The 124734-nt window shown below is 44.1% G+C and overlaps 5 protein-coding genes across 9 annotated transcripts; 1 reads left to right on the top strand and 4 right to left on the bottom strand.

The window, feature by feature from the left end:
- Positions 1-25225: 25225 nt before the first annotated feature.
- Positions 25226-35344, bottom strand: auh (AU RNA binding protein/enoyl-CoA hydratase). Its single transcript, XM_041970295.1, has 10 exons — positions 35095-35344; positions 32197-32264; positions 31844-31931; positions 31607-31693; positions 30509-30601; positions 29883-29939; positions 29569-29756; positions 29412-29462; positions 26021-26068; positions 25226-25945 (listed from the first exon to the last, which is right to left on the bottom strand). Exons 1-10 carry the CDS (start codon positions 35303-35305, stop codon positions 25868-25870), a joined length of 969 nt encoding a protein of 322 aa, XP_041826229.1. The 5' UTR covers positions 35306-35344; the 3' UTR covers positions 25226-25867.
- Positions 35345-37355: 2011 nt separating this feature from the next.
- On the bottom strand, positions 37356-41856 carry nfil3 (nuclear factor, interleukin 3 regulated). Of its 5 annotated transcripts, XM_041970291.1 has the most exons (3): positions 41538-41856; positions 40491-40542; positions 37356-39446 (listed from the first exon to the last, which is right to left on the bottom strand). In XM_041970291.1, exon 3 carries the CDS (start codon positions 39341-39343, stop codon positions 38096-38098), a length of 1248 nt encoding a protein of 415 aa, XP_041826225.1. In that variant the 5' UTR covers positions 39344-39446; positions 40491-40542; positions 41538-41856; the 3' UTR covers positions 37356-38095. The 5 variants fall into 5 exon arrangements, with proteins under 5 accessions (XP_041826225.1, XP_041826226.1, XP_041826224.1 ...); XM_041970292.1 differs by lacking the exon at positions 40491-40542 and having other exon boundaries at positions 41641-41856; XM_041970290.1 differs by lacking the exon at positions 40491-40542 and having other exon boundaries at positions 41538-41855.
- Positions 41857-49206: 7350 nt separating this feature from the next.
- Positions 49207-99054, bottom strand: ror2 (receptor tyrosine kinase-like orphan receptor 2). The gene is made up of 9 exons (XM_041970287.1): positions 98582-99054; positions 68552-68623; positions 68028-68315; positions 67872-67902; positions 63230-63351; positions 62831-63145; positions 54791-55045; positions 52592-52797; positions 49207-52353 (listed from the first exon to the last, which is right to left on the bottom strand). The coding sequence occupies exons 1-9, from the start codon at positions 98643-98645 to the stop codon at positions 50896-50898; spliced, it is 2811 nt and encodes a 936-aa protein (XP_041826221.1). The 5' UTR covers positions 98646-99054; the 3' UTR covers positions 49207-50895.
- Positions 99055-100036: 982 nt separating this feature from the next.
- sptlc1 (serine palmitoyltransferase, long chain base subunit 1) lies at positions 100037-120844 on the bottom strand. Its single transcript, XM_041970289.1, has 15 exons — positions 120764-120844; positions 118186-118293; positions 118017-118111; positions 116851-116944; positions 116703-116775; positions 109696-109828; positions 109477-109606; positions 109304-109393; positions 105427-105534; positions 105168-105263; positions 102077-102173; positions 101937-101991; positions 101596-101713; positions 101361-101434; positions 100037-100634 (listed from the first exon to the last, which is right to left on the bottom strand). The coding sequence occupies exons 1-15, from the start codon at positions 120815-120817 to the stop codon at positions 100541-100543; spliced, it is 1419 nt and encodes a 472-aa protein (XP_041826223.1). The 5' UTR covers positions 120818-120844; the 3' UTR covers positions 100037-100540.
- A 1486-nt stretch (positions 120845-122330) lies between these two features.
- Positions 122331-122963, top strand: LOC121630174 (serine palmitoyltransferase 1-like). Its single transcript, XM_041970297.1, has 3 exons — positions 122331-122496; positions 122586-122715; positions 122799-122963. The coding sequence occupies exons 1-3, from the start codon at positions 122402-122404 to the stop codon at positions 122946-122948; spliced, it is 375 nt and encodes a 124-aa protein (XP_041826231.1). The 5' UTR covers positions 122331-122401; the 3' UTR covers positions 122949-122963.
- The last annotated feature ends 1771 nt before the right edge of the window (positions 122964-124734 follow it).

Raw genomic sequence — 124734 nt, forward strand, 5'->3', positions numbered from 1 at the left:
AATCCAAGATGGCGGGCACGCCGTTGCCATGGCAACAGCTGTTTGATTGAGTTCTTTGCTGCACTTGGGGTGTCACCAGTATGAATACTGTCAAGTTTGGTGCAGATCTCACGTATTTCTATGGAGATATGATCAAACCGTGTTTCATGGCGAGGTCATTTTCCGTCGGTTGCCACGGTAACACGCTTTCTGCTATTAGAAAGATTTGAATAGCGTTTGGTCCCCAACTTGTCAGGAAGCTTCCCACCAAGTTTGGAGTCGGTCGCACGAATACCCTCAGACTAGTTCGTTGAAATGGGAGTGAAATCCAAGATGGCGGGCACCCCGTTACCATGGCAACAGGTGTTTGATTGACTTCTTTGCTGGACTTGGGGTGTCACACGTATGAATTCTGTCAAGTTTGGTGCAGATCCCACGTATTTCTATGGAGATATGAGCAAACCGTGCTTCATTGCGAGAAGGCGTTTTTCCGTCGGTTGCCACGGTAACACGTTTCCTGCTATTAGAAAGATTAGAACAATTTTTGGTCCCCAACTTGTCAGGAAGCTTCCCTCCAAGTTTGGAGTCAGTCGCACGAATCCCCTCAGACTAGTTCGTTCAAATACGATGTGTGTAAAGTGGAAAAAATGGCCAAAAAATGGCCGTTCACGCCAAGATGGCGGGCACCCCGTTTCCATGACAACAGGTGTTTCATTGACTTTTTTGCTCGACTCGGGGTGTTACACGTGTGTGCCAAGTTTCGTCGTCCTACGTCAAAGTAGACGTTCCCGGACCCCGTTCTATGGGGTATTTTGTTGACTTCTAGGTGGCGCTGTTGAGCCATTTTTGCATTCAAGTGTGTGCAGACCTTAGAATATGAAAATTTGCTCGGGTCTTGATGTGTGTGCAAAATTTCACAACTTTTCATGGGTGTTAAGGGGGTCAAATTTGGCTAAACGTCGCTTAGAAGAATAATAATAAGAAACATAGCAGAAACAATAGGGCCCCGCCATACTTTGTATGGCTCGGACCCTAATTAAAGCCGCAAGCGGCATCCATCGGGTCCGAGCGTCCTGGACCCCGCCACCCGATGTGGCCATGAGAACAGGTGGTGTAATGCGTTAAGGACCCAACGTGTATGAATCCTGTCAAGTTTGGTGCAGTTCCCATTTATTCCTGTGGAGATATGAGCAAACCGTGTTTCATGGCGAGAAGGCTTTTTCCGTCGGTTGCCACGGTTACACGCTTTCTCCTATTAGAAAGATTTGAATAGCGTTTGGTCCCCAACTTGTCAGGAAGGTTCCCAGCAAGTTTGGAGTCGGTTGCACGAATCTCCTCAGACTAGTTCGTTCAAAAGGCAGTTAAATCCAAGATGGCGGGCACGCCGTTGTCATGGCAACAGGTGTTCAATTGACTTCTTTGCTGCACTTGGGGTGTGACATGTAAGAATACTGTGAACTTTGGTGAAGATCCCATGTATTTCTATGGAGATATGAGCAAACCGTGTTTCATGGCGAGAAGGTCATTTTCCGTGGGTTGTCACGGTAACACGCTTTCTGCTATTACAAAGATTTGAATAGCGTTTGGTCCCCAACTTGTAAGGAGGCTTCCTATTAAGTTTGGAGTCAATCGCACGAATCCCCTCAGACTAGTTTGTTAAAATACGATGTGTGTAAAGTGCAAAAAATGGCCAAAACATGGCCGCACACGCCAAGATGGCGGGCACCCCGTTTCCATGGCAACAGGTGTTTCATTGACTTTTTTGCTGGACTCGGGGTGGTATACGTGTGTGCCGAGTTTCGTCTTCCTACATCGAAGTAGACTTTTGGGACCCCATTCATTTGGGGATTTTTTTGGTCTGTAGGTGGCGCTGTTGAGCCATTTTTGCATTGAAGTGTATGCGGACCATAGAATATCGAAATTTGCTCGGGGCTTGATGTGTGTGCCGAATTTCACAACTTTTCATGGGTGTTTAGGGGGTCAAATATGGCTTTTAGGCGCTTAGAAGGAGGAGAATAAACATTTGGAAAACAATAGGGCCCCGCCATACTTTGTATGGCTCGGACCCTAATAATAATAAACATAGCAGGAACAATAGGGCCTTGCCATACTTCGTATGGCTCGGACCCTAATTAAAGCTGCAAGCAGCGTTGGAGGCCCTCGCACCTCTGGCGCCGCTTCGGCCTATTGCACCGCCCCATCACCCCGCAACCTCCCTCCAGCAGCACAGCCGCTATCGCCCACAGCCATATGCCCATTCTTCCAGAGTTTATCTCCATCAAGAGGTGATTTTCCTCATGAGAGGATCAGCTTGCACCTCAGCCTTTCCAGTGATGACATCTGAAGCATTCATGACCTTGTTTCTTACAAACTGTGTTGAATTCCCACAAACTGGAGCATGATTTTATCAAGAGGAAAATTCCACGTGGCCACTAGGTGGTGGTAAAGTTGTTTTAATGTAGGACCATGTTCAGGTTGGAACTCTATTGAGAACAGGAAAATATTAGCTCAATTGGTCAACTGACAGCAGGGTTAGTGCCACTTCCTGTATAATGGCGAATGATTTAAACCATCACAGAAAGCCATTTTAATCATGATGCTGTAAGACGTCAGTCATATTTTCAACCATAAGTTCATGAAGGATGATATTAATGAGTTAGAATTAGTTATACAGATGATAAAGGTTAAAATGGTGGGACTTCCTTTTCCCAGGGGGCGGGGCTATGGTGTTGAGAACATAAGGACATGAAGAGGCATTTTTGTTTGTCCTGTCATGTTACATAAATATGCCACATTTTATCATGTCGTTCAAAGCAGTGGTTGGAGCTGATAGATTAAATATTTATAGGGGGCGCTATAGAGCCATATTACCAGCATATATCTATTTGAATCAGTTCCAGGCCTGACCAGTGTCCTCCCTGCCAAGTTTGGTGGAGATCAGGAGTACATTGGGTCAGTTAGAAGTACTTCCTGTTTAATGGCGGTGGATGCCATTCGCCATGGTTTTGCTTGGCGAGGGAACTTGAGGTTTTTTTCTGTAGTATCATGAAAGGGTTTGACCTGATCTGAAGCACTTTTGAGTGTGTGAGATTCATTCCTAAAAAGAGGGACCCCGGTGTCTGAAAAAGGCACTTCCTGTTTCAAATGGGCGGGGCTTAGGCCAAGACCAAAAGTAGTAGCATGTATCTGTTCAGTAGCTGACCCTGATGAATCACTGTAAGTGTCATATTGATTGGATGAAAATTGAGGGATTTATACTGATTAATGATGTCATGGCGTCTTATCCAAGCTTGTAATGGCGCCACGGTGTCGCCGTGCAGCGTTGAGCAATGTCCAGATGACAACATCTGGACATGTAGATGTGGTCGGCATGGAACTGAAGTGAAACATGGGCAGTTTGGTGGAGACTGAGTGTTGTATGTCAGAAATAATCGATTCTGTGCATGATGGCAAAACATCAAAACTTGATGAGGCGCCGCCGCTGAACGCCACCTCCTATTAGAAAATTTTCAATAACTTTTGAACACACATGCCTCTGGAGTGTTCAGACTGAGTTTGAGGTAAATACGATAAAATCTGTAGGAGGAGTTCGTTCAAATGCAAGGCAAAGAAACAGGCAAAAATGACCCCAGAAATGACACTTTTTTCAAAATGGCCGACTTCCTGTTGAAGATATCATTTAGGTCCAAGAGGCTTTTTTGTACATCCTTCCAAGTTCTATCAATATACCGGATTTCAGCCATATCGCTCAATGTAGTGGGCAGATATGATCAATTAAATATTTGTAGGGGGCGCTATTGAGCCATATTGCAATTTTTGCAGCATATGTCAATGCCACTGAGTTCCCGACCTGACTGCACTTCTTCCTGACAAGTTTGGTGGAGATCAACGTTACAATGGGTCAGTTTCAAGTACTTCCTGTTTGATGGCGTCGGACCACTATTCGCCATGGTTACGTTTGGCAAAGGAACTTGAGATTTTTATTGTGATATCATGAAAGGGTTTGACCTGTTGTGAAGCACTTTCAAGTGTGTAGGTTTTATTCCTGAGGAGATGGACCCCGGCGTCTGACAAAAAGCACTTCCTGTTGAAAATGGGCGGGGCTTAGGGCTTGTCTGGAATTGGTCATATGGATCTGTTCAGGGCCGGACCCTGATTAATCGCTGCAAGTCTGATGGGGATTGGATCAGAATTGAGGGATTTATAGTGATTTATGATGTCATGGCGTCTTATCAAAGTTCGCCATTGCGCCACGGTCTCGCCCTGCAGTGTAGAGCAATAGTTCTCACTGGATGTCATCACCAACTTGTTTTCTGCTGTCTCACCCAGTTTGGACCTGGTTGTGTCCAAAACCTCAAATAAGTGGCTCTCTGAGTAAAAACCATGATTTACTGTCGCCAGGGGGCGTGGCCAATTCATAACCCAAATATTGACATGTAGATGTGTTCAGGGTGGGACTGGCATCATACATGGCCATTTTGGTTCAGATATATTGTTTTATGTGGAAGTTATATCACTTTCGTTCTTCACGGCGAGACGTCAAACATTGAGGCCCCACCCCCTCCATGCCCTTTCTCCTATTAGAAAACTTTCAATAACTTTTAAAGACACATGCCTTCTGAACATCCTGAGCTATTTTGGTAGCATTATGATGAAATCTCTAGGAGGAGATAGATTTTGAAAATTTCAGTAAAACGCCAAAATGGCGAATTTGACCCAAAATGGCCGACTTCCTGTTGGTTTTAGGCTGTTACTCCAAGAGGATTTTTTGTTCGCCCAAACATTTGGAATACATATAGCGATTTTTATAAAGACTGATGACATGCAGTGGCGGGGCATCATAAATAGGTGGCGCACTCATTCAATTTTGCCCGAACAGTCCCAAGCACCCCAAAATACGTAAATTTACGCATTCCTTTGGGGGGGTACGCAAAACTAGGCGCGTTTTCACGCATGTTCAGGTCCCCTACCATGCGATTTACTTTTGAGAAGAAGAATAATAAGAAGAAGAAGAATTAAAGCTGCAAGCAGCGTTGGAGGCCCTCGCACCTCTGGCGCCGCTTCGGCCTATTGCACCGCCCCATCGGCCAAGAGCCTCCCTCCAGCAACACAGCCTCTCTTGCCCACAGCCATATACCCATTCTTCCAGAGTTTATCTCCATCAAGAGGTGATTTTCCTCATCAGAAGATCAACTTGCACGTCAGCCTGTCCAGTGATGACATCTGAAGCATTCATGACCTTGTTTCTTACAAACTGTGTTGAATTCCCACAATCTGGAGCATGATTTCATCAAGAGGAAAATTCCACGTGGCCACTAGGTGGTGGTAAAGTTGTTTTAATGTAGGACCATGTTCAGGTTGGAACTCTAATGAGAACAGGAAAATATTAGCTCAATTGGTCAACTGACAGCAGGGTTTGTGCCACTTTCTGTATAATGGCGAATGATTTAAACCATCACAGAAAGCCATTTTAATCATGATGCTGTAAGACGTCAGTCATATTTTCCACCATAAGTTCATGAAGGATGATAAATTGAGTTAGAATTAGTTATACAGATGAGAAAGGTTAACATGGTGGGACTTCCTTTTTCCAGGGGGTGGGGCTATGGTGTTGAGTACATAAGGACATGAAGAGGCAATATTTGTTTGTCTTGTCAAGTTACATAAATATGCCACATTTTATCATGTCGTTCAAAGCAGTGGTTGGAGCTGATAGATTAAATATTTACAGGGGGCGCTATAGAGCCACATAACCAGCATATGTGTATTTGAATCAGTTCCAGGTCTGACCACTGTCCTCCCTGCCGAGTTTGGTGGAGATCAGGTGTACATTGGGTCAGTTACAAGTACTTCCTGTTTCATGGCGGTGGACGCCATTCGCCATGTTTTGCTTGAGGAACGAACTTGAGTTTTGTTTTCTGTAATATCATGAAAGGGTTTGAACTGATCTCTAGCACTTCTGAGTGTGTGAGGTTAATCCCTGACGAGAGGGAACCCGCTGCAGGAAAATGGCACTTCCTGTTTCAGGTGGGCGGGGCTTAGGTCAAGACCAGAAGTAGTTGTATGTATCTGTTCAGGAGCAGACCCTGATTAATCACTGTATGTGTGATGGTGATTGGATGAAAATTGAGGGATTTATACAGATTAATGATGTCATGGCGTCTTATCCAAGGTTGTCATGGCGCCACGGTCTCGCCATGCAGCGTTGAGCAATGTCCAGATGACATCATCTGGACATGTAGATGTGGTTGGCATGGAACTGAAGTGAAACATGTGCAGTTTGGTACAAAATGAGTGTTGTATTTCAGAAATAATGGATTCCGTGCTTCATGGCGAAACATCAAAACTTGATGAGGCGCCGCCGCCGAACGCCACCTCCTATTAGAAAATTTTCAATAACTTTTGACTACGCATGCCTCTGGAGTGTTCAGACTGAGTTTGAGGTAAATACAATAAAATCTGTAGGAGGAGTTCGTTCAAATGCAAGGCAAAGAAACATGAAAAAATGACCCCAAAAATGACAATTTTTTCAAAATGGCCGACTTCCTGTTGAAGTTATCATATAGGTCCAAGAGGCTTTTTTGTACATCCTTCCATGTTCTATCAATATACTGGATTTCAGCCATATTGGGCAATGTAGTGGGCAGACATGATCAATTAAATATTTTTAGGGGGCGCTATAGAGCCGTATTACAATTTTTCCAGCATATGTCAATAAGGCAGAGTTCCCGACCTGACCGCGGTCCTCTCTGCCGAGTTTGGTGGAGATCAACGTTACAATGGGTCAGTTACAAGTACTTCCTGTTTGATGGCGTCGGACCACTATTCGCCAAGGTTACGTTTGGCAAAGGAACTTGAGATTTTTATTGGGGTATCATGAAAGGGTTTGACCTGTTCTGAAGTACTTTCAAGTGTGTAAGTGTCATTCCTGAGGAGATGGACCCCAGCGTCTGAAAAAAACCACTTCCTGTTGGAAGTGGGCGGGGCTTAGGGCTAGTCTGGAATTGGTCATATGGATCTGTTTAGGGCCGGATCCTGATTAATCCCTGCAAGTCTGATGGGGATTGGATCAGAATTGAGGGATTTATAGTGATTTATGATGTCATGGCGTCTTATCAAAGATCGCCATGACACCACGGTCTCGCCCTGCAGCGTAGAGCAACAGTTTTCACTGGATATCATCACCAACTTGTTTTCTGCTGTCTGACCCAGTTTGGACCTGGTTGTCTCGAAAACGTCAGATAAGTGGGTCTCCAAGTAAAAACAATGACTTCCTGTCGCCAGGGGGCGTGGCCAATTCATAACCCAAATATTGACATGTAGAGGTGTTCAGGATGGGAATGGCATCATACATGGCAATTTTGGTTCAAATATATTGTTTTACGTGGAAGTTATATCACTTTCGTTCTTGACTTCCTGTTGGTTTTAGGCTGTTACTCCAAGAGGATTTTTTGTTCGCCCAAACATTTGGAATACATATAGCGATTTTTATAAAGACTGATGACATGCAGTGGCGGGGCATAATAAATAGGTGGCGCTCTCATTCAATTTGGCCCGAACAGTCCCGAGCACCCCAAAATATCAAATTTTTCACATTCCTTTGGGGGGGTACACAAAAATAGGCGCGTTTTCATGCATGTTCAGGTCCCCAAAAATGCCTCCAATGTTTAAGAAGAAGAATAATAATAAGAAGAAGAAGAAGAAGAAGAATAAGGAAAAAACGGAGCAATTACAACAGGCCTTCGCACCGCCTTCGGTGCTCGGGCCTAATAAGGAAAAAACGGAGCAATTACAACAGGCCTTCGCACCGCCTTCGGTGCTCGGGCCTAATAAACATAGCAGAAACAATAGGGCCTTGCCATACTTTGTATGGCTCGGACCCTAATAAACATTTGGAAAACAATAGGGCCCCGCCATACTTTGTATGGCTCGGACCCTAATAATAAACATTTGGAAAACAATAGGGTCTCGCCATACCCTAATAATAAACATAGCAGAAACAATAGGGCCTTGCCATACTTTGTATGGCTCGGACCCTAATTAAAGCCGCAAGCGGCATCCATCGGGTCCGAGCTGCCTGGACCCCGCCACCCGATGTCGCCATGACAACAGGTGGTGTAACGCGTTAAGGACCCAACCTGTATAAATCATGTCAAGTTTGGTGCAGTTCCCATGTATTCCTATGGAGATAAGAGCAAACCATGTTTCATGGAGAGAAGGCTTCTTCCGTCGGTTGCCACGGTTACAGGCTTTTTCGTATTAGAAAGATTTGAATAGCATTTGGTCCCCAACTTGTCAGGAAGGTTCCCAACAAGTTTGGAGTCTGTCGCACGAATCCCCTCAGAGTAGTTCGTTCAAATGGCAGTGAAATCGAAGATGGCGGGCACCCCGTTGCCATGGCAACAGGTGTTCAATTGACTTGTTTGCTGGACTTGGGGTGTGACACGTATGAATACTGTGAAGTTTGGTGTAGATCCCATGTATTTCTATGGAGATATGATCAAACCGTGTTTCATGGCGAGGTCTTTTTCCATCGGTTGCCACGGTAACACGCTTTCTGCTATTAGAAAGATTTGAGGAGCGTTTGGTCCCCAACTTGTCAGGAAGGTCCCCACCGAGTTTGGAGTCGGTCGGACCATTCTCCGCAGACTAGTTCGTTCAAATGGCAATGAGATCCAAGATGGCGGCCACCCCGTTGCCATGGCAACAGGTGTTTGATTGACTTCTTTGCTGGACTTGGGGTGTCACACGTATGAATACTGTCAAGTTTGTTGGAGATCCCATGTATTTCTGTGGAGATATGAGCAAACCGTGTTTCATGGCGAGAAGGCGTTTTTCCGTCTGTTGTCACGGTAACATGCTTTCTGCTATTAGAAAGATTTGAATAGCGTTTGGTCCCCAACTTGTCAGGAAGCTTCCCACCAAGTTTGGAGTCAATCGCACGAATCCCCTCAGACTAGTTCGTTCAAATACGATGTGTGTAAAGTGCAAAAAATGGCAAAAAAATGGCCGCACACGCCAAGATGGCGGGCACCCCGTTGCCATGGCGACAGGTGTTACATTGAGTTTTTTGGTCAACACGGGGTGGTACACGTGTGTGCCGAGTTTCGTCTTCCTACGTTGAAGTAGACTTCCTGGGCCCCATTCATGTGGTGATTTTTGGTGACTGTAGGTGGCGCTGTTGAGCCAATTTTGCATTGAATAGTATGCGGACCTTATAATATCCGATTTTCGCCGGGCTTGACGTGTGTGCCAAGTTTCACAACTTTTCATGGGTGTTTAGGGGGTCAAATTTGGCGTCGAAATGCTTAGGAGGAGAAACATTTCAGGAACAATAGGGCCTTGCCATACTTTGTATGGCTCGGACCCTAATAATAATGAAAGCCGCAAGCGGCATCCATCGGGTCCGAGCGTCCTGGACCCCGCCACCCGATGTTGCCATGACAACAGGTGGTGTAATGCTTTAAGGACCCAACCTGTGTGAATCCTGTCAAGTTTGGTGCAGTTCCCATTTATTCCTGTGAAGATATAAGCAAACCGTGTTTCATGGCGAGAAGGCGTTTTCCGTCGGTTGCCACGGCAACACGCTTTTTCCTATTAGAAAGTTTTGAGGAGCGTTTGGTCCCCAACTTGTCAGGAAGCTTCCCACCAAGTTTGGAGTCAGTCGCACGAATCCCCTCAGACTAGTTCGTTCAAATGGCAGTGAAATCCAAGATGGCGGGCACCCCGTTGCCATGGCAACAGGTGTTCGATTGACTTGTTTGTTGGACTTGGGGTGTCACACGTATGAATACTGGCAAGTTTGGTGCAGATCCCATGTATTTCTATGGAGATATGAGCAAACCGTGTTTCATGGCTAGAAGGTCATTTTCCCTCGGTTGCCACGGTAACACGCTTTCTGTTATTAGAAAGATTTGAGGAGCGTTTGGTCCCCAACTTGTCAGTAAGCTTCCCACCAGGTTTTGAGTCAGTCGCACGAATCCCCTCAGACTAGTTCGCTCAAATGGCAGAGAAAACCAAGATGGCGGTCACCCAGTTGCCATGGCAACAGGTGTTCCATTGAGTTTTTTGGTCGACTCGGGGTGGTACACGTTTGTGCCGAGTTTCGTGTTCCTACGTCGAAGTAGACTTTTGGGACCCCATTCATTTGGGGATTTTTTTGGTGTCTAGGTGGCGCTGTTGAGCCATTTTTGCATTGAAGTGTATGCAGACCTTAGAATATCGAAATTTGCTCGGGGCTTGATGTGTGTGCCAAGTTTCACAACTTTTCATGGGTGTTTAGGGGGTCAAATTCTGCTTTAAGGCGCTTAGAAGGAGAATAAACATTTGGAAAACAATAGGGTCCTTCCATACTTCGTATGGCTCGGACCCTAATAATAATTTTCTGTCATAAACATGCCAAACAAAGAGGTCTTTAAGGTCTTTTTAAAGATTGCGTGGTCTGTGGAACCCTGAGGTGGTATTTTGTTTTTTAATGCCAATAAAGCTGAATCTGAGAAAAACAGAAAAAATTAAAGCTGCAAGCAGCGTTGGAGGCCCTCGCACCTCTGGCGCCGCTTCGGCCTATTGCACCGCCCCATCGACCAACAGCCCCACTCCAGCAACACAGCCGCTCTTTCCCAGAGCCATAAACCCTTTCTTCCAGAGTTTATCTCCATCAAGAGGTGATTTTCGTCATGAGAGGATCAGCTTGCACCTCAGCCTTTCCAGTCATGGGATCTGAAGCATTCATGACCTTGTTTCATACAAACTGTGTTGAACTCACACAAACCGGAGCATGATGTCATCAAAAGGAAAATTCCACGTGGCCACTAGGTGGCGCTATAGTCGTTTTCATGTAGAACCATGTTCAGGTTGGAACTGTAATGAGAACAGGAAAATATCAGTTCAACTGGTCAACTGACAGCAGAGCTAGAGCCACTTCCTGTTTCATGGCGAATGATATAACCATAGGGGGCGCTATAGAGCCAAATAACCAGCATATGTCTATTTGAATCAGTTCCAGGCCTGACCACTGTCCTCCCTGCCAAGTTTGGTGGAGAACAGGAGTACATTGGGTCAGTTACAAGTACTTCCTGTTTCATGGCGGTGGACGCCATTTGCCATGTTTTGCTTGAGGAAGGAACTTGAGGTTTTTTTTCTCTAATATCATGAAAGGGTTTGAACTGATCTCAAGCACTTTTGAGTGTGTGAGGTTAATCCCTGCCGAGAGGGACCCTGCTGCAGGAAAAAGGCACTTCCTGTTTCATGTGGGCGGGGCTTAGGCCAAGACCAGAAGTAGTTACATGTATCTGTTAAGGAGCAGACTCTGATTAATCAGTGCAAGTGTGATGCTGATTGGATGAAAATTGAGGGATTTATACTCAATAATGATGTCATGGCATCTTATCCAACCTTGTGATGGCGCCACGGTCTCGCCATGCAGCGTTGAGCAATGTCCAGATGACAACATCTGGACATGTAGATGTGGTCGGCATGGAACTGAAGTGAAACATGTGCAGTTTGGTGCAAAATGAGTGTTGTATTCCAGAAATAATGGATTCCATGCTTGATGGCGAAACATCAAAACTTGATGAGGCGCCGCCGCTGAACGTCACCTCCTATTAGAAAATTTTCAATAACTTTTGACCACGCATGCCTCTGGAGTGTTCAGACTGAGTTTGAGGTGAATATGATAAAATCTGTAGGAGGAGTTCGTTCAAATGCAAGGCAAAGAAACATGCAAAAATGACCCCGGAAATGACAATTTTTTCAAAATGGCCAACTTCCTGTTGAAGTTATCATATAGGTCCAGGAGGCTTTTTTGTACATCCTTCCAAGTTCTATCAATATACTGGACTTCAGCCATATTGGTCAATGTAGTGGGCAGATATGATCAATTAAATATTTGTAGGGGGCGCTATAGGGCTATATTGCAATTTTTGCAGCATATGTCAATGCGGCTGAGTTCCCAACCTGACCGCGTTCCTTCCTGCCAGGTTTGGTCGAGATCAGCAGTACAATGGGTCACTTAGAAGTACTTCCTGTTTGATGGCGTCGGAGCACTATTCGCCATGGTTACGTTTGGCGAAGCATCTTGAGATTTTTATTGTGGTATCATGAAAGGGTTTGACCTGTTGTGAAGCACTTTCAAGTCTGTAAGTTTCATTCCTGAGAAGATGGATCCCTGCGTCTGAAAAAAAGCACTTCCTGTTGGAAGTGGGCGGGGCTTAGGGCTAGTCTGGTATTGGTCATATGGATCTGTTCAGGGCGGGATGCTGATTAATCTCTGCAAGCCTGATGGGGATTGGATCAGAATTGAGGGATTTATAGCGATTTATGATGTCATGGCGTCTTATCGAAGTTCGCCATGGCGCCACGGTCTCGCTCTGCAGCGTAGAGCAATGGTTTTCACCAGATATCATCACCAACTTGTTTTCTGCTGTCTGACCCAGTTTGGACCTGGTTGTGTCCAAAACGTCAGATAAGTGGGTCTCCAAGTAAAAACCATGACTTCCTGTCACCAGGGGGCGTGGCCAATTCATAACCCAAATATTGACATGTAAATGTGTTCAGGATGGGACTGGCATCATACATGGCCATTTTGGTTCAGATACATTGTTTTATGTGGAAGTTATATCACTTTCGTTCTTCACGGCGAGACACCAAACTTTGAGGCCCCACCCCCTCCATGCCCTTTCTCCTATTAGAAAACTTTCAATAACTTTTAAAGACACATGCCTTCTGGACATCCTGAGCTATTTTGGTAGCGGTACGATGAAATCTCTAGGAGGAGATAGATTTTGAAAATGTCAGTAAAACGCCAAAATGGCGACTTTGATCCAAAATGGCCGACTTCCTGTTGGTTGTAGGCTGTTGCTCCAAGAGGATTTTTTGTTCGCCCGAACATTTAGAATATATGTAGCGATTTTCATAAAGATTGATGATGTGCAGTGGCGGGGCATATTAAATAGGTGGCGCTCTCATTCAATTTTGCCCGAACAGTCCCAAGCACCCCAAAATATCAAATTTTTCGCATTCCTTTGGGGGGGTACACAAAAATAGGCGCGTTTTCGTGCATGTTCAGGTCCCCAAAAATGCCTCCAATGTTTAAGAAGAAGAAGAAGAAGAAGAAGAAGAAGAAGAAGAAGAAGAAGAAGAAGAAGAATAAGGAAGAAACGGAGCAATTACAACAGGCCTTCGCACCGCCTTCGGTGCTCGGGCCTAATTAAAGCTGCAAGCAGCGTTGGAGGCCCTCGCACCTCTGGCGCCGCTTCGGCCTTTTGCACCCCCCCATCACCTAGCAGCCTCCCTCCAGCAGCGCGGCCGCTCTCGCCGACAGCCATATACCCATTCTTGCAGAGTTTATCTCCATCAAGAGGTGATTTTCGGCATGAGAGGATCAACTTGCAACTCAGCCTGTCCAGTCATGACATCTGAAGCATTCATCACTTTGTTTCTTACAAACTGTGTTGAATTCCCACAAACTGGAGCATGATTTCATCAAGAGGAAAATTCCACGTGGCCAGTAGTTGGTGGTAAAGTTGTTTTAATGTAGAACCATGTTCAGGTTGGAACTCTGTTGAGAACAGGAAAATATTAGCTCAATTGGTCAACTGACAGCAGGGTTAGTGCCACCTCCTGTATAATGGCGAATGATTTAAACCATCACAGGAAGCCATTTTAATCAAGCTGCTGTAAGAAGTCAGTGATATTTTCAACCATGAGTTCATGAAGGATGATATTAATGAGTTAGAATTAGTTATACAGAGGATAAAGGGTTAAAATGGTGGGTCTCCCTGTTTCCAGGGGTCGGGGCTATGGTGTTGAGAACATCAGGACATGAAGAAACTTTTTTGTTTGTCCTGGCATGTTACAAAAATATGCCACATTTTATCATGTCGTTCAAAGCAGTGGTTGGAGCTGATAGATTAAATATTTATAGGGGGCGCTATAGAGCCACATAACCAGCATATGTGTACTTGAATCAGTTCCAGGGTCTGACCACTGTCCTCCCTGTCAAGTTTGGTGGAGATCAGGAGTACATTGGGTCAGTTACAAGTACTTCCTGTTTAATGGCGGTGGACGCCATTCGCCATGGTTTTGCTTGACAACGGAACTTGAGGTTTTTTTCTATAGTTCCATTAAAGGGTTTGACCTGATCTCAAGCACTGTAGAGTGTGTGAGGTTAATCCCTGAAGAGAGGGACCCCGCTGTCTGAAAATTGCACTTCCTGTTTCAAGTGGGCGGGGCTTAGGCCAAGACCAGAAGTAGTAACATGTATCTGTTCAGGAGCAGCCCCTGATTAATCAGTGTAAGTGTCATATTAATGGTATGAAAATTGAGGGATTTATACTGATTAATGATGTCATGGCGTCTTATCCAAGCTTGTAATGGCGCCACGGTCTCGCCATGCAGCGTTGAGCAATGTCCAGATGACAACATCTGGACATGTAGATGTGGTTGGCATGGAACTGACGTGAAACCTGTGCAGTTTGGTACAGAATGAGTGTTGTATTTCAGAAATAATGGATTCCGTGCTTGATGGCTCAACATGAAAACTTGATGACGAGCCGCCGCTGAACGCCACCTCCTATTAGAAAATTTTCAATAACTTTTGACCACACATGCCTCTGGAGTGTTCAGGCTGAGTTTGAGGTAAATACGATGAAATCTGTAGGAGGAGTTCGTTCAAATGCAAGGCAAAGAAACATGCAAAAATGACCCCCAAAATGACACTTTTTTCAAAATGGCCGACTTCCTGTTGACGTTATCATATAGGTCCAAGAGGCTTTTTTGTACATCCTTCCAAGTTCTATCAATATACTGGATTTCAGCTATACTGTTCAATGTAGTGGGCAGATATGATCATTTAAATATTTGTAGGGGGCGCTATAGAGCCAAATTGCACTTTTTCCAGCATATGTCAATGTGGCTGAGTTCCCAGCCTGACTGTGGTCCATCCTGCCAAGTTGGGTGGAGATCAGCAGTACAATGGGTCAGTCACAAGTACTTCCTGTTTGATGGCGTCGGACCACTATTCGCCATGGTTACGTTTGGCGAAGGAACTTGAGATATTTATTGTGGTATCATGAAAGGGTTTCACGTGTTATCAAGCACTTTCAAGTGTGTAAGTGTCATTCCTGAGAAGAAGGACCCCGGCGTCTGAAAAAAAGCACTTCCTGTTGAAAGTGGGGGGGGCTTAGAGCTAGACCGGAATTGTTGAAATGGATCTGTTCAGGGCCAGACACTGATTAATCCCTGAAAGTCTGATGAGGATCGGGTGAAAATTGAGGTATTTATACTGATTTATGGTGTCATGGCGTCTTATCAAAGTTCACCATGGCGCCACGGTCTCGCCCTGCAGCCTAGATCAACAGTTTTCACCGGATATCATCACCAACCTGTTTTCTGCTGTCTGACCTAGTTTGGACCTGGTTGTGTCCAAAACATCAGATAAGTGGGTCTCCGAGTAAAAACTATGATTTCCTGTCGCCAGGGGGCGTGGCCAATTCATAACCTAAAAATTGACATGTAGATGTGTTCAGGATGGGACTGGCATCATACATGGCCATTTTGGTTCAGATATATTGTTTTATGTGGATGTTATATCACTTTCGTTCTTCACGGCGAGACGTCAAACTTTGAGGCCCCGCCCCCTCCATGCCCTTTCTCCTATTAGAAAACTTTCAATAACTTTTAAAGACACATGCCTTCTGAACATCCTGAGGTATTTTGGTAGCAGTACGATGAAATCTCTAGTAGGAGATAGATTTTGAAAATGTCAGTAAAACGCCAAAATGGCGACTTTGACCCAAAATGGCCGACTTCCTGTTGGTTTTAGGCTGTTACTCCAAGAGGATTTTTTGTTTGCCCAAACATTTGGAATACATGTAGCGATTTTCATAAAGATTGATGACGTGCAGTGGCGGGGCATCATAAATAGGTGGCGCTCTCATTCAATTTTGCCCGAACAGTCCCGAGCACCACAAAATACGTAAATTTACACATTCCCTTGGGGGGTACGCAAAATTAGGCGCGTTTTCGCGCATGTTCAGGTCCCCTAAAATGCAATTTACTTTTGACAAGAAGAAGAAGAATAAGGAAGAAACGGAGCAATTACAATAGGCCTTCGCACCGCCTTCGGTGCTCGGGCCTAATTAAAGCTGCAAGCAGCGTTGGAGGCCCTCGCACCTCTGGCGCCGCTTCGGCCTATTGCACCGCCCCATCACCCCGCAACCTCCCTCCAGCAGCACAGCCGCTATCGCCCACAGCCATATACCCATTCTTCCAGAGTTTATCTCCATCAAGAGGTGATTTTCCTCATGAGAGGATCAGCTTGCACCTCAGCCTTTCCAGTGATGACATCTGAAGCATTCATGACCTTGTTTCTTACAAACTGTGTTGAATTCCCACAAACTGGAGCATGATTTTATCAAGAGGAAAATTCCACGTGGCCACTAGGTGGTGGTAAAGTTGTTGTAATGTAGGACCATGTTCAGGTTGGAACTCTATTGAGAACAGGAAAATATTAGCTCAATTGGTCAACTGACAGCAGGGTTAGTGCCACTTCCTGTATAATGGCGAATGATTTAAACCATCACAGAAAGCCATTTTAATGATGCTGTAAGACGTCAGTCATATTTTCAACCATAAGTTCATGAAGGATGATATTAATGAGTTAGAATTAGTTATACAGATGATAAAGGTTAAAATGGTGGGACTTCCTTTTCCCAGGGGGCGGGGCTATGGTGTTGAGAACATAAGGACATGAAGAGGCATTTTTGTTTGTCCTGTCATGTTACATAAATATGCCACATTTTATCATGTCGTTCAAAGCAGTGGTTGGAGCTGATAGATTAAATATTTATAGGGGGCGCTATAGAGCCATATTACCAGCATATATCTATTTGAATCAGTTCCAGGCCTGACCAGTGTCCTCCCTGCCAAGTTTGGTGGAGATCAGGAGTACATTGGGTCAGTTAGAAGTACTTCCTGTTTAATGGCGGTGGATGCCATTCGCCATGGTTTTGCTTGGCGAGGGAACTTGAGGTTTTTTTCTGTAGTATCATGAAAGGGTTTGACCTGATCTGAAGCACTTTTGAGTGTGTGAGATTCATTCCTAAAAAGAGGGACCCCGGTGTCTGAAAAAGGCACTTCCTGTTTCAAATGGGCGGGGCTTAGGCCAAGACCAAAAGTAGTAGCATGTATCTGTTCAGTAGCTGACCCTGATGAATCACTGTAAGTGTCATATTGATTGGATGAAAATTGAGGGATTTATACTGATTAATGATGTCATGGCGTCTTATCCAAGCTTGTAATGGCGCCACGGTGTCACCGTGCAGCGTTGAGCAATGTCCAGATGACAACATCTGGACATGTAGATGTGGTCGGCATGGAACTGAAGTGAAACATGGGCAGTTTGGTGGAGGCTGAGTGTTGTATGTCAGACATAATCGATTCTGTGCATGATGGCGAAACATCAAAACTTGATGAGGCGCCGCCGCTGAACACCACCTCCTATTAGAAAATTTTCAATAACTTTTAACCACACATGCCTCTGGAGTGTTCAGACTGAGTTTGAGGTAAATACGCTAAAATCTGTAGGAGGAGTTCGTTCAAATGCAAGGCAAAGAAACATGCAAAAATGACCCCAAAAATGACACTTTTTTCAAAATGGCCGACTTCCTGTTGAAGTTATCATATAGGTCCAAGAGGCTTTTTTGTACATCTTCCCAAGTTCTATCAATATTCTGGATTTCAGCCATATCGGTCAATGTAGTGGGCAGTTATGATCAATTAAATATTTGTAGGGGGCGCTATAGAGCCATATTGCAATTTTTCCAGCATATGTCAATGTGGCTGAGTTCAAGGCCTGACCGCGTTCCTTCCTGCCAAGTTTGGTGGAGATCAACGTTACAATGGTTCAGTCACAAGTACTTCCTGTTTGATGGCGTCGGACCACTATTCGCCATGGTTACGTTTGGCGAAGGAACTTGAGATTTTTATTGTGGTATCATGAAAGGGTTTGACCTGTTGTGAAGCAGTTTCAAGGGTGTAAGTTTCATTCCTGAGGGGATGGACCCCGGCGTCTGAAAAAAAGCACTTCCTGTTGAAAGTGGGCGGGGCTTAGGGCTAGACCAGAATTGGTGATATGAATCTGTTCAGGGCCGGACCCTGATTAATCCCTGCAAGTCTGATGGGGATTGGATCAGAATTGAGGGATTTATAGTGATTTATGATGTCATGGCGTCTTATCGAAGTTCGCCATGGCGCAACGGTCTCGCCCTGCAGCGTAGAGCAACAGTTTTCACTGGATATCATCACCAACTTGTTTTCTGCTGTCTGACCCAGTTTGGACCTGGTTGTGTCCAAAACTTCAGATAAATCGGTCTCCAAGTAAAAACCATGACTTTCTGTCACCAGGGGGCGTGGCCAATTCATAACCCAAATATTGACGTGTAGATGTGTTCAGGATCGGACTGGCATCATACATGGCCATTTTGGTTCAGATACATTGTTTTATGTGGAAGTTATATCACTTTCGTTCTTCACGGCGAGAAGTCAAACTTTGAGGCCCCACCCCCTCCATGCCCTTTCTCCTATTAGAAAACTTTCAATAACTTTTAAAGAGACATGTCTTCTGGACATCCTGAGCTATTTTGGTAGCGGTACGAAGAAATCTCTGGGAGGAGATAGATTTTGAAAATGTCAGTAAAACGCCAAAATGGCGACTTTGACCCAAAATGGCCGACTTCCTGTTGGTTTTAGGCTGTTACTCCAAGAGGATTTTTTGTTCGCCCGAACATTTGGAATACATGTAGCGATTTTCATAAAGATTGATGAGGTGCAGTGGCAGGGCATCATAAATAGGTGGCGCTCTCATTCAATTTTGCCCGAACAGTCCCGAGCACCACAAAATACGTAAATTTACACATTCCCTTGGGGGGGTACGCAAAATTAGGCGCGTTTTCGCGCATGTTCAGGTCCCCTAAAATGCAATTTACTTTTGACAAGAAGAAGAAGAATAAGGAAGAAACGGAGCAATTACAATAGGCCTTCGCACCGCCTTCGGTGCTCGGGCCTAATAAGGAAGAAACGGAGCAATTACAATAGGCCTTCGCACCGCCTTCGGTGCTCGGGCCTAATAAAAGATTCTTTTAGTTGATGAGTAAAAAAAAGTGAGAAATCTTAAGAAAATTCCTTCTTCCTACTATACGTTAGAATAATCTGTGTAGACGACAGATGGAAAGTAATAATAAGTAATCATATTTCCTCTAATTAGGTTTTTTTTAGCACATTTAAGCTATGTGATTCTGTGTTTTTACTAATTTCTTTCAGAAATTCTCACTTTTAAAAGAAAGTACAAGACAGGGTTGGAATCACAGGGAAGCTAAGGGGAGCTCAGCTCCCCTGAAAAGCAGACAAGCTCCCCCAAAGACATTCAGCTGACTCTCTGAGGAGGAGCCTTAAAAGTATTCCCCTTTCAGGTTATATTTAATTTTTCAATAAGGTTCCTGATGTTTCGTAAAAGTAGGGATGCACCAATAGCACATGTTTTCAAACCAGTACTTCACAAGTACTCACATCTGAGTACTTGTGAAGTACTGGTGTGGGTTCTAATAAATCCCATTACAGTTTCCTGGTAGGGAATGTGGACCAGAGTGTCTGATGGGACTGGGGTTAATGGGAAATGAAAAATCAGATGGGTCATCCTGCAGTCGTCCTCCAAATGCCAGATTATTGTAAAAATAAATCCTACATTTCTGAAACAAATCTGGGATTTTTTCAGGGCTGTCAAAATGAAACCATTAATGAAGATTTTAAATTAGCTCCTTCAGTTTTTAACACAACGAAGTTAGAACACATGCCATTTTAAAAACCTCATTGGGACATTATCACCACGACAGAGGCTGATTTTGGGCATGTAGGTTTCTTATCACGGCGGCGAACCACCAGAAACCACTTTACCCTCCTTATTTCTGAAGCTTATGACAGTTTTCCAGCCTTACATGTACAGGACGCTGCAGGATGACCCATGGATACATCACACCACTGATCGGCGCAAACACCAACTTGTGTTATCTGGGGTGGTGGCTCAGAACGTTAGAGAACCACTGCTCTAAATGTGAGGCTGGAAAACTGTCAGAATCTTCATAAATCAGGAGGGTGACGTGTTTTTGGTGGATTCTGTGAAGAAGCAGCTAGTTTTCTCTCAGACAACAGCTCAAACTCACATATTTCAAATAACTCCAGTAGTAGCTAAAACTTAGTTTCTGGATGGATACTCTAAATATACAGTTTTTCTCTATTGCCAAAACACAAAACCCAGTACTCTAAACCAAATGACCAGTTGCCTAAACACATTTAGTAAAACTCCCCCCCTTTTGCCACAACCACAAACACAATTCACCTGTAGACACTGTTCACAAAACCCATCCCCTTTTTCTCAAAACTCAAAACAAAAATTGCCGTGCTAAAACACATTTTGCATATAACTCTGCTCCAATATGCATTGTGAAGCTCATGTGATGCAAAATGCTACCCACAATCAGCAAAACTTGAACACAATGAACATACCTGGTGCCAATCAGTAAACACAACGACTCATAATTGAAAACACCTATTGCAAATGATGTGACCACACCTATATAAGTCAGTGCAGTTTGCTGAAAGTTCAAAAACAAAAATGGATGATGAAGACAGAAGAAGAGGAGTTTGTGTCAGAGGAGGGAGAGGAGTTTGTGTCAGAGGAGGCAGAGGAGTTCGTGTCAGAGGAGGCAGAGGAGCGGGCCGAGGAGGGAGAGGAGCAGGTCAAGGAGGCAGAGGAGCGGGCCGAGGAGGGAGAGGAGCGGGCCGAGGAGGGAGAGGAGCAGGTCAAGGAGGGAGAGGAGCGGGCCGAGGAGTGGGCCAAGGAGGGCGAGAAGCAGTCCAAAGAGGAGCAGGCCAAGGAGCGAGAGGAGAAGGAGGGCAAGCAAGACAATGCATTTTCATTACAGATGAAATGAGAGCAACAGTCATTGACCACGTCATTGTCCACGGCATGACAATGACCGAAGCGGGACAACGAGTCCAACCAAACCTCAGCAGATTCTCAGTGGGCACCATTATTCGGGCCTTCAGAGAACACAACAGGTACTGTATGTAGTAGTTTTTTAGTCACTACACTAGATATTCACAGTATACAGTAGTATAGTGGAGTGCACCTACATACAGACAAGTGCAATCATGGTTACAGTAAAAGTGTGTACTGCAAGGACCATTTCTGACCAAATGACTATGTTTGTTTCTCTAGAGTTGAAAGATTGCCATTTGCAGGTGGGAGGGCTTCCAGATTCACACCAGCCCAAGAGGTCCTCATTGTGGATATGGTTCGGGAGAACAATGTGATCAGACTACGGGAGATACGGGAGAGGATCATTGGTGACAATTTGAACTTTCCGACCATTGACAATGTCAGCCTGACAACCATAGACAGAGTCTATATACTATACAATACTATACTGTCGTACTGTAATGTGCTCTATTGACTGTCTTTCTGAACACCTGAAAACGCTATTTGTTTCCACAGAGGATGTTCCAGTTGGAGTCCATGGCCAGACCCCATGAATTTATATTTGTGGATGAGGCTGGCTTCAACCTCACAAAAAGGAGGAGGAGAGGCCGTAACATCATAGGACAGAGAGCTATCGTTGATGTGCCCGGCCAACGTGGAGGAAACATCACTCTCTGCGCTGCCATGAGTTCTAGAGGGCTTCTCCACCGGCATGCTGAACTTGGTGCCTACAACACTGAGCGTCTCCTCACCTTCCTAGGAGAGCTCAGAGATGTTTTGCATGACAATGACCACCTGAATGCTCAGCCAGCAGATCACCACGACCAGCAGATTCCTGGGCCAGCTGATCTTCCCAAATACGTCATCCTCTGGGACAATGTTAGCTTCCATCGCAGCATCCAGGTCAGAGAGTGGTTTAACATCAATCAGCAATTCATTAATGTGTGTCTGCCACCCTACTCTCCGTTCCTAAACCCAATAGAGGAGTTCTTCTCAGCATGGCGGTGGAAGGTCTATGACCGCCAACCTTACACTAGAGAGAACCTTCTCAGGGCTATGGACCTGGCCTGTGATGATGTGGCTGTGGAGGCGTTCCAAGGCTGGGTGCGGCATGCCAGGGCATTCTTCCCAGTTGTTTGGCTATGGACAATATTGCCTGTGACGTTGATGAGGTCCTGTGGCCCGACCCAGCCCGACGACGTGATGCCTCTCCATGATTTCGGTGTCAACATACAACATACTGTGTCAATTTTCAACGTACTGTAATAAAAGAAATCGCACCCTGAACATTGTGTTCTCAATTGTTACTGTACAGTATCTATTGTGTGTAATGGATCCTCCATGGAGTTTAGTACTCATTTTTGCATTGAGTTGTGATATTACTGCATTTTCTGCATTATGTAACTATTCCCATGAAATGCACAAATCTATAGAAAATGCCCAAAACATATTTGAGAATAAATAAGGGTTGCTCAAATGCATCCTGGCAGTTGTGAAACTGTAAAAAGAACAGTCTCACACTGTGAAAATTGTGCTTTCAATTTTTTTGGTAATGTGGTTAATGATGCTCAGTAGTGTTTACATTTTTGCAGGCCTTGAGTGGTATTTTGGTGTCAGAGTTTGCTTTTGAGCATATGAGCAACTGTTTTGGTGTGATGGGTTTGCTTTTGAGCATATGAGCAACTGTTTTGGTGTGATGGGTTGGTTTTGAAAAGAAACTGTGAGGTTTAGTGTACGTAGCTTTAGAAAAGTGTTTTGTGTTTAGAGTTTTGTGAAAAGTGAGGGCAGTATCGTGAAATGTGTTTAAGCAATAGAGAAAAACTGTAAGACCTGAGAACTTTCAGAATCTCTGTAAATAAGAAGGTTAAAGAGTTTGTAGTGGATTTGGTGCACCTGCATGCATGAAATCAGCTTCTCTCACCGCCACAAGGCCAAATTCAGATTTTCTTTCTTTGCTGTTTATGTGTTATTGTTCTGATTTCATCAGCTGCATATGGTAGGATATTACCATTTATATATTTATAACCACGCTAATGTGCACTAATGCACATGCATGTGATGCACGCCTAATATAAACCCTGCTTCAAAATACGTCCAAAGAAATGCAAAAGCGGTGATTACTAATTACAGAAACGACGTGAAACACGGATGGCGTGTCTGGAGAAGGCGTTTGCAGGGAATTTGGGTTCAGCAGAAAGAAAACGCACAGATTAGAACACGCTCCACTTTCATCAATACGTTTAAATGCTTTAATGCATCACTGACACCTTTACATGATTGTAAATTAATAATGATGGCAATGATGAAGCTACTTCGTTTCACCAGTTTTATGAAAGGGAAAATAATCTCAGAGTCTACTCATTTGGATAAATGTATTTTTATTCATCTAGAGTTTTTCTTACTACATAAATAGTCCTGTTGGTTCAACTGCAGGCGTGTAAAATTAGTTAGCTTTGGCTGTTGAGGCTTAAAACCATCTGGTGAGAAACTGTCAAAACAAGTGGCCCCTGTGCATGACAAGAGAGGAAGAGCCACATTTCCCAGACTGTCCTGCGGTGACAAAACCTGCTCCTACAACAGCTTCATGTCAAAGATTCTGTTAAGGACACCATCTCTTTTACACCTTGAACATTTCCCGTGAGAAACGGCTGGGTCCAGATTGTTTAACTGGTCTTTCTTTACGCAACTCTGACTTGTGGTGGGATTCCCCCCGGCTTAGGGTTGGGACATCTGCCGGAAGGAGGCCAGCCACAGTGGGGATGTATATGCTGACTTCAAGCTATGTGCAGCAGCAGCACGAAGCCACAGCGCAGGCCTGCATGCAACCGCTGGCCAGGGCCTCAACTGTCTGCTTTCAGGCTCGTTTGCTCTAAAACCTCCATGTACTTTTCAGCATTGATGGAGCTTCACAGATGTGGAAGCTGCCCACGCCATAGGCACTAATGCAGCTCCATCCCATCAGAGATGCAGCTTTTCACCTGTCCACTGATAACAAGCTGGATGCTCCCTCTCCTCTTTAGTCTGCAGGACACGCCGTCCATGCTTTCCACAAACTAGTTCACATCTTCATCCAGGTTTCCACTTTGCCTCAGACCATTTTAAATGAGCTTTGGTCCAGAGAAGACGGAAGAAGCTGGTTCTGGATCCTGTTCACATCTGGATTCTTCTCTGCATGATGGAGCTTTAACCTGCATTTGTGGGTTTCAGGGTGAACTGTGTTCACAGACAGTGGTTTCTGGAAGTCTTCCTGAGTCCATGCAGTGGTTTCCAGTAGAGAATCATGTCTGCTTTTAATGCAGAAGATCACCAGCATCCAGCCTTGTCCCAGCACACAGAGATTCCTCCTGAAACTCTGAATCTTCTGATGATACCACAACTTTTAGAGCCAGTTTGAGCTTCTGGAAAACAACCCCAAACCACAATTCTCCCTCCACCAAACTCTACACTTGGCACAATGCAGTCAGACCAGTACCGTTGTCCTGGCAACCGCCATACCCAGACTCCTCCATCAGATCGCCAGAGGGTGAAGTGCGATTCGTCCTTCCAGAGAATGATCCAGAGTCCAGTGGCAGCGTTCTCTACACTACTCCATCCGAAGCTTTTCCTTGCTTCTGATGATGTACAGCCTGCAAGCAGCTGCTGCCGTGGAAACCCGATCCATGAGGCTCTCTTCGTTCTGTTCTAAAGCTGATCTGAAGGCCACATGAAGTCTGGAGGTCTGGAGTAACCGACTCTGCAGAAAGCTGCCGACCTTTGCACCCTATGCGCCGCAGCATCCACCGACCCTGCTCTGTCATTTTATGGGGCAGTTGTTGTCGTTCCCAGTCGCTTCCACTTCGTTATGATCCCACTGACAGCTGACTGTGGAATATTTAGGAAATGTGAGGAAATGTCACAACTGGACTTGTTGCACAGGTGGCATCCTATCACAGAGCCAGGCTGGAACTCACTGAGCTCCTGAGAGCGACCGTTCCTTCAGTCTGCATGCCTCGGTGCTGGATTATTATACACCTGTGGCCACGAAGTGACAGGAACACCTGATTTCACTTATTTGGATGAGTGAATCAATACTTTAAGCAAAATAGTGTATCTCTCTCTCTCTGTATACATATATATGTATACATACACATCGAGTTGTATATTTTATCTTTTCGTCCTCACTGTTTATGGAGAAACAGACATCATACAGCTGAGTTCATGTACAAGCAGGAATCTTCTCAGATCTGTGTCTTTATTCAGGTCGCTGTCGTGGCCTCATCTCAGAGTCAAAGTTTCTGAGATGTGACAATGATTTACAAAAGCATTAACACAGAAAACACCCTGTACAGAAAAAAGGCCGGTCAGGGAGGATGATGGTTGCAGTTTGAGCTGGGTCAGAACCGTCAGGATCAGCATCAGGCTTTGGGAAGGCTCTGGTACCACACTGTGAAGAAGCTTTTGATGTTATGGTGCGCTGGCAGGAGCTCCGGCTTTTGGAAAAATGACATAATCATGATGATATTGCTTACACACTGTGTGTTGTTAGTAAGAAAGCTGCAACTTCCCACTTTATTCAAACAAATCATAAAAACACACATTTCTATTTAGAAAAGGTAAAGAATAAATCATCTGATGGATGGTTGTGATGGTGGAGGCTGCTGTTAGTGACCACAGTAAGTTTTGTTACAGGAAGCTGGTTTAGTTTCTGGTTTCAGGTAACTGACACACCCCCTTTTATTCCTTAAATGTGGCTGGAAGGCCAGCCACTGAGTCCAGGTACTGCTCAGGTGGATGCACTGATGTGAACAGTTTCATCCAGAAACGGATGGAAGCAGTGGAATCAGGTCTCTGGTGGTTTCTGGAACAAATGAGGCCTCACTCCCCCTTGTAATAAGGACGCCTCTTCTCCTTGAAGGCAGCCAAGCCTTCCAGTCGGTCTTTAGTTGGGATCACCTTGGAAACAACACAGAGAGGTAAACATCTTCAACTGGAGATTAAAAACAATCCTTTAGCTGATTAAATACACACCTGGGCGTAACAAGCCTCTTCAATGGCCAGACCTGTAGATAAATCCACCTGTAAGAGAGAACTACATCATAAAGTGGAAACCAGCGTCTGATCCAGTTTAGGCCTGCTAGCAATTGAGCTTATCCCATGCCAACACCAGCACCAGCAGTGTCTGATCTAGCACGCCATCCGTTTAAGCATGCTAGTTATTCAGCATCTCCAAGTCCAAGTCATTTTATCGTCCCTGATGGGGACAGACAGGTCCTCACGATAAAATCCACTCACACATCAAACATGATGGACAACTGGAATCACCAACAACCACTGAGGAAATAAAACCACCAAAATAAAATTAAAAAGGAAACAATACACCAAATGACCTTAAATAATTAAAAATATGCAAAATAAAAGAATTAAAACAACTAAAAGGATGATTCATTAAAAAAGAATAAAATCATTGCAGCTGTTTGAAATGCTGTTCCACGCAGGGCTCGAGTTACACCCGAGCTTCTGGGGGAGCCTTCGCCGGGCGTGCATATACATTAGCGCAGGTAGCGCAGTCAAAATATGGTTACTACATAAAGTAAAATAAAACCTTCTGCTGCTACTGTATGCAGCTTGTTTAATGAGAAACAGGGACAGAAAGTTCTTCCAACAACCACAAAAGAAAGCATGTAAAGTATTTTTGTATGGACGCTCACAGCATGCTACAGACAGCAACGCTGCCGGAAACCCAACCGATCACATTTAGTGGATTTAATTAATTTAATTAAATAAATAAATAAAACAAAAAGCTGACAAATTATTAACGTTCTTTTCAAGACACATCAGGAACCTTTTTGAAAAATTAAATGTAGCCTGAAAGTGAAGTATTTTTAGGGCTCCCCCTCACAGTATCAGCTGAATGTCTTTAGGGGAGCTCCCATGCCTTTCAGGGGAGCCGAGCTCCTCTTAGCTCCCCCATAATTCGAACCCTGGTTCCACTTGGAACAAAGGTTTTTTTAGTCGTGGTTCTGGATCTCAGACCTGAAGGAAGCAGTTCAAAGTCCTTGTGTAGTTCCGGTTTCCCACAATGCCTCTGGCTTTCCTCACCGCCTGCTGCTCATATACAGCAGGCAGCGCAAACTGAGGACTTCACCACCTGTTCAACCTGGTAGCATAGGTGCCGATTCCGTAGGTGCTTCGGGGCCCGAGCACCCATGTGGCATTGCTGGTAAAGTCTGTCTGACCAAGCACAGACAGAGCGTCAAATTTACCGCTCAGGTGATGTCCACTGGCAGATGCTAACTGACAAGCGAACATTTAATTTAAAAAAATGGACAAATTTCTGATCAGGAATCCCAAACATCAAGTGAGCCCAATGTTTGTACAAGTGCAACGTCCAGTTATACCAGCGCTGTCAAAAGACTCTGTCATGAACACTGAACCTGGATGCAGACGCCAATGAGTTCATCAAACGCACAGCTGCAAGGAGCAGTACATTCCTCTTGAAGAAGTAGCAGGACTGGTGAGTAAAAACAAACAAACAAACAACCTCCGGTTGTCTTAGGCGGTTACTACGTGAGCTATAAGTGTTGATAGTTAGTGGGTTACATTGTGTTGGCTTGTATGAATTTTTCTCTGTTAGGAGGCAGTTCTGTTTCACTCGTCAAAGCAGGCGCATTTAAGTGTTGTCTGTCGCAGCTGCGAAGGTTTCGGCTGGTGGTTATTTAATTGATGACACTTTTTAAAATGGCTTTTCATGGAATAAAAAGAATAAAAATAGGTAGTTGATAATTTTGTTGAGAGTTTGACTCATTATAGAAAATAATAAACCACAAATCATATGGAATATTAATTTTGCTGCATGTCTATCTTGTTTGTAAATCAGCGCCTCTGCCTGGTAGCATCTATTGTTGTCACACTTCCAAATGCAGAAATAAAGGACAATGGTAAACCCATTCAATGAAAGACGAGTCATCTTCTTTCTCTCCACATTAAAAGCCTGTAACTTTCTGAGGAATCTCCGGCGTTGGTGGCTCTTCTCTGTCACTGCTTCCACATTCACCTCAAACTTCATCTTGTCTACAACCAGACCGGGATCTTCCTACTGTTCCACCTGCTCCGTGTCTCTGGCATTTATTATGGTTTGTAATGAGAGGACTTCCATGCTCTCGGATTTGGAGGTGCTGATTCTCATCGCAGCCGCTTCACACTCGGCTGCAAATCGCTCCAGTGAGAGCTGAAGATCAAGGCCCGATGAAGCCAACAGAACCACATCATCCACAAAGAGTAGAGACCCAATCCTGAGTTTTCTCCGCAGGGTGGCCGGGCTCTCCCTTAGAGATAGGGTGAGAAGCTCGGTGATCCGGGAGGGGCTCAGAGTCGCTACTCCTCCACATCGAGAGGAGCCAGATGAGGTGGCTCGGGCATCTGGTCAGAATCCCTCCTGGACGCCTCCCAAGCAACTGACCTGCCTAAACAAGCAGCCGACCCGCCTAAACAAGCAGCCGACCTGCCTAAACAAGCAGCCAACCCGCCTAACCAAGCAGCCGACCCGCCTAACCAAGCAGCCGATCTGTCTAAACAAGCAGCCGACTCGCCTAAACAAGCAGCCGACCCGCCTAAACAAGCAGCCGACCCGCCTAAACAAGCAGCCGACCCGCCTAACCAAGCAGCCGACCCGCCTAAACAAGCAGCCGACCCGCCTAACCAAGCAGCCGACCCGCCTAACCAAGCAGCCGACCCACCTAAACATGCAGCCGCCCCGCAGCCAGTAACGGTGACAGAAATGAGCTAGTTGCAGGTTCATTGTAGGAGACATGCTCCCCCTGTCGACTATTGAATGGCCCAGGTTTAGGAAAAATACTAGATAAAATGATGATAAGACAAGTGTGTCCATTTCTTCCACAGACAGGGATGTTGTTCTTATGGTTTTAAAGCCATTTTGTTTATAATATACAGTAAACACTATGCAGACAGACAGCGATGATTCGGCTATGATGTTTGTCCATGTCTACACGGTGAATTAAGAAATAGTAAAGTAATAAGTAGTGAAGTTACTTTTCAAATGCAGTAACAAGTAATTTCATTACAATTTACAGAAGTAATCAGTAACTAGTAACTAATTACTTTTTTAGAGTAACTACCCCAACACTGTCTGTAACCACTAGGCCACCACTCCCCTTAGGTGCAGGTGGGCTTCAGGCCTCCACCGCTGTCCTGTGGTGAAGCCCACGTTGCCTCCAGTGGGTTCATCAGTGTGTAAGTGTGTTATAGGTAGAAACAGTACAGCATAGGTAAAAGTAAGAGGTGCTTCTTCAGGGGTTGTGTAAAAACAGTCTGTTCAGCATGTATCACTTACAGGCCAAGAATAGAAAACAACTATAAAAACTGCATCCATGCAGCAGATCAGACCCTGGCTGGAACTCACCTCTATTCCTTGGTTGATTGCTAGTTTTGCCATCCTTATTGCAATTGGACCCTGTGGAGCCAAGAAGCAGAAACTGACGGATCTTTACTGGTTTAACATGAGAAGCTTTGACTCTGTCCTGGTTGCCTTCGGCTGGTGCGTCATGTGACCGCGTTACCTGAGGGTTGATCTCCCGAGCGAGCTCCAGCGCCCGCAGGTACGCAGCATCTCCGCTGTCGTTCTGCTCCACAGAATGACTGACCAGTCCAAGACGACACGCCTCTGCTCCGTCCACCACCCGGGCAGCGAAGATCAGCTCCTTGGCAAGAGACACGCCGATCGCCCTCGGGAGACGCTGCGTCCCACCTACAGGACAGACATCCACAGACACTGGTGAGCTGCAGAGCCCAACCGGCCTCCCGTCAGGAGCTGTACAAACTTTTAGTAGGAAATATAAAAATCTGTCAAATCAATGGACTGATCCAGCCTCACCTGCTCCGGGAATGATTGCAAGTTTCGTCTCCACTAGTCCCATTTTAGCAGAGTTGGCTGAAAAAGACAAAAAATAGGATTATTACTTCTGTACATGCAAACTGCTACGAACACGTCCTCAGGTAACAATCGACTTTAATATTTAAACAATTACTTAATGACTATATATACAAAAACTCTTCTAAAAAGACATAAGTCAATTAAATTAATACAAAAATTCATAAAAAAACAACAATGAAAAAAAAAAGTAAAAATTAATATAAAATAAAAATACAAAAAGTAAAAAATCTGAGAAAGGAAAGAATTAGATAAATAAATAAAAAACAAATAAAAATAAAAATACTAAAATTAAAAACGGAGGAGAAAATGGAACACAAAAATATATTAAAAACTCTGCAGCAGGACAAAAGTGAGTCAATAAATAAATAAATGATGGAAAAATTAACACAAAAATAAAAAAAAGAAATGAAAAATTTTATCCTAAAATCTATAATAAATACAAAAATAATATAAAAATCATATGCAAAAACAAAACTAAAATAAAGAAGAGAAAAGTGGCTGATTAACAGTGTTCTGGGCTCAAATCGAGCAGAAATAACCTCAAAGTAAAATCCTCCGTATCTTACAGCTGATTCTGATGTCGCACGCCAGAGCCATCTCCAAGCCTCCTCCTAAGGCCGCGCCATCAACGGCAGCAATCGTTGGTACAGGAAGGTTTCCTGGAACAGACACCAGCACACTGTTGCACCGACATCTACATCTGTATATATATATATATATATATATATGTTTATATAGATAGATAGATAGAAAGTTAGATAGATAGATATACATCAACATATTATATACAGACACATGCGTGTATATATATATATATATATATATATATATATATATATATATATATATATATATATATAAGCGGCTGGGAAGCTCAGTGGTAGGCAGTGGAAAACAGATCATGTGGTGATGGAGGAACCATCATGGGAGGAAAAGCCCCTCCATGGGATGTACCAACCAATGGCTAGAAAGGGCTGGACTGAAAGACAGCACAGAGATACTGATCATAGCTACACAGGAACAGGCCTTGAGCACCAGAGCAATAGAGGCCCAGATCTACTAAACAAGACAAGACCCCAGGTGTAGACTGTGCAAAGAGGCCCCTGAGACAATCCAGCACATAACTGCAGGGTGTAAGATGCTGGCAGGGAAAGCTTACAAGGAGCATCATAACCAAGTGGCTGGTATAGTGTACAGGAACGTCTGTGTGGAGTACAGACTGGAAGCCCCGAGGTCAAGGTGGGAAACACCTCCGAAGGTGGTAGAGAATAACCGAGCTAAGATCCTGTGGGACTTCCAGATCCAGACTGACAAAATGGTAATGGCAAACCGGCCACACATTGTGGTGATGGACAAACAGCAGAGGAAAGCCGTTGTGGTTGACATCGCAATACCAAGCGATGCAACATCAGGAAAAAAGGAACATGAGAAACTGGAGAAACACCAAGGCCTGAAAGAAGAACTTGAGAAGGCCTGGAAAGGGAAGGCAACAGTGGTGCCCATGGTCATCGGAGCACTCGGGGCTGTGTAATGTGTGTGCTCCATAAACACCCATTTCAGAACACCTTGTCTGAGTTGTGCCCCCCCCCCCCCGTGAATGCAGCCTTACTGTACCGGTCATGATTTCCAACAGGGATTTAAAAAAACTGGTTTCCAGTCCTCACCCAGCTCCGTGATCAGGGCTCTGGCCTTGGATACGAATGGTCCCACTTCGCTCTGGTGCATCTTGGCCCTCTCTTTCAGGTCTGCACCTGCACACAGGGACAAGCTGGACTCTGAACTCCTGAATGTTAGCAGACCAGTGCAGAGCAGAGCCCTCACTGTCCACTACGTCCAACACCGACAGTGCCTGCAGAGCTGAGGCCTACATCACATTCCAGACAAGTTTTACCACAGCGTACCTGCACAGAAGATGCCAGGAACCAAGCTGCATAAAATCACACTGCGAACCTTGTTATTCTTCTTAATGTCCTCCACAGCGTCAAACATCTGGAAGAAAAACATCAGGCAGGAGAAATAATTCCCCCAAAGACTGCTCCATGGACACAGAACGTATTTAATCCTCCAAACTTCTGCTTCAATTAAACTTCATCTGGTGACCTGTCAGTCATTCTGGGCTTTTACTGGTAACCCACAGAAGAGACGAACTTGAAACTGGGCTGGATCTGCCAGCGGCCCAATTCCAGCTTAAACTGGTTCAAACCAAAAATCAGACAAAGACACAGACTGGGAGGAAAAAGAAAAACATACCTACCATTTTCACAAGATTTTTGCTGATGGCATTTTTGGCTTTTGGTCGATTTATCCCAACAACAACAATACCTGGAAGACAGGTGAGGCATCACTGTGACTGGCCGGAGCACACGGGACGCTTCATCACATATTAACACCACATTTCTCCCGTAAAACAGACCGGTTAACAGGATGAGAGCAGAATGTTACCATGACAACGCTCCTGCTAGATCACAGATAACTTACCTGAATGTTGGACCACCAGGCCACCGTCCAATTATTCCACAGATCACTGAGTCACCGCTGCTACCGATCAGGTTAATTAATCCTTCTGATAAATAAAATATTTTTCAACTAAAAGAAACGGCTCAAATTTCACCTTTAAAACAACCTCATTTCCAAAAAGTTTGGACTCTGCAAATGTAAACGAAAGCAGAAAATAACAGTTTCTAAATCTGATCACGACCTTTTTTATTCCCAGTAGAACATGAACAACAGCACAGAGGATAACACTGACTCCATGCACCGGTTTCCAGCTCATAATGTAAGACTGCCCCAAAATCAGATGGTCAAAATCAGCAGCTGATGGTCAAAATCAGCAGCTGGTGATTAAAATCAGCAGCTGATGATTAAAATCAGCAGCTGGTGATTAAAATCAGCAGCTGATGGTCAAAATCAGCAGCTGATGGTCAAAATCAGCAGCTGATGATCAAAATCAGCAGCTGATGATCAAAATCAGCAGCTGATGGTCAAAATCAGCAGCTGATGATCAAAATCAGCAGCTGATGATTAAAATCAGCAGCTGATGGTCAAAATCAGCAGCTGATGATCAAAATCAGCAGCTGATGATCAAAATCAGCAGCTGATGGTCAAAATCAGCAGCTGATGGTCAAAATCAGCAGCTGATGATCAAAATCAGCAGCTGATGATTAAAATCAGCAGCTGATGGTCAAAATCAGCAGCTGATGATCAAAATCAGCAGCTGATGATTAAAATCAGCTGCTGATGATTAATCATTATCACGGCTTTTATGAAGTTAATCTGGTGAAACACGATCCAGAGGTTTATTAACAATAAGATAAGATACGGGACGCTGTGGCCGTTACCATGGCAGCCTCCTTATCTTTCAGATCTGAATGATCTGATGATGAATGAGGTTTGTGATTTCTGAGCTTCTGATGTGTTCAAGGACACTCCGTAAATGTCAGAATACTTCTGGTTTATTGTGGTGGTGGTAAATATTGATAGTTTATTTATGTTTGGTATTGTTGTTAATCCAGAAGCATCTGTGTTATTTTCCAGCGATTTGGTGAAACTGTTGCTGGTATGGATCTGGATCCCTGAGAACAGAGAACATTGACTCTCGTCCATCACTGGACATTTCTGCCTCATTCCGGCTGTTTTAGTACATGTGGGAGAACCCTTCATCAGAAAGTCTCTTCACGTTAGAACTCAACTTTTTATTTTTCTAACAGTATTTAATGCTCAGGCCTGTAACGGAGCAGATTCTAGTGGTGACCAGTAAAAGTCACAAATTTGACCATTTAGCTTGTAACAGCTATTAGATTAAAATGTGGGTTTAATGTGGGTCCAAAAGGAGGTCTGCAACAGTGACATCAAGCAATCAAACTGCCATTTAAAGTGTTAAAACTCTTAAAATTCTTTACATGTTTGTAGTTTTGAGCACAGCTGAAACTTTTCAAGAGATTTATGCAGAAAAAATATGAATCTACAGAGTTTTGTACCAGTCACTTGGAGTGGTAAGTTAAACTGATGTCGAGGGTTAATACTGAGAATTTACTGTGGAAAGAAAGAGCACTACATTTTTTCATTTTAAGAAATGTAATTAAGCTTCTATTAATTTATCGTCGTTTTTGTCATTTTAAAAGATTTGTTTTCATCTTATTTGAATTGAGTTACTCAGTGATGTATTTTATTAGAATTTTAGAAGCATTTATTTCACAAATATGTTTATAAGGTTTATTCATATTTCATATTGCAGTAAAAATATTAATGCACAACGACTAACTTGGTGATTTTCCTTTATGGGGCAGAAATTACTGATAAGAAAGTACCATTAAATAATGGTATATTAAAAGGAAAATGCTGGTGTTAGCCATCACCCGTTTCCATGTTCTTCATGTGTGGGACTTCTCCAGGTTCTCCAGCTTTATGCTGGTGGTCCAGAACCGGTGTTGTGGAGGCCAGTTCCCCTGTGGAGACCCATTCCTCCTCCGGCTCCGCTGAAGTCCTGTCCCATTCCAGGTGGGAGATAAATGTGTTTTCAAAAAAATATTTTTTTTCATGTTTATATTCTTAAACTGATGGAATGATTTAAGTTTTTAATGCAGATTTTATGTGAAAATGCTCGATAATCAGATGGCAAATAAAATAATAGCACGGGTTTTTCACCCTTTAATTTACAAATAATTTGCTCACTTGTTACCGTTTAATAACTAAATCCTGTCATTTTCTAACTTATGGGTCATGGTCGGCGGGAACAGGCGGAGCTGGAGGGGGGACTATCTCCATGGGGAAACTGACCTCGACACCACACCAGCCTTTTGTTTATTTTCCGTATTAAGATGTTTACAAGTAAATTATAAAAGTTTGAAGTGATTGTGGCTTTAGAACCTGAACACGTCCACAGTGTCTTCCACAAGGAGGACTCAGAAACTGTTTACATCGGTTTGCTGTATGATGACGTCAAGCTTGAATCTGATTGGTCCTTCAGTGAGAGCTGCCCCTCGGTGTGCCTGATCAGACTAGAGGGTGAGTGTTTAGAATCCGTCTGTTCTGACCCCAGGTGTGTTCTCAGACATAAAAGTGTGTTTTCTGACACCGATCCCCACGAACACGTCCAGTCTAACGTCATTTCCGGTGCTGTCCCCACACTAACATGCAGCGGACCCGGACTCACCGGTGTCCTCCCCGTCCAGATACCGGACTCTCAGGTCGTCCTTTGGATCAGAACTGTAGCGTCGCGCCGCTGCCGCGGTGCCGCCGAGCCGCGGACCGGACACGGCGCGCGGTGTGGAGCGAAGGAGTACCGCTGTCATTCTGCACGCTCCGTCCCGGTCCGCCGCGCGCACACCAAAGCCTTTCCACAAGCGTCCGATCACAAGCGCCATGATGGAGAGCTGCAGTGCTGTAGTCTACGCTGAGACCAGTCACGTGATGCAGCCACATGATGCATTTAGAGAAACTCAGAAATCAGAGTTGTCCCGTGTTCTCCTTCCCAAGCTTCTGTTTGATTTAATTTATTGAGATTAATCAGAATTGTAAAAGAATATGTAAAATTCTTCAGAAAAATCGCCCAAACTATGGCGCGGCACCTTAAGATTTTTAGTAAATGTGGATTATTGGTTTCATAGAGCTAACTTTGACTTAAAAAGTTTCAAAGTATATGAATGAACCTGATGATATCAGACATTTTGATTGGTCACATCCCAATAAGTATTGGTGATGAAAGGCATAAACAATGTCTACAATTTGACCTCAATCTTTCCTGCCATCACACGTGGAAAAAGAGGTGAAGGACTTCAGCTTGTGATTTTCCTTAGAAATACTTCCAGGGTTTGGATGATCACCGTGAATCTGGACAGGCTTGATCATGTTGGTTGATGTTAAACCTAAATGACGCTGATATTCAGAGCTTTCTGGTTTAATCTAATTTCTCACTCCCCACCTCTCCGTCCCAATGGCAGCATTGTTGTCTTACGGACCATCAAAATGCTCGTTTCTAGGTTTAAATTAGTTTTTATACAAAAAAAGTTGTGTGTAAAATGTAAATAACACCAGAATCTCATCCAGCTCGGATTTATTACCAGTAGAACAACATATCAGAACTCAGTGGTGTAATAATTTCATCCTGTTGGACTGTGTAGTGTAAGTACATCTAAGGAGGAGGAGCATTGGACAACTAACCAGGTTACCTGGATTTGCTCTTTGATAAAGAGAAAGAACAACTATGATGTATTTTATCAATTATATCTTGATAGAAAAGGTCCATCAGTCATACAGAAACCAACCTGGAGGTTCTGCAGAGAAACAGACTAAAGATTTATATACACAGACTGGAGACTGAAGAGGAATGTGGAACTGATGGGTAATAATGGGAACGGCTGGAAAAGTACCTGGTACAAACCAGAAACACCTGGAGGAGCATTGGACAACTAACCAGGTTACCTGGTAACAGGTCAGTAACATGACTGGTATAAAAGGAGCATTTCAGAGAGGCAGAGTCTCTCAGATGGAAAGATGGACAGAGCTTCACCAATCTGAGACAAACTGGATCTAAAACAGTGGAACAATTTCACAAAAATGTTCCTCAGACTTTAAAGATCCTCCATCTACAGTGTAGAATATCATCAGAAGATTCAGAGAATCAGGAGGAATCTCTGTGTGCTGGGACAAGGCTGGATGCTGGTGATCTTCTGCATTAAAAACAGACATGATTCTCTACTGGAAACCACTGCATGGACTCAGGAAGACTTCCAGAAACCACTGTCTGTGAACACAGTTCACCCTGAAACCCACAAATGCAGGTTAAAGCTCCATCATGCAGAGAAGAAGCCAGATGTGAACAGGATCCAGAACCAGCTTCTTCCATCTTCTCTGGACCAAAGCTCATTTAAAATGGTCTGAGGCAAAGTGGAAACCTGGATGAAGATGTGAACTAGTTTGTGGAAAGCATGGACGGCGTGTCCTGCAGACTAAAGAGGAGAGGGAGCATCCAGCTTGTTATCAGTGGACAGGTGAAAAGCTGCATCTCTGATGGGATGGGGCTGCATTAGTGCCTATGGCGTGGGCAGCTTCCACATCTGTGAAGCTCCATCAATGCTGAAAAGTACATGGAGGTTTTAGAGCAACATCTGCTCCATCCAGACAACGTCTCTTTCAGGGAAGACCTTGCAGATTTCAGCAAGACGATGCTGAACCACATCCTGTATCCATCACAGCAGCATGGCTTCACAGGAGAAGAGTCCGGCTGCTGAACTGGCCTGCCTGCAGTCCAGACCTTTCACCTTCATCAGCTCAGACTCTCCACCTCATGGTGAAACGTCTCAGTTTCATCATCTGATGTGTTGTTTATCTTCTACTGGGGATAAAATCCCAACTTATTTTTAAAGTGGGTTGGATGTGAACTGTGTATTAAAGGAGGAAATTAAACAGCATCCATTCAGTGACAAGACATTTATTGTAAACAAAAACTCACCATTACATGAAATGTTGAACTTGTTGGGCAAACGGCTGCAAAAAACACACCCTGCTTATATGAGATGCTTTATTTGACTTAATACACTCATTAATATAGTAAGTCAAATAAGGCTAATTGAACTATTACTAAAAGTAATACTTTGAATCACTTAATAAGGAACAATAACTGTAGATTAACTTTGGACACTGAGATCATAGAAATTGATTTTTTAATGCTATTTATAGCAAAGTCAGGAATGGTCTTGTAAGAAAAGGTGAAAGTCTAACTGTTCATTTTCTTAAATCTGTTAATGCACAGATGGATGAAAAATTCATCTTTACAAACGTGAGGAATTTCTGCTTTAAGGCAAATCCAGGCGAGACGCCCGTTCCGAGTGGAAAATGACCACGTTGGGAACAGAAGCTACTAACTGGGCTTTTTCCAGCAGGTTTTTTTTAAGGTAGGTGGAGCCAAGTGAATGATGAAAAAACACTTTATACACAACAGTGTGTCACACATCAAAGCCTTCCCTGTTATACAACACGTTACAGTAAATTCCCGGACTTCCAGCCTCCAGATTAAACACCGCGGCAGGTTTCAGTTCATCCGCAGCGACTCCACGAGCCGGAGAAAAGGTCTGCAGTGAACGAGAAGCAGGTTTGTGTTACAGGCCGAAGCACGAACAGTCCGGGTGCCGTCATCCACGTCACACGGCGGGAAGTCAAACGTCAGCGTCACGGTGGGAGGGCGCCATCGCAGAGACTGGCTCTGCTGGGGGGAGGTTGTTCGAAGAGGCCACATCGGCGGGCGCAGCGCTGGAGCCCTCCACATCTGAGGCTCCACACCAAGTTTCTTGTACATCCAGAAAGGTCTGGGTGGGGGCGGAGCCGGGGTTTTGCTTGCTTCCAGAACGCTGGGTCCAGTGCTGCATGCGGGTGACCTGCAGGGACAGAGGGCAGTGGGGGGCCTGCGTGTACTCTGATTGGTCCACACTGTTCTGGTAGCAGTCGCCCTCTGAAGCGCTGACCGGAGAGGAGGACTTTCCAGAGGACTCGTACTCTGGGTCCACGGCCTCCACTTTGATTTGAGTGGTTCTGGATTTGATCCGGAGCTTGTGGGGCAAAGCGGCAGAACCGGTGTCAGGCACGTTGTGTGTGGAGACGATGACGCTCCGGGGGTCGGCTACAGATGGGGTTAACCCTTTGGGGACCTGCTGCTCGTCCTCGCCGTCTGACGATTTGCATACGGCTCCATCTTCGGAGGTTCTGGGCGAGTTACTGGACGAGCGAGTGGCCTGCATGAAGGAGGCGGGCTGGGAGTAGACGTCCGACAGACGGCTGGCCATGCAGTTTCTGTACAGTTCATACGGACTGCTTCTCTCCTGGGCATAGCTGCCGTTTTCTGCTGGTTCCTGCTTGATGTCGGCCGTCCTGCAGACGGCGAAGCGCCCCTGAGTCGTCTCAGGAAGGAGAGGCGAGTGTTTGATGACGGATATGCAGCTGCTGCGAAGCGGCAGAGGCTCCTGGCCGCCATGAGGGGAAAGAAACGGCCGCTGGCAGCTGGCGGAGGAGGAGCTGGAGAGCTTCTGGACTTCCTGGGCGTACGCCGCTGAGCTCACCAGGCCAAACTTCAGCTTCAGTGACAGCAGCTCCGCCTTCAGAGACGCGTTCTCCTCCCCGAGAGCCATCAGCTTGTTCTCCAGCACCATGTCGTTGATCCTGCGCTTCTCCCTGGAGCGCTTGGCGGCCTCGTTGTTTTTACGCCGTCTCTCCCAGTAAACGGTGTCCTTCTTCTCCTCCGGGATGAACTCCCTCTTCCTGCGACACATCATTTTGGCCTTGAAGGGAACTGCGGAGATGTTGTGGCCCATCAGGTCTGGGTTGGGCCCTTGTAAGGCCACGGCCAGGAGCAGAGCATCCTCTCCGCTGTAGGACTCACCAGAGTCCGTTTCCTGCTTGATGGATTGCATATTATGGGTGTTTGCTACAGTCACCGTGTCCACGGGTCTAACTGTTCACCATCCTGCTGGTCGGCAGCTCCCACGCTGGATGAATCCAGCCCGATGAAGGAATCTGTGCAGTAAAGAACGAGAGGATTTTTACAGCAGATTTTCCTGATTTTCTGTGCTCACATCAGACATGTGACAAAGTGGAGAAGTGTGAGACGTCTCATAACTAAATGCTTTACAGAATCAAGATGTGATGCTTATTTACTGAGGAGCTGACCTGAAGTATTTGACCTGAAACAGTGACTTGGTTAGTTCTGCTGCAGGAGATAAACCGGATTATGTCACAGAAATCCTCTATGTACCCACCAGTCAGACCTGGACTGCAGGAGGAAAGAAAGAACACCTCTCCCTGTCTGGCTTCAGGTATCAGACCTCCTCTCCACCTTCAGGTCATCTTCTAACTTTCCTCCCTGATAAATCTTCTAGCAGGTCTGGCTTGGTGACCCTGATCCATCTAGTCCTGCTGCTATAGGCCGAGGCTGCTGGGGGACGTCCCATGATGCACTGGGCTCCTCTCTGCTCTCTTTACCCACCATGTAGAAATATCTGACACTGTTGTTCATTAATTTGTGTTTCTCTTCTACGTCCTCAGCAGGAATCCCTGGATTAGAGTTCTGCTGCTGGTTCACCCTCTTCCCTGTTTCCTTTCTGGTGGTGTGTGGCTCTGTGGGGTAAATGTGATGGATATTTAACCCTTTGGATGATCTACGGAGGTTTTCCAGCATTTCTATCCCGTCCAGGAGGTTTACAATCCAGCCACTAAATGTAGTTTTATTCAGAGACTCTATCTGGTAAATCCACAATGATCCATGATAACAGCATTATTTACCACATTTCATCATAAAAACATCACCATCACTACTATGTTGCTAAGAGACCTCTATTTAGACCCATGCTCTACAACCATAAACACATATTACACTGACTGTAATTTGCCTTGTCTATTTATTAGCAAGTTTTATTTATCTAGTGATAATACCTGTTTTGTTTATTGGTTTGAGGTTTGAGAGAACCGTCATTTTAATTCTCTGTCCTGTAAATGCTGCAGAATTGACAGTAAAGCTGACTTTGACTTTCAGAGTTAAAATCAACTCAAAGGACAGCCCACCTGCTCCGTGGCTTACATTCTTTTTTCCTCCACCATAGTAATGATGACTTTCCTTTAAAGAAATCAAGATTCAGCGATAAATCTTATAAAAACCATCTGCATGGGGTGCTTCTTTGTTTCATCCTCTCAGTGGGAATCAGGACAGATTCAGAGAAGAAGAAAGAAAGCAGTACTGGGAGGTAAACCAGGACACGTGGCCAGTACAGACTGGAAGGCAGGACTTCATCACATCTGTCCCCATCACGGTGTCTCCTGAAGCGGGTTAACATGGAGGACGGGAACCGGTCCGGTCCAACCCGTTTCACGCCCTTCTCTTTGTCTAACCCGGCAGCTTTTTTCTGAGGGGCAGCTGAAGACATCCAGACTGAATCTGAACCCCAGCGGGTTAAAAATAGGCGCTAATGTCGCAGGGGGGCTCTGAATGACAGGCCGGCTCGGCGTGCGGAAGAATCGGCCGTCATCACGTCCTCCTGCCCCACATTCCTTCACTGTGGCCGTATTACACCGTACCGCTCCTCCACCCCCCGGCCTCCCAGTCATTTCTCCGGCTGCAGTCATTATGCAACATTTGCCGATGTGGCAACAACAATGCGGGCCGTGTTTGCTCCGCGGTGGAGGGTCAGTGTGAAATAAAGACCACGCGCGTCGGGAGGAGGGTGCCGCGGACAATGTGGCCGCTCGCCGGGTTACGTGACATCATCCGTGACGGAGCGGCTCCGTCTAAACCCTGAAGAGACGCAGGAAGCCATGCTTTATTCATCCCAACTTCCATATCACCACAAGCAGCCGCTGACCCTGCTGCCAAAGCACCACCATGACACGGACCCAGAACCAGAAGCATCACACCTCCACCCGGATTCTCCGCACACCACACCACCAAAACACGGACCCAGAACCAGAAGCATCACACCTCTACCCGGATTCTCCGCACACCCAGCAGAGACGGAGATCAGCCACATGACAGTGAAATATGAGACTGTGGGGCGTTCACATAAACACCAGCTGCAGAAAATCTTTGTCAAGCACTTCAAACTGAGCCTTTCCTACCGGCTGCTCGGTGGTTCGGTCCGGGGTTCCGCCGCGCGTCAAACCCAGAGAGCCCGCGCGCGTTTTCCGTCCACTTCCAAAGAAATAAAACTTCCAAACTAACCCTTCTCTTCCTGGGCTTTTTTCCTCTCAAGGTGGCCAGTGACTCATGGATCTATGTTAGTAGGTCAGTGATTAAGTGTATTGGCAGCGTGGGGTGAGTGACAGCTGCTGTAGCCAATAGGAGCGCAGCACTTTCTGACTTCAGCCAATCACTGTTGGACCCAACAGGAAACTCAAATTTTATTGAGCATGATGTCACGCACAGTACGTACGGAGTCTTTTTCTCTCAGTCCCTCACAAAGCGCTCCGTTTTCTATCATTTAAAGAAAGAGATGGTCAAATAAATAAACTCTCAGAAGATCCACTTCTTTCGCCTCCGACGTGACTGGGATCATGGCCTCTGCAGGCTGCAGCAGGTAAACATACCTGATTGATGCACGCTGGTCCTCATTACATCATCGTGGAGCCCTGACATCATCATAAAAAAACAGAACAAAAGAAATGAAGTTTGTTGGGTGTAAGGCTCCCTCTAAACTTAATTATTAGTTTTTATTCTTTCATCTGCCTCTTGGTGGACCTGACAGGATCCAATCCAGTTTATTTATAGAGCACTTTAAACACTGTTGACCTAAGTGTTGAACAATAAAACAACAGCAAATAATTTACAAAACATGTTTATCTATAAATACCCGAAACATAATCAGTCAAGAAATTATCAAATGACCAAAAACAATAAAACCTTCATAAACATAAAAGCATCACCTCAAGTGGTGTTAAAAGTCAAATAAAATAAATGGATTTTAAGAAGAGTTTTGAAAACAGACAGCGAGGAGACCTACTTCATGTTTGAAGGCAGCTGATTCCACAGCAAAAGCCCGATCCCCTCTAAGTTTCAGCTTCACCTTAGGAACCACAAGGAGCTGCTGGTCAGAAGACCTTGAAAGTCCTGACAGAGATAATTGTGGTGGTGCTGGACTATTCAAGGGTTACGTTAAAAATAGAACTTTAAAATTGACTCTACAACCAACAGGAAGCCAGTGAAGTGAAGCCAGAACAGATGGGATGTGGTCTGACTTACAGGTGTCCCTTAACAAGCAAGCAGCTGCATTTTGGACCATCTGCAAATGAGAGAAAGCAACCTGGCTAGCCCCTACATACAGAGCGCTACAATAGTCCAGCCTTAAAGTAAAAGCATGAATGAGTCTCTCAAAATCCTTTCCTAACAAAACCAGCTTAATTTTTGCTAGCAGCCTCAACTGGACTTATCCACATTATTATTCTGTTTGTCCAGTTTCAACTCAGACCCAACCTTTACACCAGCAACAATGGGCTTAACAAAGGGTGACAAAGAGTCCAGACATGCAGGGAGAGCCGTCCAGAACCACTGGGTTTGGACAAAATGACCTCAGTCAACTCAGGAAGCTAGAGTCCAGCTGCTCCTTATGTCCCTAAAACACAGCAGTCATCTACATAAAAATGAAATGAAATATTATATTTACGCAATATGGTGCCTAATGGAAGCAAATACAAAGTAAAAAGAAGACAGGAGGAACAAAAGAAAGGGAGAATGGAGAGAGGAAAAAGGAGAGAAATATAAAAAGATGAACAACAACTACATAGTCAAAGCAAAAGAACAAAGAAACCAGACAAGCAGCTGCTACACCTGTAAAGAAACTAAACCGAAAACACCCCTCAGCCTCTACAAGAAAACAAAGCAGAGCACCATCAGGAGCACCCACAGGAAGACAAACTGAGAAAAGCTCAAACAACAACACCAGCGACAACCATATCAAGCCGAAGCTGCAACACAGTGATGGTATGAACATGTGTGTTAGTGTGTCTGTGATTAAACAGGTAGCGAATGAGTCGTGTTTAATGATGGCTGTGATCACTATACACAGAGCTATCATCAACGTTAAATTATTAAAGGTCAGATTCTTTATTTGTTTTGGAAATAGATGTACGTGTTATGTCTGGAAAGTGCCTTAAAATCCATCCATCCATCCATCCATCCATCCATCCATCCATCCATCCATCCATCCATCCATCCATCCATCCATCCATCCACTTCTGTAATGTCCATAGAATGTACCAGAACCACACAGGATCATATAGGTGTAGACCAGGGAGCTAAATGTGATGATTTATGTGGCGTAGCCCTTGATGCTACCTTCAGATGTAAGTCACTTTGGAGAAAAACTTCTGCTAAATGACTGTACAATAGAATAGTATAGTATAGAATAGAATAGAATAGAATGCTGTTATGAAAAAATTATAGTATAATTTCAAAGTTGTTTTTATCTTCAATTTTATCTGAAACCACACTAATCTGAGGCATATCATCCCACACTTTTCCCATTTAATTTCCATCACTCTCTATCGTCCATGTGTATTATATGTGTATACATTACATAAATGTAAACAAAAACAGAATGTAATGATTTATAAATCTCACCAAGTCATCTTTTATTCACAGCAGAAGATAGCCAACACCTCAGAGGATGAAACTGAGCCATTTCATGATGTGATGGAAAATCTGAGCTGATAGAGAATCTGATGCAGCAACACGTCTGTAAAAAGTAGTTCCAGGGTGATGTTCAGCATGGTGTAAAAAGTAGTTCCAGGGTGGTGTTCAGCATGGTGTAAAAAGTAGTTCCAGGGTGATGTTCAGCATGGTGTAAAAAGTAGTTCCAGGGTGATTTTCGGCATGGTGTAAAAAGTAGTTCCAGGGTGATGTTCGGCATGGTGTAAAAAGTAGTTCCAGGGTGGTGTTCAGCATGGTGTAAAAAGTAATTCCAGGGTGGTGTTCAGCATGGTGTAAAAAGTAGTTCCAGGGTGATGTTCAGCATGGTGTAAAAAGTAGTTCCAGGGTGATTTTCGGCATGGTGTAAAAAGTAGTTCCAGGGTGATGTTCGGCATGGTGTAAAAAGTAGTTCCAGGGTGATGTTCATCATGGTGTAAAAAGTAATTCCAGGGTGGTGTTCAGCATGGTGTAAAAAGTAATTCCAGGGTGATGTTCAGCATGGTGTGAAAAGTAGTTCCAGGGTGATGTTCAGCATGGTGTAAAAAGTAGTTCCAGGGTGATTTTCGGCATGGTGTAAAAAGTAGTTCCAGGGTGATGTTCGGCATGGTGTAAAAAGTAGTTCAAGGGTGATGTTCGGCACGGTGTAAAAAAGTAGTTCCAGGGTGATGTTCAGCATGGTGTAAAAAGTAGTTCCAGGGTGATGTTCGGCATGGTGTAAAAAGTAGTTCCAGGGTGATGTTCAGCATGGTGTAAAAAGTAGTTCCAGGGTGGTGTTCGGCATGGTGTGAAAAGTAGTTCCAGGGTGATGTTCGGCATGGTGTGAAAAGTAGTTCCAGGGTGATGTTCAGCATGGTGTAAAAAGTAGTTCAAGGGTGATGTTCGGCATGGTGTAAAAAGTAGTTCCAGGGTGATGTTCAGCATGGTGTAAAAAGTAGTTCCAGGGTGATGTTCGGCATGGTGTAAAAAGTAGTTCCAGGGTGATGTTCAGCATGGTGTAAAAAGTAGTTCCAGGGTGATGTTCAGCATGGTGTGAAAAGTAGTTCCAGGGTGATGTTCGGCATGGTGTGAAAAGTAGTTCCAGGGTGATGTTCGGCATGGTGTAACATTCTTTTACTAAGTCTTCATATAAGGAAGAAGCCATAAATGAGCATGGTAAAAAAAAAAACACCATCTTTTCTGGGCAAAATTTAATTGTAAATGGTCTGACACAAAGTGGAAAAATTGCATGTATTGCTGCCTTTTTTCTGAACTTTTGGATTCTGTTAACATCTGTCTTCTTCTCTGCATGATGGAGCTTTAACCTGCATTTGTGGGTTTCAGGGTGAACTGTGTTCACAGACAGTGGTTTCTGGAAGTCTTCCTGAGTCCATGCAGTGGTTTCCAGTAGAGAATCATGTCTGCTTTTAATGCAGAAGATCACCAGCATCCAGCCTTGTCCCGTGCATACAGAGATTCCTCTTGATTCTCCGAATCTTCTGATGATATTCTACACTGTAGATGGAGGATCTTCAAAGTCTGAAGAACATTTTTCTGAAATTGTTCCACAGTTTTAGATCCAGTTTGTCTCAGATTGGTGAAGCTCTGTCCATCTTTCCATCTGAGAGACTCTGCCTCTCTGAAATGCTCCTTTTATACCAGTCATGTTACTGACCTGTTGCCAGGTTACCTGGTTAGTTGTCCAATGCTCCTCCAGGTGTTTCTGGTTTGTACCAGGTACTTTTCCAGCCGTTCCCATTATTACCCATCAGTTCCACATTCCTCTTCAGTCTCCAGTCTGTGTATATAAATCTTTAGTCTGTTTCTCTGCAGAACCTCCAGGTTGGTTTCTGTATGACTGATGGACCTTTTCTATCAAGATATAATTGATAAAATACATCATAGTTGTTCTTTTTCTTTATCAAAGAGCAAATCCATCCTGAGGAATTCTGGAATAATGGGAATGTTTTTGTTTATATTTCGTCATTAGGACCATGTCAGGTTGGATCACTGACCTTGTTGGGACCAGCCACCCCTATGGTTGTCAGAAGTTGGCCCTAATGAGGCAGAATTTGGGTTCCTGGCTAGGTTAAGGTCTAAGCTGTGAAGTAGGGTTAGGTAGCTGCACAAGCACGTATGATATGAGGCCTTTCTGTCACATCCAGCACATGCTCCGTTCTGCAGACATATGTAAAACTTGGAGGGCTAGTAAAGTGTGTGTGTGTGGGTGTGTGTGGGTGGGTGGGTGGCGGTGTTAGGGTTGTAGTGTTGTCATTTCAGACTTATACCAATCACAAGCACAATCACAATACTCGATACTTGATTTCATTTTTCAACACAGAGAAAACAGACAAATGGTTTAATGAACCTTTTCCACCAGCAGCTCTGATGCTCCTCGATGAGAACATGAACACCAGAGTTGAAAGAAGTGTTAATCAGCTTTAATGCAATGACTGTGTTGATGGTTAAAATGGTTATAAACTAACTAAAGTTTTAAATTCAGAAAATCTCTTCTTTTCAAACCAAACATTGATCAGGGATGATGTTCAGACGGAATAAATATAAATGTTGAGTTTTAGTGTCATTTCCAATAAGCTGCACACAAAAGGAACCACATTCAGTTCAACTCCATTCATTAAACAATTATGAGCGTCATCCCTTTTTTAATGTTTTGGGGTGACCGGGACCTGGTCTACACCACCATCATCTTTAACAATGACCGTGAGGAGATCCAGATTCCAGGGAGGCTACTAGCAACATCTTCAACCTCTTTCCAACAACATGTACCGTCCCTAAATGTTTTAGTTAGTCCAGAACGCTGCTGCTCCAGTCCCCACTAAGACCAGGAAAGTAGATCCTAAACCTCCAGTCCTCACTAAGACCAGGAAAGTAGATCCTAAACCTCCAGTCCTCACTAAGACCAGGAAAGTAGATCCTAGAACTCCAGTCCTCACTAAGACCACGGAAGAAGATCCTAGACCTCCAGTCCTCACTAAGACCAGGAAAGTAGATCCTAGAACTCCAGTCCTCACTAAGACCACGAAAGAAGATCCTAGACCTCCAGTCCTCACTAAGACCAGGAAAGTAGATCCTAGAACTCCAGTCCTCACTAAGACCAGGAAAGTAGACCCTAGAACTCCAGTCCTCACTAAGACCAGGGAAGTAGGTCCTAGAACTCCAGTCCTCACTAAGAGCAGGAAAGTAGATCCTAGAACTCCAGTCCTCACTAAGACCAGGGAAGTAGGTCCTAGAACTCCAGTCCTCACTAAGAGCAGGAAAGTAGATCCTAGAACTCCAGTCCTCACTAAGACCAGGAAAGTAGACCCTAGAACTCCAGTCCTCACTAAGACCAGGGAAGTAGGTCCTAGAACTCCAGTCCTCACTAAGAGCAGGAAAGTAGATCCTAGAACTCCAGTCCTCACTAAGAGCAGGAAAGTAGATCCTAGAACTCCAGTCCTCAGATCTTTACTGGCTTCCTGTCTGGCAAAGAACTGGCTTCAAAATCCTGATGTTAGTTTACAAAGACCTGAATGGTTTAGGACCAGAATCCATTCAGGACCTTCTGGTTGGTTATGAACTTTCTGTTCCCAGAGTCAGAACTAAACGTGGAGAGGCAGCGTTCACCTTTTATGCTCCTCACATGTGGAGCAAACACCCAGAAAACTGCAGGTCTGCTGACTCAGCAGTTTTACATCAGGATTAAAAATTTTCTGTTTGCTGCCTTTTATCAAAACAACTTAAATTCCAGACACTGGAATTTTATTTTGTGCTTTTTTATTATCTATTTTTTCCCTGTTTTTATTTAATTCTTCTAAAGTTAAATGCACTTGCTTCTTGCATAAGTACAGCTCTCCACTGACCCACCTGGCACGTCCTGGTCCATATGTGAAAATGTTGCTTGTGTACTTCAGAATGATGAACAAGCTTCAGCATTCAGCCGGCCACGATTACAGGATCAACTCATCCAGGCTGACCTTGTTCCCGCTTGTTCCCTTGTTCCCCCCTCTGGGGGGCGCTAAAGGTCTATGCAGACATGCCTACAACTACTTCCACAGTTTCTATCCATCTGCCATTAAAGAACTCAGTAGTGTGATAATTTCATCCTGTTGGATTGTGCAATGTAAGTTCATGTATTCTACTACCAATTTACTAATTCATTTTAAATTCTTTCAGTCAATTATCTTTTATTTACAACTTAAATTACAAAAACTATTAGGACACTGTGTAAAATGGAAATAACTAGGTTAACTGGCAACAGGTCAGTAACATGACTGGGTACAAAAGGAGCATTTCAGAAAAATGTTCCTCAGGACTTTGAAGATCCTCCATCTACAGTGTAGAATATCATCAGAAGATTGAGAGAATCAGGAGGAATCTCTGTGTGCATGGGACAAGGCTGGTGATCTTCTGCATTAAAAGCAGACATGATTCTCTACTGGAAACCACTGCATGGACTCAGGAAGACTTCCAGAAACCACTGTCTGTGAACACAGTTCACCCTGAAACCCACAAATGCAGGTTAAAGCTCCATCATGCAAAGAAGAAGCCAGATGTGAACAGGATCCAGAACCAGCTTCTTCCGTCTTCTCTGGACCAAAGCTCATTTAAAATGGTCTGAGGCAAAGTGGAAACCTGGATGAAGGTGCTGTTTTTCAGGAACTGTTCTACAATTATTAGACCCAGGTTGTTCCAAACTGGTGAATTTCTGTCCATCTTGGTCATGTCTCAGTTGCTAAATATGATTGTCTTGTGTGTGTGTGTGTGTGTGTGTGTGTGGTGGTGGTGGTGGAGTATTGAGAGTTCCAAATCAGTGCATTTTATTTACATTTTACTCAGTGTCCCATAATTTTTCTGAATTGGGGTTTAATTAAGGTGTTTTTCTCATCCTAGCCCTCAGTGTATTATGTAACCACATAGTTCTGTGGTCCATCATCAGTTCCACATTCCTCTTCGTTCTGTGTATAAATGAGTCTTTACATCTACGTCCAGGTTGCTTTCTGTATGACTGATGGTCCTTTTCTTTCAAGAAATAATTGATAAAATACATCGTAGTTGTTTTTCTCTTTGGAGGCTTACCTCCAAAATTACCACAATGAACAAAAATCAGATCCATCCAAATCCATCTCTATTGGGGGAAAAATGAGGATGTATGAGGTTTGTAAATCACTGAATTATCGTATTTGTCCCAATTTTTTTGGAAGTGGGGTTGAAGTCATTTATATTTTTTCAGTTTTGACTTGCAGATAATCTTTTTATTCCCACTTATTCCTGTTGTACTTTATTCTTTTGAACCAGTGAGAAGTAGCACAAAATTTTACAGCAAATAATTCATTCATCCATAGGTGGATATTTTATTGTTCTTTCTGTCTCTTCTGCAGATACTGCATTAATGTTGTGTTTTTCTCTACATATTATAGTTTGCAATGTTTCATATTTCATGTCGTGATGCTGCTGCTAACGTTTTATTTAACATTTCATTTTTGATAAAAGATTATAAAAAATGGAAAACAACAAAAATGTGCTTAGTAAAAACAAACAGTAAAAAAATAAAAAGACACTATCAACTCCAAGCTTAGCACTCTATAGGCAAATCATAACAAATGAAAGGGATTAAAGTATATACACATAAAAAAATCTGTACAACGTCATGACAGTGAATGTTCAAAGTTTCATCAGCAAGGGGGAAATGTTAGCGTAGTGCATGGGTAGCATATTACAGGAGCGAAAATACTGCATCTGCTTGGTTAGCATCTACTCTGTTAGCATTTACTCTGCTAGCATCTGCTTGGTTAGCATCTACTCTGTTAGCATTTACTCTGCTAGCATCTGCTTGGTTAGCATCTACTCTGTTAGCATTTACTCTGCTAGCATCTGCTTGGTTAGCATCTACTCTGTTAGCATTTACTCTGCTAGCATCTGCTTGGTTAGCATCTACTCTGTTAGCATTTACTCTGCTAGCATCTGCTTGGTTAGCATCTACTCTGTTAGCATTTACTCTGCTAGCATCTGCTTGGTTAGCATCTACTCTGTTAGCATTTACTCTGCTAGCATCTGCTTGGTTAGCATCTACTCTGTTAGCATCTACACTGTTAGCATTTACTGAACATGGAAAACTCAGCAGCTGGAACTCCTGAGTTTTCCAACTGCTGAGTTTTGCAAACTTAATTTCCCCGGATCAAAACTATTGTCATTTGCATGAAATTAAGGCTCTTGTCCTGACTGATAGAGTTAAGTTCCAAAACGCGTCTTAGTAAAATTACTAAGTTAGAAATTCACTGCTTATTTCAGAAATTCTAAAAGATTTATTTCCATTATACATCTGTTGTACAATCATCATTCTCTCGTTGCATTTTCTTTATAAATCAAAAAATAATAATCACCAAAACAACAATAAAATTACGATGAAAGGGTGAAACAAAGTAGTTTTTGTCCAACACTGCAGAACTCTGCTACTTAGGTAGCAGCTCCTCAGGCTTTGGTTCTGCATTCCAGCACGGTCCACATCAGCTGGTGTTTGGGGGTCCAGCTTTACAGCCGTCCTGACAATCATGGTAATGTAATGAGCACTTTCTTCTGTGAAGGCAACAACTGCAACTTTTTAAAGGAAAATAAAAAAAATTGTTTTGCACAGAAACAGTAAAAACAGCTGATATTTCATGGCCTATAAAAATAAGAGTGTTGAAAAAACATAGAGCTGCTTAACACACGAAGTGTTATTAAAAACATCAAAACATTCAAATAGTCTCATGTAAAGTTTGTCCCTTCATTTGATGCTGATTACTGATTTTTTCAGCTGTCCTTCACACAACACCTCCCTCACGAGTCTGATAAGTGGATCATCAGTTCATCAATTTGAGGAGCCTCAGTGTCACCAAGCAGTTCTGTTTCAGGAACTGGCAAAACCTGGTCTTGGTTGGGCTCGTCCTGAGGCGCCCCATCAGCCAAGCCTTCATCGTTGGTCCTGGAGTCCACATTCAGCAAAGCTGCTCGCTCAGTGGCCGAAGTGTTGGAGGGGGCAGTGGTGACGTAGCCTGTAGATGTGGATCCACTGCCACTGTGGTGAGAACCAGCTTTAGGAGCAATTTGTGGTGGTTGGTGCATCTGCTGGTGGGGCATTGCCATGGGTATTTGCATGGGGTAAAAGTTCTGCAGGTATGGGTATGCCGGCATGGGGTGGTACCCGTTGACAGGGATGTATAGCTGTGGTGAAACTATTGGTCGATGCAGTGGACCCTTCATTGACACGAACTGGGGTTGATGGAATGGTGAACTCTTTTTAGGGCTGGTGTAGCGTGATGCATTTGCTGTGTTCATGCTAATGTTGCTAACAGGGCTGGTGCTGAGAGAGCTGGTCTGGGTAGTATTGCTGGTACCACAGGTCTGGGCAGGGCTGGTATAGTTGGAGAGGCTGTCCCAGGAGCGCAGACGTGCATGGATATCCTTGAAGCGAGGCCTTCTTGCTGGGAATTCACTCCAGCACTCCAACATGAGGGTGTAGATCCAAGCTGGGCAGTCGTCTGGGCAAAGCAGTAACTGGTGGCTGCGTACCATCTCTATCACATCCTGGTTGGAGTAGCCACAATATGGCTGAAGACCATAGCTGAATGTCTCCCATAGCAACACCCCGTAAGACCAGATGTCCGAATCCGTGGAAAACTTGCCGTACATGATCGCTTCTGGGGACATCCAACGAATGGGGAAAGGACTTGTTCCCATAAGATTGTAGTAATCGGCAGAGTAGACATCTCTGAACAGGCCCAGATCCAGGATCTTAATACTGAGTTTGTCAAAGACCAGAATGTTCCGGGCAGCCAGGTCTTTATGGACAACTTGGTTGCTGGACAGGTACTCCATTCCAGCAGCAATCTGAGTGATAACATGGAGGAAATCTGCCTGCTCCAGGGTGGATTTGGTTGTTTTGTCATCATCAGAACTTCCAACATCTGAGTTAGGCGAACGCATCACTAGATACTCATGCAGGTCGCCGAGACTGGAGTAGGTGAATATCATCCTCATTGGCTGCTCTTTAGTGACCACACCGATCAAACTAACAATATTTTGGTGCTGCAGGTGAAAGCGGGTCATGGCTTCATGGCGAAACTCCTCACAAAGACTGCCGTCAGCTTTGTCCTTTAAAGTCTTGATGGCCACAACCTGAGTCTGCTCAGCTGGAGCGGTGCCGTACAGATGGCCCTTGTACACCATACCAAACCGGTCCTCGCCAAGCTCCTCCATGAATCGTACCGCCGTCATGTTGATCTCGCGGAGCTTGGCCTACAGACATAAAGAAATAAATACATGTCATCAAAGCGTATGAGCAGAAATAACTGGGCCCAGCCATAAGTTTTACATGTTCTGACTCACAAGATCTGTGTGGATGATACACATATTTGAAGCTGAGTGACACATTTGCTGGATTGAATTAAAATGAGGCGCTTCACTGGCGGATGTTGTGCTAACATCAGTCTTTTAACTGGCCACGCAGGGTGGTGTGTGTGTATATGTGTGTTACCTGGGGTTTTTGCTGACTGAGGAGGCCCAGCTCCATGTCCTGGCTGGGTGAGATGCTGAGCTGGCAGCGAGGTGGTGTGATACTTGAAGCCTTTTGTTTATTTCGACACATGCAAACCAGGAAAAAAAGGCAAGCAATGAGCAGTGGGATGGACACTGCAGGGATGAGGATGAAAAGGATCTCCTTCCTCGGGTTCTCTGGAGGTTCTGTTGACCACAAGATGTAGAGAAAATAGAAAGGTAAGTTCTGTGCACAGTGAGACAGATCTGTTCTACTACACTGCTAATCCTCTGATAAAGTTCTAGAATAGAATAGAATAGAATAGAATAGAAATACTTTATTAATCCCTTTGGAGAGTCCTCAGGGAAATTTGGGTAATAGAAGTAATAGTTCTGTATTACTGGAACATAAACTTCTTCGTCTTCTCTTCAGCAGGTTGGGGGTTTGATCCCCTGTCTGTCCATGTCCTGAAATGGCCTTGGGAAGACACTGTCCCTGATATGAGTCTGTGGTTCTGTGGACCATTTACCATTTTTAATCACACATCTAACATATCTTCAAGTCAAATTTCAAAGAGGGTTGACCTCTGTCTAGAACACTAATAAAAACAAAATCCCATCAAGCCACATCCTATTCTCAGTAGAAGATCACCAACATGTCAGAGGATGAAACAGAGACGTTTCACCATGTGATGAAAATATGAGCTAATAGTGAATCTGATGCAGCAACACATCTGGAAAAGTACCTGGTACAAACCAGAAACACCTGGAGGAGCATTGGACAACTAACCAGGTTACCTGGCAACAGGTCGGTAACATGACTGGTATAAAAGGAGCATTTCAGAGAGGCAGAGTCTCTCAGATGGAAAGATGGACAGAGCTTCACCAATCTGAGACAAACTGTGGAACAATTTCAGAAAAATGTTCCTCAGACTTTGAAGATCCACCATCTACAGTGTAGAATATCATCAGAAGATTGAGAGAATCAGGAGGAATCTCTGTGTGCATGGGACAAGGCTGGATGCTGGTGATTAAAAGCAGACATGATTCTCTACTGGAAACCACTGCATGGACTCAGGAAGACTTCCAGAAACCACTGTCTGTGAACACAGTTCACCCTGAAATCCACAAATGCAGGTTAAAGCTCCATCATGCAGAGAAGAAACCAGATGTGAAGAGGATCCAGAATTTCAGCAAGACGATGCTGAACCACATCCTGCATCCATCACAGCAGCATGGCTTCACAGGAGAAGAGTCCAGCTGCTGAACTGGCCTGCCTGCAGTCCAGACCTTTCACCAGTGCACAACATCTGGAGCATCATGGAAGCAGAAATCCAGCAACCAAGGTCCAGGACTGTAGAGCAGCTAGAATCCTGCATCAGACCAGAATGGGACAACATTCCTCTCCTAAAACTCCAGCAACTGGTCTCCACACTTCCCAGATGTTTCCAGACATGTTAGAAGAAGAGATGCTACACCATGCTGAACACCACCCTGGAACTACTTTTTACACCGTGCCGAACGTCACCCCGGAACTACTTTTTACACCGTGCTGAACGTCACCCTGGAACTACTTTTTACATCGTGCCAAACGTCACCCTGGAACTACTTTTTACACCGTGCTGAACGTCACCCTGGAACTACTTTTTACACCGTGCTGAACGTCACCCCGGAACTACTTTTTACACCGTGCCGAACGTCACCCTGGAACTACTTCTTACAGACATGTTGCTGCATCAGATTCACTATCAGCTCATATTTTCCATCACATGGTGAAATGTCTCAGTTTCGTCCTCTGACATGTTGCTGATCTTCTAATGGGAATAAAACGGGTTGTACTGGAAACACAAATTTCCCTGAGGAATTCCAAAGGGATTAATAAAGTATTTCTGATTCTGAAATATGAGTTGATGAGATTCTGATTTTATTTACGTTTTACAAAGCTTTCTAACCTAACTTGGAGTCGTATAAAGAACAAGACTAACGTGGTTCATAATGAATGGGAGTGTATTATTAAGGAGCCTTGAAATGAATCGGGTACAAACTGGACTAAATCAAACTGATCTCACTGTATTTTTTGTGTTGATGTATTTTCTTCATGTGTAACATTTAGCATTTTGTGTTAGGGTTAGGCTAGTCAGTGTTTCAGCCACTGTTTTAAGGAGCAGTTAGCAGTTATGACATGTTCAGGTATACTTACTGCAGGGAGAGATGTCACACAGGTCCATCCTGACCTGCGGGTCCAGAGTGAAGCACCAGGGCGCCTGCATCTGGCCTCCTGGGTTCCGGCAGAAGTTGTGACTTCCCCAGAGCTCGGGGTATTCCTGGGAGAGGTGGTGACTGTGAGGAAACTGAGCGCTCCATGGCTGGCAGAGGTGTCCGGATTTCGTAACGCTGACGGTTCCTCTGTAGTCCGCCCCACTTCCATTGTAGCAGCTGTGATCGGAGGGAGAATCTGAGGAGCAGGAAAGCAGAATCCTGATGGAACAAAGCTGAAATATGCATGCTGCTGACTCCAGACCTACACTACACACAGGGATGTCATGACTACATGTCATGACTCAAAACTCGGATTACCTCTATAAGAAGGGTCAAACGAGGCTCTACTTCCTGAGAAGGCTGGCATCTTTCAACATCTGTAGCACACTGATGAACATGTTCTACCAGTCAATGGTTGCCAGCGTGCTCTTTTATGCTGTGGTTTGTTGGGGGGGCTGTATCAGGAGAAAAAGCCTAAATCGGCTAAATAAGCTGATTAAAAAGGCCATGAGACCACAACATAGCATCATCTCATCAAGCTGGCATTCGGCATGTAGATGCTTTGTCACAGAGGTGAACAGAATCCACCAAAAACCGCTTTATCCGTCTTATTTATAAAGTTTCTGACAGTTTTTCAGCCTTTCATGTAGATGCAGCATGACCCATCTGACACATCACGTAACTTTGATGTTGCGCTGATTGGCCGCCATGGTGCTGACATGATCTTTATGGAAAGTGACACTGATAAAAATTTACGATTAATTAATTGTGGTGTTTAATATCAAGATTAATTGTGAAATTAGGTAATTGTGACATCCTCTGGTAATAATGACTGTATGCACCAGGGGCGCTGCTAGACGTGGGCTCTACTAGTGCACAGCCCCCCCATCCTGATCAGTTTTTTTTTTTATCATAAAGACCTGCGTTGTGTTCCATCTACTTCCTTTTGCTGCGCTGAGTGGTGCTGCTACCTGCTGCTTAAACTCAAACACCAAGTGATAAATGTTGAAGAAGCCTAGCTAGGCTTTATGGGAAAATGTCCTCAGACAATGTAAACATGAATTAACCTTTTTTTTTTTTTTTAGTCTTATAGTTTTTGCTTTGATATGTATATATGATTTTATTATTTGTGTTTAAAGGTACCGTCAATGGCAGATAACTACATTTTCATCATGCCTTCCTGTATGATGACAACAAAGTTATTATTATTATTATTATTGTTTTTTATTATTATTATTATTATTATTATTATTATTATTATTATTGTTTTTATTATTATTATTATTATTATCATTATTATTATTATTGTTTTTATTATTATTATTATTATTATTATTGTTGTTGTTGTTGTTGTTATTTCTTAAATATGAGTCATACAGTTTCTGAGACCATTACTTTATAGTAAATAAAACAGCTCAAACCCCTATTGTACACAACCTGATACTTGTCTTCTGCCCCCTAGTGGACACATTTTGTACTACAGTAGTTTTGAAATATCAGTAATAAACAGTGAATATACATAAATTGTTTTTGTAATGATCTTTTTAAGTTATGTTAAAGAGCCAAATAAAGCCTGCAGATTAAAAAAGTTCACTTTTCTTTCCATTTTGTCCTGGGTCAGGCATTAAAAAGTTAGGATCTGGGGTTGGCTGGAAGTTCATGTTTTCCGTTGTATGAGTGTAAGAGGGTGGGAGGGTTGACTGATGTTGCAGATGTTTGCTTTGTTTGTTTTGGTTTTTTGGCATTGCTACATCCCACAGTAGATTTCACCATTCCTTGTGTAAAAATGTAAGTTTATTTCTAACTTTAAATATTTTGACTGGGATTCTGGTGGTTCTGCTTTGATGCCACCTCCAGCACAGTGTGTGATGTGCATAGTAGGAGCAGGTGTGCATAATGCACGAGTCAGAGAATCAGAGCTCACTGGAGCTTTATTTTAATAAAACTGCTTTATTAGAATTTACTAATTAGTCTAAGATATCACTCTTTAGTCCCAGGTAGCTCTCCTCATCCCTGAGCCTGACTGATGGATGGCTCACTCCGGAGATGTTTCCGGGCACAGACCTCTGACACCGGAGCATGTGCCCGATGGTGTGAACAAATAATCAGGCTTCTTCCAAAGGGAGATCAAATAAATGTGAAATCATAGCGGTACAACAGGAGGCGGAGTCCTACAGACTGAGCTGGACTGTTGGAGCTGTGATACTGTCTGGGTGTTTTGTATGACCTCTGGAGCGTCTTGTGCTGACTTTTATCAGTAAGATGACATGTTAAAATAAAACAATGTCGACTTCCGGGTGAGCAATCAAGATGGCGCAACTCTAACTTCGTGGCTCCCCGACAACTGTTCAAAAATCTCCTTTCTCTATGTAACTTCATGATATACAATGCACTAAAGAGTCAGAAAAATGCCTAAAGCGAAATCAAAGAACGTTTTGCCATCTCGAGAACTGATATTGCCAGCTGAAGAAAAGAATGAGGAACGCGCGGCTAGCCTCTCAGACTCAGAGACATCGGTAGCGGCTAGCGAGACAGCTTGTGAGAGGACTAACCTACAAACCATTCTCCAGGAGTTAAGAGAATCACGCCGTGAAAACGGGGATGGCTTTCGTGAATTGAAGGACGAAATAAAAAACATAAATGGATGACTGAATGAAGCAGAAACCCGTATTATGGAAGTTGAAGACAGGACCCAGCGGATTGAAGAGGCGGCATTGGAGCTAAGTAAAGCACACGACAAGCTAGAAGCAAAAATGATTGAACTCGAGGGGAGATCAAGACGAAACAACATTCGACTTCATGGTATCGCGGAAGGCTCTGAGGACAACTCTACATCTGTCTTGGCCTTCATAGAAAATCTGCTCAGAGACAAATTGGATATTTCGGTCTCGGTCGACCTGAATATAGAAAGGGCACACCGCTCACTTGGATCCAGAGCCCCACCAGACGCTCCCCCACATTCAATAATAGTCAAGTTCACTACATTTAAGACCAAAGATGAAGTTTTGAGACTAGCTTGGCAGAAGAAAGGATTCATGCTAGATGGGAAGAGAGTAATAGTAGATCATGACTATTCCCCGGACGTGTTGAAGCGGCGACGTGAGTATACTGAAGCAAAGCGGGTTCTAAGACAAAAGAAAATTAAATTCCAGACGCCATACCCGGCGAAGCTGAAGGTGTTTTATGAAGACGGTACATGTGCTTACAACTCTGCAGCGGACGTGACAAAGGATATGGTGAGTCAAGGCTTCGCGGTCACCATTATCAAACCTTCCAAAACGTGGGCCGACAAGATCAAAAGTGCTATATGGCTCAAACCGGGAGAGATGGACAAGGGACGTTCAAACGACGAAACACGGGAGGGATATAAGCGGAAACTGGACGCCTACAGAAGGGAATAACTCGCTAGTCGACAAATGACAACAGGACAATGACTTTGACAAGATAAAGGCAGGAGGAAGGAGCAGATGGGACGAAAAAGTTCCGTTTTCTCTTTGTGATAACAAGTCGGGGACCACAAAAAGTATGCGGGAAATGGACCGCTACAACCAGGTATTGCCACTAGAGGGCCCTCCACAACCTTTGAGTTGTGGTGGCCTCCCCTCAAAGTCACTCACTAACTATAACATCACTACGGTCACTGGAAAGACCGCTGATAAGGAAGTCCCTTTTACGTGGACTAGTCTTAATTTGATGTACAAAGTTAAATTGTTCAGATTGTTAAAAGCTTTTATTTGTTCGAGTAGCCAAAGGGGGTCACTTACTATGTTTGCTTTAGGTGAAATGTACTCTGTAACTCATGATGTCTTCAGCACCAATAAGAATCACAACATATAATGTAAAAGGAATTCTTAACCCAATAAAGAGGGCTAAAATACTAGGAAAAATGAAAAAAGAAAAGGCAGAGGTAGTTTTTCTTCAGGAAACTCATCTCTCAGAGATAGAACATAGTAAATTGAAAAGACAGGGCTTTAATCAGGTATTTAGTGCATCACATACATCAGGACGTAAAAGGGGTGTGGCAACATTAATATCTAATAAGTTGGTCTTTGAGAAACTTTCAGAATACAAGGATAAAGATGGCAGATACAACATGGTGACTGGCAGACTTGAGGGACTTGAAGTTACATTTATCAATGTGTACGCACCTCCAGGTTCAAAGTGGTATTTCTATAAACATATTTTTGATATGATGATAACTAAAGCGCAAGGTATAGTAATTTGTGGTGGTGATTTTAATGTACAACTGAATCCGCCAGAAGATACTTCAAAACAACTCACATTTAATAATAATATTGGAAAAAAGATAAGAAAAATGTTGAGGGAGATGGGAATAAGTGATGTTTGGCGAGAGCTGAACCCCCGTCAAAGGGACTACACATTTTACTCTGCAGCCCATCGTTCTTATTCAAGAATTGATTATTTTTTTATGTATAATAAAGACGTAGGACGAGTGAAGAAATGTCATATTGGAGTGATGGACCTCTCAGACCATTGTCCACTTCACATAAAAATAGATGTTAATGAAATAAAATCACCTTTCCTCTGGAGGCTAAACTCAAGCATACTTAAGGGTAAAGTCAAAGAAGAACTGAAAGAAGATATTCAAACATACATGCAGGACAATGGCAATGGTGAAGTCTCTCCTATAATACTATGGGACGCTTGTAAAGCCGTCTTGAGAGGCAAAATAATTGCAAAATCGTCTCTTTTAAAAAAATCTAGACAGGATAAATTGAATAATTTGGAACATAGGCTGGCTGAACTGGAAAAAACATAAAAACAATGCAGACTCAGAAACTCTACAGAGAATAAAACAAACTAGAGATGAAATACATCAGGAACTCCAGACTTGTATACAGAAAAAAACTATTATTCTTAAAACAGAGTTACTACGAAACAGGACCCAGGTCAACAAAACTTTTAGCTTACAGACTGGCAAACCAACGGGCAGAAAGAATTATATACAAAATTAGAGAACCAACAACCAAAAAAGTTACTTATGAAGATAAAGAAATAATGAAAAGTTTTGAGAAATATTACCAAAAGTTATATGCGTTGAAAGAAGGAGAAGGAGCTGAACAAGCTAATGTACTATTAAATCAATTATCGTTACCGGTAATATCGAATGAACAAAATGAAACCCTGACAAAAAATATATCAGCTGAGGAACTAGAAAAAGCAGTCAAAAGGTTAAAACTTAACAAATCACCAGGAGCTGATGGATTTACTGCTGAATGGTATAAAACCTACTTAAAAGAACTTTCCCCTATTCTTTTAAGATCGTTTAACTGGGTTCTGAATGGGGGTCAGACCCCGCCCTCCTGGAAGGAAACAATAATTACTGTAATACCAAAGGAGGGGAAAGACAAACTAGACTGCTCAAATTATCGTCCAATCAGTTTACTAAATCAGGACTACAAGATTTTTACTTCTATATTAGCCAGAAGATTGGAACATATTCTCCCGGACATAATAAATTTAGACCAGACAGGATTCCTTAAGGAGAGGCGGACTAGGGACAACATTAGGCGAACACTACACGTTATCAATCATATTAAAAGGAATGGCAAACAAGCAGTAATATTAGGTTTAGATGCACAAAAGGCATTTGACACCGTAGATTGGTCCTTTTTATATAAAGTTCTATCCCACTTTAATTTTTCAAATAAATTTCTGAAGATAATTCAAGAACTATATAACAATCCCACCGGTAAAATTAGAATTAATATCGGGAATAATAAAAATAGAACAAGGTTGTAGGCAAGGATGTTCTATATCCCCACTATTATTTGCCATATTTATTGAACCTCTGGCACAATGGATTAGGCAAAATACTGACATACATGGCATTGAGGTAAATCATAAAGAACAAAAGTTAGCCTTATTTGCGGATGACGTTTTAATTTATTTAGCTAAACCCCAGGAATCCTTCCCAGAATTATATAAAACTTTAATAGAATATGGCAAATTCTCAGGTTATAAATTGAACTCACATAAATCGCAGGTGCTAACATTTAAATACTCACCTAATAATATTATCAAAGAAAACTTCAAAATAAATTGGGAAATGGAGTCACTAGTATACTTGTGAGTGATTATTCCTAAAGACATGAATAAAATAGTCTCTGCTAATTATGACCCTTTAATGGCCAGAATAAAGACTGACCTAGCCAGATGGAGCCTAGTGCCCTACTTGGGACTTATGCAAAGAATAGAAGCTATGAAAATGATAGTGTTACCAAAATTACTATATTTATTTCAGACAATACCAGCAGAACCTGCCAATACTATGTTTCAAGAAATTGACAAATTGTTATCTAGATTTATTTGGCAAGGGAAACGGCCAAGGATTAGATTTAAGACTTTACAGTTAACTAAAAATAAAGGGGGCCTCTCACTCCCTAACATGAGGAACTACTACAGGGCAGCACAGATAACTCCACTAGTGGAAATATGTAATCCATCCTATACAGCAAAATGGAAAGAAATTGAATATATGATGAACCGTATCCCAGTGCAAGCGGCAATTGGCAATATAGACCTAATAAAAAACTGCAAAGAACTTAATCCATTCTTGGAAACGGCACTGAAGACCTGGTCAAAACTAGTTAAAGAAAATAAAGAGTCCTGTATGTTGATTAGATGGATAGCATATGACCAAGATTTTGCTCCAAATAGAACTGACAATATTTTTAAGATATGGACAGAAAAGGGCTTGGTAAAATATAATGATTTCTATCATAAAGGCAGTCTGAGGAGTTTTCAAGAAATAAGACGGATTTATGGCATTGATAACAAAGACTTTTTTCGTTTCTTACAAATCCGACATTATTTAAATAAAACAAAAAAAGACGACCCAGACAGGCCATTCTCTGTTATCATAAACATCTTTCTCAAGTCATACCAGTCAAATTCGAACAATAAATTAGTATCAAAATTATACTACGAATTACAAAACATGGATGGTGAAGACACACTTTATATCAAGGGCAAATGGGAGAAGGAGGGTAACCTTAAGATTCATGTTGACGATTGGTCAAATATTCAAAGTAAATGTTGGAAATGTACATCTTCACTGACTTGGAGGGAATTTGCATGGAAGAATGTTGTGCGCTTTTTTAAAACGCCGGCCCAGAGGGGTTCGAATGCAGATAAATCGTGCTGGAGGTCTTGTGGGTCGAAACAGGCTGATCACTATCATGTCTTCTGGAGCTGTCCTAAATTGTCTTCCTATTGGGGCAAAATTAAGAAAACTCTCGATTGTGTTGTTGGGGCTAATATTCCTTTGAACTTTGAAACTATGTTCTTGGGTAAACAGCCGGAATGTGTGAAAGGGTTTTGCAAAATATATATGTTTAATATTATGCTAATTGCCAGCAAAAAAGCAATCACTCGGAAATGGATGAATGACAGGGTACCTACACTGGAGGACTGGATAAATGTGATTCAGGATATTTTTCAGATGGAAGAGCTTACATTTGCATTGAGATTGAAACAGGACAAATTTGAGGAAAGCTGGAAATTGTGGTTGAATTTTATGGACACTAGATCTAAAACCCATAAGGATAATGAAGTGACACCCATTGTTCCCCAGCTACTCTGTACTGTTGGTACATTCTGTTTAATGTATTTCTGTTTTTCTTTTCAATTTTCTTTTCTTTTATTTTCTTTTATCTTATTTTTTATTTTTTACAAAAAAAAAAAAAAAAGAGAATACAGGGTGATGGATGTTGGATGAGTACATGAAGATGTAATCTCTTTGGATTGATATGGCCAAAACGAAAAACAATTTGTGAAAACTTGTTTTGTATTTTATGAGTGAAGCATATATTTTCTTCATGTTGTTTCCTAATAAAAATTTGAATTATAAAAAAAAAAAAAATAAAACAATGTCCCTATACAGACTTTGTTGCTCTACCTCACTTGATGCAGAGTCCAGTCTTGTGTGTGATGCTTGCATGGCACAGCGTGGACTTACATGGGCCCAGTTTCTCTGGTGGGACTCCTATCCTGATACAGGAAGCAGCTTCGGCGGTGCCCGTCCGTGGCAGCAGGTGGCAGCTGGGCAGCTCCAGCTGCATGAGGATCATGGGGTTGGACCGGGCAATGGTGTACTCTGCATGGCAAATGTTGTTCTCCAGAGCCTCGCATTCATCTTGACAAAGCTGGCGGCGCCGAGGAAGCCGAGAACCCTCGTCACACAGAGGGAAGACGAAGTAGCAGAAGGATGGGATGGCAAACCTGGAGCACTGATCTGATAGGTGGGTGGAGGTGCCAATCATAGTGAAGGCCGCTGTCAGGAAGGGAGAAGAGGACATGTTTGGACTTTTTATGCTAACACGACCTCACGTGTTTTCAGATGAAGACGTTTCCTCACCTGTGATGCGGTTCTCCCTCTCCCCCTGAGTCTGCAGAGACTCAACGTAGATGCTCTGGTTACCGATGAAGCGAGCGCAGGCGATACCTCGATACGGCTGGCAGAAACCTTTGGTACTCGAACTGAAAAAGAACCAAAGTCTCTAAAAGGCAGTTTTCGACTTCACTTTGCTGTCTGCAGGATCACTGACGTGTCGCCCCCCGTTTTACTGGCACATGCTGAGCATTAGGAGAGACGTGTGTGTTGTTATAGAAACATTTGTGCTGCTGGACAGAAAGACTCAGAATCAGTTAAAATTATATCAAAACGATCAATTTTTAAATATAATGAACCTCCATACATATCTACTGTCATTTGTTTAGCTGAACCTTCAGGAGGAAAAGACAGGACACAACACAAGAAAATATAAACCATCTGGGGCTGGTAGCGAATTAATTCCTTTTTAATTATCTGCAGGTTTTATCACAGGGTTCTGTCTCTACCAGAAGTGGGAATAAAGACCTGATTAGACAGTTTGTTGTCACTTGTTGCCATGTTCCACCCAAATTCCCCCAAAAACATATAAATTCCATCAGGTCATATTTTCTTCACAGTAGATCACCAACATGTCAGAGGATGAAACTGAGACATTTCACCAAGTGATGGAAAATATGAGCTGATGGAGAATCTGATGCAGCAACATGTCTGTAAGAAGTAGTTCCAGGGTGATGTTCAGCACGGTGTAAAAAGTAGTTCCAGGGTGATGTTCAGCACGGTGTAAAAAGTAGTTCCAGGGTGATGTTCGGCACGGTGTAAAAAGTAGTTCCAGGGTGATGTTCGGCACGGTGTAAAAAGTAGTTCCAGGGTGATGTTCGGCACGGTGTAAAAAGTAGTTCCAGGGTGATGTTCGGCACGGTGTAAAAAGTAGTTCCAGGGTGATGTTCGGCACGGTGTAAAAAGTAGTTCCAGGGTGATGTTCGGCACGGTGTAAAAAGTAGTTCCAGGGTGATGTTCGGCACGGTGTAAAAAGTAGTTCCAGGGTGATGCTCGGCACGGTGTAAAAAGTAGTTCCAGGGTGATGTTCGGCACGGTGTAAAAAGTAGTTCCAGGGTGATGTTCGGCACGGTGTAAAAAGTAGTTCCAGGGTGATGTTCGGCACGGTGTAAAAAGTAGTACCAGGGTGATGTTCGGCACGGTGTAAAAAGTAGTTCCAGGGTGATGTTCGGCACGGTGTAAAAAGTAGTTCCAGGGTGATGTTCGGCACGGTGTAAAAAGTAGTTCCAGGGTGACGTTCGGCACGGTGTAAAAAGTAGTTCCAGGGTGACGTTCGGCACGGTGTAAAAAGTAGTTCCAGGGTGACGTTCGGCACGGTGTAAAAAGTAGTTCCAGGGTGACGTTCGGCACGGTGTAAAAAGTAGTTCCAGGGTGATGTTCAGTATGGTGTAAAAAGTAGTTCCAGGGTGACGTTCGGCACGGTGTAAAAAGTAGTTCCAGGGTGGTGTTCATCATGGTGTAAAAAGTAGTTCCAGGGTGGTGTTCAGCATGGTGTAAAAAGTAGTTCCAGGGTGGTGTTCAGCATGGTGTAGCATCTCTTCTTCTAACATGTCTGGAAACGTCTGGGAAGTGAGGAGACCAGTTGCTGGAGTTTTAGGAGAGGAATGTTGTCCCGTTCTGGTCTGATGCAGTCTACAGTCCTGGACCTTGGTTGCTGGATTTCTGCTTCCATGATGATCCAGATGTTGTGTATTGGTGAAAGGTCTGGACTACAGGCAGGCCAGTTCAGCAGCCGGACTCTTCTCCTGTGAAGCCACCGTAGATTGTGGAATTATAAAGTCTGAGGGACATTTTTCTGAAATTGTTCCACAGTTTTTGATCCAGTTTGTCTCAGATTGATGAAGCTCTGTCCATCTTTCCATCTGAGAGACTCTGCCTCTCTGAAATGCTCCTTTTATACCAGTCATGTTACCGACCTGTTGCCAGGTAACCTGGTTAGTTGTCCAATGCTCCTCCAGGTGTTTCTGGTTTGTACCAGGTACTTTTCCAGCCTTTTGTTGCTCCTGTTCCAACTTTTTCCATCAGATTCACTATCAGCTCATATTTTCATCTCATGGTGAAACGTCTCCGTTTCATCCTCTGACGTGTTTTTATCTTCTACTGGGGATAAAAGATGAGTTGATGAGATTCTGTTTTTATTCATATTTTATACAGAGTTCTAAATTTTCTGGAATTAGATTTGTGCATCAGATACACTGTGCGTCTCTCACGACGGAGGAAAGTTTATGAACTGGGATTTAGAGCTGTGCTATAAGTTGAATTTTAATCTCAATTACGATCTGGGTTTTCAACGGTCATAAAAATTAAATGATCCATTTTTGCTCCTTCTCAGTTTCCTCTTGTGCTGTTTTCAGTTGCAAATTGAGCGCTCTGCTGCAGACTCCTCCCACTGCTGCAGACTCCTCCCACTGCGACTGACCCCTCCCACTGCTGCAGACTCCTCCCACTGCCCCACCTGCTTTGGTTTTATTCAACGCGAGCTGTAAACACTCGACACACGGGAAGCGACGCCGCTCCTTTTCCATCATTTTCTATGGAACTTCGCGATGAGGTGAAAATCGCTGCCGTCCTCCAGCCAAGCGACAAGCGACATTCGTTCATATGAAATGTTGCACATATTCACGTAGACGAGCACACGGGGGCTTGCGACGTGACACAAGAAAAAAGAAAAATGTTCCATTTTTGTGAGTCGTGACTAAACAAAGCACCAGCTCCCAGAGACACAGAGAGACAAATGTTACAAACAAACTGTGGTCAACGTAGGATTTTTTTACTCGCCAACGACCAGCGCTGTTCACACAGGAACAACCCGGGATTTAAGAAACTCAACACGTTGGACAAACGGCATCACTGCCATCTGGTCTCCATGTTAGTGGAGTGTCCCCCTTCCTGGATGATGAGGGTGGTGTGGAGGACGTGGCTACAGTCCAATGTTTCGCCACCGCTACAGACCTGTGGTCAAGCTGCACCATAGAGCCGGATAGAAATCCCACGCTACATTTCATAGACGTGGATTTCAACGTGAAAACAAAATGTCTCCAGACTGACTTTTTCCAGATCACACCGGTCAGAACATAGCTGCTGGTCTGAGCAAACAATAGCTACCGGGACCTGGAGGAAAGAAACTAGTCTGGATTACCACAGACAAGCTTCAAATGTCACGCTGACCCCGCCCCCCCAATCTCTCTTTCTCTAATCGTGTTAAATAATCGAGATCTCAATTTCAGTCAAAATAATTGTGATTATCATTTCTCCCATAATCGAGCAGCCCTACTGGGATTACTTTTTCGGGATGACAAGTTGCTGGCAGGTCAGTTTTTTTCTTCTTACTGACAAACGAGATGGTAACAGAGTTAATTCTGATCACGTCAGTGTTGGCTTTTCAGAAACCTGAATTAGAGTTAAAACGTAAAACCAGTGCTGCAGTGGCAGGAAGACTAAATATAACCTCAAATGAATCCAAAAGGCAGAAAAGAATGGAGGACAGCACAGACAAAGAACCAGTAGAAAACAACCTGGGGATAAACATGGAAAACCAGTTAAATATGCAGGGACACACACGCGCGCGCGCGCACACACACACACACACACACACACACACACACACACACACACACACACACACACACACACACACACACACACACACACACACACAGAGAGTAATCAGCAAACTGAGAAACAAGAGCAGGAAGAAAAATGGTGTTTAAATCAGAACAACATGTGAACTGGAACTGGAAATGACCCGGAACGCCTTTCCTTTAAACTTTATTCTGTTGTCCTGTATGTGGGTGTCCCCCACTGATTAAAGACTTTAAGAAAATCATTTTAGTGAGTTTGCCTTCCTGTTGCAGCCATACACAGAAACGGTCCATTGATGCTGAATGCAGAAGGCAGACAGTTTAGTCCGTCTTCTGCATTGGTTACGACGATGTAATTTCTTCTGTTTTCAGGGAGATTAGCTATCCGTCGCTTGACGCTGGAGACAGAGCGATACCACCAGAAACCACGGGGCAGCGCTGAGCAGAAGAGCTGACATGTGACCAGGGAAAGAAAGAAACCAAAGAAGACCAGGAAGGGAAAAAACGGCAGAAGAAGAATGACGAGGAGGACAACAACTGATATGTGAGTGTTTAGGGCGTGTTGGGCGGTTGGAAACAACTTCATTGCGACACGTTACCGCAGCTGAACGGGTCTGAAACTGACGTTGGCTCGCGGGAACTCAGCACTGCCTCCTAGTGGAGGACCTGACTTAACAACCACGGACACGCGAAACACGCATGGAAGGATGTGGACGGCGACGCATGACAACGCTTGAAACGCACGTCGCTGTTTACGTACGTGAGGGAGCAGAAATGGACATTAATGCAGAAAAAAACAGAAGCCATGCAGAAAATAAGAAACTAATACAGAAAAAACTGAAAGTGATGAAGGAAAAAGAGAAACTAATGTAGAAAAAAATATTTGAAACCGACAAAAATGAACTTATACAGAAACATAATGCAGAAAAAAAACGAATAGCAGAAAAATCAACAAAAGCAGGAAAATTAGAAATGAATGCAGAATAATAGAGAAACTAAGGCAGAGAAAAAAGAAAACGTTGGCTTACGGTTCGTCTGGTCCGAGAGTCGGCATCTGTCCTGAAAATGAAAAATCCAAATAGTTTGAAGAGCTATTACATAATCTAAGATGGACCTGTTTAGTTTCTGCTCTGCATAGATCCAAATGTAACGGTGAAGAACTCGGGTAGATGAGCGAAGTTTACCCAGTTTGACGTAGAGGACGCCCGTAGCAGAGATGGCCTTCAGCGAGTTGGAGGCGACACACTGATAGTAACCGGTGTCTGTGGTGTCCAGGTCCTGGATGCGGAGCTTTGACCCAGCCTCCGTCCTCCGGATGCTGATGCGTCCCTGCTCCTGGACCACGGGAGCGTCATTCTTCAGCCAGCGGATGGATGGTCGAGGGTTTCCTGTGACTCTGCAGTGCAGCGTGGCGGTCTGACCCTGGAAGTGGGTGATGTTGTTGACTGGTTCCTGGAATTCCAGGAAATAACCTGGAGAAGGTGAATGCAGGAAACAGCAAAATGAATTTCTTTTCCTGGCTTCACTTTTTTTTCATCCTTATGTAACAGACAATTTTGTGAGCACCATAGATGTTCTCCAGCCCCCCCAGCAGCTCCCATAAACTCCGATCCTTCAGATGGAAGGAAGGAAATACGACTAAAATCCATGTTTCCATGGTGAGAAGAAGGCAGTCAGCTCTGATTCATAAAGAATGTTTTTCTCCTACCTTCGGCTGTAGGTGCAGCTCCACTCTGAGCTTCTGGAAGAACATCTGGATCTGCTGACAGGCCTGGATCAGCTGGAGGAAAGAAAGCAGCTGCGATAACGCACCATGGGATGGCCAAGCACATTCACTGGATACAGAAACTTGATTTAGTAGAATAACAGCAAATAGACCAGCTCCTCTCAGTATGACTAAAACCACAGCCGTGTACCAGGAGTACTACAGGAAGTACATAATTCATAAAACTTTCTTCATTTCTGACACTCAACCCTGAAACAAGTAGAGAATCAGCCCTGTTGGATCTTCATGTTTTAGGTTATAGAAAATATCCCAAATATGACAAAAAACTGAACAATCTCACGTTGTAAAACATAACTCAGTCAATTACATCAACCAACTAACCAACCATAAATCTATACACAGTCATCTAACTAGCACGTGTAAGGAGATTACATGCACAAATCTAAATATACACAAGACAACATCAAGAAAACCGGGTTGGCCTTTCTGAGTCCACAACCAGATCCCTCCCATGTTAGGGTTAGTTAAACTAGACAAGCAGATCCCTCCCATGTTAGGGTTAGTTAAACTAGACAACCAGATCCCTCCCATGTTAGGGTTAGTTAAACTAGACAGACAGATCCCTCAGATGTTAGGGTTAGTTAAACTAGACAAGCAGATCCCTCCGATGTTAGGGTTAGTTAAACTAGACAAGCAGATCCCTCCCATGTTAGGGTTAGTTAAACTAGACAGACAGATCCCTCCCATGTTAGGGTTAGTTAAACTAGACAGACAGATCCCTCAGATGTTAGGGTTAGTTAAACCAGACAACCAGATCCCTCCGATGTTAGGGTTAGTTAAACTAGACAACCAGATCCCTCCCATGTTAGGGTTAGTTAAACTAGACAACCAGATCCCTCCCATGTTAGGGTTAGTTAAACTAGACAAGCAGATCCCTCCCATGTTAGGGTTAGTTAAACTAGACAAGCAGATCCCTCCCATGTTAGGGTTAGTTAAACTAGACAGACAGATCCCTCAGATGTTAGGGTTAGTTAAACCAGACAACCAGATCCCTCCGATGTTAGGGTTAGTTAAACTAGACAACCAGATCCCTCCCATGTTAGGGTTAGTTAAACTAGACAAGCAGATCCCTCCCATGTTAGGGTTAGTTAAACTAGACAAGCAGATCCCTCCGATGTTAGGGTTAGTTAAACTAGACAAGCAGATCCCTCCCATGTTAGGGTTAGTTAAACTAGACAAGCAGATCCCTCCCATGTTAGGGTTAGTTAAACTAGACAAGCAGATCCCTCCCATGTTAGGGTTAGTTAAACTAGACAAGCAGATCCCTCCCATGTTAGGGTTAGTTAAACTAGACAAGCAGATCCCTCCCATGTTAGGGTTAGTTAAACTAGACAAGCAGATCCCTCCCATGTTAGGGTTAGTTAAACTAGACAGACAGATCCCTCAGATGTTAGGGTTAGTTAAACTAGACAAGCAGATCCCTCAGATGTTAGGGTTAGTTAAACTAGACAAGCAGATCCCTCCCATGTTAGGGTTAGTTAAACTAGACAAGCAGATCCCTCCCATGTTAGGGTTAGTTAAACTAGACAAGCAGATCCCTCAGATGTTAGGGTTAGTTAAACTAGACAACCAGATCCCGCCCATGTTAGGGTTAGTTAAACTAGACAAGCAGATCCCTCAGATGTTAGGGTTAGTTAAACTAGACAACCAGATCCCGCCCATGTTAGGGTTAGTTAAACTAGACAAGCAGATCCCTCCCATGTTAGAGTTAGTTAAACTAGACAACCAGATCCCTCCGATGTCAGGGTTAGTTAAACTAGACAGACAGAAGATAACTTGGATATGTTTAGTAAAATAGAAACAAAGTTTTATTATTTTTCCCGTCCTTTCATGTTAACATTGAGCAGTTTGTCTGCTCAGGGAGCTATCATATGACTCCAACATTAGCTTCTTGTTTCATAAATACTTACTTACTACCACCAACACTACTACAAATAACAACAACAACAATAACAATAATAATAATAATAATAATAATAATAATAATAATAATAATAATAATAACTTTCTGACTTTGCTGATGCTCTTAGATTTCAGCCGTGATCTCAGATTACTGTCTGATGAATTATGTACTGTTTTTACACAATATATGAGAACTACTAATAATTATGTTGGTATTGTTAGTCATGTTTCAAAAATCACCTTTTTTCAAGCAATGTGGTCACAAGCCTTCAGAAAGAAAATGTTTCCGACATGTGCTGCTGAGCAGGGGAGTTTTCAAATAAAACAAAGCCAACCATATGACTCTGTCTTGCATGGTGAAGCTGGAGGTGATGGTGAAATACAAACCAGAACATTTTGTCTCATATAAAAACCAGTCGTTACTCAGACTGGAAAACTCTCTGACGCTCCACTGAGTCTTCATGTGAAGCTTCCACAAAGCATATTGGAGTTTTTTTAGGACGGTGTAATGATTGCTGGAGGTGCTCTGCAGACTACATAATGGGCATCGGCCTAAAAAAAAAAAAACCGTATCCGTCGATCACTAACATGCAGCATGTGGTAGACAGATGTGTCTGGTGGAGGAAATCGGCGGTGCTGAGGACTTTAGCGAACAAAAACATAGCATTAATTCATACGGCTTTAAAATAAAGAGACACAGACACTCTGAGCTTCCAGCTGCAGGATAAATACGCATTATTTAGATAAACTGCTGCCTTAAGTAGATATTCACTCCCCAAGATCATCTGCCCACTGACATGATGGTCATTTTCAGAGGATGTCCAGCACCACCAGCCCTGCCTTGCTATGGGACGACTCCGAGAGAGCGGCATCGAGCCAACACGCTGCCTCAGTTAGATTCCTTCTGATCGAGCTGGGCCCACGGCTGCCATCTGGTTCAGATAAACTGCAGCAGTCCGCGAGGAAACAAGCAGCAGTGATCTGGTCCTGAAAGAATGTTAATGGGATTGTGAACGTTAACAGCTAAATATTATGAAGTCAACAGACACATGAGCTTGTCAGCCAGGTAAGCTACACATGTTTGGACATCAAATGACTCATATTTCCCACAAAAAGAAGCCAGAGGTGTCATTTCATTAGGATGAGACAAAAGTGTGTGATTCACTGAGCAATGCTGACCTTCTGCTACTGATTACCGAGGATCCTGAGCTCAGCTAAATCTGGCTGCAGCAGCAGATGTCTTGCAGGATCTGATTTTAACCACTTAGCACTTTTCACACTTTAAATGAGAAACAATCTGCTGGTTGTCAAAGAAACTTTTATATTCTGGGAGGCAAAGCCAAACATATGAAACATCCATTAAAAAGAAATGAGCGAAAGATAAAATATGGTTATATTGTCAACATTTTCACAGCTTTTTCTATTAATGTCTTTTAGACAGACTTATTAAATCTGTCTGAGTGGAGTAAAAATACCCCTGACAGATAAACTGGCTGAACATAGTTTTGAAAGAAAAATATTAAGGTTTAATGCTCAGTCTGTAGTTTAAAGGGCTGCGACGGTCTGACATGATTCAATGTACAAATCCTGGGACTAACCCTGTAAAATGGAAATAAAAACAGAATCACCTCATCTTTTATCCTCAGTAGAAGATAAAAACACGTCAGAGGATGAAACGGAGACGTTTCACAATGAGATGAAAATATGAGCTGATAGAGAATCTGATGGAAAAAGTTGGAACAGGAGCAACAAAAGGCTGGAAAAGTACCTGGTACAAACCAGAAACACCTGGAGGAGCATTGGACAACTAACCAGGTTACCTGGTAACAGGTCGGTAACATGACTGGTATTGTTACGGCCCCTGCTTGTCGTAGAAAGCTGTGGCCGTTTGTGTTTTGATTAGGGGCTGCAGAGCGCTGCCCGGAGTGACTAAGGCCAGCGTCTTTGTCCCCGCCCCTTTTGACTGGCATTCCTCTGGACCAGTCAGGCTGCAGCTCATGGGGAAGCTCAGGCTGAAAAGGCTGCAGCCGAGGCAGGTCTGGAGGGGGAGAAGCCAGAATGGCTCTGGCAGCTTTCCCCCTCATGTTGTGCACCGGGTGTGTGCGGGTGTCGCGACTACCTTCTTTTCCACTATGGGTGCTTCAAGGGTTTAGTTGTATGATTAAGTTTACTTTCGTATGATTGCTTTCAGTGCCGGGCTAGGTTAGTGTTTTATTGTGTTGTGACGACAGTCACTTTAGTTATGGGCCTGCTGCTTTTGTTTGGTTATAGTTTCCTCACCGAGTTGCGGTTGTGTCTTCGGTTGCACTCGGTGAGTGTTTGGTATAGGTTTTGGTTTGTTTCTTTCTGCAGGTCCGCTAACCCCAGCTCATCTTTACTTTGTGTTACAGGTTGTCATTCACTGTTTCACGGGAATTGTAAATAAATGTGCTTTCATTTTAAATCACCACCTGTCCTCGCCGTGTTCTTTATTATGCCCTTCCATACCCCTGAGTCGGGTTGTAACAGTATAAAAGGAGCATTTCAGAGAGGCAGAGTCTCTCAGATGGAAAGATGGACAGAGCTTCACCAATCTGAGACAAACTGGATCAAAAACTGTGGAACAATTTCAGAAAAATGTCCCTCAGACTTTATAATTCCACAATCTACGGTGGCTTCACAGGAGAAGAGTCCGGCTGCTGAACTGGCCTGCCTGTAGTCCAGACCTTTCACCAATACACAACATCTGGATCATCATGGAAGCAGAAATCCAGCAACCAAGGTCCAGGACTGTAGACTGCATCAGACCAGAACGGGACAACACTCCTCTCCTAAAACTCCAGCAACTGGTCTCCTCACTTCCCAGACGTTTCCAGACATGTTAGAAGAAGAGATGCTACACCATGCTGAACACCACCCTGGAACTACTTTTTACACCATGCCGAACACCACCCTGGAACTACTTTTTACACCATGCTGAACACCACCCTGGAACTACTTTTTACACCATGCCGAACATCACCCTGGAACTACTTTTTACACCGTGCCGAACATCACCCTGGAACTACTTTTTACACCGTGCCGAACATCACCCTGGAACTACTTTTTACACCGTGCCGAACATCACCCTGGAACTACTTTTTACACCATGCCGAACATCACCCTGGAACTACTTTTTACACCATGCCGTACATCACCCTGGAACTACTTTTTACACCATGCTGAACATCACCCTGGAACTACTTTTTACACCATGCTGAACATCACCCTGGAACTACTTTTTACACCATGCTGAACATCACCCTGGAACTACTTTTTACACCGTGCCGAACATCACCCTGGAACTACTTTTTACACTGTGCCGAACACCACCCTGGAACTACTCTTTACACCGTGCCGAACATCACCCTGGAACTACTTTTTACACCGTGCCGAACATCACCCTGGAACTACTTTTTACACCGTGTCGAACATCACCCTGGAACTACTTTTTACACCGTGCCGAACATCACCCTGGAACTACTTTTTACACCGTGCCGAACATCACCCTGGAACTACTTTTTACAGACAAGTTGCTGCATCAGATTCTCTATCAGCTCATTTTTTCCATGAAATACTTATTCCTGTTTTGAAAAAATGTTGGGTTGCTTATTTTTATCTCAACTAATTTTCAGAGAAATGCTTCAGATCATGTCTGGTTTTCCTACCATTACCGGCCTACATTAGCTTTTTCCCCTCAGGACGTGAGCCGGATGTGATAATAATCCTAAAGTCCCCAGTCCAAGAAGTCTTTATCTCGCTGTAAAATCTCATTGATGTTATTTTTAAAGAACAGTACGGTATGCAGAGACAGAGGGTAGCATTAGTCTCATTTTTCCTGCCCATCAAGCAGGATTTCCACCGCTGTTACCGTAGTTTTGAGTGTGTAGCTGCAGCATGCTTCAGTAAAAGCTGCACATTGTTGTGTACTTCTACCTTTTTATTCTCACCCCGACCCTCCGTGTCACCTGCCTGGTGGTGTGAGGTCGACTTATGCTTGGAAAACAGAAACCAAAGCTCGGTTAAATTTAATAACATTATTCAGGAGGCGCACGTCTGAATGAAATAAGAAATCAATCAATCAATTAGGTTTCTTTCAGAGGTAATGAGAAAACATTCTGGGCAGTAGCCATGGAAACACAGGTCTAACCTGGCCTTACTAAGTCTAACCAGGTATGAGCAGGTCTATGTGATGAACTGGGTGCTGTACCAGGGGTTCATGTGAGTGAAGCATGTATGAAGTACATCCTGATATGCATAGAGGACCTGCTGCTGAGCTTCAGCTCATTTCAACGTAGAGAAGCCGTAATATAAATTATATTATTATTATTATTATATTTTATAGCTGCTGGGTAATAAACACGATACTGATGCAGTCTGTTTATTTGTGTCCATTTCTTCTCTGGCAAACAGCTGATTCTGATGTTGACAGGAGCCTCAGTATCAGAGCCAGACACACCCACACCAGTCCTATACCTCCTCCTCATACTGGTCTCCAGTCTGGTACCTCCTCCTAATGCTGGTCTATGTACTTCAGAGCTCTTTTTAAACTTCTACTCTTGTTTTTAAATCCTCCAACGTTCTTCCTCCTCCTCATGTCTCTGAGCTGTGTCACCCACACACCCTTGCCTGTTGTCCCAGGTCCACCGATCAGCCCTCTGGTACCTCTCGATGCACCAGAGGGGGCAGAAGACAGAACATCCTCTGTCGCTGAACCTAAAGTTGTCTTGATGAGATGTGAATTCTGATTGGTAGCTCACATGCCTGCTCAGTAATCAAAGCTGGAAGTAGATCTCAGCTCCATTCAGTCAGATTTAATTTGAATTTTTTTTTTTTACATAAATGTTAAAAACCATTTAAAAACAAACAAACAATGACATGTTTGTCCTGACTGGTCCAACCTGTGTCGAGCTGCTCCGCCACTTCAGCTCATCTTTCACTGCTTCCTCCAGCAGTCTGAGTGTTTTATTTTACCTGTTCTTTAGAAAATAACTGTGGAACACTGTGTAACATACAGAAAACTCATCTGATGCAGCAACACGTCTGTAAAAAGTAGTTCCAGGGTGATGTTCGGCACGGTGTAAAAAGTAGTTCCAGGGTGATGTTCGGCACGGTGTAAAAAGTAGTTCCAGGGTGATGTTCGGCACGGTGTAAAAAGTAGTTCCAGGGTGATGTTCGGCACGGTGTAAAGCTTTAACCTGCATTTGTGGGTTTCAGGGTGAACTGTGTTCACAGACAGTGGTTTCTGGAAGTCTTCCTGAGTCCATGCAGTGGTTTCCAGTAGAGAATCATGTCTGCTTTTAATGCAGAAGATCACCAGCATCCAGCCTTGTCCCACACACACAGAGATTCCTCCTGATTCTCTGAATCTTCTGATGATATTCTACACTGTAGATGGTGGATCTTCAAAGTCTGAGGAACATTTTTCTGAAATTGTTCCACAGTTTTAGATCCATGTGTCAGATTGGTAAAGCTCTGTCCATCAGATTCACTATCAGCTCATATTTTCCATCACATGGTAAAATGTCTCAGTTTCATCCTCTGACATGTTGGTGATCTTATACAGGGGATAAAAGATGGTTTGATAAGATTTACAAATCATTGTCTTCTATTTTATATTTCAGTTTCACACAGAGGCCAAACTGTTGAGTGTTGAGCTCTTGAAGCCTCGACATGCCAGATACAGGTTGTGAAAGATTGTGTGCATTAACAGCTTTGGAAAGGGGGGATGGGAAAGCATCCCGTTGCCCCTGACTAAAGTCTGCAGGATGCTGCATTCCTGCAGCCTGCTCCCTCCGCCATGAAAGGAGCCTTTGACAGCTTAGAGGCCAGGCCACGGTCCCATCTACTGGGGTTTTTGGGTGAGGGCCTTCTGGCACACCTTCCTTTCCTCTCCTATTTAAACTGCTTCTGCTTGTGTGTTTATCTCCTCTGCAACGTTTGTCTTTTCTACCCTTCAGGTTTTACGGTTAGTGGGGTTACAATGTGGCAGAGGTAAACCTGCATCACGTGGATGGAAATGTTAATGATGGGAGCAAACTGAAAACTCAACCACTGCTTTTCTTCTAACGAAGCCAGAGCAGAGCCGAGTAATCAGATTACAGAACTGTTGCCACTAAAAGTTATTGCTAACTTTTCCAATATGATGCATGACATGTTAAACACCAACACCGTGTTCCTCATTATTCTGCATTATGCTGTTTTCGTTCATTTCTCTAAAATAATCAGTGTGAATGACAGCAAATGAGATTTTGTTTTATTATAACAAGTTAAATAATAACCAGGTAGTGTGTGCAATAATAAAGGTTACTGGGTTATATAACATATTCTGGATTTTATTGCACAAAAATACCAGCGATGAAAACAGTAAAATCACATGGTCTAATTAACAACTTCAAACATTAAATAAGTTGTAAAGAACTGAACACATTTCATTACATTGGAGAAACATGTTTTCAGATCACGTTTCCTGTTACCATGGAGACCTTGGAAAACCCCCCTCATAGATCTTCCTTCTAGGATGCTCCACAGGTTGTCAGTAGGGTGAAGGTCAGGGGATGATGGTGGTCCACCAGAGATCCTGCTGGTGTTCCTGCATCATGGGATGGAACGTCGTCTTTACTGCAGAAGGAACGCTGCTTCCTTTTAGACCAGAGGCCACCATACAGGGTCCTACCATCTCACTCCCCATTATTCCAGCCCTGAACATCAGTCCACCTCCACCTGCTGGCGTAGCAGCCTTGTTTGGACATGGTGGACATCCACCAACCATCTAGACTTCCATCCATCTTCCAAGAAAAAAGCACAAACTGTTGGATGACCTCCATTCTCCTCCTTTCTACTGTACCAGGCAGGATGCCAGGTCTACCACACCAAACAGGATCCCTGGTCTACCACACCAGGCAGGATCCCTGGTCTACCACACCAGGCAGGATCCCTGGTCTACCACACCAGGCAGGATCCCTGGTCTACCACACCAGACAGGATCACTGGTCTACCACACCAGACAGGATCCCCTTTCTACCACACCAGACAGGATGCCAGGTCTACCACACCAGGCAGGATCCCTGGTCTACCACACCAGACAGGATCCCTGGTCTACCACACCAGGCAGGATCCCTGGTCTACCACACCAGACAGGATCCCCTTTCTACCACACCAGACAGGATGCCTGGTCTACCACACCAGGCAGGATCCCTGGTCTACCACACCAGACAGGATCCCCTTTCTACCACACCAGACAGGATGCCAGGTCTACCACACCAGACAGGATGCCAGGTCTACCACACCAGGCAGGATCCCTGGTCTACCACACCAGACAGGATCCCTGGTCTACCACACCAGGCAGGATCCCCGGTCTACCACACCAGACAGGATCCCTGGTCTACCACACCAGGCAGGATCCTGGGTCTACCACACCAGACAGGATCCCTGGTCTACCACACCAGACAGGATCCCTGGTCTACCACACCAGATAGGATCCCTGGTCTACAACACCAGACAGGATGCCTGGTCTACCACACCAGACAGGATCCCTGGTCTACCACACCAGGCAGGATCCCTGGTCTACCACACCAGATAGGATCCCTGGTCTACCACACCAGACAGGATCCCTGGTCTACCACACCAGACAGGATCCCTGGTCTACCACACCAGACAGGATTCCTGGTCTACCACATCTCCATCCAGAAGAGAGAAGTCCTAGGAACAGCTAAGATACTGCACAGGACCCTCCAGCTTCTAGGACTCTGGTAGAGGGCCTGAGATGGAGATGAACAGCCTACCCAGGGGAGATGGGAGGGTGGGGGAGGGAAGAGTTTTTATAAACAGTATAAATAATGTGTTTTTAAGAAAGTAAAGAAAAAAGATCAAAGTCGTAAACCAGATTTGGTTTATAAAAACCAATGAGAAAACTTAAATAAACCTCCTGCTTTCTGCTGATCGGCTGCTGCTCTCTGATTTTCCTTCTGCAGAGAAACTGTCTGAATAACGTGGAACCTCCTTCAGTAGTTTCACCTGGAAACTAAAGCAAACCAGCCTGAGACCGTTTACAGTGATAGCAGCATACATCTAACACAGAAAAACTAAAAACCCTAATGTTCCTTTAGCTTAAATCCTACATGAAGAATCATCTGGATCACAGTTTATTTACCATTTTGTTCTATTTTATTTCTGTTTAGAAGCTGAGTTTATTTTTACCTGTGTGCTTTATGGCTTTGTTGTACTTGTTACAGGTATTACTATTACCTGTAATCTGCTCCTGACCTGCAGAAGGCTGTACATGTTTTTACAGTCTCATGTTCGCTGAGGGACCAAACATCACCTGCAGAGGCTAAATGAGTGGAATCCTTGTCCAACTCTCTTTCAGAGAGTTTGTGTTTAGTGCTGTCTTAGAATAAGAGGCAGAGAGCTGGATTTTACTTCCAGACATGAAAGATTACAGCAAGTAGACAAATTGTTCTATAAACATGTAAAGCACACAGATATGACTTATTATATTGTTGACTTAAATGATGCAGGTTTGCATGAAATTGATTAACACTCAAATCAAATAAGGGCTTCCAAAGCCGAAACGTTTATAGTATTTTAGTTATTCTTTCATTAAAAAGAAAAAAATGAGTTGGGACTTGATTAGAGAGTGTTGACAGCAGTTGGCTGAAAAGGAGATTTTTTCCTCCAGGATTTGGACTCGGATCAGCTCAGCTGTTCCACTGACATTAAAATATAGTTCCTGGATGCCAGGTCTGGCTCTGGTGAGACAAACAGAACTGGGTCAGGTACTCTGTCTGCAGCACAACTGGGATGATGGTGGGTCAGCAAACATTCATCATTCTGTTACTGGCTGAAACCAGGCAGGCAGGTTTATTGGACCAGCAGAAGACTTCCCATCCATAAACTAAATAACAGGTCAGAAGTCGTATACACACCGCTACAAGTGAAGTCCTGTCTGCTGCGCTGAGAACAGAGGAAATGAAGTCCATAAAACCAAATCAGGTGGGAAAAAATTAGAGCAGAATTCCTAAACTATAACTGAGCCAAGCCCAGTAAGACTGGGGTGGAATGTGTTACTGGTGTTACAGCCTGGAAATATTGATTTATAAAATGTTCTAATTTAGATATTGTCCAGGTGAAGTGTTTAGGCAATGTTCCTTTCTTTTATTATTATTATTATTATTCAGGTGATTTTTGAAGTCATCCGTTCTGTGGGTATTTTCTGTTGTGTGTGTTGCAGGGACATGTAACACTTGTGGGTTATAGTACGTCATCAGCCTGCGTGCAGTGGAGTGTGTATACGCAACGTGTGTGGCGTGCAGCGGGCTCGGTGTGTGTAACGTGGTCACCTTTGCATGTCCTGGCTGCCTCGAGAAAATCCATATTTCTTTTTAAAGAAATATAAGCAGCACGGGGCGAATAAAGTTGCCAAAATCAAGACGGAGTTTTGTCTGCTTCAAGGGTGCAACATAAATTTGGTGTTTCCGCCCGGTTGGATTGCCTTTTTCAACGAGGCAAAAATGGACATCGAAACGTGAGTGACCACATTGAAACTGGTGCTGTACGTGTTAGCCTAGCATGCTAATGCACAAGACGTTCCGAGGGTCACGAAAACGGCAAAGATAAAAAAGAAAAAAAAAATTGTGTACCATGTCTACCACAGTACAGATGTCACCTGCATGGGAGAGTGTTTATCAGGAAATAGAGGAAAAGCTACTGACGTTGTTGGCACCGGAGTTAAATAAAGCCTGTGAAGCACTTGGTGTTACTGTCAGTGAGAGAGATAAAGACTTACCTCGTAAACTGAGAAGACTTATCCTGCAGTATATGGAAAGTGAAGATGTAACATCACTTGAAGATGGGGGGATGTCTATGCTCCTGGGGTTTAACGATAAGATTGATGAGTTGAAGGAGAAAAACCTGAGCGCTGATGAACCCCAGCCTAAACGGATGCCCCAGCACCACCCTGTGGGAGCGGATGGTACTGCACCCAGGAACACTGATGGAGAAAATGAGCCCATTTCTGTGCCAAAAATGACAGAAACACTTACCATTCCTGGCAAAAACCATACCTTTGTTCACCCACTGTACAGAAGAGACTTGAAAATTGTGGGACAGATTGGGGAACCAAATCAAAAGGACAAACTAGGATATGCCAGCCTAGAAAGACAAATCCAAAAGGCACTGAAAAAGGGATATGATGAAGGAGAAGTGGTGGAAGCTGTCATTCAAGCTATTGTACCTGGAACAAAACTGAAAAGCTACCTAGAGAGTAGGGTGGATCTGACATTGCATGGCCTCAGACAAATACTACGGACACATTATATTGAGAAGGATGCAACGGAGCTTTATCACTCACTCACTCATGCAGTACAAGAATTCAAGGAAACCCCAATACAGTTTTTAGTGCGTGCCATGGACTTGAGACAACAAGTTCTTTTTGCGTCAGAAAGAGTTGAGTCTGGACTGAAGTACAGTTCAGAACTAATTCAAAATCAGTTTCTCCAAACAGTCATTACTGGTCTTCTAGACGACACCATCCGAGCAGATCTAAAACCATATCTACAGGACCCAAAAGTAAGGGATGAAGTTTTGTTGGAAAGAATGACAGCTGCATACAGCCTGGAAATGGAAAGAAAGAACAAGTTGTCAAGAACATCGAGACAAAGGATGGTTAAAGTGGCAGCAGTGGGCGAGGAGAATAGTGATCTGGGAGAGGAGACCTGCACACATGAACCGAAAAATAAAAACAAACAGAGTGAAACAGTAAAACGGGACACCCTGATGGAGAAGGTTGACCAAGGTAACAAAGCCATATGTGAAGCTATCCAGAACCTCTCCTCTCAAATTGCAAATCTTAATCAGCGTCCAAGACCCCAAACAGTGAAAGTGAGTGAGCAGCAAAACTGGAGGCCTCGACCACAACCAAGAACCACAAACAAACAATGTCAGCAGTGTCAAGTGACCAACAAGGAAGGAAAATGTAATCACTGTTACAAATGTGGCAGCATGGATCACTGGGCCGCTGGTTGTCGCACCAAGAATGTTGCTGCTGCAACCAATAAGATTGAAATTCAGGTACACCCTGAAGAAAACATGGGCCATGTGGACCAGCTCAGCCAGAGAGCACCCCTTACTGGTAAACAGCAACAAACAGCCAGGCTAGTAGGGAAGAGATGTTTGGTCCGAGCCTCCCTTGGTGGTGTGGACACCACAGTACTGTGGGACACAGGGTCACAGGTATCAATTGTAGGAGCAGACTGGAAAAGAACTTACCTGCCAGATACTAAAGTGAGACCAGTAGAAGAACTGCTTGAGGAAGGTGCGCTAGACCTCTCAGCTGCAAATGGAACAGCTATTCCATATGAGGGATGGATCGGAGTTAACTTCACCCTGTCCCAAAACTCTGTGTCTGGAATGAGTGACAAACCCGTCCTGGTTCCGATCCTAGTAGCTAGCAGCGATCTTGAACGTCCTATCATCGGATTTAACGTGATAGAAGAACTAGCCCTGACAAGTGATGTATCTGAAGGCAAAAACTCCGGTCACATGGTACAAAGACTTTCCTCTGCATTGGAAGTGGGGCGCAAAACTGCGAGAGCCGTCTTATCTGTACTAAAAAAACAAAAACAGGAAAACTGCCCCCACATAGCAAGACTTGGCAGGCAACCAGTAGTCATACCAAAAAACAAAGTGAAGGAGGTGGAATGTGGTCTACTGCACAAAAAGATCCTGAGTGGTCTAAATCTAGTGTTTGAGCCAAATCAGGAGGCACCATGGCCAGCAGGGCTAATTATCAGAGAACAGTTAATCCGGGTACCACAGCAAGAGGATGAAAAGATAGCGGTGACTGTTGAGAACTTAACAGACTGTGATATCACCCTTTGTGGCCGCACCATACTAGGCTGGTTGTATGGTGTTGAAGCAGTTTACCCATTGGAGACAAAACCTCTGGAGGGTCAAGGACTCTTATCACCAGGCAGCAGCGCCACATCTGAGACAGATCCAACAAGCCACCTGCCACAGGATGAGCCGTGGGATCCACCTGTAGACCTGAATCATCTGTCAGAGGAACAACGGTTACAGGCACAAAAGATGCTCAGGGAGGAGTGTGGAGTGTTTGCAAAGGATGAGTGGGACACAGGACTGATCAGAGAGTTAAGGATGGACATACACCTTAAAGATAATGCCCCAGTACAGAAAACGTACAATGCAATCCCCCGACACCTTTACCAGGAAGTGAAAACACACATACAGGACTTGCTTAACCAAGGCTGGATCCAGAAATCCTGTTCTTCATACTCATCACCTGTGGTATGTGTCAGAAAAAAGGATGGGAGTCTTCGCTTGTGCGTAGACTACAGACTGCTGAATGAAAAAACTGTACCTGACCGTCACCCAATCCCCAGGATACAGGAGATCCTGGAAAACCTGGGAGGTAATTCCTGGTTCACAGTTCTAGACCAGGGAAAGGCCTACCACCAGGGCTTCATGAGCGAGAAAAGTAGACCCTGCACAGCATTTATAACACCGTGGGGACTTTACGAATGGGTTAGAATCCCATTTGGACTCACCAATGCACCGGCTGCTTTTCAGCGCTACATGGAAGGATGCCTGGGAGACCTCAGGGATGAAGTCTGCGTCCCCTACTTAGATGATGTGCTGGTGTTCAGTAGCAGTTTTGAACAACACATCCAGGATGTCAGGCAGGTACTGCAGCGACAACGACAGTGTGGAATCAAGTTAAGGCCAAAAAAATGTGACTTTTTCAAGCGTGAGGTCTGTTATGTTGGCCGGATCATCTCTGCTGACGGATACAGAATGAATCCCAAGGAAGTGGAAGTAGTGCAAGCCCTCAGGCTGGAGACGCCAACCACTGTCCAAGAAGTGAGGAAACTGATGGGCTTTCTGGGATACTACAGAGCCTACATACCAGACTTCTCTAGAATCGCTGCACCACTGTACAAACTGTTGGCAAAACCTAAGTCAGAGTTAAGGGGCAATCGGAAGAAAAAGGGAAACAGCAAACAGCCCAACCAGCTGCCACCATCTCACCCCGTCCAGTGGACAGAGGTCCATCAAGAAACACTGAAAAAAATAGTGGATCACCTGACAAACCCACCGATCATGGCGTACCCAGACTTGGAAAAGCCTTTTGTTTTGCATGTGGATGCTTCGGAACAAGGCCTGGGGGCAGTGTTGTACCAGCGACAAGCTGGAGTACTAAGAGTTATTGCCTATGGCTCTAGAACATTGACAACTGCAGAGAAAAATTACAAGTTACATTCTGGCAAGTTGGAATTCCTTGCACTAAAGTGGGCAATAACAGAACGCTTTCGTGACTATCTGTTTCATGCACCCCATTTTGTTGTTTACAGTGACAACAATCCGCTGACATATGTCACCAAATCAGCCAAACTAAACGCCACAGGACATCGCTGGGTGGCAGAGCTGTCAGACTACAGATTCACGATTAAGTACAGACCAGGGTCAGCAAATGGAGATGCAGATTTTTTGTCTCGCAGACCAAAGCCCATTGATAAAATCATCCAAGAGTGCACGGCTGAGTGTCAACAGGAGGAAATTGAATCCATTGGAAAAGCATTGGAGGCTGAAAAGGCAGGAAAAGTTGACTGGATATCTGCTGTCACCTGTAATACAGATGTGCTGCTGGGGGACGGAAAGATAACTGAGCCAATTCAGCCCATCTCAGTAGAAGACATACAGGCAGCCCAGAATGCAGACCAAACAGTGAGTAGAGTCTTGGTTCTTAAAAGAACGCAGACCTGCATGAAATATAAAAACAAACTGGCAGAAACTGAAGCTGTTAGACAGCTGCTAAGAGAGTGGCCCCGTCTGCATATTGATGAGGATGGAATCCTCAGAAGAGAAACAGCAGCTAGAACACAGCTGGTTGTTCCTGAATCCCTGAAACCCATCATTTACAAACATTTGCATGAGGAGATGGGACACTTAGGTGCTGACCGAATTATTGCCCTTGCCAGAGGACGCTTCTACTGGCCCAAGATGAGGCAGGAGATTGAGCACCATGTTACCCAAGTGTGCTGCTGCATAAAAAGAAAGAAACCCAACCGAATCATTCGAACCCCCATCCAAAATATTGAGACATCTGCACCATTTGAGATGATCTCCATTGACTACCTTCATCTGGAGAAAAGTAAGGGTGGTGAGGAATACATACTTGTAGTTGTGGATCATTTCACTAAGTATGCACAAGCCTATGCGGCTAAGGATAAGTCGGGGAAAACTGCAGCTAAAAAGCTCTTTGACGATTTCATAATGCGATTCGGTTTCCCATCAAGGATCCATCATGATCAGGGAAAAGAGTTTGAGAATACTCTTTTCCAAAAGCTGCAAAGCTATTGTGGTATCCGCCCATCTCACACATCCCCTTACCATCCCCAGGCGAACCCTGCAGAGCGCTTCAATAGAACACTACTGGGTATGTTACGCACACTGGAGGAGACTCAGAAGTCAAGGTGGAAAGAACACCTCAGTAAAGTGGTCCACGCATACAACTCAACAGTACATGAATCCACTGGCTTCTCCCCATTCTTCCTTCTCTTTGGTCGTGAGCCAACACTGCCAGTGGACCTCTTATTTCCAAAGAGAGGAGAGGAAGGTCGCCAAACACATTCAGGCTACGCGGAGAAGTGGAAAGAGACTATGCAAGAAGCATATGCGATTGCAAGGGCAAATATGAAGAAGTGCGCAAAAAGAGGGCAGCAAAACTACAATCAGCGTATATGGAGCTCCACTCTTAAACCAGGTGACCATGTCCTGGTGAGAAATCTGACACCAAGAGGGGGCCCTGGGAAGCTGCGTAGTTACTGGGAAGACACAGTCTATGTTGTCAGTGAAAGGAAAGGCCCTGACAGCCCAGTGTATGTGGTCAAACCGCTACATGAAGGGGGAAGGGAACGCGTGTTACATCGTAACCTACTACTGCCATGCCCCTACCTGGTAGAAGCGCCAAAGGCTGGTGAGCCCAACCTAAAAGAGAAGGCTAGTGGGAACAAAGTAAAGCGGACAATGCAACGTCATCAGGAGGTGATCCGGGGCACTCACCAAACAGATACTGACAGTTCCAGTGAGGAGGAGTATCACATGTGGACAGCACCAAGGCAGACTGATTCTTCTCTAAAGGCAGATGCAGAAGAATTTCAGCCCAGAGATGAGACACTCACAGAAAGTAGTGAGGAGATGCACATCCCTGAGGAGAATTCTGAGGAAGAGGAAGGAGAACACACTGTGGCAGAAGGAGCTGAAGCAGTTGAGGCTGGATCTGACGACATGCAAGATGTTAGAACAGCAAGAGAGAGACCAGCAAGGCTCCGACAGCCTAAAAGAATCTACACATATGACCAGCTGGGTCAGCCAGCTTTTCAACTGCTGAAGGGCTGCTCCGCCGGTGTGAGGAGATCCACAGAAGTCAGCCATGACTCCTGCACTAGATCATCACCCTCTATGTATCCTTTTCATGACAAAAGATATTAAGAGAATATGGGTAGACAGTTATGTAGGTTAGTTAACTGGTTAACTGATTTTACAGCTTCCTTCTATTAAGAATTATATTTTTGGGTGGCAGGATAGCCTTAATGTCAGTAATAAGTTACCTTACTGTTGAAATACATACTATCTGGACATTACTTTGAGGAGAATTTGGGCTAGATATGGGGTATTATCCAAGCACAGAAATTAAGATTGACATTGAATAGTGCACAGACCAGTGTAGAAATAGTTGTGTGTACTGTCACTAATAACAAATGGCATTGAAATGCGTAATAATGTAGTATTGGGTGTACATGGAAATTTCCTTGTCCCATTTGTGAAGATCTGGGGGGCCCACCAGTACTTCTAAGGACTAATCGCCCATCAATACTAATGGACTTATGGACAGTCTTGTATTATTGCCATGAGAACATCTGGGAGAGAGAGAGAATGGATAGAGGCTACGAGAGGACACAACCCACTTTAATAATATTTGTCATGTTTAGTATGTGTTAACCTACCTGGTGACATACCTTAAATGCATTGTGTTATTGGTGTTCACAGAAAAGATAAGAAAATGTTGGACAACATTTATTTATTTTTTTTTGTGGGGGAGGGTGTTACAGCCTGGAAATATTGATTTATAAAATGTTCTAATTTAGATATTGTCCAGGTGAAGTGTTTAGGCAATGTTCCTTTCTTTTATTATTATTATTATTATTCAGGTGATTTTTGAAGTCATCCGTTCTGTGGGTATTTTCTGTTGTGTGTGTTGCAGGGACATGTAACACTTGTGGGTTATAGTACGTCATCAGCCTGCGTGCAGTGGAGTGTGTATACGCAACGTGTGTGGCGTGCAGCGGGCTCGGTGTGTGTAACGTGGTCACCTTTGCATGTCCTGGCTGCCTCGAGAAAATCCATATTTCTTTTTAAAGAAATATAAGCAGCACGGGGCGAATAAAGTTGCCAAAATCAAGACGGAGTTTTGTCTGCTTCAAGGGTGCAACACTGGCATCTCAACAAATCACTGGTCCAACACACACCTCCTCTGCTCTGTGAAAGAAGACACCCAGAAATTATGACCCCCCCCCCCCCCATAAAGGTTTAAGATCAGAGATGTGAAGGAGGCACCTGAACCGGCCTGAAGACCCACCCAGGGTCGTCTGTAAAGCACATCAGACACTAACCTTTTCTACTTTAAGAAACAGAAACCTGCTTGAGAACCACAGAGACATCCCCGTTCTGCTTAATGGTTCCACCTCACACACCAACAACCAGATAACACTTCTAAACACACACAGCTGCTGAGTTAGCGCTGTTGTTGCTGTTACCAGAGGATTCCACCAGGGGGCGACGTAGAAAACTCAGCACAGATAGAGTTGCTGAATTTGTAGGATGAAAACAAAGGGAAGACAAGAAAACAGCTGCAGCAGCAAAATACTAGTTTATAAAGCCCCTAAAACGAGCTGCTGTCGATGCTGTGACCTTAGATCTGGTCAACTTGATCCCTACACCGCCCCATACTAGTCACTCACATACTGCAGCTTGCAAACTCCTAGCATTAGTTTCTGAGGAGGTGCACAATCGAGGTTTTAAACAATGCCAAATACCCGAAGCAGCCATGATAAACTCGGGTACAATTACAAATTAAAGTTGCTTAAAACAACATCGGTTCCAATTTAAACCAATTCATAAGTGCAGACTTTTATCATAAAGATACTTCGTCAAGAACCCATATTTTATCCCCAGTAGAAGATCACCATCATGTCAGAGGATGAAACTGACGTTTCACCATGAGATGAAAATATGAGCTGATAGTGAATCTGATGCAGCAACATTTCTGAAAAATTTTGGAACAGGAGCAACAAAAGGCTGGAAAAGTACCTGGTACAAACCAGAAACACCTGGAGGAGCATTGGACAACTAGCCAGGTTACCTGGTAACAGGTCAGTAACATGACTGGTATAAAAGGAGCATTTCAGAGAGGCAGAGTCTCTCAGATGGAAAGATGGACAGAGCTTCACCAATCTGAGACACACTGGATCTAAAACTGTGGAACAATTTCAGAAAAATGTTCCTCAGACTTTGAAGATCCTCCATCTACAGTGTAGAATATCATCAGAAGATTCAGAGAATCAGGAGGAATCTCTGTGTGCATGGGACAAGGCTGGATGCTGGTGATCTTCATCATGTGGACTTCAGTGTATCCCAACTGGTGGTTTTAATGTTGTGGATCACTGTCAAGTGTGTAGATTTTAGAGAAACAAACATCTGGATCTTCGTTCTCCCGATCAAACTGGCAGATTTGGATCCGGAGATGTTCTGAAGAACCGAACCGCCTGTCTGAATGGATCCTGATCCACTCTGCCGCCACGGTGCTTCCTACATTCCGTTTTTCAGTCCATAGATGGGGCCGTGGTTCCTCCGCAGAACGTTGCTGCACACCTTAAAAAAATTCCTAAATCCAGACGTTGATCTGGATCACCTTAAAAATGTAATCACTTGTTCCTTTATTTCTATTTCTGACGGTTCTGTTGGAAGAACAAAAAGAAACCGAATGTTTACTGTGTTAATAGATCCCGTCTCCATCCAGTTCGTTTTTAGACATCACCCATAGCCCCCATGTGCCAGTTACCAGCTTGCTGTATAAAACATTAATGTTGTAGATACACAAAGACAAGGAGCCGGAATTCAGCACTGCAAACATTTAGACTTGACAAACAAAAGCAGAATCAATCAATTAAAAAATTGAGATACACTAAAAGAAATTTGAAAAGTAAAACACCTTAAAAGCAGTTAAAAGACTAAAATGTAAAGACTGAAATACAGGTTCCAAACAACAAGAAGACCGTAGCCTGAAACTGGACGCTCGCGACCTTCGGGCCTCCAGACAACGTCTCTTTCAGGGAAGACCTTGCAGATTTCAGCAAGACGATGCTGAACCACATCCTGCATCCATCACAGCAGCATGGCTTCACAGGAGAAGAGTCCGGCTGCTGAACTGGCCTGCCTGCAGTCCAGACCTTTCACCAGTACACAACATCTGGAGCATCATGGAAGCAACTTTTCTTAGAACCATGCAGACTTTTACTGAGTCCCACCTTTACTGCACACAACAACCTGGATTCTGCTGATGCCCAAAACCAGGCTCATGTCTAAACCATCATCAAGAAACCTGGAACTGTGGGATCTCAGATGGACACATTGGTCTTTCTGAATGTGGTCCCAGAAACGTCTGAAGGATGATTAAAGCCATTTCCAGCCTGAGAATTTTTGTTTTTTACTCACTCAGCATGGGCTCACTTCGTTTCTGACAGTTCTTCTTCTTTGCTGCAGTTTCACTGCATGATATCAACTGTTGCATTAAATAATTTCACATGTCCCTGCTGGAAAAACAGCAGTACCCTGCAGAGAACCTCTCAACCATGTGGAACTTCAACACTCTCAAGTTCCACAAAGAAAAAACAAATTTTATCTGCTATTAAACACAACCATACATGTCCAAATGCGAGTACCTCTGTCACACAGACTCCTGTCCTCTTATCATGCAGATATAAACACAGACATCAAACCAGCTGTGGTGCTTCTAACATACAGGCTGTCTGAAGTGTCAGATGGTATCAGCGCCTGCAGAGGAATTTCCCCCCTTGGCTTGATGTTATCTTCCTACCCACATACCCTCAGAGCCGAGGCAGCTTCCACAGGCCTACCGCACCACCATGACTGAGTTAAAACAACACAAACTCGCTCATAAAGAAGGAGCCCTTCCCTTCAAACGCTTGGTTATTAGGAGGCTCAGAGACAAAGTCTTCATGTTGGGTGAGCTGAGTCATTTACATTTTATTGGTTCTCTGATAACTGCAGGCATACCAGTTGTTTGCCTTTAAGGTCTGTTTCTCCTGATGAGTAAATGTTAATGTAATGTGGTATGCATGTGGAGGGGGTGTATGGTCATCATACTTTAGTTCTCAGGTGCTAGCTCATTTTTGGCTCAGTTTAAACATTAAACCAGGAAACATGGAGAGTGCATCGTAAAAACCTGAAAAAACAAATAATACTGCTTGAAAAGAAATAAAAAGATTAAATGTGAGTTACTGAACATCAGATCTCTGGTCATAGCCTCTGAATGTTGATTTATCTTGATCTATTTTGTCTGATAAATCTTTTAGCAGGTCTGACTCGACGACCCTGATCCATCCTCTAGTCCTGCTGCTATCGGTCGAGGCTGCTGGGGGACATCCCAGGATGCACTGGGCTCCTCTCTGCTGGGGGACATCCCATGATGCACTGGGCTCCTCTCTGCTGGGGGACGTCCCAGGATGCACTGGGCTCCTCTCTGCTGGGGGACATCCCATGATGCACTGGGCTCCTCTCTGCTGGGGGACATCCCATGATGCACTGGGCTCCTCTCTGCTGGGGGACATCCCATGATGCACTGGGCTCCTCTCTGCTCTCTTTACTCTTCATGTAGAAATATCTGACATGGTTGTTCATTTGTTCGTGTTTCTCTTCTTCTTTCCCAGCAGGATCCCTGGCTGGGATATACCTGCTGCTAGCGACACGTCCATGTACGTATCATGGCTGCCACGCATTCCTAGAGTTCGTTTGGCATGTAGGCTAAGGTAATGGGTTGCGTGCACGAGTTGCAATATTGACTTGAACACCAGAGGCGTTCATACGAACAAGAACACTAACATGACAGCTCTGAGGTAAAGACAATGGCGGATAGTTCCAAAAACTATCTCTGGGACCTCGTCCACAACTACCAGCATCTGTTTGATTTTCCCCCCACTGCACAGTGATAAACACTTGTACCTTGTTGTTGGCAACAAATTGGAAGAGTTTTGTGGGTTGATGACCCAGAATTACGTGACCGGCAGATTGACCTTTTCACTATTTCAAAGTCCAAGTCCTGTGTACTGCCCCTAGTGGTGACCTCCAGTGTTACACACACATACGAGTTCAGCTGCTGGTTGACCCCTCTTTTCTTTCCACCCCCAACCGCTCCAGGAAAATGGCCGTCTTTCCCGGTTCTGGTTCTGATGAAGATTTCTTTCCCGGTTCTGGTTCTGATGAAGATTTCTTCCCGGTTCTGGTTCTGATGAAGATTTCCTTCCCGGTTCTGGTTCTGATGAAGATTTCTTCCCGGTTCTGGTTCTGATGAAGATTTCCTTCCGGTTCTGGTTCTGATGAAGATTTCCTTCCGGTTCTGGTTCTGATGAAGATTTCTTCCCGGTTCTGGTTCTGATGAAGATTTCTTCCCGGTTCTGGTTCTGATGAAGATTTCTTTCCGGTTCTGGTTCTGATGAAGATTTCTTTCCGGTTCTGGTTCTGATGAAGATTTCTTTCCGGTTCTGGTGGAGGTTAATTGGATTGAATTGGACTGCGTCTTTAAAAGTTATTGAAATGACTTTGTTGTGAATTGGTGCTGTATACATAAAGCTGAATTGAAATTATGTTAACTGAGTTTAACCGAACTGATTTAAACTGAACTGAATTGAAATAATTGAAAATGAACTGATATCAATTTAATTTAAATTAAAATTGACTAAATTACCCAAACTGGTCTTAGGTGAACTGGATTTAAATGAGTGTTTCTCTTCTTCTTGCTGTGAGGCGGTGGTGCTAACCACCATACCACCGTGCAGGCTGAAATATAAATCCATTTCATTTAATTGAAATTAAATTAATTTGATTTACTCAACTGAAATGAACTGAATTAAATGAGGAACTGAACTTGACTAAATGTAATAGTAAAATTAATCATGTGATTTGATTCATTAGAATTGAGAAATTGAAATCAATTAAACTCATTTGACTTTAACTGAGTTGCACTGAACAAAGTTTAACTGAATTTAACTGAAGTGATTTGAACTGAACTGGATCCCCTGCAGACAGCAGCAGCCTTTGAGCCGCCTGAGCAGAAGTTTCCACCCTGGGTCGGTGTAGCAGAGCTCTGGTGTCAGCTGTTTATTCTGACCTCCAAACAGAACTTCGTCATTCTTTCCTTTAATCCAAACAGCCACGAGCAGGAAGACGGAGCTGGAAGCTTCCAGCAGCAGAACTCCACACAGATTTACTTGTAAAACTCTTCTCCTGGCCCACATTTCAGAACTATGATTAGAAAAGCATCTGCTGAAGGAGGAGGGACAGCCCATTAACTTTGAGAAGCCTGCTGTTAACATATTTCCACAGAGCATGGCGTACTTTAACAAACCAACAACTGCTAACAGAGCACTTTCATGCTGCTCACATGCATGTCCATGAACAGCGCCGTATGATGCTTGTCAGACTTGCATGCTGCCCTCGTGTAGTCCTGCTTATTATAACCACAGAACATCACATGTTCTAACCCGGAACATGACGTTAAACAGTCATTTCACACTTAAACCTGCAGAGCTCCGTGGTGGTTCTGCAAGACATTAAATATACATAAACATAGAAAAAGTCCTGAAGAATATAGTGAGATGTAAAGAAGTAAAGACATGAGAAGAAATCCTGGCTGGGACACGTTAAAGGAATAATCAGGACCAGACTACACATCATCTAATCCAAACAGAGGACGGTTGGGAACGGGCTGGAATTCAGCTAGATGAAGCATCCATCATTTCTTCTCCCAATAAACACAGAAAAACACAAGCTTCTGCCCTGAGACTAAATCTCTAAAATACACAACAAGCGACCTCCGACCCTGCGTATAAGGCGGCCTCCCGCTTTCCTACAGCTGTACAGTTTGTGTTGTTCAGTTATCAAACAGCTGACAGATCTTCAAACAACATGGCTGACGGTTTGTTCTTCCACATGATGGAACTAATTCACCGCTCAGTAAAACTGGGTTTACACGTATGACTTTAACATGTTCTGTGCTATGGAAGCGGTGGTCAACCTGTGTGGTGGCGAACGGGTTCTTAATCTCTTGAAAGTCCCCCATGTTTGTTCTGGTTGTTTCAGTCATTCAGATCATGAAACTGATGGTGGTTCCTTCAGGGTTCCACATGAGGTTGAAAAAAGGGAGAGAGGGTCAAGGATTTAAAAATACGTAGAGAAAAGCTTCTTGTGAACCTTTGGATCAAAAGAAGCGGAGTCAGATAATATCAGAGTTAAAGGTTTGTTTGTGGCTTTCCTTCAGTTGGTTACGGTCCTTCTCTGTCTCCACCACCAGCACCGAACCGAACTAGAACCAGTTCATCTTCGGTCGAAGAAGGGCTTCTCTCAGCTGATATGTTGTAACTAAATTAAAGCTCCTGGGCTGGTGACACTGTAGCGTTGTTGTTCCACGCTGATAATAAACGAGATTTTTGACCTCAGGTTTGCACAGGCAGCAAGCATGAAGGCCTGGACATACTCCACAAGAACTGGCACTTTTGATCATTTTCTCCAGGTGGCAAACACAGGAGGAAGATTCGATCTAGCCAAGACATTTAATACTTTTCAGACTTCTGAAAAACCTCATCCATGGTGCGCCGCGGGTGGGGGTTAGGACGTTCATACTTCCTCACTGGTCCTCAGCTGTTCCTCAAAACTATCCATTCAACATTGCTGTGAAAAGAAGGAAATGGAAACCTTCCACTTTAGACTTCAAATTTCCAGCCATCACCAAATAGTTGTCTGACAACACACACGAAGAAGGTTCTGTAGGGATGATGTGCTGAGGACAAGCTGCAATAAAGAAGTCCTTCTTTTCTCGCAGTCCTGGAAAAGAAAAACCAAATTCTCTCTCCTTGCTATGAACAGGCCTTAGTTGTTCATGTACTCTACTGGAACAGAGACATTTGTATGTTTTCTTGCGGTGTGAAGAGCAAGAACAGCGTTGGTTCTAACCCAGTTATACTTTACGAGAACCTTCGTCCACGTCTGGGCAGGGCTTTGCCTGGGGCGTTGTCCGGTTCTTCATATGCTGTACCTTGTTGAACCTTTCGCATCAGCAGAATGGGACGATGTCTGTCTTTATATACCCTACATGTAATGATGTCCACCTCGGCCAGCTGTATCATAAAACTATCCATTCCCGTTGAACCTTCCCTTCTGCACACCAGCTGAAATGACTTCACAAATTTCTGACCAGTCACACAATAGTTGTTGGACACCAAACAAGAAATAAAGTTCTAACAGACGGCGGGTTGAGAATGAGTCCTGGAAGAGAGAGTTCGTTGTTGTGTTCTTCATGCCCACTAGGGGGCACATTAGAGCCCTCACACCGGAAAGAGCTGCTGAATAGTCAGGGTGTAAATCTAAATAATACTTCAGAGTAGGACTGGGCGATAAATCGAATTTTAATCTCAATTAAAATCTAGGTTTGAACAATTATAAAAATGAAATGATCCGATGTTTTACTCCTTCTTGGCTTACTCTTGTGCTGTTTTCAGCTGCTACTTGAGCGCCGCTGGCATTGCAGCACTCTGCTACAGACTCCTCCCACTGCTGCAGACTCCTCCCACTGCTACAGACTCCTCCCGCTGCTACAGAATCCTCCCACTGCTACAGAATCCTCCCACTGCCCCACCCACTTTGGTTTCTTCAACGCGAGTTCCCAGCGCCTCTCAAGTTAGACTGAAATGTCCCGATTAAATAATCCACCAGCTCCCACAGACACAAAGAGATAACAAATGTCATAAACCAACATAACTTTTTTTTCTCTGGGTGGAAAGATGCTAGGGGCATCATCAGCACCGCTTCCACTGCAGGAACTTTTCTGGAAAAAAACTGATTAAAAAGAAAAAAGAAGAAGAGAAAAAAAAGCCATGGCATTTTCCCACTAACATTCCACTCCTCAGCTCTCCCTGAAAAGGATCCTAGCGGAGGCGTCTTCACATTCCCTGGAATTCTTGAGAGGTGATGCTGTTGAGTGAAGCGCTCTGATTGGTGGAACAAACTTCTGCTCTTTTATTTACAGCAAGTTAAAGCTGGGGTGCAGCTGTAAACATGTTCATTTTACTTCTACAGAATTAACTCCATGTTTTGGATATTTGAAAAATTCAGTGAGGAGAGGAACAAAGAATGGATGAACGGTGAAGTTCCGGATCTTTTGAGCATATTTGCCACGAATGACATTCAAAGCAGGTTGAAAACGGCCATGCAGACTGGTCACCTTCTGAAAGAACAACTCCACCGTGGCTGCTTGCTCAAAGACGAGGCAGAGTTGCTGCTTTCTGCTTCTTACCACCACCTACTGGGCTGGAGGTGTGACACGGTTTCTTTTACCACATCCCAATACGTCATCAACCTAATTCAAATCACTTTTCCAGAACTCTGCGGTGGAAATGCAAACCACTCAGATTACTGGGAATTCTTTTACATTAGTAAAAATAATTCCAGGTAATAAAAATTCCAGGAAATGTTGGCATGAAACCTCCAATAAATAGAGTATCTAAGGCTCGTAAACCAACACACTGTAGAATGTCTACTTAACTTTCCATCATTTTTACATCAGTCACCGTGTGACCTGACATCTGGTCAAACTGGTCCCTACGCTGCCCCTACTGGTCACTCACATACTGCAAGTTGCGAACGTGTAGCGTTCACAGCAGCCATGATAAACACACACTCATGATGTAAAGCAAGTGTATTCTCGGCCTTACTCATCGAGATTGCGGTTGCCAAGCAACAACTTGAGACTTGAGCTAATTTTGAGCTAATGTTTTATCTTCCTCCATCAGGATGTCCTTACAAAGACGACAGACCGGGCTCTTACGAAGAAGCTAGACCAGCGGTTCCCAGCCTTTTTTCCTGAGGACCCCCTTCATGCAAATACTTAAAAGCCGTGGACCCCTGCCCCTCCCCGTGCTGAAGCCATGCTGGTTTCATGCTTTAATTAGCAAGATTCTCACCGTAAATACTGGATTCTGGCTGAGTCCTGTCCATCCATTAAGCCACAATTAAACATTTAGCCTCACTTTTCCCAAAATGCCATTTCCAAGTGAACAAAATGCCCAAATGATTAAAACAACTTGACCAGATGCACATTTTTAATCGCAATGGCTCTGATGGCCTCGGGGACCCCCTCTGCTCTTTGGGGAACCCCTTCAGGGTACTTCCAGAAGAAACCATGCAGGATTAGTCCTGAAGGGTCTTAATCCTCGATTAAGTTAAATTAAGCTTGTCCTAGATTTCCAAGGACACATATTGTGAGTTTTTCTGATTATGTGACAAACCTGAAGCTTCTTACTTTCCAACATCTTCAGTAAAACTGACAACTAAAAATACACCAGAACTTTCACATCATCCCCAGCTCCTCTGAACTTCAAAGCCCTGTCATCGGACCGCCTCAGAAACTGTTTATATTCCTCTGATTTGCAGCTAATGACCCTCAGGAATCTTCAACTGATTGCTGCAGCCCTCTCAGTGCAGATAAAGCAACAGCTCACATGCTAAATTTTTCTTGCTGCCTCGACATGTTTTCACACATGTACGGCAGCCCTGAGATTTCCAAACACGTTCCAGAGAGGCTGCATGTGAGAACACCCATCTGCAAAATCCACTTCCCACCTCTGACCTCTACGTCGCTGGGCAGATGAAGCCAAATGTTAGTAGCCAGGATTAGCGCTCGACTGATGAAGGATTTTCAAAAACTTTCCAAAGATTAGTCCAGCTTAGTGCAAGTTTTCCTCACATAAAACAGAGTCAAAGAACATTCAAACACCAAAAACAGCACAAGCTTCAGGGTTTCAGACACCACATATGAAACAGAGGTGTTAAGTTGGGGATTAGACCAGCAGCTTTCTGACTGAAGAACAACCACAGTACCTCCTGGGTAACCGACCAGGCATCACCTCACTGGGACAAAAAGCAGAAAGACAGTGCAGGATGTCCTCCATGTTTGTAGTCCACGCTGTTTCCTCCCTGATTCTCCGAACAGAACATTCTGACAGACATCTGACCCGCCTCTAGAGAACTGTGGGACTGGTCCGCCATGTTGGGGAAACCAGCAGCGTCTTTTTCGTCTTTGTCTTATTCCGAATTTCTGCAGAAAATCTTTTCTATGAGTCCTCGGCTGCAGCAGCTCACGTCCCAGAGAGCGGTGGACACGTCCCAGAGAGCGGTGGACACGTCCCAGAAAGCGGTGGACACGTCCCAGAGAGCGGTGGACACGTCCCATCCCAGAGAGCGGTGGACACGTCCCAGAAAGCGGTGGACACGTCCCAGAGAGCGGTGGACATGTCCCAGAGAGCGGTGGACACGTCCCAGAGAGCGGTGGACATGTCTCAGAGACCGGTGGACACGTCCCAGAGAGCGGTGGACATGTCTCAGAGACCGGTGGACACGTCCCAGAGAGCAGTGGACACGTTCTAAAGAGCAGTGGACATGTCTCAGAGAATGGTGGACACGTCCCAGAGAATGGTTAACATGTCCAAGAGACTGGTGGACATGTCCCAGAGACCGGTTAACACGTCCAAGAGACTGGTGGACACGTCCCAGAGACCGGTGGATTAGATGTTACTGGTTCCACAGTCAGGACCGTAAACCTCTGGACCGCTCAAACCCTGATGTTTGCAAGTTACCTGAAGACAAGTCACCAGAGGACACAAAACCGAAGGACCAGAGACCTGAAACTAGCGACCTACGGACATGAGAACCTGAGACCTGAGGACCAGAGTTCAGAGGAACAAAGATCTGAGAACCAGAGACCTAATGATCTGAAACATAATGACATGAGACCTGAGGTCCAGACCTGAGACCTTGATTATGGATCATATTGATGGTCTTAAAGTGACCTATGAGCAAACCGTGTCACCTGCTGGTTTCTGTCTGATCATGAACTGAGTAAAACTCCTGGACCTGGAACATCTGGACCAGTTAAGTCCAGCGACCACAAACATGTTGAAGTTCTGACTTCAAACTGAAGGGGACCAGAACATCACAATCCTCGAAACTGAAACCTGAACACACTCAGGACAAATCCGCCTCATTCCAACTCCTCAGACCTTTCAGCTCAGCAGTTTCTTCGGGGGGTGGGGGTGTAGGTGCTAATTATTTAACCCCCTGCGCCCTACCCCCACCCCCCACTGCTTATTAACAAATGGTGAGTCCTCAGCTGAAAACAGGAAATCTGCCGAGCCCCCCTCCCCCCACAGGGAGTCATGAATTAACATGACTGACAAAGAGTCCAGATCACCTCGAGCTGAGCTTCAATTAACATGACAACAACACAGGGGCCCCCAGAGTCTGACACAAGCTCCTTTTTATGAGGAGAAGGAGGACATGTCACCAGGCTGGAGGACAAAGAGAGACTAAGTGGTCCCAGACACCGAGAGGGGCTCCTGAGAACACGGAAAACTCCTAACCCCCCCCCCCCCCAAAAGACTCAAGTCTGAAAGTTTTCTGGAAACTTTTAAAGAAGCTGAATAAAACAAGAAAAGGGGGGTCGGTTCTGCAGATGGAGGGATGCAGGAGAGGATTAGATCAATAAAATCTGAAAACAGAGCTGAAAGGAGGGAAAAGATCTGTGCAGACCAGCAGAGGAAAGAAAAACAAGGCTGACTTTCCCCCTTTTGTCCCTGGATCGGTGCGTGTGGAAGTTGGAGCACTCACCGTTACATCTCACGTTTGGAAAGCAGAGAAGCATCCAGATCCAACCCCCCCTCAGGGTGGCCATGGCGGCCGCTTTCACTCCGAAAGTCTGCGCGAGGAAATAAGAATCCCAGAAAGTTCCTGCAGCGGTGGGAGCCCGAGGTTCCTCTGCTGGATCCGGACCCGGATCAGGGGGAAATAAAGCTGCGCGTTCAGGTCGTGCAGGAGTCCGACATGAAGACGCGAGACGGCTGTGGGCTCCGAGAAAAACAAAGGTGCGTTCATCCGCGCGCCTGACCGCCGCTCTCCTCCTCCGGACGCACACGAGCGCTCACACGTGCGCGCAGCGTGCAGCAACGTTCTGCGGAGGAACCACGGCCCCATCTATGGACTGAAAAACGGAATGTAGGAAGCACCGTGGCGGCAGAGTGGATCAGGATCCATTCAGACAGGCGGTTCGGTTCTTCAGAACATCTCCGGATCCAAATCTGCCAGTTTGATCGGGTGAACGAAGATCCAGATGTTTGTTTCTCTAAAATCTACACACCTGACAGTGATCCACAACATTAAAACCACCAGCTGGGATACACTGAAGTCCACATGATGAAGATCACCAGCATCCAGCCATGTCCCAGCACACAGAGATTCCTCCTGATTCTCTCAATCTTCTGATGATATTCTACACTGTAGATGGTGGATCTTCAAAGTCTGAGGAACATTTTTCTGAAATTGTTCCACAGTTTTTGATCCAGTTTGTCTCAGATTGGTGAAGCTCTGTCCATCTTTCCATCTGAGAGACTCTGCCTCTCTGAAATGCTCCTTTTATACCAGTCATGTTACTGACCTGTTACCAGGTAACCTGGTTAGCTGTCCAATGCTCCTCCAGGTGTTTTTGGTTTGTACCAGGTACTTTTCCAGCCTTTTGTTGCTCCTGTTCCAACTTTTTCCATCAGATTCACTATCAGCTCATATTTTCATCTCATGGTGAAACGTCTCCGTTTCGTCCTCTGACGTGTTTTTATCTTCTTCTGGGGATAAAAGATGTTGATGAGGTTTGGAAAGAATTATCTTCTGGTTTTATTTCAATTTTACATAGAGACTCATCATTTAGGGAAATGAGGTTGTACATTTTGTGTTACACACATGTATACAGCTCGTTATGATGACTAATCATCTTCCAGTGATGTATAATACAACACTAACTACTGTTATTAAAGGGGTGAAACAATCAAACACGTTTCCTTACTTTATGTGCCAAGAAAGCAGCATAAGTGTCCATGTTAGAGTCATCAGGTTCCAGGTACACAAAAAGAAGTATCACGGTGCAGATAACCAAAAGCATGACGTACATGTGTGTAAATGTCTGGTCATAGGAGGTCATACTTAATTTAACAGTAAATATTTAAAGTCCTTCATCTATCATTCGAGGGGTTCTGGACCTCTCGCACTGCCTACAAAGGATTCCCAACAAAGTACTAAAAATCAACGTTTTATTCAGGATTATATTATCATTACAAAGAAAATCTTTTCAGCTTTAATTATCATCTTGCATTTTACAAACATGTTGGTAAAAATCTGAAATAAGAACTTATGAACAGACTTATTTATCTGCTGCATCCTGTCTGACCACAGAAAGTAACAGGAAATGAAATGTCAGACGTTTGTTGTCAAATGTGAAGATATTCCCCTGTTAAAGAATAAATGAGTAAAAACCAGGTTTGCATTAAATACCAGCAGCGTACGAGTGTTTTGGTCTGAACACCTGATCAGGTGTTTAACGTCTGATCTATCAGTGAATTTTATTCTCTGCCGACTGAAAACAGACAAACATGAATGCATTAGTTCCACACACAAGCAGAGGCACGTAGGGAACAACTGGATCCTGACCACACCTTCAGGCTGCAGAGCTCAGTCTGTGGACTGGGTCTTCGGTCCCAGTAAAACCAGTAAAATCAGTCATCAGATACCAGCAGTCTGCTGTTACTTCAGGAGGACCGAAGATGCCTCTCTGAGACAGGAAGCGGTGTTGCGGATGTCCTCCTCGCTCTGCTTGATGGTGACCACCACCCTGATGCTGGAGATACCAGATGGTTGATGGTTAAACACACTTTCATCTTACAAACAGCTGTTTTTACTCTCACATATACTGAAACACGCTTCATCAGGTCCACCTGGCTACTGGACTGAGATCTGGTGGCTGTGGAGGCCGTTGGAGTCCAGTGAACTCATCGTCATGTTCTAGAAAGCAGGTGGAGATGATCTGAGCTTTGTGACATGGTGCATTATCCTGCTGGAAGTAGCATCAGAAGATGCTCCACTGTGGTCATAAAGGGATGGACATGGTCAGCAACAATACTCAGGTAGGCTGTGCTGGTTAAACCAGACCACGTTGGTACTAAGGGGCCCAAAGTGGGCCAAGAAAATCTCCCCCCACCATTACACCAGCAGCAGCCTGAAGCGTTGATCCAAGGCAGGATGGATCCATGTTTTCATGATTCCAGCAGATTCTGAGCCGAGCATCTGAATGTGGAGCTGAAATGGAGACTCATCAGACCAGCAACGTTTCTCCATCTTCTATTGTCCAGTGTTGGTGATGCCACGTTCAAAGTCCCTTAAATCCTCTTTCTTCCTCGTTCTGATGCTCAGTCTGAACTTCAGCAAGTCGTCTTCACCACGTCTCCATGACTACATGCTGCCGTGTGATTGGCTGGTTGGATATCAGTGTTAACAGGAAGTGGAGCAGGTGGAGCTGATGAGGTGGAGGGTGAGTTTTCAGACATACATGTGCTACTGTCCTTACCTTGGTGGGGGGAGGAAACGCTCCTCTTTTTCCAGATACCGAGCCAGCGTCAGAGCCACATGCCGGTCCAAACACTGACAGAGAAACCACCATCAGAAACCAGAGAATCGCCTCGGATATGCACAAACACACCACCAATCAGAAAACAGTAAAGATAGCAGCACATCGACGACCGTCCACCTCCAAGGACAGAACGGACAGGAACCTGGAACATTCCTCCACAGAAACTACTCACATAATCTACGATGCTGCGGAGCAGCTGCATGTCCGACACCCTGGAGCCAGAGCTCTTCTCCAGCTGTAAATGCAGAGCCGGAGCAAACGGGGCTCCCACCAACCTCAGACCGGGAATTCTGTCAGGGACAATCAGGATGAAAACTGCTTTATTCAGGTTTGGAGAGGAGAGGAAGTGAACATGATCATCCTGGTTTTCCTCTCAAACACGAACAGCTGGATTATCGACAAATGAAATGCTTCGTCTCTAGAAACCCTCCCAGCTGAGCTCAAACTGTCCTGAATATCCAGGAAGAAGCAGGTAAATCAGAACTGGAAGCACCAGAGTGCACCTGAACTCACCCCTGTAAAGTCTTGTAAACATATGTGCACTTCTCCCTCAGGACGGTGAAAATATCTGGAGAACAGAGACAGAAACAGACTGTGAGCAGGACCCAGAACAGGACAACTGGACTCCGTTTTAGAGAAGGAGAATGGGGAACCTGGATCCTCCTCCATGATGTTGAGGGCTTCGATGGCGGCTGCAGCCAGCATAGGAGGCAGTGATGCAGAGAAACAGTAACCCTGACCGGAAAGACGCTGGAGAAGAAGAAGAAAGAAAACTCTGTTACAGAAAGAACCAAAACGCTCCAGCAGGCATCTGCAGTCAGCACGAGCAACCGACCTGCTCCGACTCTGGAGAACAACTAAACAGTGGTGTGTTCACATTTATTCACTTTGGGACCTGGTTTTACCCTCATGTCAAGTCTAGATTGGACAGGAAGTGGCTTCATCATCATGTCCAGGTCTAAATAGAGGTCTCTTAGCAACATAGTAGTGATGGTGATGTTTTTATGATGAAATGTGATAAATAAAGCTGTTATCATGGATCATTGTGGATTTACCAGATAGAGTCTCTGAATAAAACTACATTTAGTGGCTGGATTGTAAACCTCCTGGACGGATAGAAATGCTGGAAACCTTCTGTAGATCATCTAAAGGCGGATTTATGCTCGCGCGGCGTCTGCGTGCGGTCGTTTACGGCGTAGCTGATGAGTTTGTTCTCGTACTCGAGCGTAGCGGCTGCACGTTGTTTTGATGTCGTGTTACAGTTTCTCCTCCTATCTGAAGGTGGCAGCAGGGATGGTATCGGCTGGTAAACTCTCCAGGTCGGAGTTCTTTTGATGGTTCACTTCAGTGGTATTTTGTTTTAAAACAACAATGGTGTCCAGTGTGTTTCAGTGTCTTTATTAGCTTGTGGAAGAAAACGAAGAAATAATTTGATCAGCCTCTCATCAACTTGATCCACTGGTTATTGTTTTTAAAAACGGTGGTTACCACACACATTCAGCAAGAAGATCCAGATATCTGGCAACACGTGATCCCAAACTGACCAATCACAAGGGAGTACCTCCATGTAACCGTGCACAGGCAGGGGTGCACGTCAGGTCTGGAAGAGGGGCACGTCAGGTCTGGAAGAGGGGCACGTCAGGTCTGGAAGAGGTGCACGTCAGGTCTGGAAGAGGTGCACGTCGAGCCTCTGCGGAGCTACGCCACACGAATACAAAGCCGACTTAAAGGGTAGCTATCCATCACAGAGCTACACACAGAGCTCCTGGTGGAGGAGGACATGGAGCTTGGGTACACCAGCAAATTTTAAGGGTTAAAATAAAATGTTTTCCCAAAATGTCCGTTCCATGTGCACAAAATGTCTAAAGGCTAAAAATCTTCAGCGGAAACGCCAAAATTTGTTTCCACGTGGACACATCCTGAATCAGTTTGTTTAAAAATGATTTGAATCAGTGCTGCATGATTCTGTAAAACAATGTCATGATTTTTGTACTTAGAACTGAGATCCCGATTCTCTGGCACAACTTTTCACTAAATGATTTTTGCACTGAACTTTAACAAAACAAAAACAGATTGAAACTCAGGTAGAGCAGGGTTCAGGTAGAGCCGGGTTCAGGTAGAGCAGGGTTCAGGTAGAGCAGGGTTCAGGTAGAGCAGGGTTCAGGTAGAGCCGGGTTCAGGTAGAGCCGGGTTCAGGTAGAGCAGGGTTCAGGTAGAGCAGGGTTCAGGTAGAGCCGGGTTCAGGTAGAGCCGGGTTCAGGTAGAGCAGGGTTCAGGTAGAGCAGGGTTCAGGTAGAGCAGGGTTCAGGTAGAGCCGGGTTCAGGTAGAGCCGGGTTCAGGTAGAGCAGGGTTCAGGTAGAGCAGGGTTCAGGTAGAGCCGGGTTCAGGTAGAGCAGGGTTCAGGTAGAGCCGGGTTCAGGTAGAGCAGGGTTCAGGTAGAGCCGGGTTCAGGGTTCAGGTAGAGCAGGGTTCAGGTAGGGCAGGGTTCAGGTAGAGCAGGGTTCAGGTAGAGCAGGGTTCAGGTAGAGCCGGGTTCAGGTACAGCAGGGTTCAGGTACAGCAGGGTTCAGGTAGAGCAGGGTTCAGGTAGAGCCGGGTTCAGGTAGAGCAGGGTTCAGGTAGAGCAGGGTTCAGGTAGAGCCAGGTTCAGGTAGAGCAGGGTTCAGGTAGAGCCGGGTTCAGGTACAGCAGGGTTCAGGTAGAGCAGGGTTCAGGTAGAGCAGGGTTCAGGTAGAGCCGGGTTCAGGTACAGCAGGGTTCAGGTAGAGCAGGGTTCAGGTAGAGCAGGGTTCAGGTAGAGCAGGGTTTAGGTAGAGCAGGGTTCAGGTAGAGCAGGGTTCAGGTAGAGCAGGGTTCAGGTAGAGCCGGGTTCAGGTACAGCAGGGTTCAGGTAGAGCAGGGTTCAGGTAGAGCAGGGTTCAGGTAGAGCAGGGTTCAGGTAGAGCAGGGTTTAGGTAGAGCAGGGAGTCAAACACACAGCGGGCCAAAAGGAAAAAAACTGGAACCAGCTGAGGTCCGGACCGGTTCAGTGCTCAATAAAAACCTTTTAAAATGACCTTATTGCACACACTGAATTACTGACAGTGTTTTTTGTCTTGCTTTGTACTTTGTGGTGAGTTTAATGTGATGGTAGAGATTTGTGGCGTTGCCTTGCGGTGCTGCAAACAGGGCTAAACAAACTTTATAATGCAGCTCACGCTGTTTGTCATCATCTGGCTTAAATCCTAAATACTTCCACATCGCTGCTGAATGCCAACATGTTTATGGTACGAGTTCGGTTCGGGTGAGGGGGTGACTCGCCATGACTGCTTGGGTTTTCGCCACTATGCATTTAACCCTCCTTCCCGCAGACTTTCCTCCAATTTCACTCTCGGTCACTCTGTCCAAACACTGGCCTGCAGGCGGCTTCCTCCACTGAATCAAGTGTTGTAATGATGTAATGAAAAAATCTGGGAGGAAATTGTTTGTGATGCAGCTTGTGATATAAATGCTTTAGAATTGCTGTGTAGAAATGAGTAGATCTCTGTGTAGATGGCAATTTTTTAAGGACTTTTTAGTTTAAATCCTGTTTTGGTTCAGAAGCTAGTCTTTGTAGCTGCATCACTGATGTCAGGAGCCATAAATGAACACATCAGCTGACACCAAGCTTCGTAACAGAGTCAGGACTTGATCAAGACTTCAGTATCTGATCCAAACAGACCTGAGAAGTCGGATCAGATCCCTGAAACGCCTGCTGGATTCACCTGATGGTCGATGACAAAGGAGCGTCCACAGCAGAATCCTCCGATGGAGGCCACAGCGTTCTCCATGTTGGCGCTGATCAGGTCGATGTCATCGATCTGCACCACAGAAACAAACATACTGTCAGACCTGGGTTACACACCAGCTCTGAATGATGAAGATGACTTGCTTAATAAGACTGAATCAGTTATTTTCATTGGAAACATCATTCATATGAGGAGGAACAGCATGTGGACTTCATAAACAGCTCAGAGAACTCACATTAACTCCAAAATGCTCCGTAACTCCCTTTCCATGTTCTCCCAACACTCCAAAAGACATGCTCTCCTCCAGGAAGATTCGCACCTTGTATTTGTACTTGAGCTTCACCTGGAAAACACGACACAGAGACATGTGGAACCACGTAGGACAGGGGTGTCCAGCTCTGGTCCTCAAGGGCCACAATCCTGCAGGTTTTCGACGTGTTCCTGCTCCAAAACCACCTGACTCAAATTAATGAGTAATTATGCAAATATTAATTGGCTGCTGGATCCATTTCATTTGAGTCAGGTGTGTTATAGCAGGAAACATTGAAAACCTGCAGGACAGAGGCCCTCGAGGACCGACTTTGGACACCCCTGATGTAGGATGAAGTAACCAGCGCCTGGTAGTAATGTGTTACTTTCACCACAAGGTGGCGACACTTTACTAACCACCAAGAAAGACCAGCAGCAGAAGTTTCACTGTTATTAAGCTCTGGTGAAAAAGGTGTCGCTGTGAGATGCTAATCTTAACGTTTCATGGAAAATATGAGCTGATGGGAATCTGATGGCAGCAACACATACGTAAGTAGGTAAAACTTTATTAATACGGTACCTTTCAAGCTATAAAATCACAAGGTGCTTCACAACAATGCAAAAAACAAGAGAAATGGATAAAAGCACATTTAAAAAGATGTGTTTTAACTGGCTCTTAAAAGTGACCACAGAGTCCACCGATCTCAAGTCCAAAGAAAGAGAGTTGCAGAGTCTGGGGGCCAGTGAAGAGAAACCTCTGTCACCTTTAGTTTTCAGCTTTGTGGCCCTGGTCACAGGTTAAACTGCACTCTGAAATAAACTAGAAGCCAGTGCGGTTGCATCCAGATTGGAGTCGCATGTAGCCAGCAGCCTGGCAGCAGCATTTCGAACAACTTGCAACCGTTCTAGGAGGTTTTGCTAAGACATTCCAACCGTTATGAAACAAAAGCATGAATAATTAAGGATAATTCAGGATATGACACAAAGGAGTTTAGCTTGGGAATATTTCTCAGATGATAAATACAAGAACAAACCAGACACCTGACATGTGCATCCAAAGTAAAACCAGAATCAAAGGTTATGCTGCAGTTCCTAACAGAGGATTTAGCCAAAGAACCAAGAGGTCCAAGTGTCTCCTTTATTCCAGACTTACATTTAACTGGTGCAAAGACAATTATTTCAGTTCTGTCTTGATTTAACTGAAGGAAACTGTCTGCCATCCACCATTAACAGAGTCTCTGCACTTTAACCAACTGTGGAGTTTAGACATTTCATTAGGATGGAACAAGGTGAACAACTGAATATCATCTGCATAGCAGAGATAAACGACGCCTTCAAAGGTTGACCAAATGTCTCCAACAGGAAGCAAATACAATACAAACAGAGGGCCCAAAACAGAAACTTGGGGTACACCAAAATAGACTGGATAAGGGGGGATCTGTACTTAGAAGTAGCTACAAAACACAATCTGTCAAATAGGTATGAAGAGAACCAATGCAAGGCAGATCCTGATAGCCCAACCCAGCACCTCAGCCTATCAAGCAGAATGTTTACTTTAGTTTATTAAGAACCCGATTAGCTGCAGCAAAGCCACAGCTACTTATCCTGGGGTCCAACAGAATTCTGCATCCAATAAGAAAACAGAAAAAACAGAAAACATAAGAGTATACATGTATTTATCACCTTCACATAGAGCTAAGTGAGCTTTACGCTGCCTCACTTCTTGACATTCACATTATGAGACACTATGTCATATAACCCTGAGCATTATCCTTAAATATGTTGCATGTTCTTTGTATTAAACATACATATTTAAACTATAATACTATGTATACACAAATACAAAAACACACACACACATATATATATATATATATATATATATATATATATATATATATATATATATATATATATATATATGTATATATACATATATATATATATATATATATATACATATATATATATATATACATATATATATATATATATATATATATATATACATATATATATACATATATATATATATATACATATATATATATATATATATACATATATATACATATATATATATATATACATATATATATATATATATATATACATATATATATATATACATATATATATATATATATACATATATATATATATATATATACATATATATATATATACATATATATATATACATATATATACATATATATATATATATATACATATATATATATACATATATATACATATATATATATATATATATACATATATATACATATATATATATATATATATACATATATATACATATATATATATATATATATACATATATATACATATATATATATATATATATACACATATATATACATATATATATATATATATATACATATATATATATATATATATATATATATACATATATATATACATATATATACATATATATATATATATATATACATATATATATATATATATATATATATATATATGTATATGTATATATATATATATATATATATGTATGTATATATATATATATATATATACATACATATATATATATATATATATATACATATATATATATATATATATATATATATATATATATATATATATATATATATATATATATATATATATGTATATATATACACATATACAACATACACTCACACTAACAATTTATTACACCATGTGTATCATACACACACATATAATTCCAGACTTTGATTCTGTTTTATTAACATTTTGAATTGATTGGCGTTAGTGTGAGTTTAATGTGTTTTTGTGATGATTTCCATTCTTTTCATACTTCTATATGTAACCTTCGTTTAATGGCATTGATCTGGCTCTAGGTGTAAAATCTCCTACAGCTGCATGTCTAGTGATGTAACTATGATAGAGAGAGTGTTTTAAACGAAAAAAGGTGATTTTAGAGCAGATGTGTTGCTAACAGCCTTGCATTGAGATGATATTTGCTCTGTAGTCACACCTGAGAATGGTGCGGCAGCTCTATGTTGTATAGTTGTAGTTTGTTTAACATGTCTCCAGCAGCATTTCACCCAACTGCTGGGCAACAGTCCAGATGTGAGAATATCAGTGACTGAAATGCTGTTTAAGGTGTTTGGAGTCATAAAAGTTGTGTCTTCTCATAACTGATGTGCCTCTACCCATGTTTGCAATCATATCGTTAATGTGTTTTTCCATGATATTGTCAGCTGTCACTCCCAGAAGTTTGGTCCCATGCACATGCTGCACAGTGACATCACTGATTTTAATATTTACCCCAGGATTTCTATCAATAATATAATTTGACATTACAATCATGCAGCTTGTTTTTCATATATTCAGGACCATCTTGTTTGCTTTAACCCATTCAGCCACCTTTTACTTCTTTATTTATAATTCATCATCTGAGATGTTGTTTATCTTCTACTTGGAATAAAATGTGACTGGATGAGGTTTATTAATCACTGCATTCTGGTTTATTAACATTTTACACAGACTGTCCTTGTTTATTTATTTATTGAGTCGCTGACCTGCAGTTATATTTCTGCTGTTTTTGTTTTCAGTTCGATCTGCTTCTATCAGCTGCTGCGTGAAGCACTTTCTTACAGCTGTTTAATTAAGTGCTATATAAATAATAATATGATAATAACATGATTTTAAGTCGAAAATTTGATGTATTCCAGTTTCTGCTGCCTGCAGTCCGGACATGGAGAAGTAATCCTACTACAACCAGCAGCTGTTCCTCCACCATAAACCGGCTCAGTGGATCAATAAAGACGATGAGGTTTGTTTAGGAGGGAAATAAAAATCTTGAGTGTAGAATTTACCAGCTCAGGAAGAGGACAGATGTCTGCTGTGTTGATGTACAGACCCTCCACCACAATGAACTTCCGTGTCACTCGAGCTTTCCGAGGATTCTGCCAGGAAAAGGAAGCATGGAGGAGCATCAGACTCTGACGAGGACCATTTAAACACCAAACCCTCACAAAGCCGTCCTGACCTTCTGGTCCTCCAGCTCCTGCTCCTTCAGCAGCCTCTCCAGGTCCTCCATGTCATTGTGTTTGAAGTATTTGATGAAGCTGCGAGATGCCTGAAGCCCCTTCTGCACAGAGAAACAGGCGGCTTCATCCCTGAACACAGAACACAGCAATGAGAAGATGAACCAGACCACATTCATGTTTGGAGACATGCCGAGGATCTGGAAACATCCAGAACTCACACAAAGATCATGTCACCCCTCTTGGAGTAGGCTGGGATGGCACTGGCGATGGTCGCAAAGCCGTAGGAATAAATGATGGCCTCTTCAGTTCCCATGAATTTGGCAAGACGGCTCTCCAGCTCCAGATGAACATCTGAGGGAGAAACCAGGAGTCACCAAGTTAGTCAATAGTTATCAGCTCCACCTGCTGAGCTCTAATGCAGCTTAGTTTGATTAAAGAAGTTCATTTCTCTAAAGTACAAAAAACTTGAATGCTCCAACAGCAACACAGTCAAGACGTCATCTCCACCTGGATTTGTTCACTAGATGTTTCTAAATGGGATTCTCATTTCACACCGTTTCATTTCACAGCTCATGTTCCATCAATCCACTCCATGGCTTGCAGAACACTGAAGCTTTGGGTTTGTTGTTTACTTTCTTTCTCCTGAAACAACCACCTGGAATCCAGATGGTACTTCTCATTATTTGTACATGAATTGATCTCTGAATTTAAGTGCTTTCAGTTGAACACATGTAGTCATGTAGTCGACCTGATGAAGTTCAAGCTGAGCATCAGAATGATGAAGAAAGAGGATTTAAGAGACTTTGAACGTGGCATGGCTGTTGGTCTCAGTATTTACTGGGATTTCCACCCACAACCATCTCCAGGGTTTCCAGAGATGGTCTGAAGAAGAGAAAATATCCAGAGCAGCAGTTGTCTGGACCAGGATGCAGCAGAAGACACACCGGGTGCCTCCTGCCAGCTAAGAACAGGAAACTGAGGCTACAATTCACACACACTCACCAACACTGGACAATAGAAGATGGAGAAACGTTGCTGGTCTGATGAGTCTCCATTTCAGCTCCACATTCAGATGCTCGGCTCAGAATCTGCTGGAAACATCATGAAAACATGGATCCATCCTGCCTTGGATCAACGCTTCAGGCTGCTGCTGGTGTAATGGTGGGGGGAGATTTTCTTGGTCCACTTTGGGCCCCTTAGTACCAACGTGGTCTGGTTTAACCAGCACAGCCTACCTGAGTATTGTTGCTGACCATGTCCATCCCTTTATGACCACAGTGGAGCATCTTCTGATGCTACTTCCAGCAGGATAATGCACCATGTCACAAAGCTCAGATCATCTCCACCTGCTTTCTAGAACATGACGATGAGTTCACTGGACTCCAACGGCCTCCACAGCCACCAGATCTCAGTCCAGTAGAGCAGCTTTGGGATGTGGTGGAACGGGAGATTCTCATCATGGATGCAGCCGACAAACCTGCAGCAACTGTGTGATGCTGTCATGTTAATATGGAGAAAACCTCTGAGGAAGGTTTCCACCACCTGCTTCATCTATCACACCAGGATTAAAAAGGTCCGACCCGGTACTAGAAGGTGGACCTGATGAAGAGGACGACCCGGTACTAGAAGGTGGACCTGATGAAGAGGACGACCCGGTACTAGAAGGTGGACCTGATGAAGAGGACGACCCGGTACTAGAAGGTGGACCTGATGAAGAGGACGACCTGGTACTAGAAGGTGGACCTGATGAAGAGGAAGATCCGGTACTAGAAGGTGGACCTGATGAAGAGGACGACCCGGTACTAGAAGGTGGACCTGATGAAGAGGAAGACCAGGTACTAGAAGGTGGACCTGATGAAGAGGAAGATCCGGTACTAGAAGGTGGACCTGATGAAGAGGACGACCTGGTACTAGAAGGTGGACCTGATGAAGAGGACGACCCGGTACTAGAAGGTGGACCTGATGAAGAGGAAGATCCGGTACTAGAAGGTGGACCTGATGGAGAGGAAGACCCGGTACTAGAAGGTGGACCTGATGAAGAGGAAGATCCGGTACTAGAAGGTGGACCTGATGGAGAGGAAGACCCGGTACTAGAAGGTGGACCTGATGAAGAGGAAGATCCGGTACTAGAAGGTGGACCTGATGAAGAGGACGACCCGGTACTAGAAGGTGGACCTGATGAAGAGGACGACCTGGTACTAGAAGGTGGACCTGATGAAGAGGACGACCCGGTACTAGAAGGTGGACCTGATGAAGAGGACGACCCGGTACTAGAAGGTGGACCTGATGGAGAGGAAGACCCGGTACTAGAAGGTGGACCTGATGAAGAGGAAGATCCGGTACTAGAAGGTGGACCTGATGGAGAGGAAGACCCGGTACTAGAAGGTGGACCTGATGAAGAGGAAGATCCGGTACTAGAAGGTGGACCTGATGAAGAGGACGACCCGGTACTAGAAGGTGGACCTGATGAAGAGGACGACCCGGTACTAGAAGGTGGACCTGATGAAGAGGAAGATCCGGTACTAGAAGGTGGACCTGATGAAGAGGACGACCCGGTACTAGAAGGTGGACCTGATGAAGAGGAAGATCCGGTACTAGAAGGTGGACCTGATGAAGAGGACGACCCGGTACTAGAAGGTGGACCTGATGAAGAGGAAGACCCGGTACTAGAAGGTGGACCTGATGAAGAGGACGACCCGGTACTAGAAGGTGGACCTGATGAAGAGGAAGATCCGGTACTAGAAGGTGGACCTGATGAAGAGGACGACCCGGTACTAGAAGGTGGACCTGATGAAGAGGAAGAGCCGGTACTAGAAGGAGGTCCTGATGAAGAGGACGACCTGGTACTAGAAGGTGGACCTGATGAAGAGGAAGACCCGGTACTAGAAGGTGGTTCTGATGAAGAGGACGACCCGGTACTAGAAGGTGGTTCTGATGAAGAGGTCGACCCGGTACTAGAAGGTGGACCTGATGAAGAGGACGACCCGGTACTAGAAGGTGGACCTGATGAAGAGGACGACCCCGTACTAGAAGGTGGTTCTGATGAAGAGGTCGACCCGGTACTAGAAGGTGGACCTGATGAAGAGGACGACCCGGTACTAGAAGGTGGACCTGATGAAGAGGATGACCTGGTACTAGAAGGTGGTCCTGATGAAGAGGACGAGCCGGTATTAGAAAGTGGACCCGATAATAAGGAAGACCCGGTACTAGAAGGTGGACCTGATGAAGAGGAAGATCCGGTACTAGAAGGTGGTCCTGATGAAGAGGATGACCTGGTACTAGAAGGTGGTCCTGATGAAGAGGATGACCTGGTACTAGAAGGTGGTCCTGATGAAGAGGACGACCCGGTACTAGAAGATAGACCTGATGAAGAGGACGACCCGGTACTAGAAGGTGGTCCTGATGAAGAGAACGACCCGGTACTAGAAAGTGGACCTGATGAAGAGGACGACCCGGTACAAGAAGGTGGTCCTGATGAAGAGGACGACCCGGTACTAGAAGGTGGACCTGATGAAGAGGACGACCCGGTACTAGAAGGTGGACCTGATGAAGAGGACGACCCGGTACTAGAAGGTGGTCCTGATGAAGAGGACGACCCGGTACAAGAAGGTGGTCCTGATGAAGAGGACGACCCGGTACTAGAAGGTGGTCCTGATGAAGAGGACGACCCGGTACTAGAAGATAGACCTGATGAAGAGGACGACCCGGTACTAGAAAGTGGACCTGATGAAGAGGACGACCCGGTACTAGAAAGTGGACCTGATGAAGAGGACGACCCGGTACTAGAAAGTGGACCTGATGAAGAGGACGACCCGGTACTAGAAGGTGGACCTGATGAAGAGGACGACCCGGTACTAGAAAGTGGACCTGATGAAGAGGACGACCCGGTAATAGAAGATGGTCCTGATGAAGAGGACGACCCGGTACTAGAAAGTGGACCTGATGAAGAGGACGACCCGGTACTAGAAAGTGGACCTGATGAAGAGGACGACCCGGTACTAGAAGGTGGACCTGATGAAGAGGACGACCCGGTACTAGAAGATGGTCCTGATGAAGAGGACGACCCGGTACTAGAAAGTGGACCTGATGAAGAGGAAGACCCGGTACTAGAAGGTGGACTTGATGAAGAGGACGACACGGTTCTAGAAGGTGGACCTGATGAAGAGGAAGATCCGGTACTAGAAGGTGGACTTGATGAAGAGGACGACCCGGTACTAGAAGGTGGACCTGATGAAGAGGAAGATCCGGTACTAGAAGGGGGACCCGATGAAGAGGAAGACCCGGTACTAGAAGGTGGACCTGATGAAGAGGAAGATCCGGTACTAGAAGGTGGACTTGATGAAGAGGACGACCCGGTACTAGAAGGTGGACCTGATGAAGAGGAAGATCCGGTACTAGAAGGTGGACTTGATGAAGAGGAAGATCCGGTACTAGAAGGTGGACTTGATGAAGAGGACGACCCGGTACTAGAAGATGGTCCTGATGATGAAGAGGACGACCCGGTACTAGAAGGTGGACCTGATGAAGAGGACGACCCGGTACTAGAAGATGGTCCTGATGATGAAGAGGACGGTGAGTGTAAGCAGAGAAATCAGAGAAGTAGACTCTTGTGCTAACCCTTTATGTCCATCTCCTCGCTCTGCCAAGGACGAGATCCAATCTGACAAACAAGCGGAAGAGATAACAGAAACCTTGGAGGAGCAGTCTCCGTTCTGGACTGTGAGCCATGACGAAGATGAGAAAGATGAAGATTCACAGGTATGTCGCCCCGCCCCCTCTTCTCCTTCAGTAGCTGGATAGCTGAGTTGGCAGAGGTTCCGTCTCCCATGCGGGAGATCAGGGTTTAAATCCCCCAGGGATGAACGTTAACACCTACCAGTGGGGTCCTTAGCTACTGCCAACATCTTTAAGTCTGGAGAAAAGCGTCTGCTCAATGACTATCATGTAAAGAAACATCCTCCACGGTGGTCCACCAACGTCAACTGATCCCAGACTGAACCAGATACCTGCACAGAGGTCTACTAATTAAAACTCTGTTTTATGATATCAGTAGAAAAATGATGATTCCACCTAGCAACAAAAACTAGGCAGAAACTCTGAACTACATATTTTGCTTTATAAACTGATCAGGTGAAAATCCTTGTATCTATTAAACCATTTATCGTTTTATTCCTTAACATATTTTATTTTATGTGTTTGGTAAAAAACTGGACAAAGATCAGATCGACTCAAATCTCAATCAGTTCAAAGGAAAGGGCGGAGTTAGGACAAAAAGAGGCGGAGTTCACATTAAAGGAAGAGATGTGAGTGCAGCAGATCTCCCCTAGGTCCATCTCCTAGGTCCATCTCCTAGGTCCATCTCCTAGGTCCATCTCCTAGCGGTGGTGTGTATCTCTGTGGGGTAAATGTGATGGATAGCTACCCTTTAGATGATCTACGGAGGTTTTCCAGCATTTCTATCCCGTCCAGGAGGTTTACAATCCAGCCACTAAATGTAGTTTTATTCGGAGACTCTATCTGGTAAATCCACAATGATCCATGATAACAGCATTATTTATCACATTTCATCATAAAAACATCACCATCACTACTATGTTGCTAAGAGACCTCTATTTAGACCTGGACATGATGATGAAGCCACTTCCTGTCAGACTTTCCACCAATCAGAGAGCTTAGATTGACGGTAACGTCCAATCAGGAGCAGCCAAAGATCAACCAGTGAGCAGAAAGTTCTATGTGTGTGTGAAAAGAAGAAAAATAATCACAATCCTGCAGGACGTGAGGCATGCTGGAGGGATTTCCTGCTCTACAGGCTGCAGAGACGTCCATAACCACAACTTGGTCTTTTTCTCTATAAGCCAGAAAATCCTACAAGGATGACGTGATCTGTTTGTCTGGTAGAAACGAGTCTCAGTCGTACTTTCCCACCTCTTCTGCAGCAACAACAGCTTCATCTTGTTTCCACAACTTGCACTGATTTGCCGATATGTGTGAGGGATGTTTACGATTAATTGATGTGTCGGGTACCGTGACACCCAAAACATCAAGCCAGTTATGAACCAGCTGACTATGAGATTTCTGGAACTGAAATCTCGTCTCAGCGTGGAGCTGCAGCGTACATTTATCTCCAGTAAACTTCATGACAGTAACAGTAAACTAATGCATCTGGATCAAAAACCCTTCTGCTTGAGTCCTGACTGATACCAGAACAATAGACGGCTTCAGTCCTCAGCACTGACTACCTACCCAGAAAAAGAGCTGCTTTTAAATGCTGCTGCTGGTTTTCTGCAGGTCTCCAGAGATCTGCATCAGCTCAAACCTTCAGATCTTCCTGTCCACCACAGGAAATGTCTGACTTTAGATGAACCTCCTCTAACACAGCAGACGTCTGTTTCCACAACACATGATGGGTTTTAATCAGCCGCTGCTGAGCCCTCATCACATATCAGTAAAATAAAGTAAACCTTCTCTGTAGAATGACTCCTTCATTCTACAGAGAGATTATTCACACACTGAAAACATTCCAGACAGTTGATAAACTTCCCAGAAGTGGAAGTTCAGGCCAAAGGCCCATTTATGCTGGACAGTTTCATCCATCTCCTGCATCCGTTGCTCGGTAATTTGGTCAGTTTTCTGACAGCTTAGCTATCCATCACTTGGCAGAAGACAGAGCAATACCACCAGAAACCACAGGGGACAGTGCTGAGCAGAATAGCTGGCATGCTACCAGTCCAGCTGCAAAAAGACTGGGAGGGATGATGGTCTGGACAGCTTGCAGTCATTGTCCATCTGTCCAACAGCCAAGGCTGAAACTGTCTCATACAGCAGGACAAAGACAAACACAGCAGCAGATCTACACCAGAACCAAGGTGGTGACCTGATCCAGACCTCATCCTGACTGCAGGAACCAGACGGGCTGGAGGGAGAGGAGGTCTCAGTGTGGTCCAGAGTCCAGACTGTGAGGCTGTGGTGGGACCTTCAGATGCTGCAAATCGACCTGAAGCAACTATTCCTGGAATTCCTCCACAACCATGAGAGAGACTGATAACGTCAAAACTCATCCAGGAAACCATGACTGCAGCTTCCTGCTGCTAGAGGAGCTCCTAGAAGCTGCTGGATTATCAGGTGGAAGATGTCCTTCAAGCTGCAAACACTCAGATATGTTCTATCTCTGAGTCATCCACATCATCATTTGTCTTTAAAAAGGGCAGAACTTTTCACTCACCAAAGGTCCCGTAGAAGCCCCGCGGGCCGCAGGTACCAACCCCGTACTTCTTCAGTGAAGACAACGCTTTTTGCTATGAAGAGAAATTAGTAAAACTGTTTATAATGGACGTTTCACGAGGAGTAATGATGCAATAATAAATTCTGACCTTAACACGCTCGTTGTCAAGGAGACCCAGGAAGTTGAACGAAGCAAAGTTGACACACTCTTTTCCATTGATTATGATTTTATGGCTGGGTGGTCTGAAAGGACAAAACTGTGTTGGACACGATATATTCCACAGCTGGCACCTAAAGCCGGAGAGTTTTAGATCATTTTAGATCAGGGGTCACATCCACCTGGTCTCCAGAGGCGGACCAGTTAAAACACCTGCAGAATTAACTAGAAAGAATGAAAACTCCCCATTTTCCCTTTATTATAGTGTATAGAAGTACATCTACTTTATCAAGATGCTTCCATCTAATGAACTGTCCTGTAGAAAATGTTAGAAACTGAGTCAGCACTGAGGTGTCCAGAGGGTTTTTATACTAAGAGATAATTTCTCTTTTTTTCCTGTGAGTATCTGGTTGTTGTTGTGCTACTTTTGTGACATGTCTTTTGATTTGGTTATTATTTAAGAACTCTTAATGACTAGCAGCTCTGTTTTTCAGTAAAAGCCGTAGGAAACTTTCTGGTGTGTTCATGTACAGGTGTAACAGTGTGTTGTCTTGTGTTAGGAAGGATTGAAGGTCGTTGCTTCTGTCTGTGGTGTTTCTGTCTCCTCTTTTTTGCTGTCTTCCTTCGTTTTCTGTCCCCTCCGGTCAGGTCCAGCAAGATTACACAGATTCCATGATTCAAAGTAAATAAATAAATAATCAGATTATCAAGAGGAGTCTTATACCCATAAACCTCCCGACACAACACAGCAACCACACCATCATTCTGCTGCTATGATGCTGGACAGGACAGGTTTAATAAAAAACGAATCAATAAACAATTTGAAATTTATGGAATAAATAAATAAATAAATAAATAATTAATATATAGAAAATATTTAATAATTACATTCTATATTTTTATCTTTCTTTTATTTACATTTTCGATTGAACTTTTTGCCTCTTTTTTGTTACTGAGCATGAACTTGTATTAATTTATTGTAATTTCCTTTTTTCTTCCCTTTGTTTTCACACCCTGACCTAGAGCCAAACCTCTGGAACATTTGTGCTGCGTTCACTGTCTCAGCTGCAGCAGAGGTTTTATCAGCGATCTGTGTGGAAACGCCTCCATGTCAGCGTTTACAGAGAGTGGAGCAGAGGGGTGTCCTGTGTGCGTTACCCTGAGACAACGTCATAGTTGAGGGAGGGATGGTCTCTGGAAACCGGGGGAACCAGAGGCTCCGGCTGCCACTCCTCAATCAGATCCTCTTTTTCCTGTAATTCATGTAAACAGCTGTTTGTCACACAAACACACCGACACAGCTGCTGCTTGTGTTTCACTCATTTACCTTCTCTGTCAGTTTATAGGTCTCATGTAGTTTGTAGGTCTTGGAGAACAGGAGTCTGATAATCCACAGAATCAGGATCCCCTCCAGGATCAGGTGGTATGCCGGAGCCTGGGAGGGACACAGGAAAGAAGACCAGTCTGATGACGACTGGGTTTCTGGACTCAGCAAGCTAACAATCAGCTGGGACATGCTAATAACAGCCAAGCTGTCCTTGTGGCTTCTTGGGCTAGACGTTATCAGTTTCCACCTTAGATCTGGATCTGCAGTAACTGTGCAGACATGAGGTGATGCTATAAAACCGCATGCTAGCTAGCATGCAGTCTTGTAACAGAGGACGGAAACACTGAATGCAGCCACATTTACATGTGACGTCGTTACTCTGAGACTAACCTAGCTTACATGTCCAAAAACTGGACCGTCTCTTTTTTCATGTTTAAAAACGTTTAAACTTATCTGAGCACTGCCCACTTCTTTTATAAATGGATCAACATGTCACATAACCAATTTTAAAACTTAGTGCCTTCTTAAATCTGCACAACTACAGATTTTCTTTAAAACTGCCAGCTGGAACTTTAGGAAACGTGTGAAATGTAAATAAAAACAGAATCTCATCAACTCATCTTTTATCCCCAGAAGAAGATAAAAACACGTCAGAGGATGAAACGGAGACGTTTCACCGTGAGTTGAAAATATGAGCTGATAGTGAATCTGATGGAAAAAGTTGGAACAGGAGCAACAAAAGGCTGGAAAAGTACCTGGTACAAACCAGAAACACCTGGAGGAGCATTGGACAACTAACCAGGTTACCTGGCAACAGGTCAGTAACATGACTGGTATAAAAGGAGCATTTCAGAGAGGCAGAGTCTCTCAGATGGAAAGATGGACAGAGCTTCACCAATCTGAGACAAACTGGATCTAAAACGGTGGAACAATTTCAGAAAAATGTTCCTCAGACTTTAAAGATCCTCCATCTACAGTGTAGAATATCATCAGAAGATTCAGAGAATCAGGAAGAATCTCTGTATGCATGGGACAAGGCTGGATGCTGGTGATTAAAAGCAGACATGATTCTCTACTGGAAACCACTGCATGGACTCAGGAAGACTTCCAGAAACACTGTCTGTGAACACAGTTCACCCTGAAACCCACAAATGCAGGTTAAAGCTCCATCATGCAGAGAAGAAGCCAGATGTGAACAGGATCCAGAACCAGCTTCTTCCGTCTTCTCTGGACCAAAGCTCATTTAAAATGTTCTGAGGCAAAGTGGAAACCTGGATGAAGATGTGAAGTAGTTTGTGGAAAGCATGGACGGCGTGTCCTGCAGACTAAAGAGGAGAGGGAGCATCCAGCTTGTTATCAGTGGACAGGTGGAAAGCTGCATCTCTGATGGGATGGGGCTGCATTAGTGCCTATGGCGTGGGCAGCTTCCACATCTGTGAAGCTCCATCAATGCTGAAAAGTACATGGAGGCTTTAGAGCAACATCTGCTCCCATCCAGACAACGTCTCTTTCAGGGAAGACCTTGCAGATTTCAGCAAGACGATGCTGAACCACATCCTGCATCCATCACAGCAGCATGGCTTCACAGGAGAAGAGTCCGGCTGCTGAACTGGCCTGCCTGCAGTCCAGACCTTTCACCTTCATCAGCTCAGATTTTCCATCACATGGTGAAACGTCTCAGTTTCATCATCTGATGTGTTGTTTATCTTCTACTGGGGATAAAATGTGACCTGATGAGATTCTGTTTTTATTTACATTTTAAACAGTGGCCTGATTTTTATTGGTATTTGGGTTTAAATTAAACATAAAATATTCCTCAAGTGACTTGCAAATACTATTCACTGACTTTTCACATTTTAGTCCGTCTTTGACTCAGAGGAGGGAGGAGAGACAGAAGGTGAGGAGAGAAAGAGGGGGGAGGAGAGAAAGGAGGAGGCGAGGAGAGACAGAAGGGGGGAGGAGAGAAAGGAGGACGTGAGGAGAGACAGAAGGGGGGAGGAGAGAAAGGAGGAGGTGAGGAGAGACAGAAGGGGGAGGAGAGAAAGGAGGAGGTGAGGAGAGAAGGAGGAGAGATGTGGGTAGTTGTTAGGAAGCTAACATGAATCTCCAGACTCTTTTCAAGTATGTCAGATTTGTGTTAAACATGCTTTTATAGTTTAAATTCACTTTTACTTCTCTTCCCCGGGTGTGTCACGCCCCCTTCATACTCGAGGACCCTGAAAACACTTCCGCAACGGATGTATCGTAAGCTGTGTGTCCTCGCGACTACTACCTCCAGGCAACCCGTAGAAACATAAACACACCAAAATGGTTTTTCTCAGATCGGCTCCAAATCCCAGACAGAATAACGAAGGACAGAGGAAAGAGGAGGAATAAATCCCACAAATGGCACGACAATGTAAGAGTGAGTCAGTCCATCTCCCGGTTCGGTTACGGACAGCACGCGACTGACAACTTTGCTAACAACTTGGAGCTAATTAAAAACACCAAATATTGTTAATTAACATCAAGTTAGCATTTAACTAACTCCACAAAGTAACTTCACCAAACAGTTATAAGGTACAATAAAAAAAAATACCTCATAAAACGCTTGAACCATCTCCACCAACACCCACTGCTGTCCGGACGCCATTTTTCTTTTCTTTTTTTTTTATCTTTCTTCCGCAACGTCAGGAGCAATGCTGCGTTAACGTTCCACAGAAAAAGTAGTACACCTGAACTTCTCTCCAAATCCACCCACAGCTCCCCTTGTTGTTAAATACAACTCCCTTCAGCACCACAAAATAAAGTAATAAAGAATAAAATGAAGAAAATAATGAAGCAGTTCGATAATATTCAATTCAAGTAATCAACTCTGATAATGTAACTGTAATGAGATTATATATTTTAAATATATTGGCCACTTTACCAGGTCCACCTTCTACTATAGGCTGGGCCCCCATCTTCCTTCAGAACTGCTTTAATCCTGATGTGATAGATGAAGCAGGTGGTGGAAACCTTCCTCAGAGCTTTCCTCCATATTAACATGACAGCATCACACAGTTGCTGCAGGTTTGTCGGCTGCATCCATGATGAGAATCTCCCGTTCCACCACATCCCAAAACTGCTCTACTGGACTGAGATCTGGTGGCTGTGGAGGCCGTTGGAGTCCAGTGAACTCATCGTCATGTTGTAGAAAGCAGGTGGAGATGATCTGAGCTTTGTGACATGGTGCATTATCCTGCTGGAAGTAGCATCAGAAGATGCTCCACTGTGGTCATAAAGGGATGGACATGGTCAGCAACAATACTCAGGTAGGCTGTGCTGGTTGAACCAGGCCACATTGGTAATAAGGGGCCCAAAGTGGAGCAAGAAAATCCCCCCCCCACCATTACACCAGCAGCAGCCTGAAGCGTTGATCCAAGGCAGGATGGATCCATGTTTTCATGATGTTTCCAGCAGATTCTGAGCCGAGCATCTGAATGTGGAGCTGAAATGGAGACTCATCAGACCAGCAACGTTTCTCCATCTTCTATTGTCCAGTGTTGGTGAGTGTGTGTGAATTGTAGCCTCAGTTTCCTGTTCTTAGCTGGCAGGAGGCACCCGGTGTGTCTTCTGCTGCATCCTGGTCCAGACAACTGCTGCTCTGGATATTTTCTCTTCTTCAGACCATCTCTGGAAACCCTGGAGATGGTTGTGGGTGGAAATCCCAGTAAATACTGAGACCAACAGCCATGCCACGTTCAAAGTCTCTTAAATCCTCTTTCTTCATCATTCTGATGCTCAGCTTGAACTTCATCAGGTCGACTACATGACTACATGTGTTCAACTGAAAGCACTTAAATTCAGAGATCAATTCATGTACAAATAATGAGAAGTACCATCTGGATTCCAGGTGGTTGTTTCAGGAGAAAGAAAGTAAACAACAAACCCAAAGCTTCAGTGTTCTGCAAGCCATGGAGTGGATTGATGGAACATGAGCTGTGAAATGAAACGGTGTGAAATGAGAATCCCATTTGAAAACATCTAGTGAACAAATCCAGGTGGAGATGACGTCTTGACTGTGTTGCTGTTGGAGCATTCAAGTTTTTTGTACTTTAGAGAAATGAACTTCTTTAATCAAACTAAGCTGCATTAGAGCTCAGCAGGTGGAGCTGATAACTATTGACTAACTTGGTGACTCCTGGTTTCTCCCTCAGATGTTCATCTGGAGCTGGAGAGCCGTCTTGCCAAATTCATGGGAACTGAAGAGGCCATCATTTATTCCTACGGCTTTGCGACCATCGCCAGTGCCATCCCAGCCTACTCCAAGAGGGGTGACATGATCTTTGTGTGAGTTCTGGATGTTTCCAGATCCTCGGCATGTCTCCAAACATGAATGTGGTCTGGTTCATCTTCTCATTGCTGTGTTCTGTGTTCAGGGATGAAGCCGCCTGTTTCTCTGTGCAGAAGGGGCTTCAGGCATCTCGCAGCTTCATCAAATACTTCAAACACAATGACATGGAGGACCTGGAGAGGCTGCTGAAGGAGCAGGAGCTGGAGGACCAGAAGGTCAGGACGGCTTTGTGAGGGTTTGGTGTTTAAATGGTCCTCGTCAGAGTCTGATGCTCCTCCATGCTTCCTTTTCCTGGCAGAATCCTCGGAAAGCTCGAGTGACACGGAAGTTCATTGTGGTGGAGGGTCTGTACATCAACACAGCAGACATCTGTCCTCTTCCTGAGCTGGTAAATTCTACACTCAAGATTTTTATTTCCCTCCTAAACAAACCTCATCGTCTTTATTGATCCACTGAGCCGGTTTATGGTGGAGGAACAGCTGCTGGTTGTAGTAGGATTACTTCTCCATGTCCGGACTGCAGGCAGCAGAAACTGGAATACATCAAATTTTCGACTTAAAATCATGTTATTATCATATTATTATTTATATAGCACTTAATTAAACAGCTGTAAGAAAGTGCTTCACGCAGCAGCTGATAGAAGCAGATCGAACTGAAAACAAAAACAGCAGAAATATAACTGCAGGTCAGCGACTCAATAAATAAATAAACAAGGACAGTCTGTGTAAAATGTTAATAAACCAGAATGCAGTGATTAATAAACCTCATCCAGTCACATTTTATTCCAAGTAGAAGATAAACAACATCTCAGATGATGAATTATAAATAAAGAAGTAAAAGGTGGCTGAATGGGTTAAAGCAAACAAGATGGTCCTGAATATATGAAAAACAAGCTGCATGATTGTAATGTCAAATTATATTATTGATAGAAATCCTGGGGTAAATATTAAAATCAGTGATGTCACTGTGCAGCATGTGCATGGGACCAAACTTCTGGGAGTGACAGCTGACAATATCATGGAAAAACACATTAACGATATGATTGCAAACATGGGTAGAGGCACATCAGTTATGAGAAGACACAACTTTTATGACTCCAAACACCTTAAACAGCATTTCAGTCACTGATATTCTCACATCTGGACTGTTGCCCAGCAGTTGGGTGAAATGCTGCTGGAGACATGTTAAACAAACTACAACTATTTTTTTTTTTTTTTTTTTTTTTTTTTTTTTTAACTTGTCTTGTCCAGCATCGTTGCAAACAGAATGATTGTCTGGCTGCTGTCTGGTGCTGGGCAATTTTACTCTATCAAGCAGGGATTTATACTACATGTATAAAGTCCCTCTTGATGACATGAAAAACTTTATTAAATCAGACTCTTAATGCTGGACTCGACCGGAGGGGACAGAGAGAGAGAGAGATAGAAAAGAAAGTAGAGAGAAGAGGGAGGGGAGAGAGAGGGACAGAAAGGGTGTGGGGAGTGCGGGTGGGGACTTAAAACATTATACAGAAAACCATGTAATCCATACTACTTGCAACATATATAGCTAAGATCATCCTGACCAGTAGGTCATTACACAACTAGTTGATAATAGTAACAATAATAATAATCACAATAATAGTAATAATAATAATAGTAGTAGTAATAATAATAAGAGTAAGAGTAATAATAATAATAATAAGAACAGAAGTAATAAAAAAAAAGAAAAAAAATATGATAATAGATATAAGTGAAACTGCTGTATTCAAGAACACGCGCAGAGAAACCTGTGTGGATATGCTGGAGAACTCGGCCACACGGCGACGCAAAGACTGTGTGGAGACGTTCAGGAAGGAGTGACCATGCAGAGTGATCATGCAGATGCCACCTCACTTGAACAGAGGCCAGAGTCAGGCCAGCGGTCCCGAGACCCAGGCCACCCGCCCCCCCGTAGGCTACAGATCCCGACCGGTCCACAGAGACGACCACTCGCCCGCCCAGGAAAGCAGCAGCAGGAGACCCCAGCAGGAGCCGCCCCGCGGACACAGGGCACCGGCCCCGACAGGCCAAGGCCAGCAGTCCCCGACCCCCCCGGGCACCGGCCGCCCGGGACAGACGGGGCAGAGGGCCCGGGCCCAGGAGCGCAGGGACACCCCCCACCCCCACAGGCCAAGGGCCAGCACGCCACCCGGGGGGACCCGGCCCGCCCAGACGGCCACCGCCAGAGGCCAGCCCCACACCCCAGCGCCCAGC

The sequence above is a fragment of the Melanotaenia boesemani genome, chromosome 19, assembly GCF_017639745.1.
Source record: "Melanotaenia boesemani isolate fMelBoe1 chromosome 19, fMelBoe1.pri, whole genome shotgun sequence".
Classification (NCBI taxonomy): domain Eukaryota; kingdom Metazoa; phylum Chordata; class Actinopteri; order Atheriniformes; family Melanotaeniidae; genus Melanotaenia; species Melanotaenia boesemani.

Bases quoted from the DNA above. Each gene is read 5' to 3' on its own strand.
- LOC121630174 (XM_041970297.1), top strand. From the start codon at position 122,402: ATGGGAACTGAAGAGGCCATCATTTATTCCTACGGCTTTGCGACCATC. The intron at 122,497-122,585 runs GTGAGTTCTGGA...TTCTGTGTTCAG, and splicing joins AGGGGTGACATGATCTTTGT to GGATGAAGCCGCCTGTTTCT. The intron at 122,716-122,798 runs GTCAGGACGGCT...TTTTCCTGGCAG, and splicing joins AGGAGCTGGAGGACCAGAAG to AATCCTCGGAAAGCTCGAGT.
- nfil3 (XM_041970292.1), bottom strand. From the start codon at position 39,343: ATGCAATCCATCAAGCAGGAAACGGACTCTGGTGAGTCCTACAGCGGA.
- ror2 (XM_041970287.1), bottom strand. From the start codon at position 98,645: ATGGCCACCCTGAGGGGGGGTTGGATCTGGATGCTTCTCTGCTTTCCA. The intron at 67,903-68,027 runs GTAAACTTCGCT...TTTCATTTTCAG, and splicing joins CGTCCTCTACGTCAAACTGG to GACAGATGCCGACTCTCGGA. The intron at 52,798-54,790 runs GTAAGTATACCT...TGTGGTCAACAG, and splicing joins GTGTGACATCTCTCCCTGCA to AACCTCCAGAGAACCCGAGG.
- sptlc1 (XM_041970289.1), bottom strand. From the start codon at position 120,817: ATGGCGTCCGGACAGCAGTGGGTGTTGGTGGAGATGGTTCAAGCGTTT. The intron at 116,945-118,016 runs GTAACGCACACA...TTGTCCTTTCAG, and splicing joins AACTATGACGTTGTCTCAGG to ACCACCCAGCCATAAAATCA. The intron at 101,992-102,076 runs GTTCCCCATTCT...TCTGTTCTCCAG, and splicing joins CATCATGGAGGAGGATCCAG to ATATTTTCACCGTCCTGAGG.
- auh (XM_041970295.1), bottom strand. From the start codon at position 35,305: ATGGCGCTTGTGATCGGACGCTTGTGGAAAGGCTTTGGTGTGCGCGCG. The intron at 31,932-32,196 runs GTAGGTATGTTT...TTTTTCTTCCAG, and splicing joins GCAAAAATCTTGTGAAAATG to ATGTTTGACGCTGTGGAGGA. The intron at 31,694-31,843 runs GTACGCTGTGGT...CCCTGTGTGCAG, and splicing joins TCCTGGCATCTTCTGTGCAG to GTGCAGACCTGAAAGAGAGG.